Source organism: Salvelinus sp. IW2-2015, linkage group LG2 (assembly GCF_002910315.2).
Source record: "Salvelinus sp. IW2-2015 linkage group LG2, ASM291031v2, whole genome shotgun sequence".
In the NCBI taxonomy this organism is placed as follows: Eukaryota; Metazoa; Chordata; class Actinopteri; order Salmoniformes; family Salmonidae; genus Salvelinus; species Salvelinus sp. IW2-2015.
Genome location: NC_036839.1, coordinates 16,623,370 through 16,753,369, shown reverse-complemented (window position 1 = coordinate 16,753,369; position 130,000 = coordinate 16,623,370). Strand labels below are relative to the sequence as shown.

The 130,000-nt window shown below is 43.3% G+C and overlaps 6 protein-coding genes and 1 long non-coding RNA gene across 12 annotated transcripts in view; 5 read left to right on the top strand and 2 right to left on the bottom strand.

The window, feature by feature from the left end:
• The window catches only part of LOC111975927 (ATP-binding cassette sub-family C member 4-like), a 49,930-nt gene extending 23,757 nt beyond the window's left edge, over nt 1-26,173 (bottom strand). The window contains exons 1-21 of the mRNA XM_024004601.3: nt 25,692-26,173; nt 25,514-25,607; nt 24,896-25,006; nt 24,454-24,574; nt 24,056-24,280; nt 23,731-23,820; nt 23,480-23,643; nt 22,521-22,646; nt 21,014-21,263; nt 20,551-20,661; nt 20,112-20,201; nt 19,417-19,608; nt 19,177-19,271; nt 18,873-18,959; nt 18,646-18,742; nt 18,063-18,284; nt 13,702-13,833; nt 13,495-13,532; nt 13,063-13,163; nt 12,449-12,595; nt 4,792-4,871 (exon numbers count right to left, since the gene is read on the bottom strand). Of these exons, the coding sequence (XP_023860369.1) occupies nt 4,792-4,871; nt 12,449-12,595; nt 13,063-13,163; nt 13,495-13,532; nt 13,702-13,833; nt 18,063-18,284; nt 18,646-18,742; nt 18,873-18,959; nt 19,177-19,271; nt 19,417-19,608; nt 20,112-20,201; nt 20,551-20,661; nt 21,014-21,263; nt 22,521-22,646; nt 23,480-23,643; nt 23,731-23,820; nt 24,056-24,280; nt 24,454-24,574; nt 24,896-25,006; nt 25,514-25,587 (2,553 nt within the window). The 5' untranslated portion in view covers nt 25,588-25,607; nt 25,692-26,173. The remainder of the gene's footprint in view (nt 1-4,791; nt 4,872-12,448; nt 12,596-13,062; nt 13,164-13,494; nt 13,533-13,701; nt 13,834-18,062; nt 18,285-18,645; nt 18,743-18,872; nt 18,960-19,176; nt 19,272-19,416; nt 19,609-20,111; nt 20,202-20,550; nt 20,662-21,013; nt 21,264-22,520; nt 22,647-23,479; nt 23,644-23,730; nt 23,821-24,055; nt 24,281-24,453; nt 24,575-24,895; nt 25,007-25,513; nt 25,608-25,691) is intronic.
• Nucleotides 26,174-42,321: 16,148 nt separating this feature from the next.
• Nucleotides 42,322-46,936, top strand: cldn10b (claudin 10b). The gene is made up of 5 exons (XM_023999130.2): nt 42,322-42,810; nt 44,152-44,313; nt 44,402-44,483; nt 46,186-46,290; nt 46,380-46,936. The coding sequence occupies exons 1-5, from the start codon at nt 42,591-42,593 to the stop codon at nt 46,528-46,530; spliced, it is 720 nt and encodes a 239-aa protein (XP_023854898.1). The 5' UTR covers nt 42,322-42,590; the 3' UTR covers nt 46,531-46,936.
• Nucleotides 46,937-47,617: 681 nt separating this feature from the next.
• cldn10l2 (claudin 10-like 2) lies at nt 47,618-49,878 on the top strand. The gene is made up of 5 exons (XM_024004589.2): nt 47,618-47,993; nt 48,245-48,406; nt 48,499-48,583; nt 48,696-48,806; nt 48,961-49,878. The coding sequence occupies exons 1-5, from the start codon at nt 47,762-47,764 to the stop codon at nt 49,157-49,159; spliced, it is 789 nt and encodes a 262-aa protein (XP_023860357.1). The 5' UTR covers nt 47,618-47,761; the 3' UTR covers nt 49,160-49,878.
• Nucleotides 49,879-50,124: 246 nt separating this feature from the next.
• On the top strand, nt 50,125-52,234 carry LOC111975919 (uncharacterized). The gene is made up of 4 exons (XR_002878877.2): nt 50,125-50,518; nt 50,633-50,779; nt 51,129-51,237; nt 51,347-52,234. It is a non-coding gene; the product is annotated as an uncharacterized lncRNA (long non-coding RNA).
• A 338-nt stretch (nt 52,235-52,572) lies between these two features.
• On the top strand, nt 52,573-67,838 carry dnajc3a (DnaJ (Hsp40) homolog, subfamily C, member 3a). Of its 3 annotated transcripts, none has more exons than XM_024004575.2 (12): nt 52,573-52,652; nt 54,810-54,917; nt 55,085-55,209; nt 55,423-55,497; nt 57,444-57,596; nt 57,767-57,948; nt 58,072-58,191; nt 61,376-61,481; nt 61,614-61,737; nt 66,372-66,504; nt 66,617-66,765; nt 67,313-67,838. In XM_024004575.2, exons 2-12 carry the CDS (start codon nt 54,851-54,853, stop codon nt 67,447-67,449), a joined length of 1,371 nt encoding a protein of 456 aa, XP_023860343.1. In that variant the 5' UTR covers nt 52,573-52,652; nt 54,810-54,850; the 3' UTR covers nt 67,450-67,838. The 3 variants fall into 3 exon arrangements, with proteins under 3 accessions (XP_023860343.1, XP_023860334.1, XP_023860349.1); XM_024004566.2 differs by having other exon boundaries at nt 52,575-52,778; XM_024004581.2 differs by having other exon boundaries at nt 52,581-52,648.
• A 787-nt stretch (nt 67,839-68,625) lies between these two features.
• Nucleotides 68,626-112,130, bottom strand: uggt2 (UDP-glucose glycoprotein glucosyltransferase 2). Of its 4 annotated transcripts, none has more exons than XM_024004541.2 (41): nt 112,023-112,130; nt 111,378-111,514; nt 110,925-111,007; nt 110,510-110,640; nt 104,863-104,975; nt 104,487-104,664; nt 103,466-103,562; nt 103,304-103,373; nt 103,119-103,219; nt 101,200-101,299; nt 100,807-100,867; nt 100,474-100,565; nt 100,100-100,250; nt 98,251-98,370; nt 97,938-98,023; nt 97,687-97,822; nt 97,272-97,403; nt 96,555-96,719; nt 96,277-96,400; nt 96,084-96,182; nt 95,089-95,183; nt 92,578-92,787; nt 88,993-89,124; nt 87,952-88,082; nt 87,285-87,380; nt 86,981-87,083; nt 85,899-85,978; nt 84,274-84,463; nt 84,003-84,161; nt 83,690-83,775; nt 79,775-79,859; nt 78,473-78,555; nt 78,240-78,323; nt 75,993-76,097; nt 75,785-75,869; nt 75,015-75,197; nt 74,704-74,864; nt 71,643-71,757; nt 71,351-71,467; nt 70,188-70,371; nt 68,626-69,837 (listed from the first exon to the last, which is right to left on the bottom strand). In XM_024004541.2, the coding sequence occupies exons 1-41, from the start codon at nt 112,044-112,046 to the stop codon at nt 69,815-69,817; spliced, it is 4,707 nt and encodes a 1,568-aa protein (XP_023860309.1). In that variant the 5' UTR covers nt 112,047-112,130; the 3' UTR covers nt 68,626-69,814. The 4 variants fall into 4 exon arrangements, with proteins under 4 accessions (XP_023860309.1, XP_023860300.1, XP_023860315.1 ...); XM_024004532.2 differs by lacking the exon at nt 112,023-112,130 and adding an exon at nt 111,942-112,012; XM_024004547.2 differs by lacking the exons at nt 78,240-78,323; nt 112,023-112,130 and adding exons at nt 78,116-78,139; nt 111,942-112,012.
• Nucleotides 112,131-117,645: 5,515 nt separating this feature from the next.
• Nucleotides 117,646-130,000, top strand: part of hs6st3b (heparan sulfate 6-O-sulfotransferase 3b) — a 108,932-nt gene continuing 96,577 nt past the window's right edge. The window contains exon 1 of the mRNA XM_024004519.2: nt 117,646-119,057. Coding sequence (XP_023860287.1) covers nt 118,519-119,057 — 539 coding nt within the window. The 5' untranslated portion in view covers nt 117,646-118,518. The remainder of the gene's footprint in view (nt 119,058-130,000) is intronic.

The following is a 130,000-nucleotide window of genomic DNA, read 5'->3' as shown; positions in this document are numbered from 1 at the left end:
CTTTTAACTCTCTCTCGCTCTGTCACTCACACACACCACACACACACACACCACACACACACACACACACACACACACCACACACACACACCAACCCATCAACAAACAAATGAGCATTTTCGTAGAAACAGGAAGGAAACCACAATGCATGTTCCACAATAACAAAATAGCAACCGCATTGTCAAAGCCATCATTTGGTATCATCCTCCTCCTGATCAGAGTTGTGGTGCGGTCTCAGGGCAAAGCCTAGTAGACTAGGGTGTGTGTGTTGTGTGTGTGTGTGTTGTGTGTGTGTGCGCTACAGGTTCCCAGGCTCATAGCAGTGGTTGTCCAGCTTGGCTGAGTCAGGAGAGATGCCAGACCACAGTGCCATGGGAGACCAGACCACACACACAGAGACTGGGATCTTTTCACAGGTGGCCAGGCCTACCCTCCATCACATGACCATGAGTGGTACCGCTAGGTGTCAGAGTCACAACTACCCCCTTCCTAATGCACAAAAAAGACAGACACACAGAGAGAGAGACACACACGCTCTAAATTAAAGTGTAGTTTACAACCAACAAGTTAGTTTGCTGAATATTGTCAGCCTCTCACCTTTGTCTCACTCATGTTTTTCCACCATATGCAGCAAGACAATGGTCCTGTCAGATAACAATTACATTACATTTAAGTCATTTAGCAGACGCTCTTATCCAGAGCGACTTACAAATTGGTAACAATGTTTAATAGGAATTTATGATAAGATCTACCCAACCACCACCCACCCACACACCACACACCCACACACACACACACACACACAACACACACACACACACCACACACACCTAGTGTTTCTCTGACTAACCAGGTATGTCTGGTGCCTGGAGCCAGTGCATTCTTCACTTCCTCTGTCACCCGGCTGGTAAAGGCACCAGAGAAAGCCAGTGAAACCCCATCCCACACAGCACTCACGGCTATGTCAGCAGTCCTCATATCCCACAAAACCAGAGAAGAGGCCCACCACACAATGTGCCACAATATACAGTGATCACTGATCCACCCGTCAGTGTTATCAAACAATGGCCATCCTCCTCTGCCCTGTGTGCGTTCAAAGTGTTTCTGGTACACCCAGACTGTTCTCCTCCCTCCTCCAGACCACCGATGTTTTACTGCTGTAATTTATGACTGGTGGCTGCATTGGCCTCTGCTTGTTACTAACTGGTGAGACCAGGGTCAGCCCCACTCAAACTAAAAGGTCACCAGAAAACTAATTGGAATATTTCGTTCAAAATCCCCCCAAAGCATCGCAAAATGTAGGGATAGGTCCAAACAGACTTGGTCTCTTACCCAGATTCTACTGACAAACTACATTTTAACTGATGGCCCATGAATGTAGGCAGGGACCCCACAGTTAGTGCTGTGACTTGGGCAAGAGCCTTCACAAGGGATGGGTCCATTCAGAGCCTCCTGTATTGTCCTGCCACCCTCTCCTGCCCCCTAACTCAAAGCACAGGCAACCCAGGATTTAAAGGTCAAGTCCACACAAAGGCCGGCCGTCTACACTGCCTGAGGTGCTTTTAATTGACATTTCTGCCTTTGTCCAAATAACATAAAGGGAAGAGAAAATGACACTTTTTTCAATATACTAAATTGCGGCTAAATGAGACCCGTGACAAAAATATGGCTTTGGAATGGAACTGAGTTCCCCAAGTTGAGGGAATCCCCTTGTTAGGAAATGTATGGGGGAGTGTTGATGGCTGTGAAGTGCTCACTCCACCATAAAGGGCCCAGCTCTGATGCAAATCCCCACACAGAGGCAGCCTCTCCCCACAGAGGGAGATAAACCACTTAGGCCATTGTTTATGGAGTTTACCTTTATTACCCCTGACAACCATTTAAACAATGACTGTGGGGAAATGTCCCTCCGAGAATGAGCAACAATGGTCAGGATCAGCAGCTTTTCTGTCCGGCTAATACTTTGATAAAATCTTCCTTCCTGAAAGCATTAAAGAGTGCTCCATAAAAAGGCACCTGCAAACAAAAGCAGAAAGATCTGGCTAACAAAAGCACTTGTCCAACATTACAAAATAAAATCACGTGTAAAAACATGGTTCAGACACATGTATTACATAATTCCGTGCATCACTTGAAACATTTCACAAGTAAAAAAAAAAATATATATATATATTTTTACATTTTAAATGTTCATGAGTCAGACATGGTTTTTGGACATGTGAGATGTTTCACATTAATTTTTCACATGAGCAAATCACATGACAAAAATGTCATGGGAAAACCATGAAAAACTCATTTGAAACGTCACACGTGTCCGAAAACCGCCTGTCTGACTCAGACATTTCACATGTGTGATTTTGTAAGTGCTGGGATTCACACCTGGGTTTCCCACGGGAGATGCTGACGTCTTGACCACTGAACCAAGAGGTCCAACACTAATGTTGTAGTCACAGGCGGGGCTACCTCATCATGTGACCATGAGCAACCATGACCTACTCATGTCCACTACACTTTCACATGTGCATTTTCATATCGGAAAGTCAACTTGGGCTGTCAAATTATTTATAATTTTTTAAAAATTGAGTTTATTGTAGGATTTGCTGTGATTAAAACGCAAATTCATAATTTGCTCAAATTAGAAGTACCTATTTATTTGTTAACCGCTCGACACAGAATAGCCACATGCGGACTCGCTCAAATCGTTTGGAGAAAAAGTTACGATTTTTTTTTATATACAAAAAGCACTGCAAGAATATTGCTGCCTAGATTTTGTACAAAGTAACGGTTTGCAAAATCAGGTAAATTGATAAAACAAACGTCAAAGTAAACTTATTTTGACATCACATTTTTGTTTTACCTGAATAGATTATGTATTTTGGATGTTGTTTTTTTTTAAACTCTGACAGTGCTAAATTCTAAAACGGATAAATAAGGAGACAAGCAGCAATAGTTTCTGTTCTTGTCACTGGGCTTCTTCCAACGGTCACTGACCAACGTATGAAGAAGAGAGGTGTGTGCCTGCAACAGTAACTCTCTGAATTGATAGCTCAGACACCAGAAAAAATAATTTTAAACACACTATTATTAGGCTAAGTTACCTTAATACAGTATTTGCAATTCCATACTGTATGTGGAAATATAGCTTCTTCAACACGTTAACACCATAATTTCACATGTAAGGAGAAAACAATTTCACCACCTCATGTGAACTTGCAATTCCACATGTGAAAGTTAGATTTTCATATGAAAACATTTTTTCACATGTAAAGCTGCATATGTGATTTTCACATGAATGTTTAAATGTGAAACCATTACTTTTGCATGTGCAACTCACGTAAAAAAGTGGTGTTAACAGTTGAAATCTAAATTTAATACATATGAAAATATGGTTTCATGTGAAATATAAGGTCAACATGTGAAAACAGCTATTTCACATGTAAAACAGATGCAAAATAAAAACACATGTCAAATTTTTGCAAGGGAAATTATGCCATCTTTGTCACTCACACAATGAGCCCCTATTTATCTTGCAGTATAAGATCACATTGTGTATGCATAGTACCAGCAAGGTATCTGGCTAGGCGCCAATATTAGATTTGACCAGGTAGTTCAAATCAACAAAAGCCTAGTTCTAACATGGGTTGCCTAGGCTACACATTCTCACAGCAAACCAAAGAACAAATTACAATAATTAAAAGATAGTGTATGTTATTTGCGCATTGTTAAACTTCTGTTGTGTTTCTACAATAAGAGATGGCTAAACATGAAGATATAGTGTATGTGCAACACAAACACAAGCCTCTGTTCTGTCATGACCTAGTCTAGCTTTAACAGTTTATCAGTTGGTGCTACTGGCCTTCCGCAACACTATTCTTTTACTCTGCCCATTATCCACCTTATTATTAAAAATGGGGGAACTATGGTGGACAAAAAGCCTTTGTGCTTATGATCTTTTGTGCTTTCACCAGTTAAGATGGCTTTTGTCTCCTGTGAGATGGGTATCTGCCACAAACATCACTCATGCATTGTGGAGGAGGGATTCATTTTCAGCCCAGCTTTGTTCCTTTCTTTGGCCCTAACCAAGGAGCCATGCCTGCTGCTCTACATTGGATTGTGCGGCGAACATTCCCTCTTTTGTGGTGCTAGGTGCATGAGCTGGCTCATCTTCGCGGGCCTTTCTTTCCTGGGAGATGATTATTGCGCTGCTGTGTGGTGGCGTTGGGTAACTTTACCTGGCTATGTGTCAGGGTGGGCTCTGGCTACCAGGCCTGCAGTGGACTAGCAGCCAGGAGAGGATGCTAGAGGACAGTCTCCTTTTCAACTGACCTGTCTCATTCCTCGTCCACTGTTCCCTTCCAGCACCTCTCCCTCCATCCAGCCACATATTACATGGCTGCTACTCACACTCCCTTTCTTTGCCACTCCAGAGATCCTCCTACCTTCTCCTTCCTACTCTCCCACCGCCTCCACATCTTCCTGTTGTAGCCACTATTTCCTCTGTGGCACCTTTCTTTCTCTCTCTCAATCACTCTGCTAGTCTCCTGACACGTTCCCTGGCGACGCGGCCTGTGTTGTGGCACCGCCAGGCGGCCGTGGCCACACCCTCTGCCTATGTGCAGACACTTTTATTAAATCTGTGCGGGCGCTGGGCCGCACTGGCGGGTAATCCTACAGTAATTGTTTCCAGATTAGGGGACCCGGACCACAAAGCAGGACTAGCCAGGCATGAAATGGCCTCCCCGTGCAGTAGTAGAGAGGCAGGCAGTAGGAACCTAGTGAGGTGAGACTCACCTGGATAAAGTCCACAAAGGTCCAGGGCAGCAGAGAGTCCAGGTAACCAATGTCCTTAGAGAACCTGTTGAGGATTCTTCCTGGGTCACAACAGGTGATGGAGCACAGAGGTTACATATTAGACATGTGGACCAAAGAGTATTCTGCACCATGTGTGTACTGTCAAGTAGTAGCCTCTAGTTTCACTATGCTGTGTGATGTTGATTAGCATTAGCTTTCAAAAAAAGAAGAAAAAAGACAAATTGTTGTGATTGAGTTTCATGTCAGTTAAACCTTAGGAAAGCTTGATGTGGCATTTTCTAATACTCACACTAGTAGGAATTCTATTCACAGGGAGGTGTGCAAACACATGACTCATTTCAACTTCTGTTGAATCACACCATTAAGTCAGCTTGTCGTACATTGGGAGGAACAGAACGACATTATATTTCTAATCCGCTGACTAATTTGTTCGCAGACTTTGCACACAATGTAAAGACGTTACTCAATGTTTTAGATTCCTTTTGCAACAGTCTGTTGCTGCTTCTACTGAAATTAAATCTGTTACCTAGGTGGCCTCTATATTAATATAATGATGTATACACCTTGAGAGGGCGATATCAGATGGACAAATAGAGACTTATCTAAATTAAACAATGAATCATTATTTGGTCTGGGTTGCATAAAGCCTGCCCTACTCTAAACTGAATACGTTGGGGACCCTTTTGTTTGGGAACAAAGGGGAGACCGAACCGCCGTACCTGCCTTTCTGTCCTGACTGCCAGAGTCAATGACGTTAATTGAGTTGCGTCCAATCTGCTCAGGTGTTCATTATTCTTGAGCAGGAGGGAGCGGGGCTCTGCAGGTGTTCCTGCCGCCCTTTATTATGCGTCCTTTACAAACTTTGCTCCCCAGCCTGATCCCCGAGCACATAAGATTACACTCCAGCTGCATTCACACAAGCACACACAGTTTACTGTAAGGCCCAGTCATAGCTAATCCCAAAGCCATGGGCAGAGAGGCTGGCAGGACAGAAAGGAGAGCTTCTCATATCTCTTGACTTGGAGAAAGGATACTTCAGATTGGACCATGTGGCCGGATGCTGTTCAGCACCATGTAGGGTCACTTAAATAGGCTGAAGGACACTAACAGACTGCACGTTGATCGTCATCCCTTTCACTTCAAGATAAGAGTCAGAATGACTCACCTTAACAACCCACTCACAATATGTCAGGCCACCACTAGGGCTGTGGCGGTCACAACATTTCATCAGCCGGCGATCGTCAAGCAAATAACTGTCGGTCTCACGGTAACTGACCATTAATTAACATAAACACATGTAGCATCTCCTAGCTTCCACACATAGCCTACAAGCCATTTTAGAAAGTCTAATAAATCCTTGTAATACAGCCTCTACATTCACAAATCCATTATTTTAGACAGGTCTAAAGAAGCATGATATGAAGAACCTTTTCAGAAGTATTCTATTTCAGAAGAAAATAATAGCATACTCCTTATGTTAGGTCCTGAAGTGGCTATGCCAAACGGCTAATTCATTTAGCAGACAAGATTAGCTTATAATTCCGTGGCATTATTTTATAGTATGAAGATTGAACAAAGCTGAATAAAATCTAAATATTTTCTCCAAACGATTTGAGCGAGTCCGCATGTGGCTATTCTGTGTCGAGCGGTTAACAAATAAATAGGTACTTCTATACGCTGAATTGTTGTTGGCTATATCTTTATTTTTAAGACATTGTAAGGCTGCACGAGACTAATGATGATTTGAAAAAAGTTGTTTGAAAGTCATGAGCTCTGCTTAGTTTTTTTTTGCGCAGGCTGTACACACGCCAATGGTCTCTCATTCACAATTTGACAAGCACATAATGCCTCAAATTTCATGGTGGCATCCCCTTTGTGACCGTAATGCACCCTAAAAGAAAATCCATGCCTTTTGCGGCCCAGAATGCTGTGTTGTGCCCTTCTCCTGGCTACAAGTTAAGACCGACACATCGGGGACGCAACTGCACACGTCCTTATCCAATTCTGAGGTGAATATTGAAGAAATTGGAAGAACTGTTCACATTTACTTTGTCAGCCAACAAGATGAGTAGGCCTAACGAACAGCTAAAGCACGAGCCTATGTCAATCTACTATCCCCCATAGTACAAAAGTCAACCTATTCTATGCAAGAAAGAAATATTCCAAACATAGTCTGGGACAGTTGTGGTATGCGATAGATCCCAAATTAATACAACCACTAGCATCAAAACAGTTTTTGTGTAATGTGGCTGACGCAACAGATCAGAACGTTTGTCTTAAAATGTTGATTAGGGTATTTCTTCACATTATAAGCGCAGCAATGCACACATGGTAGTACGGTATAACCGCAAATGTTTCATTATATATATATATATACATACATACATACATACATACATACATACATACATACATACATACATACATACATACACACATACATACATACACGTTAGCCTCTACACCCCTTGTAAAGCGGATTAATGTGCTTAATTTTAAAGAAGTTATTTGGCCACATTAGTTGAGATATAAACCTTATTAAAACATATAGGCCTATGGGCCTACATGAGGTGTGCGACTATGATTCGAACAAGTCGCAATAAAAAAGGCATTGTTTCTTATGCTGGGCACCATTCACAAGTGATAGGCTAATATTGTCAACCATCAGACTATTCTTGATTTAATCTTCACATATGCTAAATAATATATGTGTGACATTTGTTTCGATTTAGAATGGACCATTATCATGCACCTGTATCGAAACGGGGGCAGCTGGAAAAGAAATACATGTTTTCTATGCACTTAAATAGCGAATGGGGGACGCTTTTCCCCCTATTTTCATGCCAGCCAGGTAGGCTATACTCCAGTTTGCAAGTTTGGTAGGCCACTAATGACCAGCAGCAGCATCAGAGCTTGGAGATGTCTAATTACCGTGACTAAACGGTCATGTGGAATTTGACTGCCATCATGACTTGTGACCGCCGGTGTGGCGGTAATACAGTCAATGCAACAGCCCGTGTAGTAGTATCTGGTTCATAAATGGAGTACGCTAGACAGGCCTCTAGTATTCAGGGCCTCAGCTCCCTGTAGTGAGCTTCATTCTCTAAAAACACACTGCCATCTCAGTTAGAGCAGCCAGGAGGGAACTAGCTGACTATAGGAAGGCAGGGAGAATGGAGGGGAGGTTTGGCGGGATGTGGAGGTGACCTAAAAGTTGTCTCGGCGGCTCCCAGAGGGTCCCATGGTGGTGGGCCTGTAATCACTACTCTCCACGGACGTAAGCAGCTTACAGCTTTATCCAAAACCACCGCTGCCGCTCCCCGCTCCCGCCTAAAAACATGCATGCAGACGAGGCCAGGGCTTTTCATAACAGCCATTGCATAAACTCAGCCGGAGCATTATTCCCCCTTACAACCCAGCAATGCTTCCAAATCAGCGCTGATTCAAAGTCAAGTGGCGTAAGCATGTTGTACACTTGGAGGCAGACTAATCTTATTCACAGTGTGAGTGGCCCTTTAGCATGCAGACTTCCTGAGGGGAGGGCTCAAGCCAAGGGGGAAGTAACGCGCCTGACTGTTATTTTCCTAGTCTCTCCGCTTTCTTCTGGAAACAGGAGGGGGGTGAATTATTTGTCAAACTGTGTTTGTGGAAGAGCCTATAATACATGTATAATGTTACTGTCTAAGCCATAGATGACCTAAATCCATGTGAATCCAGCAAACAAAGCGTACAGAAAAAGGATACATTACCCCGAGTTACATCATACCATGGTTTCAGGGGCTACACGCCAGAGAGCATCACAGAGCAAATCAGCTGTTTTACTAGCAGCTCGCCTTTTCAACTGTGATACAGTTGACATCCCTCCACAAACTATCGGTAAGATCCATTTCAGGGATACAGTTACACAAAGACATTCAGTGCATGGAAATGCCTATGAGGTAAGACAGGTCCGGAACAATAGCGTCAATCACGACTGGTTGCTGTCAACAATATCACCTATTGTGTGGTGGAGGGGGATAGACATTTCAGGATATCAGCAGCATTAATATCAAACCATTTCTCATGGCGTTAGTCTCCAGGGGTGATTTGCACCCCTTTTTGGGGGGGGGCTGGCGAAATGTCAGGCCTTTCCAACCGAGGTAGCGGCCCCTTGGGTGGAGACATTAGGCAGGCAGGGCTCTCCGATCAGAGTTGAAGCAGTGGAACAGTGGGGTCTGGAGCTGGAGCAGGGCGTGTGGCAAATCGCTGTTCCCTGTAAACATCTAGATAAGGGGGCCACTATGAGCCACTCCATGTGTGGGCCCCGCTGCTGTTGGGCCGGCCTTTCACTGAGGCGGAAGCGATAATGCAGGGGAATTGGGGAGCGGGCTGACTGCTGCTGGGGCTGGAGGCTGCTGAGGTGGTGGGCTACAACTCACCTGAACTCTTGCGAAGGCCCAGAGGCCTGGGGGCCGGGGCCGCCTCCCCACCCCACCGCCGGCACCTTGCTGCCAATACTAATACATTCTAAATCCATTCTCTCCGCTCACACCGCCAGGGTCCTGCAATCTCCTCCACTTCCCTTTCATGCAATTAAATAGTGGAAGTGGTGAGCGAAGGGGAGCTATATCAGCCACACTGCACACACACACACACGGCTCCATCTCCACATTCAATTTGCACACTCCGATATCATCGTCCTCTCTGCAGCACTTTCACCACTTCTCTCATACACCGATACTGGAGCCACAAATATAGACATTAAAAACATTGCCTCCGTAGACACAATTAGATTGTCCCGTCGTTACATAGACATTGTATTGACGTTTCCCTGTGTCAACAGACACTGACACCTGGCGCTGAGGTGAACTATCTTGGCTGATAAGTGAGGGGTTAAAAGGGGAGTGTGTGTGTATTTACATGAGTGTGTGCGTGTTGCCTGAATGCATGTACGTGTGAGTGATGACCGTTGGTACCTCACTATGGAACTGTGCTGATCGGGCGAGGGGGGGGGGGGGTTAGCCCACTCAACGATACTAAATTAAAGGGATCAACATCAGCTCAACACATCCACTGCTCTATGATGCTGCTTTCAATGGAACAGATCGGTTGAGCAGTGATTTAAAAAGAAAAAATCCCAAAACACGTTCATAAGTATCATATTGAAAAACAAATCTAGCGTGTTATATCTGGACGTTCGGTGAAAGTTCACATGTCGTTTTATGCATCATAGCCGACTAAATCTATTGAGACATCATAAGATTGTCAAACAATCCAGTAACTTTGTATAATACGAAAAAAAGCCTACCAAGTCATTTAGCCAAACAGTATTGCGGAGCTACAATAGCTATCCATCAATCATAATCCGCCATTGATTAGTTCAATTGTTATACAAACCACATCTATCGCAAGACAGACTTCTGTGCAGTGGTAATGGTTAACTCCCAGTAAGACTGTATGTCAGCCAACAACTTATCAAACACAGGGCCTGTTCAGCAGCAGCACACATCACTTACAAGTGTAAACAGTTGTCAAATCCTTAACAACGAGTGCACTCACACTTTGTTGGCAACACAAGGGAAAGTCACACAGATCAAGTCTGGGAGAAAAAACAACAGCGAGAGAGACAGTAATACCAGCGTTGACAATACCCCTGATGACAATAGCTCTGTCTATCGTCTGTTCTATTAATTCAAGGGGAGTACCTGCTTCACAATTACAGCACGAGAAAAGTACAGCATAATTCAGAAGACTTCATAACAGAAAGACAAACCTTAGAAATGACATTCAAAAAGGCAGAGATATGTTGTTGTGGTTTGATAGGTTGTCAATAACATTTTTTTAGGGGGGGGGGGGGGGGGGCACAAGACCACAGGAGAACCTATATACCTATATTCTAATAGAAAAAGGTTGTTTCTGATCTGAATCCAGTCAGACATACTGGAGTGTTTTCCAGTCTAGGGCTGAAGCTGGAAGGATTGGACCAGTCCATCAATGGTTACTGATAGCAACACAACAGCAATCAGATAGCAGCATCTGTTAAGCCTCTCCTTCACTGCGCTATTAAACAGATGATTACATTATTCAAACTGTTTGTGCTCCTCCTATGTGTAGATTACCAGGGAGGTACACGCCCAGATAAGCTGTCAGGTAGACGAGCACACAACAGAACGGCAGCAGCAAAAACAATACCCAAAGATTAAGACCCACACGGTTTGCTCTAAAGAAACCTGCATCACTACACACACTTCTAATGCAGAAACCACAACGCTACCAAAAAGCACCCTCAAATCATACTTGTAGTTTTGCTACCATCTTATTATGACTCATTCTACTGATAAGTTTCCTTCATGCTGAAAATGCCCAACCGTGCTGATTGTGCTGTACATGCATGTCACTATGGAGAGATTAGCCTGAGTAATTATGTGCCGACAGGTGAACAATGGCATAGAAAAAGAGTAGTTATCAAAGTGGCCCATGACATTTGACCTGGGTTATGAATGAAAAAAGGCAATGAGAAAATATATATTTACCACAGAAACATCAACAACTTTCAGATGAATTGTCAAATTTAAAAATGGGGAAGAATCAATTTGAACAATTTTAGGTAGACTTGTTGAAACGGTCATTTTACTGGAGCCGTATTGTGAAGCATCCTTGTACATTAACATAAGGAGGAAGTGTCCTTTAGAGCGGGTCATCTTAGTTGTAGTGTTGACTCAGTTTTAAAATCATGTCCATCTGCCCACTCCACTCTGTCCAAACAGCTACAGCCTACAAAGCTAATTAAATAAACAAAGATTTCTGATACAGTTCAATTGGCCTTGTATTTGCTCAGCTCTGTCGTTCAAATACCACACTCTGTCCAAGACCTAGAGCAAACAGTATTCATTCAATATCATTGTTTGCTTTTTGGTTCGTGCTCACGGTTAATAGAAAACCCTCTTCTCAATCATTTCAAAATAAGTCACACCTAAGCACAGACTTATTTCACATGCATTTTGACTCACAATTGAACTCTTGGGTGATTGGTTTTATGATTACAGTTTATATGAAGCAGTTCTTTGAAACAAAAATCAACTCTGGGATGTCCCAAATAGACAGCCTTGTCCTTAACCCCTAAACAGTACCCATATAACTAACAAGTGGCAAGCAGCTCTTTAAAGTCAAGATAAGCCTGTGATAGTCATCCAGGAATTGTAACCATATCTAGCAGGTATATTACTACGTGAACGATTTCTTTAGATTGATTAATAACACAATATTACTAAGAATAGTGCATGTATTTGATTTCTGAATCAAATCAAACATTTGGAATTTTAAACATATATAAATAACTTGTCTAAAAGCTGTTTTAGTGTTTACCTCAGTGGAGAGCAGCTGTAAAGTGGGGACAGACATAGGTGAGCATCTAGCCTACTGTATATGTAAGCCAATGCAGAAACTGATGTGTCCCAGGAGTAGTCTGCACTCTAGTGGGCAGAATGGTTATTTAAGAGGACTCAAATGTAAGCAAACCTACTGTACTTTAAAAACTAAATAGGTAAGGATGGCATCTCGCCTTGAAACATTAACTGGCCCGTTGTGGTTTAAACAGATGTGGTTATACTGTGTGTCCTTGAAGAAATGTACACCTTGAGATGGCTGGGCCCCTTACCAATGGGATTGACGTCAAAGAAGCGGACAGGGGTGCGGAGAATGGCGGTGAACATGCGGTTGTGGAGGGTCTGGGCTGAGTTCACCAGGACGTTGAAGAACACAAGACTACGCAGGAAGCCAAATATGATGGTGGCCCCTGTTAAACCTATACACAAACAGAACAGGGTACAAAAAGATACAAATACATATGGAGAGTACATTAGTACTTTTCCCCTCTCCAAGTAGGTCAACTGTTCACTTCACTGCACCATTGTTGGGACTGAAAACTCCAAATGGGGTTGGATTCCACTACAATCTCTCCCTCAGTGATTCACTTTTTATTCTTGAAGGCTGAGCTGCCAATAGTGATTGCGAACACAGGCTGAAGGGAAAACTGAAGAGGTGAGGAGTCATGGGAAGACAATCACATCAGACCTAAGAGCAATCCAACTCTTGAAGACAAGAAAAACACTCCTATCTTCCCTAGCAGCTGAGGCCCGTACACACAGAGTACAGACACTGGGCCTTGAAGGCCTTGGGCTCTAGCCAAAGCCCGGGGATGTGCTCAGTGAATGGCTGGGTTGTGCGGAGCCTCAGTGGCAGACAAAGGGAGCTGAGCTCACTGTGCCTCACCTGCGTAAACACCCAAGTAAAGGTCAAGGTCCAGCTGCTGAGTGGCACTGCTGCCATTGTGGATGGGCTCCGTCACATTGAGATGCTCCTGTTCAGAGGCCCTGCCCGGCACAGAGGAATCAAAGCCACAAAGTCATCAATAGAAGAAAGCAGAAATCTGGAGGCAGGGTACAAAGCAATATGTTCCTAACCTGGGATAAAAGGTCAGCCTGAACGGCAACACATCAAAGTCAACAAAAACGCCATCTATCGGGATCATAAAAACAATGGTATTTCATAGGACCAATCAACCATGAGCGCTCAAATGGTTCTGACCAATTATTTCATTCATTTGAAAGCAAACAGGTTCTGATGTTAACTCAATATTATTTTTGGGACAAATTCAGCAACTGAACTTAGGTATTAACGGAATCAAAACATTGAATTTCTCACCAGTAAGCAAGCCACCAATCCTGTAGAATATATGTGATCTTGAAAATATATATGAAAAAGCACATTAGTTCTACCGTCCACATTATTCCTTACAATCACATTGATCTCCGACAGTATGTTAGAAAATGTTCAATAGCCAACTTGTGATTTTTGTTTTATTGCTACATTAAAATACCTTCACTGTGTTGTAGTATAAAAGCCACTCACATGTGCCAGCAGGTTAAGGAAAACTAGGGCCAGGAGAACCAAGTTGTTAGCACCTGCTCTGAAGTACTTCAGATAAAGATGGAGACCGATGGTTCCCTCTGAACGACTCTCCTCCAACACGTGTTGCACTGGCTAAAAACACACACAAATAGTCATGCAAATGATCGTTACGCTGTACATGTAGACCAGGAATAATCAGAAAGACTCAGCCGCGTGACAATTTGTTTCTTGAGCAGATGATCAGGGGACCAGAACATAATTGGAAATAACTTGTAGACCGCAAATTGACCGCAAGAAGATTAACAAGTTATAATATTTGACTAAAACAATTTCAAACCTTGATTAGCTTACAAATGTATCACATTATGCGTGGGAATAATTTGGAACGGATATCCCAAACTAAAATCACTTGGAGCTGATTTGCTGGTGTTTTTACAGCCTGTTATGTCCAACAAACATTGTACTTTTATATTTTTGCCTCAGAAAAAAAATAAAACTTGGGAGGCCAAATAAAACTACCCGCGGGACAAATCTGCCCGCCAGTTGGGGAACCCTGATGTAGGCCCACTGTGATGGTAGATCAAGTGAAACCATCTACTGCTCTCTAGTGGGAGAAAAGAGGAAGCAGCAGACAAATGTTTTAACTACAGCAGATTAGATTAGTTTTAGTCACAGGGTATCAGATGTAGTCGCAGGGTACAGTGAAATTCTTATGCTCCGAGCTCCAACAGTGCAGGTAAAAGAAAATAAGTGAATGAGGCGTAGGAAGTCATGGGGGAAGGAGGGGGGAAGGGAAGCAGGTACCTGTCTCGTGGCTATTCAGCAGCCTGATGGTCTGGGGGTAGAAGCTATTGGCCAGTCTGACAGTTTTTGCCATGATACTCCTATACTGCCTGCGTCTGAGTGATGGAAGCGGAGAGAACAGGCCGTAGCTCGGGTGGCTGAGGTCCTTGATGATCTTCTTTGCCTTCCTGTGAAAGGTGCGTTCGGCTGAGCATACCACCCTCTGTAGAGCCTAGCGGTCAGAGGCAGTGGAGATGCCGTACCAGGCCGTGATGCAGCCCGACAGTATGTTCTTGATGGTGCTCCTGTAGAACACTGTGGGCCCTCTGGGACAGGCCGAATTTCAGCCTCCTGAGGCTGAAGAGTCACTGCCGTGCCTTCTTCACCACGGAGTCTGTGGTTTTACCATTTCGGCTCACCGGAGAGGGGTATGGAGAGGAACTTGAAGGTTTTTGACAGTCTCCACAGTGGCTCCATTGATGAGGATGGGGGCGTGTCCAACCTGTTTCCTCCTGATGGCCACAATCAGCTCCTTTGTTTTGCTGATGTTGAGGGAGAGGTTGTTTACCTGGCACCATGTCGTCAGAGTGCCTACCTCCTCTGTAGCCTTCTAGTTGTTGTTGGTGATCATGCCTACCACCGCTGTGTCGTCAGCAAACTTGGAGTTGGAACTGTGAGGACACGCAGTCCTGGGTATACAGGGAGTACAGGAGAGGGCTGAGAACGCACCCTTTTGGGGCCCGTGTTGAGGATCAGCGGGGTGGAGATGTTACCTACCCTCACCACCTGGGGGCGGACCGTCAGGAAGTCCAGGACCCAGTTGCACAGGGCGGGGTCGAGACCCAGGGTCTCGAGTTTAATCACGAGTTTGGAGGATACTATGGTGTTAAATGCTGAGCTGTAATCGATGAACAGCATTCTTACATAGGTATTCCTCTTGTCCAGATGGGTTAGGGCAGTGTGCAGTGTGATGGCGATTGCGTCGTCTGTGGACCTATTGGGGCGGTACGCAAATTGGAGTGGGTCTAGGGCGTCAGGTAGGGTGGAGGTGATATGGTCCTTGACTAGTCTCTCAAAACACTTTATGATGACGGAAGTGAGTGCTACAGGGCGGTAGTCATTTAGCTCAGTTACCTTAGCTTTCTTGGGAACAGGAACAATGGTGGCCCTCTTGAAGCATGTGGGGACAGCAGACTGGGATAAGGATTGATTGAATATGTCTGTAAACACACCAGCCAGCTGGTCTGCGCATGCTCTGAGGACGCGGCCGGGGATGCCGTCTGGGCCTGCAGCCTTGCGAGGGTTAACACGTTTAAATGTTTTACTCACGTTGGCTACAGTGAAGGAGAGCCCGCAGGTTTTGGTAGCGGGCCGTGTCAGTGACACTGTATTGTTCTCAAAGCGAGCAAAAAAGTTGTTTAGTCTGTCTGGGAGCAAGGCACCGCGATTCGCGACGGGGCTGGTTTTTCTTTTGTAGTCCGTGATTGACTGTAGACCCTGCCACATACCTCTCGTGTCTGAGCCGTTGAATTGCGACTCCACTTTGTCTCTGTACTGACGCTTAGCTTGTTTGATTGCCTTGCGGAGGGAATAGCTACACTGTTTGTATTCGGTCATGTTTCCGGTCACCTTGACCTGATTTAAAGCAGTGGTTCGCGCTTTCAGTTTTGCGTGAATGCTGCCATCAATCCACGGTTTATGGTTGGGGAATGTTTTAATAGGCGCTGTGGGTACAACATCACTGATGCACTTGTTAATAAACTCGCAAACTGATTCAGCGTATTCATCAATGTTATTGTTCGCCGCAATGCGGAACATATCCCTGTCCACGTGATCGAAGCAATCTTGAAGCGTGGAATCCGATTGGTCGGACCAGCGTTGAACAGACCTGAGCGTGGGAGATTCCTGTTTTAGTTTCTGTCTATAGGCAGGGAGCAACAAAATAGAGTCGTGGTCAGCTTTTCCGAAGGGAGGGCGGGGGAGGGCCTTATATGCGTCGCGGAAGTTAGAATAACAGTGGTCTAGGGTTTTGCCAGCCATGGTAGCACAGTCGATATGCTGATAGAATTTGGGGAGCCTCGTTTTCAGATTAGCCTTGTTAAAATCCCCGGCTACAATAAATGCAAATGTAAATATGTGGTTTCCAGTTTACATAGAGTCCAATGAAGTTCTTTCAGGGCCGTCGATGTGTCTGCTTGGGGGGGGTATATACACGACTGTGATTATGATCGAAGAGAATTCTCTTGGTAGATAATGCGGTCGGCATTTGATTGTGAGGAATTCTAAGTCAGGTGAACAAAAGGACTTGAGTTCCTGTATGTTGTTATGATCACACCACGTCTCTTTAATCATAAGGCATACACCCCCGCCCTTCTTCTTACCAGAAATATGCTTGTTTCTGTCGGCGCGATGCGTGAAGAAACCAGGTGGCTGTACCGACTCAGATAGCGTGTCTCGAGTGTGCCATGTTTCCGTGAAACAAAGAACGTTACAGTCTTGGATGTCTCTCTGGAATGCTACCCTTTCTCGGATTTTGTCTACCTTGTTGTCAAGAGACTGGACATTGGCGAGTAGTATACTCGGGAGCGGTGCGAGATGTGCCCGTCTACGAAGCCTGACCAGAAGACCGCTCCGTCTGCCCCTTTTACGGCACCGTTGTTTTGGGTCGCCGGCTGGGATCCAATCCATTGTCCTGGGTGGTAGGCCAAACAGAGGATCCGCTTCGGGAAAGTCGTATTCCTGGTCGTAATGTTGGTGAGTTGACGTTGCTCATATATCCAATAGTTCCTCCCGACTGTATGTAATAAAACGTAAGATTACCTGGGGTACCAATGTAAGAAATAACACGTAAAAATACTAAATACTGCATAGTTTTCTAGGAACGCGAAGCGAGGCGGCCATCTCTGTCGCCGCCGGAAGTCATTTATAAACAGACACGACCACCAGAACTTCCCTCAAGTCTTTGTTTGTAGGCGGGATTGTGTATACAAAACCATGGAGAAGCTTGCAAGTTCCTGTATGTTTTCCCATCACACCACTTGTTATTGGGAATAAAGCAGACACCACCACCTTTGTTCTTGCCAGAGAGTCAGCTTCCTAATTCCCTCAATGAACTGTAAACCCCGCTGGTTGTATATAATCCATTTGGATGTAGGAGGGAGGCCAAATCGGATGTCCCTTTGGAAGGAGATCCTCGCTCTCAATTCGTCAATTTGTTCAATGTTCAATGATGAATTTCTTTGAGTAGCATGCTTGGTAATGGAGGCGTCTCAATCTCACTAAGATGCCTCCACGTCTGCCTCTCCATCAGGTTCTTCGTTTCCTTCTCTCCGATAGGACTCCCAGGTGCCTCACCGAAGAGACACCTTCGGTGAAGACGGCAGAGCAATGGTCAAAAGTATGGGCTTTGGTCAAAAGTAGTGCACTAAATAGGGAATAGGCAGCCATTTGGGATGCTCCCTCAAGAAATGATCCCCGGTCATTCTTCTGACAAACAAGACAGAATAGGAAGGTGTGTGCTCTCCCAGGGGATCAGACAGAAATGTGTGGGGGGAGGGTGTTACTACACTGTTACCCACCTCTGGTTGGTCCACTCCCTCCATCACAGAATGCATGGAGGAGGAGAGGGAGGGCATAGAGCTCTGGGATAGGGTGTGTGGGGAGCCGGTGAGTGTGCCTGGGGCAGGCTCTGTGCCCTCCTTCCCCTCCTCCTCATCCTCCTCATCCTTTTTCAGCAGCGAGGTGAAGTCTAATCCAGAGCCCTGGAGTTCCGTGAACGTACCCTGCGCCACCATGTGACCCTAGAAAGAAAGTTCTTAGGTCAGCCCTCTGAGTTGTGTTTACCAAGTTGTGCTATTCATGGTTTGCACCTCCGCCACGTCGCTGCCATTGTTATGAATGTTCTACAGACACCGCAGCCATATTGGTGCCCAAAAGTCCAGAGATGCCCAGCCATTCTGAACAGGGGCTTATGACTGTTTCGTCTAAATTACACTAGTGGCCTGAAAACACGATGACATTGCTATGCACTGAGTTGAACTCTCAGCCGGGAGTCATCCTTAAACCTAAAAAAGAAATAGTGATGAAATGTGCAACCCATGAATAGAGATGGTATGGTACAGCATTTGAGCCACTCATACGCATATACACAGACACACTCACTTCCTTCAGAACTAGGATCTGGTCTGCAGCCTTCAGGTACTGCAACTGGTGGGTGACAAGGATGCGCGGCTTCTTCCGCAACAGGCCACAGATACACCTAGGCAAGTAGACAGATAGCAGCACAACAAACTGTTAGAAATAGCTTACTGGTTTTGTCAAAGGATTCAAAATGCATGTGGGAGAGATGCTGTGCTAGTGGGAATGTTCCCAGCTGCTCAAGGACTTACTGCTCAAAGAGGTGTTTCCCCACCTCAGCATCCACAGCACTGAGAGGGTCATCCAGCAGGTAGATATCAGCATCCTGGTACACTGCTCTGGGATGGAAGGACACACACAGCTTCATTCACTTTAACCAATGACACACAGCTATAATACAAGTTTCACTTAAAACAATACATGTTATAATTACAGCAAAAATCAGTTTTCCTGACCCATATGACCTGGCTAGGGAAAACGCGTGGCCCAATTTGTAATATAAAGTGGATGTGTTCCACTACTGCTGTTGGATATAAAGGACAGAGAGAGACGTACCTGGCCAGGCTGACCCGGGCCTTCTGTCCCCCGCTGAGGGTGGCTCCTCTGTCCCCTATCACCTCCAGGTCCCCATCAGGCAGCAGCTCCATGTCCTACACATACAAACAGTAGCAGACTATGACACTTATCATGGGGAATCAATCACATTCACACAGTGCACAGAACGTTTATAGTGATATATTGCATCGAGAAAAGGCAATGATTCCGACGATAGATATTTGTCAATGAGAGTCTTACTCTCTTGAGGGCGCAGGCTCGGAGAACCCTCTCATACTTCTGAGGGTGGAGCGCTTTGCCAAACAGGATGTTACTCCTGATGGTCCCTGGGAAAATCCAGGGCTGCTGGGATGCATAGGTCAGTTCACCTTTGAACTTGACCACACCCTTATCCGGGGTCAGCTCCCCCAGGATGGTGCTGAGTAGAGAGGACTAAGATATGAGATAAGTTATTAAAGACATGAAGAAAAACATGGTGATATGCACATCCCACAATTGAGATAACCGGGGCAATGCCAAAATAATACTTGGATAAAGAAATGAGAGGCTCGCACACAGAATATTGTTGCTCCTCAATTGCCTTTTATTCCTGCAGCAGTGGAGAGCAGCAACATTCTGCGTGGGCCTCTCAGAAGTTAAGATATGGCATTAAGCAGTACAACTACCAGGTGTAAGACTAGAAAGTACATTGTAATTCGATTAAGGAATGCAGTGGCATACTGCCCATTTAAGGGTTTAATGAAGATTAAGGTCAAGCTTTCAGCATAGCCAGCTGTCAAGAACAAAAACACAGGCAAGGTAATACCCTCGCCCTTATAATCATTGATATATTCTCAGGTTTTTGAGTAATACTACCCCATATGCCCTGTAACACATACTGTATGCATCTTCATCTCTAACTTGTAGTGAGCTTTTCACAGTATAAAAAGTCAGACCTTTCCAGCCCCGACTGGTCCAATGACAGCCAGGAGTTGCTCTGACCTCAAAGTGAAAGACAGGTTCTGCAGCGTCGGAGAGTCTAGTGCCTGTAGGGACCACAGAGGAACATGAGTGGGTGAACAACATCCTTACAGTACATAGGCTACTGTACACATACAGCTTCAAGGTCAGGCCTACGTACAAAGGAGCAAGGCAGACACTGCTTGGTAATTTGCGTCATGACATCACCTTCCTGAGATCTAAGGTCAACTCTCCTTACTGAAGAGATAAGCTAGCGGCTTTCTAGGATGGTTGTATGGTTGGCTTAGAGTGTAAATAAGAGATGGGAGCGTGGTATCAAATCCCGGTGCAGGCTTGTACATGCACTATTTTCTAGTGATGCCGAAACAGCTCGAGTCTTGGTCAAAACAACCATACTGAAATAGGCTTCCCCACCTTGTTCCAGAAGCAGATTAAATCCTTTATTTCCACCATACAGTCCTTCTTCTCTGCCACAGGGAGTCCAAGATCCTGCGTCGAACCAACTTCCTCCAACATAAGAAAATTCTGTGAGAAAGAAGAGAAAAACCCCCCGGAATGAGCCGTTTGGCAACACACATTTTATGCACATAATAAACCTTACACCACTGCATTGAATGGAATATAAGAGCATCAGGTAAAATAATGATGTACTCTAACCTACAGGTGTCCAATCACAGCAGTATCATGCTCAACTTTACCAGCTGTACCTAGTTCATTCCTGTGTGCATTTACTTTAGTGTAGGGTGAAGTTGCCCTGAGACGCTGATCGTGGGTCAGTTTTGCATTTCCCCCACTAACTGTTAATGCTAGGATTGGGGGAAAAGGAAGCTGATCACTAGATCTGCAGCTAGGGGAAATATAATCCAGGCGCGTTTACCTTGATCCTGCGGATGCTGATGAGAGCCTCAGAGACCTTCTCTACGGCATTGGGGAAGAAGAGGGTGACGGTGAGTCTCACAGCCCCGTACAGAGAAACGGCCACAAATACCCGGCTGGCAGAGATCCTGTTCCCCGTCAACACATAGACAGTGAAGGTGATGAAGACTATGATCTTGCTGGCCACAAAGAAGGAGGCCATGTTGAGGCCTCTCAGGTAAGAGCTCTTCATGATCTTGGAGATCTCCTTCCTGAAAGTACAAGGAGAGGGAGAGGTTTTCAGATGTTTGTTTTGCTACAAAGATATTACAGTACTATGAGTTCCATGCCTAAGGAGCAGAAGGCTGCTAGGTCACAAATCTGATGTAATCTGATGTTGATCTCTTGAGTTTAGCCTACAGTATAATATTAGAACAAACGTGTTGATCATGTCTAACGTTCCCTCTTAGAATGAGGGGACTAAGGTTGTGGTGGGGAGAGTGGTGGCAGGAGATTACATTCTGTTGAATGAAGAGAGTACTTGTGTGTCGTACAAGAGGTCTTTAATTTAGGTATCTGACAGTGGTTTAAAAAAAAAAAAAAAAATTATTACGAATCCTGGTTCTAGGGACCTTTTTTTTCTTCTTCCCCCTAGCACTACACACCTGATTCCAGTAATAAACTCAACAAACCCTTGATTAGTAGAATCAGGTCTGTAGTTCTACAGCAGAAACTAAGGTTGTGTTCCTCTGCTCAGACGTTTCTGGCGCATGACAGAATAGGTATTTTACGTATCAGCTAACCACATCATGTCTTCTAGCAATCTGGTGCCCGACAGCACTGTCGATGAGTGGCACGCAACCATTGGTTTATGCATGCAACGTCTCAGTGACGAAAAGCCCCCCAAAAAACGTGCGTTCCTTTGTGTCTCCAGGACCAGGATTGAGAAACTCTAACCTAACACATTTAAAGTCAAACTCAGGACACTGTCAGGTTCTGACTAGCTCAGGTCCTCATGCCTGGCCAGGCTAACTATGATGACTGACTTAAGGGTAGACTCAGCGAAATGACGATGCCAAAAGACTTTGCTCTCACACAGTATCTGCACATGCGTACAGATTTGTTTCTTGCTGTTAGAGTGTAGTAGCCACGGGACTAAAACAGCAAAGAAGTTGGGCCTCGTGCTTCAACGCTCTTAGTTGTGGAATTTTACCCACTATGCTGTTTACTTTCTGCATCTACATCATATGGCTGAGTCTACCTTTAATTAATGTATACAATAGCACAAAGTTGAGAGGCAATAGGATATCCATTCTCACAAACTTCAACATGTGAAATACTGTGCGTTGGGATAGTATCCACTTTCAAATGCATATTGCAAAATTGGGTGGATTAGGCACTGGGAAATGGTAGAACTGTTCTGATAGAGTTTGAATAGTTAAAATATGACTTCAAGCTATACAATTCAGAATCAATCGTCGTAAACCATGTAAATCAAACACAAAATAAGTTAATCAAATATAATTCACCTTCTGACTTCATCTACCAGAGCTGCAAAAGGCTTCTCCCAGGCATACATCTTGATGATCCGGATCCCAGAGACCACTTCATTCATTGTGCGTATTCTGTTGTCTGTCAAGGCTGCGGTTGTGCCCCTAAACATTGTAAGAGACAAATCACTTTATCATCTCGGCATTTGAGTCAGAGCAATGTTTGCCATTCAGCAGATGACAGGAAAAAACTGTTTTCATTTTACACTCATGTTTCATTCATCACTTTGACTTTCATTTTAGAGTTTCAACTGATATTTAAACTAAAGCTTGGTAAAACTGGGCCATAATTATGAATCACCCTTGTAGATCGGTAAGTAGGTATGGCTATGTCGCAGCCTAGAGGAAGCATCTGGGGTCAAAAGCTCACTTGATCTACACTTAAATGAAGAGACCTGGACTTACAGTAATAACCAATCTGGAACAAGTACTGTAGCAGACTAACAGGACACCGCACCCATGGATACAGTAATAAACCAGACAGGTTTGTAAAACCCTTGGCATGAAAGCAAAAAGGCATCAGTCTCTCCACCACTATTATTTCATGAAATGCGTAGTTACTTACAACGCCAAAGCAAAACTGGTTCAGACACCCCCCATTTGTTTTTACACTGCTGCTACTCGCTGTTTATTATCTATGCATAATCACTTCACCCCTACCTACATGTACAAATTACCTCGACTATAACCTGTACCCCAGCACAGTGACTTGGTACCGGTACCCCCTGTATATAGCTTCGTTATTGTTATGTTATTGTGTTACTTTTTATAATTTTTTACTTTAGTTTATTTGGTAAATTTTTTATTAACTCTTCTTGAACTGCACTGTTGGTTAAGGGCTTGTAAGTAACCATTTCACAGTAAGGTCTACACTTGTTGTATTCAGCGCATGTGACAAATAAAGTTTGAATTGATATATTATGGTACATGTACAGTACCTGAAAGAGGAGAACAGGCGACCAAACAGAGTCTGTATAGGCATCAGGAAGACCAGGACGGCCATTCCTGCAAGGCATGATGGGCCGATCTCATACCATAACAACACCATCACAGCTGCTGCTTGTAGAGGACCCACCCAGAGGAAGTGCAAAAAGATAGTGACCTGTGGAAGGATAGGAGAAGAGCTGTATGTTATTGAGCAGTGTCATTTGATATGCAAATATCTTGAATGTGTCTTTTCAGCGCATACCTCATCAAACTTGTTGACGTCGTTGGATAAGAGGTTGACGATTTGTCCAGTGGTGGTTTTTCCCAGCGCTGTGCTGTTAAGACAGAGGGCCTTTGGAGATATCAAAGGACCGTGTGTATTTAGATTCATGCAACAGTCAATTTGTATGCCTCGTGATAAACATGCACTGTAAAGATATTTAAAAGATTGCTGATGACTAGCTGAATGACCTGTCATTATAGCCAAGAGTGTTTCCGTAGTGACGAGATAAGGTGGGGGAAAAAAATATATAAAACTCAGGGCCCTGTTTATATAGGCTTTAATCTGAGAGATGGAGGTTACTGACTTTCCGATAGATCATGTGACACATGGCCACCCGGATCTTCATGCCGGCTCGCTGCACGTGGTAGAAGTAGAGGTGGTGCAGAGCAGCCAGACCCAGGGTGGACAGGGAGACCCCTGCAGCATAGCCACAGGCCTCATACAGAGCATCCATGTTGTCAGGGTCATTGCTCTCAAAATACCGGATGAGCTTCCCAAGAAGTACTGGCTGAATCACTTTGATAATTTCCTGATGAGAGGAAAAACAACTACTTCAAGGTCTCAGAGAGAGTGACGTCACCGATTGAAATGCTACTAGCACACATCACTAACTAGCTAGCCATTTCACACCAGTTACATATTCATGGGTAAGCTACTCTGTGAAAATTGTAAGTAAATGCCTGCAGACAGTGTTTGTGGTACCTCAATGAGAGTAAATATTCCTATGACAGAATAGGACCGCCAATAGCACGCAATGAGGACTTTGGTTAGTTTGGGTGTCCGCAGGTCCTTAGCAGCCCTCTGTACTTCTTGATCCCAGTACCTACAGACAATAGCAATGTAACACTCAAACAACAGCCATAGCATCCAACTTACTGCATTCGTCAAACTCTCAGAATGTGTCTGGTTGCATTTATTTAACTAGGCAAGTCAGTTAAGAACAAATTCTTATTACAATGACGGCCAACCCCGCTCAAACCCAGACAACGCTGTGCCAATTGTGCACCACCCTATGGGACTCCAAATCATGGTTGGATGTGATACAGCCTGGAATAGAACCAGGGACTGTAGTGACGCCTCTTGCACTGAGATGCAGTGCCCTAGACCGCTGTGCCACTCGGGAGCGCATTCAGGTGTGACTTACCACTGTAAATCTTCTCCTAGTCTCTCAGATCCATCCTCTGGGAGAACTTTGTACATGTCATGTTCCTCTAGCCTCCGCTTATAGCCAATACGGAATAAAGGATTCAGCCAGCTGGTGACAAGGAACAAGTATGTGTTTATGTACAGTACATGTATATAGTAAATAATGAATGTAAAGTTCAGTGTAAGTTATACAGCCAGAGAATAACAAACCGTATGTTGGATTTTTTATTAGTCACACATGCATAAAAAGAGGGCCTAAAACACATTTAAATGCATGTTCTGTCCATTCGTTTTAGATTAATAAACAAAGTACCATAATACAGTTCAAATGTAAATGTTTACTTTAGGCACACTCGCAGCAATCAACCCAAGCAGCCCTGTGGACAGACAGTTATGTTTTAAACTTTCATAGAAGTAGTGATGAGGCCATTGTCTGAGCACCTTATCTACCGGTAGTCGTCCGTGTCCTTGCGCTCTAGAAGGCTATGGCAACTGAGCTGATGGGATACACGTAGCGATACTGCAAGCGTCATTCACACTTGAACATTCATAGCAACTGTCAAAACCTAGTCGGCTTTGTCGGTCAAACATTGGATTGTTACTGTACTTTCCTTACCAGAAGAAAATCTTGGAAAGAAGATTAGCTGTAGCCGATGGATTATCCTTCGCCTCTTTCCGCAAAGGTTCCATGCTCTGACAGTGACTGTAAACTGAAAACAACCTCTGTATGTAGCTGAAAAGATATCATTAAATACAGAAGGCAATTTAATAGAAAATATAGATTATTTTCTCACCGGCAGCACATAGCCTACAATCGACACAGATAATAAGACCCGTGTGAAGCTAGATAATGAACTGTGCATAAGAGCCGCGGCTCGGTTTTCATCAGTGCGACCGCGCACCCCGCCATTGAGGGGATTCGATTAATGCCCCGGGTGAACCGGGTTAACGTTGATTGCATTCAATTTGGAGCAGAGTGCCTCGTTCTGGACGACGACGAAGTCGGCTCAAAACAAAAGCAACATAGATTAATAACGTGTAGTAATGAGTAGGATTCCGTGTTTTTACATGTGAAAGTAATAGCTTTTGATAAAAACGCTTTATCTGACTTCCCAATGCTAACGCATACCAGAACTTGTTCTATGGTATATTGCGATCACACAATTTAATGTACACCCCGCCACCTACTGTGCAGGATGGAAACAGGATTACCCCAAAACTAAACAAAATAATCCTACCAAAAAATAAATCAAACGACGTTTGATTAAATTAAAAAATAAAAACCGATCTGATCCCCACACAGACTCAAGGGGAACATGGGAGGGCGGGTCTTCTGTCGCCAGTACCCTTTGCAAGTCTTCAGAAGTAAAATCCTTAAAAAGTCTCCAAAACTTTTCTGCTGCAGCCACAATGTCCAGTTTCTTAGACTTCTTTGAGACTTGTGCCGTACCGTTTATAACTATAGCAATGAACGCAACAAAATCCACCTTTTAACACACCTGGGATATTTTGTCTGGAAGCAAACATTTACTACAGGCTGTGGTGCATCCACTACCATATCTTCACTAGCATCACTTGTTTTCTCAGTTCTTTTAATCGCCTCCACAGGAGATTGAATTGACCGCCCTAACTTTTGCCACCTCAGTCTCCTTCACCCTTACAGGGCACTCCAGGAATTCAGAATCATGATTCCCACCACAATTGCAACCCTGTCGTCCTTCTACACATCGTTCTTCAGTATACTCTGTCCATCTACACACACTTGAAACATGGCCAAATCATTTACAATTCATACACTTCAAAATCGAATTTTATTAGTCACATGCGCCGAATACAACAGGTGTAGGTAGACCTTACAGTGAAACGCTTACTTACGAGCCTCTAACCAACAATGCAGTTTTAAATATGGATAAGAATAAGAAATAAAAGTAACAAGTAATTAAAGAGCAACAGTAAAATAACAATGGCCAGACTATATACAGGGGGGGTACCAGTACAGAGTCAATGTGCAAGGGCACCGGTTAGTTGAAGTCATATGTACATGTAGGTAGAGTTAAAGTGACTTTGCATAGATGATAACAACAGAGAGTAGCAGCAGTGTAAAAGAGGGGGGGGCAATGCAAATAGTCTGGGTAGCCATCTGATTAGGTGTTCACTTGTCTTGTGGTTTGGGGGTAGAAGTGCTCTTACGTAGATATTTGCTCTTTATCAAAAAACAACAGAACCGACAGACTTTCTTATTTTTCTCCATTCACCCAGCGAGTCAGACGCTGGGCACCAACTACACCTGGAATTCTCTTCAGGTATTCAACCGGAATATCTGTCATCACGCCTAAGTGACTCCTTTAACGGGTGCTCTACTCCAAAGTTCGAAACACAACATTTATGTTGGCCCACTGCAATCTTCCTCTGTTCTTTAGAAACACAATTAATCAAAATAAGATCACTCTGACAGACTCCACTTTTCCAAGCGCATACTTCATCATTTAACACCTCAAACCGGTCTCCCACATATGCATCTCAGCAAGAAGCGATTCATTATCATCCATACACGTATCCTCCACTCCAATTTGAGACAATTTCCTTTTTGTTTTAGTTTTCGATACTACTGTTGTCCATTTGGAACATTTGTCTTCGCCTGCTTTGCTCGACCCGCTGCTTGATTCGAATTTAGCATCCACTTCCGCCATCTTCTCCGCAGAGACCATCCAGACACGCTGACATAACTGGAAATTCCTAACGCATTCCAGATTTTACAATGCCTGGATAGTTTATGTATCAAATCAAATCAAATTTTATTTGTCACATACACATGGTTAGCAGATGTTAATGCGAGTGTTGCGAAATGCTTGTGCTTCTAGTTCCGACAATGCAGTAATAACCAACGAGTAATCTAACCTAACAATTCCACAACTACTACCTTATACACACAAGTGTAAAGGGATAAAGAATATGTACATAAAGATATATGAATGAGTGATGGTACAGAACGGCATAGGCAAGATGCAGTAGATGGTATAGTGTACAGTCTATACATATGAGATGAGTAATGTAGGGTATGTAAACATAAAGTGGCATAGTTTAAAGTGGCTAGTGATACATGTATTACATAAAGATGGCAAGATGCAGTAGATGATATAGAGTACAGTATATACATATACATATGATATGAGTAATGTAGGGTATGTAAACATTATATTAAGTGGCATTGTTTAAAGTGGCTAGTGGTACATTTTTACATAAATTTCCATCAATTCCCATTATTAAAGTGGCTGGAGTTGAGTCAGTATGTTGGCAGCGGCCACTAAATGTTAGTGGTGGCTGTTTAACAGTCTGATGGCCTTGAGATAGAAGCTGTTTTTCAGTCTCTCGGTCCCTGCTTTGATGCACCTGTACTGACCTCGCCTTCTGGATGATAGCGGGGTGAACAGGCAGTGGCTCGGGTGGTTGTTGTCCTTGATGATCTTTATGGCCTTCCTGTGACATCGGGTAGTGTAGGTGTCCTGGAGGGCAGATAGTTTGCCCCCGGTGATGCGTTGTGCAGACCTCCCTACCCTCTGGAGAGCCTTACGGTTGTGGGCGGAGCAGTTGCCGTACCAGGCGGTGATACAGCCCGACAGGATGCTCTCAGCTAACCACGTGGTGGTGATTTCAAGACAACTGGAAACAAAACAAAAAAACAAGGTCAAATCATGACGTCAGTGATCTTCAGGTCGGAAAGTCGGAGCTTGAGAAAGAGGCCCCCGTTCCCGGCTTGGAATTCCAAGTTGGATAACCATTCAAAGCTATTTTTCTCAGTCTGAGCTCGTTTTTTCAGAGTTCTCAGTTGACTTGAATGCATTGAATTCGGAAGTTGGAGATTTCCCAGTTCCCAGTTCCCAACGCGGCATAGCAATCTGTTGCCCGACGGCACAGTCGATGAAGTGGCATGCAACCATTGGTTGATGCATGTAATGTCTGAGCAGGGGAATGCGACCAACGCTATGCGCTATGGAACGCCGTTTGGGTCTTTGCGTGTCAAAAAAGATACACATCAAATACCACTATTTGAGGTGCAAATAAGCTTGTTGACCAATCAGGACCTGAATATGACTGAACATCACATAATAATTTAACGCGTTCATACATTTTTTACGTAGTTATTACACATTGATTACACTATCACTCGTATTTCATGTCACAACCTTGTTTAACATTATCTAGTCTAAATATGGCATGATTCCACCAATTGTAACTGTAACCAATTGTAACCTTCTGCATAACTTTCAAATATGTACTTTTATTTTGAAGGCAAACCGCAAATTCCACTATTGTGTTTAATCCTTATTGTGGCTATTTTCACAACACATAACCCGGTCCGGTCGAGCCTCACTAGCATGATAAAGCTAGCTGGCTGCTTATAACGTTATAGCTTTGGGCAACACGGTTAAGTAGCTGGCTAGCTATTTATTTTCATGAACTGAAGTTCAATTTAAATAGGCGGACAACAGGTGGCTACCTAGCTAATACTTACTCACAATGATTCCTAAATCATTGCTAAGAATAATGAAAATGACTGCAGTTTCTACTGGTCATTGGATTCAGGCTGGTTGTATTGGTGCTAGCTTGGTACCAAACTAAAGCTAGCTACCCCAGAAGTTGCAGTCGAACAAATAATACTTTATTACGAACGCGGTATTGTAAAAACATCGTTCGTGGCCGGTGTTTGCTTGTTTGCAGACTTTTTTGTACAGCTTTGGGAGTGCTACTGATAGTAGTGGTGGCGCTTGGCTTGCTGACGTGTCAAATTAAAAGCTTATTTAACGCGTCAAACAGTGTTAATTGATGTGTATCCTTTTTGACACGCAAAGATCCAAACTGCGTTCCATACAGAGCGGAGCAGAATACAGTTTGATTTGAACATGGCGCGCCTCCCTCACCGACTCCGCCCGGTCACGTGATGGGTCATAGCCCGGTCAACTATTATGGATCTACTGACCAGACACTCGGCTGTCAATGTGAGTCATTGTCCACAAAGCGGCACGGCGGGCTGTCTAGATCCCAACTATCCTTTCTTTGGATTGGTGGATATATCTCATTATTATAATCTTTTTTGGAATAATCGATGAGAGTTGTTGACGTCAACCGCCGGTATTCACTTGAGAGAGATGCTGTGCTATTAGCCTCATTGAAATTGATATAATGCATAGCCATCTCGATATAAAATGTTTTTTCTCAAAGTTGCCGGAATGTCACATGTCCTATTGATATCAGTACACTTGTAACAGCTTAAGCATTTTGAAACTTATATTTGTTCACATAGACCTCACGTTGCAAATAAGCCATTACATTTTTTGTTGACCAAATTCGACCCTCAATAACCTCCATACAAAAACTCCTTGCTTGGTGAGCGATACAATGAAAAAACGCCACCTGCTGGAGGGAGACAGATGGTCCGCCGAGTTGTGCCTTTCTCGTCCTCATCTTCTCTGGCCTGGTTCAGCCCGGGCAGTTTAATCTAATCCCCTCATTCGTGCTAGCTAGCCTCGAGCCATAGCCGAAGATAGTGGATAAATGAAGATGTCCCAAAGGTTGTCAGGTCCGGTCTGCTTAATGTGGTGGCTCCAATGATGTATATAAACCCTGGCCATTTATTTGTTATATATTTTTCTTATTTAACCTTTATTTAACTAGGCTAGTCAGTTAAGAACAAACTCTTATTTTACAATGACGGCCAAACCCTCCCGTAACCCGGACGACACTGGACCAATTGTGCACCGCCCTATGGGCCTCCCAATCACGGCCGGTTGTGATACAGCATGGATTTGAACCAGGGTGTCTTAGTGTCGCCGCTAGCACTGAGATGCAGTGCCTCAGACCGCTGCGCCACTCGGGAGCCCAAAGCCATTGAGTGGCTTTGAAGCCACCGGTCGGCCATATTGGCACTCCCCAGAAGGAGCAGTCCTCCATAGGAATGAATGGAATTCTACTGTATTTCAATTCAATGTTTCAAGAGCAAAATTACATGTATTTAAGTATGTTTTTTTTAAAGTGTGGACAGTAACATTAGTAATCTCCAAAATGTATACTTTATGGGGAAAAAAATGCATATTACGTTTTATGTTTGTTTAGCTCATATAATTTCAAAGTATGCATTATGGTGTCTTTCATTTTAAAAAAACGTGGCAAAAAATGAATATAGACATTAATAATATGCATTTATACAGCATAGAAAATATTTTTTCACAACAGTGGGGGAGTGACAAGATGAAGGCAGGCCTTGTCCAAGAGAGATTTACAAGGTTATCAAAACGTCATGCCAGGGTAAGCCGACACGAAACACAGCTCTTATTTTAAGTGTTTCTAAAATCTGCTTTGGGAAAAATGAACCGTGGAAAAATGTTTGGAACCTTTTCCCTGTTTGACCGCTAGGTTTTATGGGTATTATGACTCACACTGGTACTCTGCATAGGAGCTGGGTCTGGTCTGCTTAGTTCCTTGACCGTATGAACCAGAAAAAAATAGGGAGTTTGATGTCTCACTTCCTCTTCCTTCTCTGCCATAGCCCTATAAGGGTATACTTATTTCAAGAGATGATACTGGCTGGACTGTCCTGCTTTACCTGGCATCCTTTTTTATTGTTGATTGTGCCATGTTAAACAAATCCGTAATAAGATTTTGGTGGGGTTTGTTTTAAACAATATTTTAAGTATATTAAAAAACACTGTACTTCAAACTCAATGCAGACAAAAAATATAAATGCAACATGCAACAATTTCAAAGATTTTACGGAGTTACAGTTCAAAACCTCATTTGGACGCCTTTCCTTCCAGTTCTCTGCTGCCTGCGACTGGAACGAATTGCAAAAATCTCTGAAGTTGGAGACTTTTATCTCCCTCAACAACTTTAAAAATCTGCTATCCGAGCAGCTAACCGATCGCTGCAGCTGTACATAGTCCATCTGTAAACTACCCACCCAATTTACCTACCTCACCCCCCATACTGCTTTTATTTATTTACTTTTCTGCTCTTTTGCACACCAGTATCTCTTCTTGCACATGATCATCTGATGATTTATCACTCCAGTGTTAATCTGCTAAATTGTAATTATTCGATTTATTGCCTACCTCATGCCTTTTGCACACATTGTATATAGATTCTCTTTTTTTTTTCTACCATGTTATTGACTTGTTTATTGTTTACTCCATGTGTAACTCTGTGTTGTCTGTTCACACTGCTATGCTTTATCTTGGCCAGGTCGCAGTTGCAAATGAGAACTTGTTCTCAACTAGCCTACCTGGTTAAATAAAGGTGAAATAAAAATAAAATAAAAATATAAGGAAATCAGTCAAATTGAAATAAATTAATTAGGTCTTAATCTAAGGATTTCACATGACTGGGCAGGGGCGCAGCCATGGAAGGGCATAGGCCCACCCAATGGGAAGCCTAGCCCAGCCAATCAGAATGAGTTTTTCCACACAAAAGGCTTTATTACAGACAAAAATACTCAACAAAATTGTAATTTTTTTATTTCAGCTCATGAAACATGGGACCAACACTTAACATCTTGCGTTTATATTCTTGTTCAGTATATTTTGCAATTTATATTGATTTATTATTCATAATATGTCTCCAGTATTCTTGGCTCCCTAATACTGTCTACCTCGATTACTAACCTATCCCTTGCATGCATTGTGCTTTGCATGTGCAAAAGATCAGTCAAATTGCCAAAAGTTCTCTTATGACCAGGGGCGCAACTTTGATTTGAGAAGGGACATTATTTTTTGATACATTTTTTAATCCAGTCGGATAAACACTCCAAACAGCCTACCCGACCGCTCTGAGGAGTCCGCATGCTCCTAAAGCACACCGCTGCCTGGAGCAGCCTATCACCTACTTGTTTGTCTGTACTGTCCTCTGCTGGTTGACAGCAGTTTTCACCAAAGTAATCCCCCCTGTCTGTGTTTTGACATTTCAACTGAACTCACCTTATCTAGATGTTGACCTTTCACCTACAGTGCTTCACCCCAATACTATTGAGTGCAGTGAGAATGTTTGCAGTTGACACTTCAATATAGTCATATCTGGCTACCAGGTTGCTCTTTCCAGACCCAAGATGGTACCTGACAGATCAAAACATAGCTAATCATGTACACAATTAAATGTTGGATGTAAATATCTTATCTAAAAGCAGATATGTGCAAGGTGACCAGGTTGAGCGCTTCACGTTCCTTGGCGTCCACATCACCAACAAACTAACATGGTCCAAGCACACCAAGACAGTCGTGAAGAGGGCACGACAAAACCTATTCCCCCTCAGGAGACTGAAAAGATTTTGCATGTGTCCTCAGATCCTCAAAAAGGTTCTACAGCTTCCCCATTGAGAGCATCCTGACTGGTTGCATCACTGCCTGGTATGGCAACTGCTCAGCCTCCGACCGCAAGGCACTACAAGAGGGTAGTGCGTATGGCCCAGTACATCACTGGGGCCATAACAGGCAGGCCCTAAAAATTGTCAAAAAGACTCCAGCCACCCCAGTCATAAACTGTTCTCTCTGCTACCGCACAGCAGGGGGTACCGGAGCACCAAGTCTAGGTCCAAGAAGCTTATAAACATCTCCAAGCCATAAGACTCTTAAACATCTGATCAAATGGCTACCCAGCATTAACCCCCCCGCCCATTTTTTACACTGCTGCTTCTCTGTTTATTATCTATGCATATTCACTTTAATAACTCTACCTACATGTACATATTACCTGAATTACCTCGACTAACCGGTGCACCCGCACACTGACCCTGTACATAGCCACGCTATTGTTATTTTACTGCTGCTCTTTAAGCAACAGGATAATAAACAGTAACAGCAGCATATGTGATGAGTCAAACGAGTTAGTCTAAAAACAGTCAATGCAGATAATCATTAGCTAACCGGACAAACTATTTAGCAGTCTTATGGCTTGTTGGTTCCAGACTTAGTGCATTGATAACGCTTACCATGCGGTAGCACAGAAAACAGTCCGACTTGGGTGGCTGGAGATTGACAATTTCTAGAGCCTTTCTCTGACACCGCCTGGTATAGAGGTCCTGGATGGCAGGGAGCTCGGCCCCAGTGATGTACTGGGCCATAAGCACCACACTCTGTAGCACCTCGCGATTGGATACCATACCAAGTGGTGTGCAGCCAGTCAAGATGCTCTCAAGGGTGTAGCTGTAGAACTTTGAGGATCTGATGACCCACGCTGAATCTTTTCAGCCTCCTGTAGGGGATGAGGCGTTGTCATTCCCTTTTCACGACTGTGTTGGTTGTGGACCATGATAATTATTTAGTGACGGGGACACTGAGGAACTTGACGCTGTCAACCTGCTCCATTACAGCCCCTTTGATGTGGATGGGGGTGAGCTCGGCCCTCCGTTTCCTGTAGTCCACGATGAGCTCCTTTGTCTTTCTGATGTTGAGGGAGAGGTTGCTGTCCTGGCACCACACTTCAAGGTCTGACCTCCCTGTAGGCCGTCTCATCGATGTCGGTGTACAGGCCTATCACCGTCGTGTCGTCGGCAAACTTGGTGTTGGAGTTAAGCGTGGCCACACAGTTGTGGATGAACAGGGAGTACAGGAGGGGACTAAGCACCCATCCCTGAGAATCCCCCATGTTGAGGGTCATTGTGGCAGATGTGTTGTTGCCCACCCTCACCATATGGGGGCGGCCAGTCAGGATGTCCAGGAACCAATTGCAGAGGGAGGTGTTTTATCCCAAGGTGTTTACCTTAGTGATGAGCTTGGAGGGCACTATGGTGTTGAACGCTGAGTTGTAGTCAATGAACAGTATTCTCACAGGTGTTCATTTTGTCCAGGTGGGAGTGAAATAGAGATTGTGTCATCTATGGATCTATTTGGGCGCTATGCAAATTGGAGAGGGTCCAGGGTGTCTGGGATGATGGTGTTGATGTGAGCCATGACCAGCCTTCCGAAGCATTTCATGGCTACAGATGTGAGTGCAACAGGGCGAAAGTCATTTAGAGACTGGTTACCTTGACATTCTTGGGCACAAGGACTATGGTGGTCTGCTTGAAACATGTAGGTATTACAGACTGGGTCAGAGAGCGGTTGAAAATGTCAGTGAAGACACTTGCCAGTTGGTCAGTGCATGCTCTGAGTGCGTAATCGTGGTAATCCGTCTGGCCCGTCGGCCTTGTGAATGTTAACCTGTTTTAAAGATCTTACGTCGGCTACGGAGAGCGTGATCACAGTCATCCAGTACAGCTGGTGTTCTCATGCATGGTTCAGGGATGGAAGAAAGCAGCCTTGAGGAAAGCATAAATGGTATTTAGCTCATCTTGTAAGCTCACATCACTGGACAGCTCGCTGCTGTGTGTCCCTTCATAATCCATGAAGTTTGAAAGCCCTGCCACATCCGACAAGCGTCAGAGCCAGTGTAGTATGATTCCATCTCGGATCAGTATTGAAGCTTTGCCTGTTTGATGGTTTGGCGAGTGTAGTGGGATTTCTTCTAAGTGTCTGGATTAGTGTCCCGCTCCTTGAAAGTGGCAGCTCTATTCTTTAGCTCATTGTGGATGTTACCTGTAATCCAAAACTTCTGGTTGGGATATGTTCGTAATGTATGGTCACTGTGGGGACGACGTCATCGTTGCACTTACTAATTAAGCCTGTGACTGATGTGGTAAACTCCTCAATGCCGTCAGATGAATCCCAGAACATATTCCAGTCTGTGCTAGCAAAACAGTCCTGTAGCATAGCATCTGCTTCATTGGACCACTTCCGTATTGAACGAGTCACTGGTACTTCACAAATGAATCCCTTATCTGTATCAGGCCTGGTGTGCCTGTATATCGCAGGTGAGTTACTACTCTCCTCAGCAGCAGAGTCTCTCCAGCAATCCTGGTCCCGTGTGGCTCAGTTGGTAGAGCATGGCGCCTGCAACGCCAGGGTTGTGGGTTCATTCCCCACGGGAGGACCATCAATCAATCAATCAATTTTATTTTATATAGCCCTTCGTACATCAGCTAATATCTCGAAGTGCTGTACAGACACCCAGCCTAAAACCCCAAAYAGCTAGTAATGCAGGTGTAGAAGCACGGTGGCTAGGAAAAACTCCCTAGAAAGGCCAAAACCTAGGAAGAAACCTAGAGAGGAACCAGGCTATGAGGGGTGGCCAGTCCTCTTCTGGCTGTGCCGGGTGGAGATTATAACAGAACTATGCAAGATGTTCAAAATGTTCATAAGTGACAAGCATGGTCAAATAATAATCATGAATAATTTTCAGTTGGCTTTTCATAGCCGATCATCAAGAGTTGAAAAACAACAGGTCTGGGACAGGTGGCGGTTCCTAACCGCAGGCAGAACAGCTGAACTGGAATAGCAGCAAGGCCAGGCGGACTGGGGACAGCAAGGAGTCACCACGGGCGGCAGTCCCGACGCATGGTCCTAGGGCCCAGGTCCTCCGAGAGAAAAGAAAGAGGAAGGAGAAAATTAGAGAGAGCAGAAATTTTCAAAATTTCCATAAATGACAAGCATGGTCAAATAATAATCAGGAATAAATCTCAGTTGGCTTTTCATAGCCGATCATTAAGAGTTGAAAACAGCAGGTCTGGGACAGGTAGGGGTTCCTAACCGCAGGCAGAACAGTTGAAACTGGAATAGCAGCAAGGCCAGGCGGACTGGGGACAGCAAGGAGTCACCACGGCCGGTAGTCCGCAGTATGGTCCTAGGGCTCAGGTCCTCCGAGAGAAAGAAAGAGAGAAGGAGAAAATTAGAGAGAGCCAAGATTTTCAAAATGTTCATAAATGACAAGCATGGTCAAAATAATAATCAGGAATAAATCTCAGTTGGCTTTCAATAGCCGATCATTAAGAGTTGAAAACAGCAGGTCTGGGACAGGTAGGGGTTCCGTAACCACAGGCAGAACAGTTGAAACTGGAATAGCAGCAAGGCCAGGCGGACTGGGGACAGCAAGGTGTAATCATGCCCGGTGTCCTGACGTATGGTCCTAGGGCTCAGGTTCTCAGAGAGAAAGAGAGAACGAGAGAATTAGAGAGAGCATACTTAAATTCACACAGGACACTGGATAAGACAGGAGAAGTACTCCAGGTAACCAACTGACCCTAGCCCCCGACACAAACTACTGCAGCATAAATACTGGAGGCTGAGACAGGAGCGGTCAGGAGACACTGTGGCCCCATCCGAAGAAACCCCGGACAGGGCCAAATAGGAAGGATATAACCCACCCACTTTGCCAAAGCACAGCCCCCGCACCACTAGAGGGAAATCCTCGACCACCAACTTACATCCTGAGACAAGGCGAGTATAGCCCACAAAGGTCTCCACCACAGCACAAACCAAGGGGGGGCGCCAACCCAGACAGGAAGATCACGTCAGTAACTCAACCCACTCAAGTGACGCACCCCTCCTAGGGACGGCATGAAAGAGCACCAGCAAGCCAGTGACTCAGCCCCTGTAAACAGGGTTAGAGGCAGAGAATCCCAGTGGAGAGAGGGGAACCGGCCTGGCAGAGACAGCAAGGGCGGTTCGTTGCTCAGAGCCTTTCCGTTCACCTTCACACTCCTGGGCCAGGCTACACTCATCGTATGACCTACTGAAGAGATAAGTCTTCAGTAAAGACTTAAGGTTGAGACCGAGTCTGCGTCTCTCACATGGGTAGGCAGACTGTTCCATAAAAATGGAGATCTATAGGAGAAAGCCCTGCCTCCCGCTGTTTGCTTAGAAATTCTAGGGACAATTAGGAGGCCTGCGTCTGTGACCGTAGCGTACGTATTGGTATGTACGGCAGGACCAACTCGGAAAGATAGGTAGGAGCAAGCCCATGTAACGCTTTATAGGTTAACAGTAAAACCTTGAAACCAGCCTTGCCTTAACAGGAAGCCAGTGTAGGGAAGCTAGCACTGGAGTAATATGATCAAATTTCTTGGTTCTAGTCAGGATTCTAGCAGCCGTATTTAGCACTAACTGAAGTTTATTTAGTGCTTAATCCGGGTAGCCGGAAGTAGAGCATTGCAGTAGTCTAACTAAGAAGTAAAAATGCATGGATTAATTTTTCTGCATCATTTTTGGACAGAAAATTTCTGATTTTGCAATGTTACGTAGATGGAAAAAAGCTGTCCTTGAAACAGTCTTGATATGTCCGTCAAAAGAGAGATCAGGGTCAAGAGTAACGCCGAGGTCCTTCACATTTTATTTGAGACGACTTTACAACCATCAAGATGAATGGTCAGATTTAACAGAAGATCTCTTTGTTTCTTGGGACCTAGAACAAGCATCTCTGTTTTGTCCGAGTTTAAAAGTAGAAAGTTTTCAGCCATCCACTTCCTTATGTCTGAAACACAGGCTTCTAGCGAGGGCAATTTTGGGGCTTCACCATGTTTCATTGAAATGTACAGCTGTGTGTCATCCGCATAGCAGTGAAAGTTAACATTATGTTTTCGAATAATCCCCAAGAGGTAAAATATATAGTGAAAACAATAGTGGTCCTAAAACGGAACCTTGAGGAACACCGAAATGTACAGTTGATTTGTCAGAGGACAGACCATGCGGAGCGAGAGAGAACTGATATCTTTCCGACAGGTAAGATCTAAACCAGGCCAGAACTTGTCCGTGTAGACCAATTTGGGTTTCCAGTCTCTCCAAAAGAATGTGGTGATCGATGGTGTCAAAGGCAGCACTAAGGTCTAGTAGCACGAGGACAGATGCAGAGCCTCGGTCTGACGCCATTAAAAGGTCATTTACCACCTTCACAAGTGCAGTCTCAGTGCTATGATGGGGTCTAAAACCAGACTGAAGCATTTCATATACATTATTTGTCTTCAGAAAGGCAGTGAGTTGCTGCGCAACAGCTTTTTCTAAAATCTTTGAGAGGAATGGAAGATTCGATATAGGCCGATAGTTTTTTATATTTTCCGGGTCAAGGTTTGGCTTTTTCAAGAGAGGCTTTATCACTGCCACTTTTAGTGAGTTTGGTACACATCCGGTGGATAGAGAGCTGTTTATTATGTTCAACATAGGAGGGCCAAGCACAGGAAGCAGCTCCTTCAGCAGTTTAGTAGGAATAGGATCCAGTATGCAGCTTGAAGGTTTAGAGGCCATKATTATTTTCATCATTGTGTCAAGAGATATAGTACTAAAACACTTAAGTGTCTCTCCCGATCMCAGGCYCTCGCAGAGCTGTGCAGATCCAGGACAGCTAAGCCCTGGAGGAATACGCAGATTCAAAGAGGAGTCCGTAATTTGCTTTCTAATGGTCATGATCTTTTCCTCAAAGAAGTTCAWGAATTTATTACTGCTGAAGTGAAAGCCATCCTCTCTTGGGGAATGCTGCTTTTTAGTTAGTTTCGCAACAGTATCAAAAAGAAATTTTGGATTGTTCTTATTTTCCTCGATTAAGTTGGAAAAGTAGGATGAGCGAGCAGCAGTGAGGGCTCTTCGGTACTGCACGGTACTGTCTTTCCAAGCTAGTCGGAAGACTTCCAGTTTGGTGTGGCGCCATTTCCGTTCCAATTTCCTGGAAGCTTGCTTCAAAGCTCGGGTATTTTCTGTATACCAGGGAGCTAGTTTCTTATGACAAATGTTTTTCGTTTTTAGGGGTGCAACTGCATCTAGGGTATTGCGCAAGGTTAAATTGAGTTCCTCAGTTAGGTGGTTAACTGATTTTTGTCCTCTGACGTCCTTGGGTAGGCAGAAGGAGTCTGGAAGGGCATCAGGATGAATATGTATGAACTTTCCAATTTGTAAGTCGCTCTGGACAAGAGCGTCTGCTAAATGACTTAAATGTAATGTAAATGTAACCCAAACAGACAAAGACAATCTACACACAAACTGTGCATCTGTATTAGGCTTGCAGCAACATTCAGATGAAAGGCTCTAAACCCTTACCAACCTGAAAACCCCTTTTAAATAGAAAGGCCTATCCAATCAGATTCCTAACTCAGATTAAGCCCAGGTGTGATGAATTACTGACATAATTAGTATGCCCATATATGGTGTTCCTGCTACGCCCATATCTGGAGTTCCTGATAGGGCCCCAATTCAACACAAATTTTCCAGGAGCCAGCTATGCCCAGATATGGAGTTTCTGTCAGGGGCCCCATTTCAACATGAATTTGACCCAATTAAGACAGTCAGCTCCTGACATTTGCATTTGGGTTAATTTAATTAACGTAATGTATTTTCATGATATAGCTTCCTGTTTCCTGTTCCAGACATACATTTTGGGGGGTTCTTTCTGTAACACATATACATTGTATAATAGTGAGTTGATAGCCTATAATGTTTCTTTAAGGTCAAACGAAAGGTATTTTTACAATAATGCTGCATTCGTAAACAAGTGGGAAGTGGGAATTTACCACATACAAATGGGAGAAAAATCACTTGAATGTCCTTCGAACTATACTATCCATTGCATCTTAGCCTATGTTGCTCTGATATTGCTCATCCATATATTTATATTTATACATTCTTATTCCATTCCTTTACTTAGATGTGTGTGTATTAGGTATTTGTTGTGGAATTGTTAGATATTACTTGTTAGATATTGCTGCACTGTCAGAACTAAAAGCACAAGCATTTCGCTACACCCACAACAACATCTGCTAACTATGTGTATGTGACCAATACAATTTGATTTGAACTGATAATTAATAGTGGAAAACTCGTATATCATTGCTGAGCTCCAACTTCTCCCACATGCTGACTTCTGACGTCGCCTACTAAGTAAATTACCTTGTTAACAGAATTTGACAGTTAAATGTAACAAGAAAACATGATTTATAAAAAGCAATCTATTAATATGGTTTCTAAAATCTATCATTTGTTTACAGGCATTATAGCTGTACTTTTGGTTTATGGTTGACACAGCTTGTTGGCCATTAGCCAATCGACATTTCTCAACGAGTTCAAAGCACGTCAGTGCATCCAACTGGTATTTACAACTGGTAAATTCCCACCTCCCACTTGGTTATGAACGCAGCAAGTTTATCTTTCTCTAAGCAGCAATCGTTTACTAGTAACTGGACTTTGTCACATTACTGATTGTCTTATGGCTTACTGATTGTCCTATATATTTTTTATGTTAATATGATACTTCACTTCACTCAAAGACCAAATCTGGAGAGCACAAAAAAATACTAAAAATAAGAAAAAAGAAAAACCTTTAAAAAATGTGCCTTTAAAAAAAATACCTAACCATCAGTTTAACTTTATTCTTTCACTATGGGCCATGTCTCTTCATCTCTTCTCAGTAAATGGTGTGAGGTAAGATGTCCTTAGTGTAAATAATTTCTGTGGAACACATGTCCCCTGTGTAATTTGCTTGCTTGGGGCATTTTATTTCTTCTCATTTTTTTACCCGGTGAACCCTTTGAAGAACCCTTTTGGGCTCCAGGTAGAGCCTTTTGGGTTCCATGTAGAACCCTTTCCACAGAGGGTTTTTACATGGAACCCAAAAGGGTTCTCCTATGGGGACAGCCGAAGAACCCTTTTGGAACCCTTTTTTGTAAGAGTGTACTAATCATAGACTCGAATGTATAGCTGACAAATAAATTAAGCATATTTGGCATATGATTTATCTGGACAGTTGATGGTGTCTACAACACTCTTAGCTATGCATTACAGAGTTCTATTTGCAGAACTGATGTATTGAAGCATGATCATCTTTATAAGTCATCCATTTGTTAAATACAGGAACTAAACTAAAACTGCAATATTTAAAACACACAACTGAAACATTTGGATATCCAATAATAATAGGCATTGTACTGTACAGTATATCATAAGTATTCACGCCCCTTGGATTTCTTCACATTTTATTGCGTTACAAAGTGGGATTAAAATTGATTTAATTGTAATTTTTTGTCGACAATCTACACAAAATACTCTTTAATGTCAAAGTGGAAAGAATTATTTTTTTAATATATATTAATGAATCAGGCCTCTTTCTAGAGCTACGACCTGAAGATCAATGACGTCATCATGATTCGACCTTGTTTTTCTCCGAGTTCCCAGTTGTTTTGAAAGCACCATAAATCCAGAGAATGCCAGACTTTGATGACAAAATCTGCCCATGAAGGACCGCCGCGCCACCTTCCTGTTCAAGTGAGCACAGCACAACAGAGTCCAAAAATGTATTGTATGCACAGGTTGTTGTGACAGAGTCAAAAGTGGCTGTATGATGTTCTCCATGCTATATGTGATGAACCCCCTTTGAGATGCACAGGGGCTTTCAGGCTGGTTGTGCATGTTTATGTGTTATTAAGTTATCGGCCTATAAGTTCTAAATGTTTTGAATCAGGTATATTCATCCCCTTGTTATGTGAGGCATCATGAAGTCATCATGAGACATTTTGACACATCATGACTGTGTTTCCACCATCTTTGACCATTTGGCACAGTTAGCTGCCATCAACTCTATCACAGTGAGTGACGTGTGTGAGGTGAGGGGGTGGAGGAAGGTAGACACCATTGGTCAGTCGATAATGAGGGCTAAACCCCTCCCTACTGAATATGAAACAGTCCAGGACATATTAACCATCAATCCCACCATGGCCATTTAACCTGGGCTACTTCTCTAGAGCCCACGCCTGGGATTGTCTTCAACAATATTCATTGGCCAGTGGACCATCAGTCACACCGTTACTCTTTTGTCTGAACATCTCACCAACTTCAGTAGTAAGCACTCTATTGTACACAATGAGTAACATGGTGACAGAGATTTTGGCCTTTATTCTCACCACGTCTGGCTGGGTCCTGATCTCCTCCACCATACCCACGGATTACTGGAAGGTGTCGTCTCTGGACGGCACAGTCATCACCACAGCTACCTACTGGTCCAACCTGTGGAAGACCTGTGTCACTGATTCAACAGGAGTCTCCAACTGCAAGGACTTTCCCTCCATGCTGGCACTGGACGGTCTGCTCAAAGTTTATTTCTTGTCATTGGGAAAGTGTCTTATAGCAGCTGCTTTGCAAGCTTAAGAGTGCCTACTTGCCTACGGTGATACAATACACAGCTTTTAAACTGTAAGAGCTCCTTATTATTGTGTTTCTAATGCCCTCATTGTGTAAATGTATGGTTATTCCCATTTTTTTGATCCAGTTGATCAAGTGATTACATCTCAATGCATTCATTATGCATGGACCAGTTGTAATAGCCTGTTACATGGATTGTACTCAACTAATGAAAGTGTAGTCTGCAGGCTAGCAGTGTTTCAGCATCTGGCCAGCGTGTCTCAGATGAGGGTCAGTGGATCTGCCACCTCAGTGTAACTGTGCCACAGTTCAATTTCAAGCTCATTACTTGGAAAGAGAAGGGCTCATTACTTGGAAAGAGAAGTGCTCAGAGCTTGCCAGTGCTAATAGATTTTGGGGGAGGGTACAATGCAAGTTTTCTCCCAGGGACAACTCATCTACCTTCAGAGATGTCAATGTTTAGCCTAACTTCATGGGAGTTGAAGGCTATAAATTAGATTTACTGGGAGCTTGGGGCTTTCTCCCATGGTTGGCTAATTTCTGGGGTTTACCACCAAGCTAATATTTGCCTGTTAATCACATCTCAAAGGCAGCTCCAATTTCAAGACTACAAAAAAATATATGTTTTATTGTCACATACACTGGATAGGTGCAGTGAAATGTGTTGTTTTACAGGGTCTGCCATAGTAGTATGGCGCCCCTGGAGCAAATTAAGGTTGTGCCTTGCTCAAGGGCACATCGGCAAATTAGCATATCTCTTTACTAAGAAACAATTACTGGTTATGCTTACAAATTATTGTTTATTCATACTGAACCAATTTGTTGCTTGCACAGTTAGCTGAGCAAATGAAAAGCGAAGTCTAAGCAAGCCTAAATATCTTACATTGAGTGATAATTCACTTAAAATTTGTTTTTTTACTACCAAGCTACAATATTAGCAAGATATTTTACCTTAATAAGACGATTAAGGTAAAATATATTGAAATAAGATAAATGACATGAATTAAGCCTTTTATAGGTTAAAATAAGCACAATTGTTAAAATAAGCTAAATTATCTGCCAATGATAATTTAGCTTTCACTTTTTGCTGTATGGTAATCCTGCATGGCATGTTGGTGTAATGAGATGGGGAGGGCATTGGGGGAAATGGCTGGGGGACATTTAGCTATTGAGAACGCTTCGACTATGCTTATAACTACAGCTGACCATGCATCAAATCAAGAAGCATGGCCTAAAGGTATGTGTAACAGATGTCTGACGTGGTCGACGCTTGTTCTTCCAGGCTACATCCAGGCCTGCCGGGGTCTGATGATCACTGCTGTGTGTTTGGGCTTCTTTGGTGCTGTCTTCGCCTTGGTCGGAATGAAGTGCACCAAGATTGGGGGATCAGACCAAAGCAAAGCCAGGACAGCTTGCATCGCCGGGGTCAATTTCATACTCAGCGGTAACTATCATGTCACAGCCATTGATGGACAATAGTGGCATAGTTTATACCAAGTCTGCAGCACTGAACGTTCTTTTCTTCTCTGCAGGTCTCTGCTCGTTGTCTGCATGCTCCCTGTATGCACACAGGATAACATCTGAGTTTTTTAACCCCATGTTTGTCGCTCAGAAGTGAGTAACTCATTTGATGTATAGGATCAGACATACAGTGCCTTGCAAAAGTATTCATCCCCCTTGGCGTTTTTCCTATTTTGTTGCATTACAACCTGTAATTTAAATGGATTGTTATTTGGATTTCATGTAATGGATATACACAAAATTGTCCAAATTGGTGAAGTGAAATGAAAAAAATAACTTGTTTCAAAAAATTATATATATATTAAAAAAGAAAAGAAAAGTGGTGCGTGCATATGAAGCCCCTAAATAAGATCTGGTGCAACCAATTACCTTCAGAAGTCACATAATTAGTTAAATAAGTCCGCCTGTGTCCAATCTAAGTGTCACATGATCTGGCACATGATCTCAATATATATACACCTGTTCTGAAACGCCCCAGAGTCTGCAACACCACCAAGCAAGGGGCACCACCAAGCAAGGGGCACCACCAAGCAAGGTGCACCACCAAGCAAGGGGCACCACCAAGCAAGGGGCACCACCAAGCAAGGGGTACCATGAAGACCAATGAGCTCTCCAAACAGGTCAGGGACAAAGATGTGGAGAAGTACAGATCAGGGTTGGGTTATAAAAAAATATCCAACATTTTGAACATCCCACGGAGCACCATTAAATCCATTATTAAAAAATTGAAAGAATATGGCACCACAACAAACCTGCCAAGGAGGGCTGCTCATGGACCAGGCAAGGAGGGCATTAATCAGAGGCAACAAAGAGACCAAACATAACCGTGAAGGAGCTGCAAAGCTCCACAGTGGAGATTGGAGTATCTGTCCATAGGACCACTTTAAGCCATACACTCCACAGAGCTGGGCTTTACGGGAGAGTGGCCAGATAAAAGCCATTGCTTAAAGAAAAACAATAAGCAAACACGTTTGGTGTTCGCTAAAAGGCATGTGGGAGACTCCCCAAACATATGGAAGAAGGTACTCTGGTCAGATGAGAATAAAATTGAGCTTTTTGGCCATCAAGGAAAACGCTATGTGGGGATGTTTTTCATGAACAGGGACTGGGAAACTGGTCAGAATTGAAGGAATGATGGCTGGCGCTAAATACAGGGATATTCTTGCGGGAAACCTGTTTCAGTCTTCCAGAGATTTGAGACTGGGACAGAGGTTCACCTTCCAGCAGGACAATGACCCTAAGCATACTGCTGAAGCAACACTTGAGTGGTTTAAGGGAAAACATTTAAATGTCTCGGAATGGCCTAGTCAAAGCCCAGAACTCAATCCAATTGAAAATCTGTGGTATGACGTAAAGATTGCTGTATATCAGGGAACCCATCCAACTTGAAGGAGCTGGAGCAGTTTTGCCTTGAAGAATGGGCAAAAATCCCAGTGGCTAGATGTGCCAAGCTTATAGAGACATACCCCAAGAGACTTGCAGTTGTAATTGCTCCAAAAGGTGGCTGTACAAAGTATTGACTTTGGGGGGGTGAATAGTTATGCACGCTCAAGTTCTGTTTTTTGTCTTATTTCTTGTTTGTTTCACCCCAAAAATATTTAGCATTTTCAAAGTGGTAGGCATAATACAAACCCCCCAAAAATAAATTAATTCCAGGTTGAAAGGCAACAAATAGGAAAAATGCCAAGGGGGGTGAGTACTTTGGCAAGCCACTGTACAGCAGTGACCCACGTGATCATGGATGAAGTAATGCTGCTGTTAATTAATTCGTCTCCTTTGTTCCCCTGTTTTCCAGGTATGAACTGGGGGTTGCCTTGTTCATTGGTTGGGCAGGATCTATCCTTTGCATTCTGGGAGGGGTGATACTCTGCTTCTCAATAGCAGATAGTTCCACTACAAGGTAAATCACAAAGTTCAATAATATGTCATGATATTTGGTCAATTACATGATTGGTTTACTTAACATTTTTCTCTCTCCTCTCCCTCTAGTCACACAGGCTATGCCTACAGAGGAGCTACCTCTGCCTCTAATGTTTCTTCTCACCCTAGAGGGCATGCACAGCCTATGAGCCAGAGGCCTCCACCAGAGTACGGTAGCTCTTCTAGAGTACAGCACTTTGATAAGAATGCCTATGTGTAAGGGATGATAGGACAAATGCAGAACCTGAACAGCGGCATAGTCTCGAGAGGCCGATTTACTGCCATACCAGTGAAAAGGAGGGGAAAGAATGTGTTACGTGACTGGCTGGCCCATTGTGTCACAAATAATGATAGATCAGAAAGAGATCACTTTATATTGGAGTTGATCCCCCTGTTCACCTATTTATGACAGCACTAATTTCTATGCTGAGTCCAATGGAAATCAGAGCCTTTTTGAGTTCGTAAGAGATTGGCTGAGATTTGTGGCTTTGATATTTACTTTATAATAATATGTGAGCCTTCTGGTAGACCTAAGCTGCGAATCGAAATAGTGTCAATAATAACCACTTTTCTGTACAATTGTTGATTTTTCTTTTCTTTTTTGATAATTGTTTGACATTAAAGTGAGGATGTGAACTGTTATATTGTCTTGTGTTGCCTGTCTCTTTAACTGTTAGACACACATTAAAATGCTGTTAATCTTTAATGACAGAACATTTAAAACTATGTTTAACATCGAAAACATCCAGTTTCTAACCAACCATTGACATAACCATAAACTACAGCATGTTTTATAATCAACATATCTTTGAGGTCACTTTTGGAAAAGTGTTATCCATTTACAGTACCTCTTGTATATATTAATAACTCATTATTTACAGTTCTATTTCAACTGGCACCCATTTCAGAAAATCCTAAACAACTTGTATTTAGCCTATTATAAAATCATGTGTATTTGTGCTTGTTTCAAATAATCCTCTCTCCCTAAAATATGATGTAATTACTATGCCATTACAATAGTACAAAGTGAATTACTACCACTAAATATAGAAAGTCTATAATATAAATTATTTCAGAATATTACATATTAAATAATCTGATTAAAACAAAGGGTTTACCAGCATGGCTCAGATGAAACACTTGCCCTTTGTGTAAAGCTGTCAGTGATGTGATTCATTTCAAGTTGGACCCACACTTCTTACAGTTTACAGTAAACAGCTTCCATCATGGTTTCGACAACAGAGTCCACATCAACACTCTCCTATACACATACACCATGTCATCCAGTCCAGAGAGACGTGTTATCAACTACTGAAACAAGACAACAAGCACCAACATCCTGCAGCAGTCCCGGCATCACGTGTGTCCTGAGTCTCGATCCCTCACGCGCACCTCTTCAGGAGTGCCTAGGAGCAGTAGGTTAGCACACCCATCCTTTCTCATCTGGAACCATGAGGAAAAGGCTGATCCAGGTTTCTGGTTTCCTGATCTCAACGCTGGGATGGCTTTTTGTACTTTGTACTATGGCGATGGATTACTGGAGGATCACCCAGATAGGTGGCCAGGGAGGTTCATTCATTATCAAGGTGGCCTGGTACTGGTCCAACCTGTGGAAGGACTGCTTCACAGACTCGACAGCAGTTACCAACTGCAGAGACTTCCCTGTGCTGTGGTCTGTCAAACGTAAGAACATTGTTCAAACATCTGACTTAAGGGTTTCTGGTATATATTACATTGTAGGATCTCTGCAAATTGATCACCATTCTGTTGCATTATTTCATACTCAAACATCACTTTGAATTCTTGAGAGCTTGTCGCGCTTTTCTAATGGAAAAAGCAACGACAAAAACGTTGTGCTGATCGATGATATGTTGACTCATATCTTCTCCTTTTAATTGTTTTTTATATACTTTTTTTTTTTTTTTTTTTTACAGCTATCGTCCAGGGAGTGAGAGGCCTGCTGATGTGTGGACTAACCCTTGGGTTTTTTGGTGCAATATTTTGCTTTGTTGGCATGGAGTGCACATATATTGGAGGAGGGGAAAAAAACAAGGATTTGCTTTTGTTCGCCGGATCCGTATTTCACTTTGTCGGTGGTAAGTACTGTCCATGGTATGTTCATTTCTCCAGATGACTTATTTTTTCCCCCATCAACATTTCCTAGTATGACTGAAACCTCTTCACACAGGTGTGTCAGACTTAGCTGCATACTGCTTATACATCAACAAAGTCGCAAGGACAACTTTCACTCAATCTTCGCCAGAAATCCTGAAGTAAGATTAATATTTCAAATGGCTACAATAATCTGTTCGAAATTAAAAATACAAATGAACAGCTGCACATGTTAGTAACTGTACTCATGTATGCTTTCTACTATTCTCTAAGGTATGACTTAGGACCTCCCATTTTTATTGGATTGGTTGGGTCTTTTTGCATCCTCTTAGGGGCCATTCTCTATGCTGTGACTGTGTACAAAGTCCTATTCCCTAAAGCAAAGTAAGAAAACTGTTTTGAACAAGTCATTTGATCAGAATGATAGATATTCATTATATCGCTGAACAGTAAGATCCCATCATTCTAGTATGCCATCGTTGTATTGCCTTCATTGAATAATGAGAAATATGTTTTATTGTGTGTCTCGTTATTTCAGGGTGGTGCTCGCCCATGGGGGTCCTAGAACAGGAACATACATGGCCTCTCAGGCCAGAGGCAGGACCCTCTACACTGGATACTACAGACCACCCAGACAGTACAGATCCTACGGCTCAGGGATATCCAGCAGCTCTAAACTCACTAGGATCTCCCAGATAACACCTGAGGAACTGTCAGACAGAGATGCTTTTGTGTAGTGGCATTGGCTACAGTACTAGTTCCAGACAATGTGTTTGTAAATACCATTAAGATGAAGTCTATTAAGGATATTGTGAACATTGTTTTTTTTCCAGCTACATTATTTGATCTAGTCTTTTCAGGTCAATTTTCATTTGATCACGCTGTTGTTGCAGAGAATTTTCCTGCACAGAAGGAAATGCTAATTCTAGTGCATTTGAGGTTTTAAAAGGCTTCTAAAGTTTGTAATTTCCATGTTAAAATGTCAGATTTTCTTTATCATAACTAAAAATGTATCAACCCCGACAAAAAGGTCCATTAATTATAATCCACATAATAATTCACATTTCCTGTCCCTGCAGGATTATTTTCCTGCTGTTTAACTGGTCAAATGAAGATAGTATTGCAATGTATTGTATTGCTATGCCATATGCTTTAATTTACAAATCTGCCACATACTGTTAAGATGATCTGTTTTCTGTCTGTATGATTGATACACCCAGAAAAGACGAGATTCTGTGAAAGTATGACATGACAAGGATCTTTGTACGCAATTATGATGTTTGATATTTTTATGAATATAAATACAACTTTGGATATGCAATAGAAATAATGGAGTGATTATTGCAGATACAGCAATCAACTTACCATTTCGTAAAACCTCTAGTGCAGACTGAAATCTATAAGGAAAATCATGGCAAAGTCATGACATGAACACGACCTGTGTTTTTAGGCCTACACGAAACTAACTTAATGTTGGTAGAATCCTGGATATTATACCAATAACAAACATGGCATGCCCTCATGGGGAGAAAAGTCATCGGTCAGCATACACCTTGCCTCTTTTTCCATCAGTTTGGAGAGAGGAGGTGTGATGATATACACAAAGACACGCTCTCAATGCATTGAGGAGGGGCGGGGGTGGTGGAAGGTGAGCCTTCTTTCTCCCGATAGCTCACAGTTCCCCTCAGATTGAGTTCTGAAAGGGGCGGCAACAGCTCAACTGCCATTACTTGGCTTTCTCCCTCTGTCTGGTGTCTGTTGCATACAGAGGCAGCAATCAACTACAGGACAGTAGCAATGTACATGGAGATTGGCTGCTTAGTGCTCTGTGTGAGTGGATGGATCCTGGTCTGCTCTACAATGCCACTGAGATCTGGACCTGGTCTGAGGTAGACAGCATCGTTCTGACGACTTCAAACTACTTCTCCAATCTCTGGAAGGATTGCACTTCTGATTCAACAGGAGTATCCGACTGCAAGGGTATCCCATCGATGTTTGCATTGAACTGCAAGTGAACAATTCAAGTGGATGAAGGAGTCTTCTTTTTATTATAACAGCATGTCAAAATAATGAAACTGCATTAGGTTCTTTAAGAGGTAAGAGGAAAATGTACTCCAGTATCTTAATGCTGTACAATGGATGACGTATTGTGCAGTAGTGAATTGAAAGGTTTGTGACTAAACCATGGTGTCTTTGTTCCTCCTGGACAGGGGGCATCCATATGCACCGGGCTCTGATCATCACCTCTATTATCTTGGGATTCTGAGATAGGAGGATATTCTGCACTAAGATAGGAGGATCTGAGGTTACAAATGCAAGTGGGACTTTTGATGGAGGGATTACCTATCTTGTGTCTGGTAAACATTTTATTTTTGTTGATGTTGACGTGGTTATTCTGATCATTGGGTTCCTGAGTGAACTCGAACAGTCGAGTTGTCTTGTTTCAGGGTTGTGTTCCATGACTGCATTCTCTTGTTATGGAAACAAAGTAAGAACAGAATTTCAGGATCTCAATTTCAGGGCACAAAAGTTAGTAAACATCTATCAATTCTATGTAGATTCAAAACTTAAACAGGGGTTTAGATTTGTATTCAGTAATATATGAAAACATGGCACAGCTATTATGGTATAAAGGAGGGACATGGAGCTGTAAACAATGAAAATGCATGACACACCATGGTATTTTTTTAAATCCGATACTAATAGGTAAAGAAATCGAAGTAGGTGTTTCCATTGGATGTGGAGGCTCGAACCTCCTGGTCGTTGGGGGCCTCATTTGCAGTTTCTTTGCACAGAAGGAAGGATGTCAATCAAGGTGTGTTTTGTATACATTCATTTTTTTTTAATGACATGCTCTAGATTTCAAATCATGTGCCTAATTAGGGTATCTAATGATGGTTCCATCTCCAATCCAACCTTCACAGATCAAAGAACAAACACATGCCTGTCTACAAGTTCTCTGATAGCTACATGGCACCCCCATCGAAACAGAGGTACCTACCAGTGTCAACATAACTCACAGAGGGTGGAGAGAGCATAAGACCAAGACCAGCAGTTAGACTAGGAGCATTAGGAGCAGCAGCAAGACACCCTCCAGTTTGAACACGTATGTGTTGTGACCTGCTCTTGTGGCCTGCAGTTTGACATTTGTAAAAAAAAAAAACATTAAGCTCTTTCTATGAGACTGACCAGGTGAAAGCTAAGATCCCGTATTGATGTCACTTGTTAAATCCACTTCAATCAGTGTAGATGAAGGGGAGGAGACAGGTTAAAGATGGATTTTTAAGCCTTGAGACAATTGAGACATGGATTGTGTATGTGTGCTATTCAGAGGGTGAATGGACAAGACCAAAGATTTAAGTGCTTTTGAACTGGGTGTGGTAGTAGGTACCAGGCACACCAGTTTGTGTGTGTCAAGAACTGCAACGCTGCTGGGTTTTTCCACGCTCAACAATTTCCTGTGTGTATCAAGAACGGTCCACCACCCAAAGGACACAACTGTGGGAAGCATTGGAGTCAACATGGGCCAGCATCCCCGTGGAACGCTTTTGACAGCTTGTAGAGTCCATGCCCTGATGAATTGAGGCTGTTCTGAGGGCAGAAGGGAGTGCAACTCAATATTAAGGTGTTCCAAATGTTTTGTAAAATCATAAGATATTTGTATTGTATTCATATTGCTGTGAAGCCTTAAACTCTAAATTACACTGTGAAGGTATTAATCACTGGTCAACTGTTTTTCCATTGTACGCTTTGTATTGCATCCCATGTCCTGAAATGTATTTTATATGTGAATAAAAGATCCCAAAAATTGATCATATGTTCCAATCATTCATAACCCTACCTAACCTAAATCGTACTTGATTTCCATTGCACCCCCATATCAATAAGCATCATCATCAGTTTAGGCTACAGCAGAGACAAATGTTTAATTGTTGGCTGAGCCTTCTATTCAAAACCGTGACAGAACATGCCTACAGCTAGATAAATGCATTTTCATACTAGCCTAGCCCTTCACTGAATGACACGCACTTACTGCTTACTTTTGTGCTGCCGTGGCTCGACTCCGTTGAACGAACAGTGGGGGGCGGAGTTTTCCAACAAATGGCCCAATCAGAGCAACCCACGACCGGTGGACTCGCTTTATGTCTGGTTGGTTAACTGAATAACGTTTGCTGTCATCCAGCTAAAATGGGACTGTCAAGTGTTTCGTGAGAGTTTGAATTATCGTAGGTAGTATTTTCCTTTATTTCTAAGAACTATAGACAGTTTACATTATGGTTGCAATAAACCCAATTGTGCACAAAATTTTAAGTTATGTTCCTTTTCTTCTTGTTTTGATTGACCTACGATACGAAGGTAAGCCTTCTCAGACAATGGATTTCAACCTATGTTGTATTACAGTTATGTTACCAGGTCCAGTAACCTGCCCCACAGACAGTAGCTACGACAATTATACTTGTTAGAGTAGATAACTAGCTAGGTTGCCGGATTGAGTTTCACGGGAGATAACCGTTAGCTAGTTTGTAAGGCTACCGTTAACTAACAACAGCATGTGCTTCATGCATTCCATCATTTGTGTTGGCATTTGTGAACATACAGTACGTTTGTTTGCTAGCTAGGTAACTGGCTTGCTAACGTTACACCACGGAGTTATATTTACATGGCAACAATGTTGCTACTTTCACAGCTGCTTAAGGTGCTTTTAGCAACGCGGGTGTATTTACATACACCAGCGTTGCTTTCAATTGTACTGGGTTGCACAAACAGTCCGTGGGAAGCCAGAAGTTGAAATACACTTATATTTAAACTTACTGTACCGGTGGGCAGGACTGTTGGTCATTATGACGGCGGGAATTTGATACGAATGATCGTATTATTAAACATACTTTCCAAACGTGGGTCTGTTGTATTCCCACGTCCTCTCTGCTTACATCATGCCAAAATCAAAGTACTGCACATGCGCCATATGTGGACAAAAATAATTGATTTGTGGGGGACTTTTACTCTCATTCCCTCCTCATAAAAACCAACCGAAAATGGTTCAGACCCACGTTTGGAAAGTGTTTTAATAATACGATCCTTTAGATATAGTCTCAAATCCCCCCCTCATAATAACCAACCGTCCTGCCCACCGGTACAGTAAATTGAGATGGAGTTGTTTATAACTAGGGGAGAATGACTGCCCCCTCTCATTGACGCCATGGTAGTTCTAGGCCAACTGCTGTACTGCAGGCATTGTTAGCATAAAACAGGATCCCCATTATAGTGACTGGAAAATTGCTTTCTTAGTGGTCAGTCTTCCTGTAAATAAAACAAAAATGTTTCGGAGACAATCATGGTACCAATAATTGATTCTAATAAACCAGGTGTATGTCCTTGAACCGATTGTTTGATAATAGCATACAGAAGTTTAAGGATAATTTAGTTGCTAATGGCAGCCTGCAGTACCCCGGTGGGCCTTCAACTTGAGTTACTTAAATAAAACAAAAATGTAGCACTGAGCTAGCCTGCAACATCACTTCCTGGAGTAGCTCAAGTTGTGGATGTAAATTCTTCCATGAGATGCCTTCTCACAAATAAAACAATGAGACAGATATTTCACCGGCTGTATAAATGTGACGCATCCGCTCACCGTTTCCACTCATATGGTAGTGAGAGGAAGCCCAGTGGCCGGCAGTGGGAGAAGATGGAACGAGATGGATTTTGTCTGCCATTCTGCTAATTTTTTCATCATTGAAACATTTGATTTAAATACAGTTTTCTGTTCTCAAAACTAAAATCTGTTGTGAACTAAGCTTTGTAGACTTTACCCTTTGCCAACGTTTAAACAATAGTGGTGTTTAGGAGTGCAAAGGTGAATTGCTTTATTGCACACGCGCACTTCGCAGAGTGGGTGTTCTCTAACGGAAATATGCAAATGATGCTAGAACACACCAATAGGATCTTGCTAGCTCGTGCTTGGCTCTGCCCACCTCCTTGCTAGTTCTGCTCTCTGACTTATTTGTTTCCAATTGAAACGACGGCGTGTCGTTTATCTTTGTTATAACTTAACCACCTTTGGCCATCTTAACCGACTTTATTTATCTTCAATGCGCTATTGAGTCCTCACATAGGAATGCATAGTGTCACGTCATTGTATTTAACTTCTGGCGTCCAATGGACTGTTTTTGTGCAACCTAATACAATTGAAAACAAAGATAGTGTATGTAAATACACCCTAGTTGCTAAAAGCACCTAAGCGGTCACCATACTTTAATCATTAGTGGAGTAGCTAGCTACTTTGTATCAAATCACAATGCAATGGAAGAATAGCTACAAGGTGGAAATACTGTAATATGCACAAATTGTGGTTACTTACATTTTGGATGACATTCTCCTTGGTTTCAGGGGTATGTGGCAAGGATGGAAGTTTGGAGAACCATCTGGAGATGGGGAAGAAACTCCTTGCTGCTGGACAGCTGGCTGATGCACTCTCTCACTTCCATGCTGCTATTGGTCAGTACTGAAGGGTTTACATTGTTCACAGTAAAATCAAATGGATGTGTACTTTTTAAAGTAAAAAGGTTTTTATGATTTTAACAGATATTGTATAATTTGTTTAATATATATTGTATAACTATATATTTCTTGTTTTGCCATTGCCTGTGTTTGATCATGCTCAGATGGGGATCCAAAGAACTACATGGCCTACTACAGGAGAGCTACAGTCTACCTGGCCATGGGCAAATCTAAATCTGCTCTGCCGGATCTGAGCAAAGTCATTGAACTCAAACCAGACTTCACATCGGTGAGTCCACTGTCTACTTTTAGTAGCAGAAACATAAGAGGAAGACTGTTTATCTTACGGTTTCACGGTCAGTGTATGCTTGAAATGTTTATTAACAGTAGTTTACAATCTAGTGTTTAAAGTCTTTTTAGACTAGAGGAAGACTAACTAAAGTTAATTTCATTAAGAACAACCGCAAACGTTCTCTTATCTCGTCTCTCACTCTTCCAACAGGCAAGACTTCAGAGAGGCAATCTGCTCCTGAAGCAGGGGAGACTAGATGAAGCAGAGAGTGACTTTAAGAAAGTTGTAAGTAATGCCAACATACAGTAACAATCTCACTGGAAGTGACTTGCAGTGGTGGAAAAAGTACCCAATTGTCATACTTGAGTATATTTAAAACCAAATACTTTTTTACTCAAGTATCAAAAATAAATGGAATTGCTAAAATGTACTTAAGTATAAACCATTTCAAATTCCTTATATTAAGCAAACCAGACAGCATAATTTTATTTTTGTTATTTATTGGCGGATAGCCAGGGGCACACTCCAACACTCCAACATTAATTAATTACCAAATGAAGCATTTGTGTTTAGTGAGTCCTCCAGATCAAAAGCAGTAGGGATGATCAGGGATGTTCTTTTGATAAGTGTGTGAATTGGACCAGTTTCCTGTCAAAATGTAATGAGTACTTTTGGGTGTCGGGAAAATGTATGGTGTAAAAAGTACATTATTTTATTTAGGAATGTAGTGAATTAAAAGTAGTCAAATATTAACAGTAAAGTACAGATACCCCCAAACTACTTAAGTAGTACTTTAAAGTATTTTTACTTAAGTACTTTACACCACTGGTGACTTTAAGGAGTAGCAGCCAGGAGATGTCAGTATTGACCAGTGGAAACAGCTCCATCTACAGTACATCCCACACGATTCTTTTTTTTTCTTCAGATCAACCTAATGCACTTGCACTAATGTAGATACTGGCTTTGTTGTTTGCCATATTCATTGGCAAATAGCCTAAGGCTAAGATTTAACAATGCCTACCTGAACAGGATTAAGGATAATGAAATACAGTTATGAAATTAGATGGCCTGGTATTTTTATAATTTATATCAGACATATTCAATAAGCCAAATTAACATTGGAAATGTGAAATTGTGTTCAGTAGGACAGACAATGTACAAACCAAGCTTAATTGGATGTCTAGTCATCTCTCCTCTTGCCCGTCGGGGATAGTTTTCAGGTGCCCATTTTTAAGGATGAAGAGTGAAAATCACTGATAGATTTTCCATTAGTGTTACCATTATGCCCGGAGCCTCATAACATTGCCAGAAGACATAAATGCCCTTGCAGTTCTACTTTTTAATGATTTTACTCCATTAAGTGGTTAGGTATTCTAGGGTAGGTATACGCAGTGGAAATCTTGAAGTAGCCTAATTCCTCTAGCAGTAGAGTTTGAATGTCAGTCACTTGTCACCTTAGGTATTGTCCTGGGTCTGCAGCCCCTTGGGCCTTTGTCATTTACACATCCCTCTTCAGATACAGGGAGGGGAAGCAATAAGGAACACTATGCAAAATAATGTACTTTATTACAATGTAGAATAGCAGGATTGAGAGAGTCTGTGATTTTGGTTGGCTTAAAATGAAGTATTCAAGGACACTTCCCAGGTGGCTTCCCAGACACAATGTAACGCTGGTTTTTAAAATGCTAGTCGAAGTAGATTTTAAGAGACCGCTCAAGGTGTGGAAGGTTCCATAATTGAAGTCAACTATCATGCTCTTGCGCGGCACTGAGTCATAGTTGGAGGGCAATATGCATTTGGACCTGTACAGTTTTATGTGTGCTCAACTCTGGCGAGAGGTGCATGCGCTCCTGCTGCTTCAGCAGTTTATCACACAGGCATGGTGTAACGCATCACATTTATTCATCACTCCCCTGCTAGGGCTGAGCTAGCAGGAAATCCTAATAGGATAGCCAACCCTATTTGTAAAGTATGTCACATGAACTAAGATTGCTATCATGGCGATGATGACCACTATGCTGGTGGATAATGGGTTCAGGGATCAGGACTGTAAGTACAGGGAGGAGTGATGGGTAAAGCTTTTAAGAATGAACGTTATTTGAAGTGTATTTGCAATAGAGGGTTCATCCTTTCAAGGAATGTTACTTTCTTTCAAGTAAATAGGCTGTAGTATTTGGTGTGCTTCCTTACCTCTTTTTTTACTGGTTCAAATAAATTGCTGTCTCTTCCAGCTCAATTCGAACCCTAGTGACAAAGATGAGAAGGAGGCCCAAAGTCGGCTCATGAAATCTGATGAAATCCAGAGGTGGGTGACTCAGTCACGGGCAACCTTTGACCGCAAGGATTACATCACCGCTGCGGCCCACCTGGACCTAATTATTGAAGTGAGTGGCACACCTGACTCAACTCCTAATGTCAGAGATAAAGCAAGTCTTGCTAGTACACTATGATCTGTGGCTGTTCTTCCTGAGACTAGATGGTGTCACTGTCATCACTAACATAACATTATACCAAATCTGTTGACACATATTGAGCTGTACTGTTTCCCTGCCAGACKTGTGTGTGGGACGTCAGCTCCAGAGAGCTGCGGGCAGAGTGCTTCATCCAGATGGGAGAGATGGGCAAGGCCATCAGTGACCTGACGGCTGCCTCCAAACTGAAGAGTGACAACACCCAGGCCTTCTACAAACTCAGCACCATCTACTACCACCTGGGAGACCACGAAATGTCCCTCAAGTAAGACTGTCCGTGAATGTGAGATTGACACACGGTACTTTTGGATAAAGCTGCATCCCTAGATGTAATTCATTGAGAGGATACCTGAACTGGTTCTTCTGGTTCTGTTTCCTCTGTCTCCAGTGAGGTTCGAGAATGTCTGAAGCTGGACCCAGACCATGAACAGTGTTACAGCCACTACAAACAAGTCAAGAAGCTCAACAAACACATCCAGTCTGCAGAGGAGTTGATCCAGCAGCAGAGGTGTGTGTGTGTGTGTGTCCCTGTGTGTGTGTCCCTGTGTGTGTGTCCCTGTGTGTGTGTCCCTGTGTGTGTGTCCCTGTGTGTGTGTCCCTGTGTGTGTGTCCCCTGTGTTGTGTGTCGTGTGTGTGTGGTGTTCCCTGTGTGTGTGTGTCCCTGTGTGTGTGTCCTGTGTGTGTGTGTGTCCCCTGTGTGTGTGTGTCCTGTGTGTCGTGTCGTGTGTCTCTGTGTGTGTGTCCTGTGTGTGTGTGTTGTCCCTGTCTGTGTGTGTGTGTGTGTCCCTGTCTGTGTGGTGTGTGTGTGTCCCTGTCTGTGTGTGTGTGTGTGTCCCTTTGGTGTGTGTGTGTGTGTGTCCCTGTCTGTGTGTGTGTGTGTGTCCCTGTCTGTGTGTGTGTGTGGGTGTCCCTGTCTGTGTGTGTGGTGTCCCTGTCTGTGTGTGTGTGTGTCCCCTGTCTGTGTGTGTGTGTTGTGTGTGTCCCCTGTCTTGTGTGTGTGTGTGTGTGTGTCCCTGTCTGTGTGTGTGTGTGTGGTGGTGTCCTGTCTGTGTGTGTGTCTGTCTGGTGTGGTTGTCCCTGTCTGTGTGTGGTGTGTGTGTGCTGTGTGTGTGTGTGTCCCTGTCTGTTGTGTGTGTCCTGTCTGTGTGTGTGTCCTGTCTGTGTGTGTGTCCTGGTCTGTGTGTGTGTCCCTGTCTGTGTGTGTCCCTGTCTGTGTGTGTGTGTGTCCCTGTCTGTGTGTGGTGTGTGTGGTGTGTCCCTGTGTGTGTGTGTGTGTGTGTCCCTGTCTGTTGTGTGTGTGTCCCTGTCTGGTGTGTGGCTGTGTGTTGTGTGTGTGTGTGTGTCCCTGTGTGTGTGTGTGTGTGTGTCTGTGTGTGTGTGTGTGGTGTTGTGTCCCTGTGGTGTGTTGTGTGTGTGTGTGTCCCTGTCTGTGTGTGTGTGTGTTCCCTGTGTGTGTGTGTCCCTGTGTGTGTGTGTCCTGTGTGTGTGTCCCCTGTGTGTGTGTGTGTCCTGTGTGTGTGTGTGTCCCTGTGTGTGTGTGTGTCTGTCCCGTGTGTGTGTGTGTCTCCTGTGTGTGTGTGTGTCCCTGGTGTGTGTGTGTGTGTGTGTGTCCCTGTGTGTGTGTGTGTGTGTGTGTGTGTGTGTGTGTGTCCGTCCCTGTGTGTTGTGTGTGTGTCCTGTGTGTGTCCGTTGTGTGTTGTTCCCTGTCCCCGTGTGTGGTGTCTCTGTGTGTCCCTGTCCCCGTGTGTGTGTCCCTGTCCCGTGTGTGTGTCCCTGTCTCTGGTGTGTCTCGTCGGTGCTCGTCTCGTCTGTCTCTGTGTGTCTCTGTCTGTCTCTGTCTGTCTCTGTCTGTGTGTCTCAGTCTCTGTCTGTGGCTGTGTGTCTCTGTCTGTGTTCATGTGTGTGTGTGTGTGTCCCTGTCTCCCTCTGTGTGTGTGTGTGTGTGTGTGTGTGTGTGTGTCCCTGTCTCCCTCTGTGTGTGTCCCTGTGTGTGTGTATTAATAATATACCCTTGGATCAGCAGAGAACACATCCATTGTAGATACTGTGTGTATCCTATAAATTATTTATTTCTCCTCTCATACATATCATCTCCCCCAATAATCTATTGAAAGCAGACTGTCTCTCTAAGTGGATCTGACATCACATTTAGCATCATCAGCTACTAGAAATGCAGATTGAGTCATACAGTACCAGTCCAAAATTTGAACACATTCATTCAAGGGTTTTTATAGATTTTTACTCTTTTCTACAATGTAGAATAATAGTGAAGACATCAAAACTATGAAATAACACATGGAATCATGTAGTAACCAAAAAAGTGTTAAGCATATCAAAATGTTTTATATTTTAGATTATTCAAAGTAGCCACCGTTTGCCATGATTACAGCTTTGCACACTCTTGGCATTCTCTCAACCAGCTTTATGAGGAATGCTTTTCCAACAGTCTTGAAGGAGTTTCCAAATATGTTGAGCACTTGTTGGCTGCTTTTCCTTCACTCTGTGGTCCAACTCATCCCAAACCATCTCAATAGGGTTATTGTGGAGGTTATCTGATGCAGCACTCCTTCACGCTCCTTCTTGGTCAAATAGCCAGCCATTATTCAGCCTGGCGTTGTGTTTTTGTTCAATGTCCTGTTGAAAAACAAATGATCGTCCCACTAAGCACAAACCAGATGGGATGGCGTATCGCTGCAGAATGCTGTGGTATCCATGCTGGTTAAGTGTGCCTTGAATTCTAAATGAATCACCGACAGTGTCACCAGCAAAGCAACATTACACCTCCTCCTCCATGCTTCACGGTGGGAACCGCACATGCAGAGATCATCCGTTCACCTACTCTGCGTCTCACAAAGACACGGCGGTTGGAATCAAAAGTCTCCAATTTGGACTCATCAGACCAAAGGACAGATTTCCACCGGTCTAATGTCCATTGCTCGTGTTTCTTGGCCTAAGCAAGTCTCTTCTTATTATTGTTTTTTTTGCAGCAACTTGACCATGAAGGCCTGATTCACAGTCTCATTTGAACAGTTGAGATGTGTCTGTTACTTGAACTCTGAAGCATTAATTTGAGCTGCAATCTGATATGCTGTTAACTCTAATTAACTTATCCTCTGCAGCAGAGGTAACTCTGGRTCTTCCTTTCCTGTGGCCAGTTGAGAGCCAGTTTCATCATAGCGCTTGATGGTTTTTGCGACTCCACTTGAAGAAACTTTAAAAGTTCTTGAAATGTTCTAGATTGACTGACCATGTTTTATAAGTAATGATGGACTGTCATTTCTCTCTGCTTATTTGAGCTGTTCTTGCCATAACAAGGCACACCTGTTAATTGAAATGCATTCCAGGTGACTACCTCACGAAGCCGGTTGAGAGAATGCCAAGTGTGCAAAGCTGTCATGAAGGCAAAGGGTGTCTACTTTGAAGAATCTCAAATATAAAATGTTTTGTTTAACACTTTTTGTTGGTTACTATATGATTCCATATGTGTTATTTCATAGTATTGATGTCTTCACTATTATTCTACAATGTAGAAAATAGTCTAAATTAAGAAAAACCCTTGAATGAGTAGGCGTCCAAACATTTGACTGGTACTGTAGGTCTGGGGGTGTGGTGATATTCTCAGAGAAGGCTGTGTAAAATTCTAGCGGCAAGACGTCACTAAGACTCCTATTTTACCCCAAACCCACGTGTAGGTATGGAGATGCAGTGAGTAAATACGAGTCAGTGATTAAGACTGAGCCAAATGTTCCCCAGTACTCGCACCATGCAAAGGAGCGCATCTGCCACTGTCTGGCACAGGTATGACTATCTGTCTAATGTAGATTTGACGGGACAATAAACCTGTTTTTGAATTCCAAATGAAATGTAGACGTGTATTTTGACTGAGTTTGGTTTTGTAGTTTGAGCATGTCCCTTTGTGTCCTTGTTCAGGAGCAGCAGGATGTAAGCAGAGCCATCACAGTGTGCAGTGAGGTCCTTCAGTCTGACCCTCAGAATGTGAATGTGTTGAAGGACAGAGCAGAGGCCTACCTACTGGATGAACAGTACGAGGAAGGTAATATCTAATTCATTTGTAATAATTAAAAGGCTTTACAGTGCATTCGGAAAGTATTGAAACCCTTGGACTTTTTCTACATTTTGTTTCGTTACAGCCTTATTCTAAAATAATGACAAAGCAAAAACTGTTTTTTAGAAATGTGTATACATACATGCATGCATGCATACATACAGTTGGAGTTTACATACACTTAGTTTGGAGTCATTTAAAACTTGTTTTTTATACTTAACAAATTTCTTGTTAACAAACTATAGTGTAGGCAAGTCGGTTAGGACATCTACTTTGTGCATGACACAAGTAATTTTTCCAACAATCGTTTAGACCGATTATTTCACTATCACAATTCCAGTGGGTCAGAAGTTTACATGCACTAAGTTGACTGTGCCTTTAAACAGCTTGGAAAATTCCAGAAAATGATGTCATGGATTTAGAAGCTTCTGATAGGCTAATTGACATCATTTGAGTCAATTGGAGGTGTACCTGTGTATGTATTTAAAGGCCTACCTTCAAACTCAGTGCCTCTTTGCTTGACATCATGGGAAAATCAAAAGAAATCAGTCAAGACCTCAGGATTTTTTTTTTGTAGACCTCTGCAAGTCTGGTTCATCCTTAGGAGCAATTTCCAAACATCTGAAGGTACCACGTTCATCTGTACAAACAATAGTACGCAAGTATAAACACCATGAGACCACACAGCCATCATACCACTCAGGAAGGAGACGCGTTCTGTCTCCTAGAGATGAATGTACTTTGGTGCGAAAAGTGTAAATCAATCCCAGAACAACAGCAAAAGACCTTGTGAAGATGCTGGAGGAAACGCGTACAAAAGTATTAATATCCACAGTAAAACGAGTCCTATATTGACATAACCTGAAAGGCCTCTCAGCAATGAAGAAGCCACTGCTCCAGAACCGCCATAAAAAAGCCAGACTACGGTTTGCAACTGCACATGGAGACAAAGATCGTACTTTTGGAGAAATGTCCTCTGGTCTGATGAAACAACAAAAATAGAACTGTTTGGTCATAATGACCATCGTTATGTTTGGAGGAAAAAGGGGGAGGCTTGCAAGCCGAAGAACACCATCCCACCTGTGAAGCAYGGGGGTGGCAGCATCATATTGTGGGGGTGCTTTGCTGCAGAAGGGACTGGTGCACTTCACAAAATAGATGGCATAATGAGGAAGGATAATTGTGGATATATCGAAGCAACATCTCAAGACATCAGTCAGGAAGTTAAAGCTTGGTCGCAAATGGGTCTTCCAACTGGACAAWKACCCCAAGCATACTTCCAAAGTTGTGGCTTAAGGACAACAAAGTCAAGGTATTGGAGTGGCCATCACAAAGCCCTGACCTCAATCCCATAGAAAATTTGTGGGCAGAACTGAAAGCGTGTGTGAGCAAGGAGGCCTACAAACCTGACTCAGTTACACCAGCTCTGTCAGGAGGAATGGGCCAGAATTCACCCAACTTATTGTGCGAAGCTTGTGGAAGGCTACCTGAAACGTTTGTCCCAAGTTAAACAATTTAAAGGCAATGCTACCAAATACTAATTGAGTGTATGTAAACTTCTGAACCACTGAGAATGTGATGAAAGAAATAAAAGCTGAAATAAATCAGGCTCTACTATTATTCTGACATTTCACATTATTAAAAATAAAGTGTGATCCAAACTGACCTAAGACAGGGAATTTTTACTAGGAATTGTGAAACTGAGTTCAAATGTATTTGGCTAAGGTGTATGTAAACTTCCGACTTCAACCTGACCTTTACATAAGTATTCAGACCTTTTACTCAGTACTTAGTTGAAGCACCTTTGGCAGTGATTACAGCCTAGAGTCTTCTTGGGTATGACGCTACAAGCTTGGAACACCTGTATTTGGTGAGTTTCTCCCATTCTTCTCGACAGATCCTCTCAAGCTCTGTCAGGTTGGATGGGAGCGTCGCTGCACAGCTATTTTCAGTCTCTCCAGAGATGTTAGATAGGGTTTATGTCCGGGCTCTGGCTGGGCCACTCAAGGATATTCAGAAACTTGTCCCGAAGCCACTTCTGCGTTGTCTTTACTGTGTGCTTAGGGTCRTTGTCCTGTTGGAAGGTGAACCTTTGCCGCAGTCTGAGCGCTTTGGAGCAGTTTTTWWWWWWAATCAAGGATCTTTCTGTACTTTGCTCTGTTCATCTTTCCCTCGATCCTGACTAGTCTCCCAGTCCCTGCCGCTGAAAACATCCCCACAGCATGATGCTGCCACCGATACTTCACCGTAGGGATGGTGCCAGCTTTCCTCCAGACGTGACGCTTGGCGTTCAGGTCAAAGAGTTGAGTCTTGGTTTCATCAGACCTTTTTCATCAGTGTCTTTAGGTGCCTTTTGGAGAACTGCAGGCTGTCATGTGCCCTTTTACTGAGGAGTGGTTTACGTCTGGCCACCCTACCATCAAGGCCTGATTGGAGGAGTGCTGCAGAGATGGTTGTCCCATCTTCAAATAGGAACTCAGGAGCTCTGTCAGTGATCATCAGGTTCTTGGGCACCTCCCTGACCAAGGCCCTTTTCCTCCTATTGCTCAGTTTTGCTGGGTGGCCAGCTCTAGGAAGGTTGTTGGTTCTAAAATTCTTCCACTTAAGAATGATGGAGGTCACTGTGTTCTTGGGAACCTTCAATGCTGCAGAATTGTTTTTGGTACCCTTCCCCAGATCTGTGCCTTGACACAATCCTGTCTTGGAGCTCTATGGACAATTCCTTCAACCTCATGGCTTGGTTTTTGCTCTGACATGCACTCTCAGCTGTGGGACCTTATATAGACAGRTGTGTGTGTGCCTTTCCAAATCATGTCCAATCTTTTGAATTTACCACAGGTGGACTCCAATCAAGTTGTAGAAACCTCTCATAGATGATCAATTGAAACGGAATGCACCTGAGCTCAATTTTGAGTCTCATAGCAAAGAGTAGAAATACTTGTAATGTATTTGTTTTGTATTTTTAATACATTTGCAAACATTCCTTAACCTGTTTTCGCTTCATCATTATGGGGTGTTGTGTGTCGCAGGATAATTTTCTTTTTTTTTTTAGAGTAAGGCTGTAACTTTACAATGTGGAAAAAGGGGTCTGAATACTTTCTGAATGCACTGTATATAGTGCTCTTTCCAGTGATTAAAGCACTTTTACATCGTATGGGAGGAACGCGCCTCTTTAATTGCATCTGACTTTTTCCTGACATGGATGAGTCTCTGTCCATACAACATGCAGATCAGTGGAATCTTGTCAGGTTTGCTGTTCAACWTTGTCTTGGCGGCAGTTATTTTGGAGTGGTGTTGAGGCTTTGTAGACTGAATTATTCTGAAGGATGAAGGTAGAGGGCACTGTTTTACTATCGGAGTAACATTCATCTATAGTCTATGAAAAGCAATTATTTGTTAGACACATTGCTACTACAATTTTAAAAAAGGATGGGAGGAAAAATATGTACTAACTTTAAGTTTTCTGTTCAACAGTGATTTAGTTAGCTCAAAGTGATGCAATATTATTATAAATGCAGAGGGAGCAATTTCCCCTCTGATCTGGACCCTAGTAAGCAGTAAGCAAAACCTGGAGTGATATACAGCTCTGCTGCCTCCCAGGCTGCACAGCCACTCGTTAATCAAGCCGCTAGCAATTCAGTGGTGGCAGAGCCAACCCACTCACACACTCACAAACACAGGCTCAGTGGTGCCATCTGTACCGGSCCAAATGGAAGGCACCTTAACACTTTGCCAAGTCTTACCTGTGGTCTCTGGCTCTGGAGTAGTGTTGCTAGAGTGTAGGTGTGTACTTCCAAATCCTACGTTAGACCAACAATTCTCACTACCAACAATTCTCACTACAAAATGTCACAAATCGTTGAAAGGCTAATCATGGATGTAGACTTGAAATAGTACATTTATACAAGGGTGCTAACATTTTTAAAAGGAGGAAAGTGTGAATGGAATTGTTYCAAAACAATCGGGTGATTTAGAAAGCTCCCTCTTAGCCTCGGAGGAGGCGTGTTTGTGTGGTGACTGTCTTTGCGGTGTATAAATAGCGTGGATGTGTGGCTGGCTGCGATGCGGCTCAGGCAGCTTCCATGTAGCCACAGGCGATCTGGGCAGTCAGAACTGTGCGCGCTACCCGCACCAGGGCTCCATCTCCTAAACACCAGCCTAGCAACCGCAGGGGATGTTGACTGGGCAGCAGAGGAGGCGTAAATTGTCATTAAGGCACTTTATCTGCTTAGGCGTGAACACCGAGAGCGGCGGGTGGGTGGAAGCATCACAGACTCAGTCATGTGGGCTTTTAAACTGTCAGGCTCCACAGGGCGCAGTAAACCGCAGCATCTCTTAAATCCTCCCTCTCGCCCAGCCGCCCGCCCGTCCGCCTCAGAGTACGGCTGCCTTCAACCACCGCACGCCACCTTCTAGTCCACGCAGGCTGCTGGAATCGATGCACAGCACACTGAACTTAAGATGATTGGGTTTACTCCATGACTAGACAGCGTATTATACAGACCTGGTTAATCACCAGAACCAGACTTCGGTACTGCAAAAATAATGGGGGTATTGTACAGACCCCCCCCCCCCCCCCAATTTAATACACATGTATTACAGGTTGTTTACTCTCTCTGCAGCTATCAAGGACTATGAGACTGCCCGTGAGCACAGTGAGAATGACCGGCAGATCAAGGAAGGGCTTGAGAAAGCACAGCGCCTCCTCAAACAGTCCCAGAAGAGAGACTACTACAAGATTCTKGGAGTTAAGAGGTGCATTACAAACCGCTATGCTGGTCGGGACTGGGGTGCTCTGCTAGTCATAGCTCATGTAGAACACTGTATAGTAGAACAGAATTGTATTACCTGTTTGACCCTGTCACAGGACTGCCCAGAAGAAGGAGATCGTAAAGGCCTACAGGAAACAGGCGCAGCAGTGGCACCCAGACAACTTCCAGGATCCTGTGGAGAAGAAGAAGGCAGAGAAGAAGTTCATTGACATTGCTCAGGCCAAGGAAGTGCTCACTGATCCAGGTAAATGTCCTATGGGCAGAGCTTACTCCCCCCTCAGCAGCTGTTCACTAACCAGATGTCAATGAAGACTGAAGCAGACAGATGTATAGGGTCAGATAACCCGGAGTCACCGCTCTGTACAGACCCAAGTTCTCTAGTGCATTTTCAACGCAGCAGATATGTTTATCCTTCATCTACCAGTCAATACTTTCATGACATTCTATATAAAATGTCACTTAGTATACTTCTAGGATTTATTTGGGCATATTGTATGTATCACCCTCTGTGCTAGATGGTCAAACCTTCAATTTGCGCTTTAGTTGTATTGATTTAGCAGTACTCTTGTCACACTGGTTGGGAGGACTCAGTGCTGTCTACCTACCCGTTCAATTAATATCAAATGGTGTCTCCTGTCATATGGATTTAAAACTAGCCACCTGTCAAATATGCGTAGGGTTCTCAACTGCTCTCGATCTTTCTGTTTCAAAACACTGAATGCCTCCACTCATTCTATTGTTGCTCTGTTAACAGCGTTAACATTGCTGTGTCTGTCTGTGTGCCTGTACAGAGATGAGGCAGAAGTTTGACAATGGCGAGGACCCCATGGACCCAGAGAGCCAGCACCATCAGAACTTTCACAATGGTTTCCAGGGCTTTAACCCCTTCAGCTCCGGACAGTTCAACTTCAAATTCAACTACCAGTGAGCCTTAAGAGAGGAGCTTCTGGGTATTCATCCAGTATGGTTGTAGCTTAACCTCTCTCTCGTTTAGGGAGAGCACAATTACTTTCATGATGACATGTCTGAGACAACTTGAACAGATTAAAGATGTCTTTGCTGTTGAATGATATGTTTTTGAAGCTACATTCTCTGATGCAACTCTATGACTCTTTTTAATCTTTGCAGCAACTCCCAACTTCAATTTGAGTTCTGGGTTAATTCAATTTGAGTTCTGGGTTAATTCGAAAGCGACTACACCTTTGTGGTGTACACTGAAAATTGGTATCCATTCCTAATGTGTACATAGATACAGTACTATTTTTATATGAATGGAGTCATTGCGAATTGTAAATAAAGATCTATTTATGCATCATGGCATTCCTTGTGGAATTCAGTAATGTCCCATTTATACATTTACAGTGCCTTCAGAGATTTTTGCTCAATATACAAGTGCTGACTGTAAAGGGTACAACATGCTTTTAAATCTCTCCTTTCTCCCGAAGTGTGCACTTCTTGAATTCTCCCACGCTGCGGCAAAAATGGATACGCTGGTATCCTGGACACGCCTAGGCCACCCACTGGAGGACAGGGAAGTGAGAATGGTAAAACCAAAGATGGTGGTATATAATATACTGACTCAAAGGCAGGGAACATATCGACAACAGTGTTACTGTTATAAATTACAAGGGTTATGGCTGAGTCATGAATAGGTTACGTTGCAAAATAGTCTGCCGAGACACAAGTCGCTGTCTGAGCATTAAACAGCGTCTGCTATATCACGGCATGTATCAACGCCTAGATATTAGTCTGAAGCTACAAAATACTCAACATGTTTTCATTGCGGGCTGTAAAGAACACATTTTAATAATGAATGTCCAACTCTAGCAACATAGGCCTACGAGACTTTATGTAGGGGAAATGGCACGATACAGTTACATGTGATGTCGGGGCTCATCACACAGTGACCTCAATAACCTGTTTGTGGAGTGCAGAGACTGCAAGTAAATTAGAATGGGTCGTGATAACCAGTTTGAAAATATCAGAATAATACACTTTCAGACAAGTAATATTAGAATTCATAAGCATGTTCTGTACCTCTGCCAGGGCACACATCACACCTCCATCAATCACACTCCGACACAATGGCAGTTCATATACATAATGAGGTTTTGGTAGCAAAGAGATTTTATTCCTCACACCTGAAATTGACAAAGACAAGAAACACCTTCATTTGACACACAGTGAGGTGAAAAGCGGAACTTTTTAAGAGCAAGCTATTGGCTGTTAAGACAAGACAGTGACAGGTATAAAAGGAGTTTTGATAATGCATCAACACCTATTTAATTCCTGAGAGGATTTGCTGTACATTTCAAGGTATTGAAAAATGCAGTCTAAAAATATACATACTTTAACCAACAAACACAAGGTATGTAAACAATGAGAACTTAATAGTTTGAGATTGTACCTTACTGTGACGTATGTGTATTTGCAAATGGATAGTGAAATGCTGAGCTCCATGTCCTCCCAGTGATTACAGGAAAAGGTGATCCCTATCTGGCAAAGCATTTGTAGTATTGCATCACTTGGCAGAGATTTGAAATGGTTGGTGAAGCAATCATTCAGACAGACAGCATTGTGGGACTCTCGGACCACAGTGCGTATAGTGTTGATTACGTCCCCTATACAGCAGATTACATTAATGTACAGATATGAGCCATGTGAGCCCCCATTGCAATTGTTTGCAAGTAGTGCAAGAAATCAATTATCAAAATGTAACATTGTCTCCAAGCGCTGATGGGCATTTAAGTCAATGGCAATATCACACTAATCAATAACAGACAAACTAGAAGGCCCATTAGCAGCCTACATTGCCAGGCAATTTAGATGTGGCTTGGTGCTCGAAAATGCTAAGAATGTTGTCATATAAAAATTCTAATGTAAGCTGATCTTAACAGAGCACAGAGAACCCAAAGTCAGCTTATGAATGAGCCGTATTCATTTGATTCTTTGCATACAGTATCAGTGCAATCATTTCAAATGCCTTTTACAGACTGCAAATAGCTTTCACTAACAGTGACCTCTTAACCCTTTACTTCTTTACATAAGAGAAGACCATGAAGCAAACTACTGTCCATAAAGTTTATATTAAACATCAAGAAAGGGTTACGTCAAATGATTTCCTTCGTAAAAAAAAGATTTTCTCGTATCCCTCTGTCTTTTCCAAGGGAGGGCGTAATACTTCTTGGCTAAGTACGTTTGTGGGAAATGTACATCATCTTTGTAGTCTTCAAGCTTCATCGGAGAATTAGGTGCAAATATGCCTCTCTCCTCTTCAGCAGTGTGGGCAGGTGCTAGAGTTCATCACGCTCGCTGCCTGGAAGTAAGACGGTGAGAAATGACTGCAGTTATCTGGTACAGTTTAGACCTGTTAGGACATTGGGTTGTATTTGATGTAACTGTAAATAAGTAGAGAAAACTACATMAAAAAAAGCTAAACGAAAGGGACAAAAATAAATGAATACACACATCCCACTGGGCACACACTGGTTGAATCAACATTGTTTCCATGTCATTTCAATTACATTACGCTGAACCAACGTGGAATAGATGTTGAATTGGCATCTGTGCCCATTGGGATATAGATATGTTCAGAGACTTCTCTCCTGTATGGGAGCAGCTATAACGGGACTAGAAACTGAGTGAGTCTTCTGACTGTATACTAACCCGTCTTATCTGGAGAGGAGGAGGGTGCAGGCATCGGGCTCTGTGTCTGCGTCGCTCGGTCATTGTCTTTCTGCTCCTGGACGTCTCTCAGTAACTGTTTGATCTTGTTGTCATACTCCACCCACTCAGGCACAATCCTCACGGCCGCCGACAGCTTGGGCTCCTTGGTCTTGGGGTTATTACACTGCAGATAATGCAGACAGACACATCAGTCATGACTTCTTCCACCAGAACAATGGACCCCCCCCCCCCCGGTGTCTGCAGCTACCATTTAAAGCTGATCTGATTTCCTTCTCCATTAAAGAGACATTAGTCTTTCTCATGTATCGGTGGTGCCCAGTGGTGTCTCAGGGTCAGAAAATAGTATGCTTCACTTTCCAGGCATTGTGAGCCTGTCAGATATTCCCACAGCCAATTCTTCACTCTATACTCATAATTAGTTTAGGAGATGGGGGAAATAACACCAATTTCCCATATTTTCTACTGTCATCACAAAAACTTAGAGCCGATAAATGCCAAACACATTAGCATTACTGGATGGATGATAGAAGTTATGGAGCCTAAGAGGATATGCAATAAAACTGAGTCAAAATCATGGAGTTTACACAAGATCCACACTCGATAATGCATACTAAGGATATTGGCACTTAGTGTGAACTGCTCTTCCTCAATAAAAATTAATAATGGGAGGCTGTTAGCACTTCTAAGTTTTACAAGATCTTGCGGAATAGACTAAGAAAATGATGGCCGCCTCTTTGTGCAAGTGGACTCACAGCTATAGTCCCAATGCGGAAGTTGCTACGACTGTCAGGTTGTAACTGATAAAGCCACACTAGGACGGTCAACTGCTACTGTATAGAAATGTACTTTACTCTATATAATCCCCAACTAAACTAAAATAATAGTTTTTTTTTTGCAGCTCACAGCAGTGCAATTGAATGTGTAAATGACACTTCTATTCTTGACTGTGTTAGCTGGTAAATATCAGCTAGGATTATTCTTGCTTCCTGCAGGGGTAGAGGATGGAGACTTCTATATCTCTGCTGCTGTTCAGGGGGGGGGGGGGTGTTGAAGAGACATTTCCATCAGTAAGAGTATGTCTGGCATAGTAATGAGATTCCCTTCCTCAGTCAGTCAGTCAGATAGATAGAAAATAGACCCACCAGGTCAATGGTCTTGGCGGTGGTCTTGGATGCGTTGTCACACCAAGTCTCACACCAAAGCCACTCCTGGGGCAGGGACTTGATGGCCACCTGGTGGATCATGTTGTTGGGCAGGTCCTATCAGAATGAAATCCAACATTTACTCTACATTTCAATGAATAGTAATTAGACATTTACTGACGGAATTGTCAAAAGGTAAGCAGAAACAGATCCTCTGCCACAGGGATGTCATTGTAACTCAGGAGTTGTCCTGCCATTGAGACAGAGAGAAGTGTGTGATGTCCCCTCTCACCTGGTCCAGGTTGGACAGACTGTTGGGGTCCTGGCTCAGGGCTTGGTACTGGCCACGCAATCGGTCTCCTGCTGCTATCTTGCGGAACTTCTTCAGATCCACCACATACAGAGCACTGGACAGAGAGAGAGAGAGAGGAGACGTTTATGAAACAGTCAAAATGCTTTGAAATGGATAACCCACCAAGAGGGAAATACTGCTATCATAAACCGAAGCTAAATGTCCCAGTCATCCACATTTATAAGTGTATCTAGTGTAGCATGTTAACATACACAAAGGTGCCACGTACAGTGGCAAGAAAAAGTATGTGAACCCTTTGGAATTACTTGGGATTTCTGCATAAATTGGTCATCAAATTTGATCTGATCTTCATCTAAGTCACAACAATAGACAAACACTGAAAACTAATAACACACAAATTATTGTATTTTTCTTGTCTATATTGAATACATCATTTAAACATTCCCAGTGTAGGTTGGAAAAAGTATGTGAACCCCTAAGCTAATGACTTCTCCAAAAGCTAATTGGAGTCAGGAGTCAGCTAACCTGGAGTCTAATCAATGAGATGAGATTGGAGATGCAGGTTAGAGCTGCCCTGCCCTTTAAAAAAACTCACAAAAAGCATTACCTGATGAGAACCATGCCTCGAACTAAAGAGATCTCAGAAGACCTAAGATCAATAATTGTTGACTTGCATAAAGCTGGAAAGGGTTACAAAAGTATATCTAAAAGCCTTGATGTTCATCAGTCCACGGTAAGACAAATTGTCTATAAATGGAGAAAGTTCAGCACTGTTGCTACTCTCCCTAGGAGTGTCCGTCCTGCAAAGATGACTGCAAGAGCACAGCGCAGAATGCTCAATGAGGTTAAGAAGAATCCTAGAGTGTCAGCTAAAGACTTACAGAAATCTCTTGGGAAATGCTAACATCTCTGTTGACGAGTATACGATACGTAAAACACTAAACAAGAATGGTGTTCATGGGAGGACACCACGGAAGAAGCCCCTGCTGTCCAAAAAAAACATTGCTGCACGTCTGAAGTTTGTAAAAGTGCACCTGGATGTTCCACAGCGCTCCTGGCAAAATATTCTGGTGACAGTGAAACTACAGTTGAGTTGTTTGGAAAGAACACACACAACACTGTGTGGAGAGAAAAAAGGCACAGCACACCAACATCAAAACCTCATCCCAACTGTAAAGTACGGTGGAGGGAGCATCATGATTTGGGGCTGCTTCCTGCCACAGGGCCTGGAGAGCTTGCTATCATTGACAGAAAAATGTATTCCCAAGTTTATCAAGACATTTTGCAGGAGAATGTAAGGCTATCTGTCCGCCAATTGAAGATCAACAGAAGTTGGGTGATGCAACAGGACATACCGCACCGCCTAAAACACAGAAGTAAATCAACAACAGAATGGCTTCAACAGAAGAAAATACGCCTTCTGGAGTTGCCCAGTCAGAGTCCTGACCTCAACCCGATTGAGATGCTGTGGCATGACCTCAAGAGAGCAGTTCACACCAGACATCTCAAGAATATTGCTGAACTGAAACAGTTTTGTAAAGAGGAATGGTCCAAAATTCCTCCTGACCGTTGTGCAGGTCTGATCCGCAACTACAGAAAACGTTTGGTTGAGGTTATTTCTGCTAAAGGAGGGTCAACCAGTTATTAAATCCAAGGGCTCACATACTTTTCCCACCCTGCACGGTGAATGTTTACATGGTGTGTTTCATAAAGACATGAACACGTGTAATTGTTTGTGTGTTGTTATTTTAAGCACACTGTGTTCGTCTACTGTTGTGACCTAGATGAAGATCACATTTTATGATCAATTTATGCAGAAATCCAGGTATTTCCAAAGGGTTCACATACTTTTTCTTGCCCCTGTACTTAATGTGCCATGACTCCATCACAAATCATGATTCCATCACATATCATGACAGTCTAAATTAAATCTGACTCATACAGGAGAATTGACTGGCATTTCAGCAAGCTGTGTGGTTTGGTTCATGTCACACCCTGTCCACTCTGCTTGGCTGTGGTTGGCCCCATGCAGCTGTGCAGCCCGCTGGAATCCAATACAAATGTTCCTGATTCGCTGGCGGCCTTTGTTCCAGCTAGCTTGCCTCCCAGGCAGTGGACTCCTGCTCTGGCCCAGGCCCAGTGGATAGAGCATCTAGCTGGGGAGCTTAATCTGTTCAGCAGAGCTGGCTGGCTGAATTAAGCCACTTCAAATAGGCCACCAGCACCCCCACACTCCCAACAAGGAACCAGTGCACTAGTCCCTTTCCTTTACCACGCCTAGTTATTCATGTATAGCAATGCGGATACAGGGCCGTAAATATTGAAGCTGAAGTAAAGCTATTTTCTCACTTCTGGAAGTAACGGTCTCTTCAATGTGGTGTTCCACATACATATTGTATGGCTTTCATGGTTTAGTCTCACAGAGTGCAAGGAATAACACAACATGTTAATGAAGACCAACCCCAAGCAGCGAATAGAGGTGCGATACTGTAGTTGTGATACAAATATTCTCGTCTGCGTGAGAGAGAAAGGGAATGTTTTATCAGAGAAGGTAATCTATCTATGCAGAGAGGGTAGCATCCTGCTGCATCTTCCTCACCCACTGTTCCCTCTGAGAACCATGTTATGCCTCGTTGTGAAGGACAGGAAATAATCGATGAATGTTTCTGTATAAACCGCCAATAGCCGACTCAAAGGAGTCACTGTCAAATAGTGAACGTTAATGTTTTCAAATGTATGCATTTATTCTGCTGAATACATTGAGAGGGAACACATTTTCCTTGAATTGTATTTTCCTTCCTATCTTCTGTGAATAACTTAAATTAAATATCAATACAATGACAGTAGATCGGCCTTAACAAGGGAAAAAAAAGGAGGATACCATAACTGTCAAGCTTGTATGAATTAGCAAAGAATATGTGCTTACTACGCAATAGTAACATTGTAAATATGCACTTCCAGTGGCTGGTGGACATTAATGACATACACAGCACTACAAATCAAAACGTCAAAACTGTGTAGGTATTGTAGCGAGGTTTACCTAATGTGGTATCTCCTGTTCCCCAGATGTGAGGCCCAGTAGCCAGTCTTCCAGAAGCGGTAGCCCTCCATCTCCTTCCGACTGTCACAGAAGGGAGTGTACCCATAGGGGGCGCCATCCAGGTTCAAATCCCTCAGCTCCTTCAGATCGGCCCTAACTATCTGCGAGGACCAGGAACAACGGTAAATCAGCACCGCGGACAGCACTAAAACCGTACGATTGACGTGCACAAATCCTGCAGGTCCACTTCTAGATGATTTACTATTTTTATTATGGGTATGCATTTTTTTTTTTTTTCACTAGGCAGTTACCTGGTCAGCGTCCACAAAGATGATTTTGTCCACAGCCAGGGGGAAGAGGACATCCAGGAAGAGGATCTTGTAACCCCAGATGATCCTCTGTTTCTCAGTCTGCTGGTGGAGCCAGCGGGGCCATTTGTACTGGACCAGCTCGTACTGGAAACCATAGGCCTCAGCCATGTAAGGTATGGACTCCTAAAGACATTTAAAACATCATATAATGAGAGGGAAAATAGATCGTATCTAGCAGAAAAATAATGATTTTTTTTTTACAATATGTTCTGACATTTGGTCTTAGAAAATTATTATTGTGAGAAATTGACTGAAATCCCCTAAAAAACAGCGGGAATATTTTGAACTAGGCTACACTTGATCAGTGTAAATATATAGACACTGAGCACTTGGTAATGCACATTTCACAGATCAAGCAGAATGCCCCTGAGGCATAAAATAGTCGTATAAAATGTTTCATAAATAGTGAAACATTCCAAATGCAGAACATTTTTATAATACTCGCCCTTTCCTGTGGCTCGTTTGACTATTTTATATATATATGATGTAGCTTAGTAGGTGTTCATGTATATGGACTCATCCCTATAGTGGGAAGAACAGATAGATAAAAAGAGCACAATCACAAAGGAGAAGGCCTCCCGCAGTTCCTTTCATCCCTCAACACAAACAAATCTATTTCTCCCAGGGGTCGCGCTGCAGCGAGGAGAAAGTTATCACGACAATGCAGGAAGGCAGAAAGTTTGTGTGGAGTCAAGCCGTGAGGCGGTTACCTTGAAGGACGGAGAGAGGTAATTCTTGAGGAACCAAAACTTCACAGGGGTTTTGGTGTGCTGGAGGACGGACAGCATCATTATTCTGGAACAGGAGGAGAGAGAGGGAGAGAAAGAGAACAAGTCTCAGAGGATGAGGGCTAAGAAAAGGCAAGAAGCGCGTGGGGCCTCCAGACCAGCAGTGTATGTCTCTGTGTGGGCGTCTCACCTCAGGAAGCGCTCGTATAGATGGCCTGAGGCCACAGAGAAGATGTTGAGCACATCTTCCCTGTTCTTCTCTCCGTCCTCTGAACTGGACCCACCACCTGCGATGCTACAAAGGACCATAGGCGTTACATAAGCCTGATGGAAGTAGACTGCTCAGTAATCTCCTCAGCCAAACACTACTACCTCAGTCTTTTATTATTACCTTTATTTAACTAGGCAAGTCAGTTAAGAACTAATTCTTATTTTCAATGACGGCCTAGGGACAGGGGCAGAACGACAGATGTTTAACTTGTCAGCTCGGGGATTCGATCTTGCAACCTTTCGGTTACTAGTCCAATGCTCTAACCACTAGGCTACCTGCCGCACCGTCTAACCAGCATGACTTAGCTACAGCCTGAAGGAACCATAATACACCACATCAGTAACAGAGATGATTCTCCAACCATAAATCCCTTATATTTACACTTGAGTAGTGTTTACTGAGCGACAGAATTACAAAGATCGTGACACCCCTCTGGTAGACCTAGATCAGTTGTTAGTGTCTTCTACAGCAGAAAGTGCCACTGCTCTCCTGTTGGCTCTCCTCCAGAGTAATCAACTGATTACAGCAGAGACACAATAAAAGGCAGCTGTAATTTTTATGGGGCCCCTTCTGTTTTCCTCCACAAATATCAAATAAAGAACAGATAATGAAATAGACTCTCACAACACCTCCAGAGCACTAGCTCCTCTCTATCCCCACACGGCTGCTAATGGCAGATGTTTCTGGACTCAGTCATGAGATTGGTGAACCCTCTGGGATAGTCAGGTGTATTGACTGAATGGATATATTGTGGACATGGCATGTGAACAGAGTATTTGAGAAGCGTTCAAGCCCCAGAAGCTGGAAAGGAAGTGCTGTATCCAGGTTCTAATCATTTTCCAATCCAAATCTAGCCTAAACTGATCTGATAGTGTGTAGTATAAAAACAGTAGTATAAACAAAATGAAATCATTAACTTGTGTAAGCACTGTAAAAACAAACTGTTAAAAAACTGTAAAAAAAGATGCTTTGAACTAAGATTAAAGGTAGGAATACGGGCAAGTGTTTATCAAACCAGGCGATGTCCAAACTCATAAGATCATGCAGGGCACATTTGGAGGAAACCAATCAGGACTTGTGCTTGGGGCAGTGATGTCTGCAGTCAAACTGTGTGTCCTTCTCTGTAACAGACTGCTGATGAGGGGAGTCTCTCCTCCCACACTCAATCAGCAGTGCAAAGAAAGGCCCAGAGGCTCCAGCGCATAGAATTGAAGAGGGAAAGAAAGTCTCTCTGCCCTCACACACAATACTGTAGCATCCCGTCCTCCCTCCCTCCCTCCCTCGCTCCCTCCATGTCATACAAGGCTAAAGCCTGCCTCTCTTCCATCTCGCTATGTCTCATACAAGAGCCAGCCTCATAGTGTTACTGTAAGCCCCACCAATGCACTGCTGGTTGCCCTGGTGAGCTGGCTGCTGGGCCATCACCGCTGTGGTCCGGAGGATGCCTTGTGCCTGGCCTGGCTAAGCCTGTCATTATGGAGGGGGCGAGGGCTGAGGGGCGAGAGGCGGCCTCCATTGTGAGGGCCAGATAATGCCATCTGCAGTGCTCCACTCCAGCGGGACCCCAGATAAGCAGCTTTAGGTTTTCAGCTTTTCAGGTGAGGGCCGGTTTGGCCGACATGCACCAGATAATCCAGACCTCTGGAAGGACCCAACCCTCAGAGTACTCTCCGGACGTCCACAGCCCGAGTACAATTACAGAGGAACTCCAGAGCTGGATTGTAACTCTCCACATTTCAGTTCCTACTACAGCCACAACAACGTCAGTTTACTGTGTGGGCAGTTCTAGCAGCATTTCTCTACGTCAAAGCATATTATTTTCATGAGAAAATATCATGTTCAATAAAATAAGGGTTTATACCAGTGACTTGAAGTTCAAAGTGACAGTAAGAAAATAACCAATGTCAAAAAAATATATACAAAAATAAAGCATAATTAGGAATTGAGCCTGGGAAGCAACCAATATTTATTTACAAGACACTTCTATGTTAATCAATATGGTAAACAGACAGGTTAAGTAGTTGCAGCGACACACGTCCTACCTTTTCTCAAAAGTGCTCCACACACTTCACACAGCAAGCATTAGGTGAGGAGACAGATCACACAGTTAGGGTGTGTCAATGGAAACACAACACGCTACACACACACACACACATACACACATACCTAGGTCTACAGTAGCACATTTTTTTGGCAATAGATTTTACAGAGTAATATCTCAGCCTGGCTCCGAGGGCACCATCTCTCCTGCTGAAACCGCAGCATTATTAGTGTCCATAGATAGTGGATCGCCTCGCCCACAAATCAATCCTCTTACCACCAGTCTATTGATGTAACTTGATCGAATGAAGTCTATGTAACATATAGCTACTGCATGTGAGAATGCGCCACACTCTTACCTAGCGATGGAGTCCCATATTCCCTTGTTCTCTGTGGCTTCACTTAGGAGGTCCTCGCTGATTCTGTCAGACTTTTTCTGAACCTACAGTGGGAAATTAGACAGAGGCACGCTGTTTATTTTTTTCATTTCTCTCTGAAGCTGGGAAGTACACTTGAATCCATGCAATATCCTTAGATTAGGAGATGACACATTACACTAAGAAAAATGGGTGAATATCTCCAAACTACACTGTCTAGGAGTGTGTGCCTGTGTTAGAGCTACACTACATGAACAAAAGTATGTGGACAGCTGCTCGTCGAACATCTCATTCCAAAATCATGGGCATTATTATGGAGTTGGTCCCCCCTTTGCTGCTATAACAGCCTCCACTCTTCTGGGAAGGCTTTCCAACTAGACGTTGGAACATTGCTGCGGGGGACTTGCATCCATTCATCCACAAGAGCATTAGTGAGGTCGTGCGCTGATGTTGGGCGATTAGGCCTGGCTCGCAGTCGCCGTACCAATTCATCCCATAGGTGTCGATGGGGTTGAGGTCAGGGCTCTGTGCAGGCCAGTCAAGTTCTTCCACACCGATCTCGACACACCATTTCTGTATGGACCTCGCTTCGTGCACAGGGGCATTGTCATGCTGAAACAGGAAAGGGCCTTCCCTAAACTTTTGCCACAAAGTTGGAAGCACAGAATCGTCAATAATGTCACTGTATGCTGTAGCGTTAAGACTTCCCGTAACAGCCCCAGACCATTATTCCTCATCCACCAAACTTTACAGTTGGCACTATGCATTGGGGCAGGTAGCGTATTCCTGGCATTCACCAAATCCAAATTCATCTGTCGGACTGTCAGGTGGTGAAGCGTGATTCATCACTCCAGAGAACGCGTTTCCACTGCTCCAGAGTCCAATGGCGACACCACTCCAGCCGACGCTTGGCATTGTGCATGGTGATCCTAGGCTTGTGTGCGGCTGCTCGGCCATGGGAAGTAATTTCATGAAGCTCCCGACAAACAGTTATTGTGCTGACGTTGCTTCCAGAGGCAGTTTGGAACTCGGTAGTGACTGTTGCAATCGAGGACCGACGATTTTTACGAGCTACGCGTTTTAGCACTCGGCCACGGTGCCACGTTGATAGTTATCAGTAAGGCCATTCTACTGGCAATGTTTGTCTTTGGAGATTGCATGGCTGTGTGCTTGAATTTATACACCTGTCAACAATAGGTGTGGCTGAAATAGCCGAATCCTCTAATTTGAAGGGGTGTCCACATACCTTTGTATTTATAGTGTATGTGGTTAGAGAATACATACCCTGACTTTGATGATCTTGCTATGGAAGCTGTTCAGCACAACTTTAACGTCACCAGAATCAGCGGGAGAATCAGTCCCATCATGCCTGTCAGAGAGACAACAATTAGGGGGAAATAGTTGTAATAGTATATAGTTATAACATGGACATAGTATTCCCAGAACAGCATCTCTCATTTGCCTCTCCCTCTATACCCTGTGAAAGTAATCACCTCTTCCGCTTTACTTCCAGATCATGTACCCTGATCTTTTGATGATTATATCATCAAATTCATGAAAACGTGGCCATTTAAGATGTATATAGCTACAGTACCAGTCAAAAGTCTGAACACACCTACTCATTCAAGGGTTTTTCTTTATTTTGACTATTTTCTACATTGTACAGTAGAATAATAGTGAAGACATCAAAACTATGAAATAACACAATGGAATCATGTAGTAACCAAAAAATGGTTAAATAAATCAAAATATATTTTACATTTGAGATTCTTCAAAGTAGCCACCCTTTGCCTTCATGATAGCTCTGCACACTCTTGGCATTCTCTCAACCAGCTTCATGAGGTAGTCACCTGGAATGCATTTCAATTAACAGGTGTGCCTTGTTAAAAGTTAATTTGTGGAATACCTTTCCTTCTTATTGCGTTTGAGCCAATCAGTTGTGTTGTGACAAGGTAGGGGTGGTATACAGAAGATAGCCCTATTTGGTAGAAGACCAAGTTCATATTATGGCAAGAACAGATCAAATAAGCAAAGAGAAACGTCAGTCCATCATTACTTTAAGACATGAAGACCAGTCAATCCGGAAAATGTCAAGAACTTTGAAAGTTTCTTCAAGTGCAGTCGCAAAAAACATCAAGCGCTATGATGAAACTGGCTCTCATGAGGACCGCCCCAGGAAAGGAAGACCCAGAGTTACCTCTGCTGAGGAGGATAAGTTCATTAGAGTTACCAGCCTCAGAAATTGGCAATTAACTGCACCTCAGATTGCAGTTCAAGTAACAGACACATCTCAACATCAACGTTTCAGATGAGACTGCGTGAATCAGGCCTTCATGGTCAAATCGCTGCAAAGAAAACACTACTAAAGGACACCAACAAGAAGAAGAGACTTGCTTGAGCCAAGAAACACAAGCAATGGACATTAGACCGGGGGAAATTTGTCCATATTTGAGATTTTTGGTTCTAACTGCCGTGTCTTTGTGAGACACAGAGTAGGTGAATGGATGATCTCCGCATGTGTGGTTCCCACCGTGAAGCATGGAGGAGGAGGTGTGATGGCGTGGGGGTGCTTTGCTGGTGACACTGTCTGTGATTTATTTTGAATTCAAGGCACACTTAACCATCATGGCTACCACAGCATTCTGCAGTGATATGCCATCCCATCTGGTTTGAGCTTAGTGGGACGATCATTTGTTTTCAACTTGACAATGACCCAAAATACACCTCCAGGCTATGTAAGGGCTATTTGACCAAGGAGAGTGATGGAGTGCTGCATCAGATGAGCTGGCCTCCACAATCACCCGACCTCAACCCAATTGAGATAGTTTGGGATGAGTTGGACTGCAGAGTGAAGGAAAAGCAGCCAACAAGTGCTCAGCATATGTAGGAGCTCCTTCAAGACTGTTGTAAAAGCATTCCTCATGAAGCTGGTTGAGAGATTGCCAAGAGTGTGCAAAGCTGTCATCAAGGCAAAGGGTGCCTATTTTGAAGAATCAAAAATCAAAAATATATTTGGATTTGTTTAACACTTTTTTGGTTACTACATGATTCCATATGTGTTATTTCATAGTTTTGATGTCTTCACTATTATTCTACAATGTAGAAAATAGTTAAAAAATAAAGGAAAACCCTTGAATGAGTTGGTGTCCAAACTTTTGACTGGTACTGTATTTAAAATTATATTTGAGTTTGTGGATGAATTTACATCTGCCAGATGCCTTTTATGACGATTTTGCCCTGAAGACCACTGCACTACGTTTTTGCCCATTGAATACCATTCAAAAAGTCTAGAAAACAAAACTAAAAACTAAAAGGCTGCTTCCTGGAAAACGACGCATCACTTGCATAGCGTATTGAGCTCAATATATCCACACACACGTAGGCCACCAGCTAACATGTGTCATTAACTGTGAAGAAGCCCACAGCACGAGTGTCCCACTCCCAGCCAAACCCATCAATCTAGAGGGAGGGGGGAAAAACACAAGGACAACAACAAAGGTTATGCTCAGGAAGAAAACACACGGTGAGAGAAAAGCACTGGGGACCACCGACAAGGCATACATTGACAGACAACAGAATGATGCATGCAAACAGGCCTTTCTGGGAACTCCGCCAAGGTCTCGCTCTGATCATATTAATTCCCCCCCTGCTCGTCATTCAGCATTTATTCCATTTTATCAGTCGTTACTTTCCAACCGTGCTTTCTGTTTTATCTATTGACACATTCTTTATGCGGAAACACCTGTAGTGTCAATGGCGTGGCCACTGGACTTTGGCTGTAATTGTTTCAAGATGACCCAGTGTTCTGGTCTTAACACTTGTCCAGTGGAGAGTGTCTCTGTGGGGTAAGTAACATTAGGCACCTCAGGTCTGAGGGTTAGAACGCCACTGAACAACCTGCAGCCAGAGATGATCAATAGGCTGTGGCTCAGCAAACCATCATCACTTCAGCGCTTACTAAAGGCAGAGAATTAACCGTATCACCATGATAAATGTCAGCCCTCATTGGGCACAAAGTGCATTTTCCCCAGTCGGAAAGTGCTGTTTGGTTTGGACTGGTCCACTGTCGCCTTCGCCGAGGCCATTAGGGGCTGTGGTGGGAAAAGCGCAAGAGATCAATTTGTATCCGGGGACAGCTGGGCGTCTCATTCATCGCTGTCAGGGCCAGTACGCTACAGGAGAGGGCACGGCGTTGGGACTCGCAGTGAACAGACACTCCCACTCGGCTCGGCCCCCCTAACCAGAGCAGACCGCCATTAACCGCAAGAATAATGGCGCTGCCAAGGTGAAAAATGACATCACCTTTTAGCTTCACCTGGAGGATTGGGGAATAACTCTTGTTGTCTGATATGATTGTGGTGGAATCCAGGGCTGGAGGTGTCCTAAATCTTCCCTGTGTGGAGATGAATGGGTGGGTAATACCTGGGAGACCCAATGTACTGTACGTATGGATCCACGGATGGAATCACGGAATTGTCCAATCATATTCTCTCGGATTTCCATGCACAGTACTGCAAGTGGTGTCATGAGTGATACATTTATGAGGGTTTTAATAAGATTAATTTGGTCATTAGGTTGATGTGTATTTTTAAGACATCGGATAAATAAATATATGGAATTTCTAAAAGGCTTGACCAAGCCGCAACCCTAGAGAGGAATGTCTAAAATCAACTACAGCTAATATGCATGTACATCATGGGATATATTAAAACAGCAACCCACACCCTTCCTAGCAGCCAGGAAGATATTGTGCTGCTGATTTCCCTGGGTTTAGAGAAGATGGCATGGCAGGTGAATGGCTGAATCCTCCCTCCACCCGGTCTTCCCTCTAATAGCATCCCTCCCACCCTCCTCCCACCCATGTCTGTCTCCGAGGCCATACGCACACAGCACAACTCCCTGCGCTCATCAAAACCTTGAGCTGCAACAAAGTCAGCAGCTCCCTGCGTTACCATAGCGATGTGCTTGGTACCTCCAGCGAGCGGTTACTGAGGTAAAAAAAAAAAAAAATCGGATGTTGTACAGATGGAGACAGTTAATTACCAGCAGGCTCTGCATGCGTTCACACAAATTACTAACTTCTATCTGGAATGCAGTAATATGATGAGAGAAAAAACTGTGATGACACACTGGCAGATTCAAAGGAAAATGAATGCAAAATCAACTAAAATATTGATTCCGTAGACTCACTATACTCACGCTAGAATTTGATAGATATCCTCTGACCTCCCCTCCCGTAGCTTCAAGATCCAGGCTCCAGGATTGGCTTTCAACTGGAAGTATCCCTATTGACAACATGGGTTAAGATAACATCAGAGAATGATTTGAGATCCATTTATTTGAATTCCTTGAGTTCATTATCAGAAGCATAGCTGTACACAGTTCTGCAAACTGTCCTCTATATGAGCACCAAACACTCCATAACAATACCATTCAAATTCCTATTTGAGCCATCATGAAACTTGGAGCCAAGATGGCGCCCATTCAACTACTACAACTGAGTGATTCTCACCAGGTTGGCCATGACAATGGTGTCCTGCATGAGGGGGTCCTGGCTCATGCCCAGGGTGAACTGCAGGCCGCGGGGGGGCTGGCCCGTAGACAGGTCAAAGCAGTGGCCCTCCAGCAGCAGGTGCTCCAGCTCGTACTCTGCAGTCACTACACCTTTCATCTGAACAGAGGTTAAAAGGTCAGAGGTCAGAGGGTTAAGGAGGAGTCATGTCTCTTCATTGGTTTGTTCTGGTTTGGGTTTTGTTCAGATACCCATTAGCCTAGCTTAGTACCTCCTGTAGGTGGATGTTGTCCAGATCATAGGGGCTCCTGACAGCCTCCACCATCCAGCTCTCTGGAGTGATCATGTTGAGGGTGAGGAGGGGCGACTCAGGGAGCTCCAAGAAGTGAGCCACTGGTCCTGCAGACACTGTTTCATTGGCCAGGAAAGACACATCCGACTCCAACACAAAACGGTAGAAGCTGAAGAGAGAAGAGTTAAGTGAGGAGTGACAGAAGTCGATTAGTTCTCACCGAAAAATGTGAGTGTTAACGATKATCACGATTAGGTCATTGGAGACAGATGGAACACAACTGAGTAGCTTCTGTTCGCTATCGACAGACATGTTGTACACTATTTAACTTTCTAGGGAAGAGAGTCATTCTATTGTGACCGCTGAGGATACAGTGTCTTTAAAAGGGAGGTATCTGAAACCGTATCGGCCAATAATAGGAACGTATACCCCAGATATAGAGTATATTGTACTTCAATGGTATTAGTCAGCCAGAGTATTCACATAGGTTATTGTCTGCTAATCTTTATGCTAATTGCTTTTCTTCAATCTGCCCTCTGACACAGTGAAGTCGTAATGAGTAAAGATAACGCGGAAGACGATCAATATTACTAACACCTTCTCTCTGTATTTAAAACTGCCATCCGATCCCAGAGGCTAAAGGATCCTCACATTTCCTCCCGAGAAGATTTTTCAAAAGTTAATTTCAGTTGCAGCAGCTTGCCTTGCTGCTGGGGAGAGTTAGAGAGAGGAGCGCTTTGACTCCAGGGTGGAAGAGAGCGAGAAAGATGGTGCATATGAAGTTAGGGGGAAGAGGGGACAGAGGATTAAATTACTCAGCCATAACCAAGTCTCCAGAGGAAACTCTCTCTCTCCCCCTATCTTTATTGGATTGGTCCCAATTTGGAAGAGTGAACCAATTCCAGACAGAGAGAAAAGTCAGAAAGAGCTGAAGAAAGCAGCCAACTGAACTGATATCCTCCTCGCCATCCCCCTCAAGCCATGAAAGTCTTGGAAGACATTACAATGTGCTCGCAATGGCAACGGATGGGATGCACCTGTGCTCGCCAGTAGCAAAGTATCACAAATAGTGAGCGAAAGAGTTAGCATCCCTCAGTCACTGCTGGGGCGTTGTAGTTGGAAGGAGTCTTGCAGTCTAAATTGCCTTATTATTCATTGTTGCTTATTCTCCTAAACCCACCAATGAAGTTAACATTTACACACGGACACCATCAAATATCATTCCTGTCAAGAAAGTAACTCCACTCAATTGCACCTGTGTGATCAAGAGAACGCATCTACCTTAAAACCTCCATACCTCAATGTACTACCATATGTGTTCAGGGGAGGCCCAGAGCAATAAGGTGGTGTTATTAAACAGATAGTATCTGTGGGGCAGTCTCAGAGAGGTCCTGGGTGGTCACACACACACACACACAACACACACCACACACACACACACACACACACACACACACACACACACACACACACACACACACACACACACACACACAACACACACACACACACACACAACACACACAACAACACACACACACACACACACACACACACCAGTACTTGGGCAGGGAATTTAATTAGGAGCAGAGGAGGAAGCTTACCTCTTGAGGGGCATATCAGACAGCTTGGCCCGGCAGTTCATAAACACCTGCAGTTTCGCATTGACCACTTGACTGAGCACCTGCAAGAGGGGAGTGGGCGGCCCGACCCAGTTAGCGTACACAGCGAAATAAACCACACTCAGCAGGCAGGGTAAACCTACACGCTCAAAGTTCTACCGAGAAGCTCAAAGTCTGCTGTCCACCTCTACTCAGCTACTGTATACCGCTGTGAAAACCTGACGGAACTAGCTAACACAAGACATAGTTTCTCCTTAATAAACACAGTGACTAGTGCTCAGGTTGACAGAAATACTCAAACAGAGGTGAGGGCATAAGAACAGTGTGTCCGACTGTGTACAGCTGGTTCTCTCCTGTGTTTCCCAGCCGTGCCTGGCTGCCTGCAGCTGATTGAGTGGCAGGGTGATCACTTCTGCATCACAGCACACTGAAACACACTCTCCTGGCCACCGCGACACACTCCACATCACACCAGAAGTGGCTGCTCAGGAAGTGATAGCAAGGTGACTCATAGAATTCACCTCAGTCATATAACAGGCAGGCAGGCAGCWAATGTACAGAGGGCAGCCAGTGGGTTTGTGTCCGTGAATCATCATCAGACTGAATAAGCAGGCAGCTCCAAATAACACCGTCCTTTCCTTTTCMCGGAGGAACTCAGAGCTGTACATTTCACACTGTGCAGCAAAAATAACTGGCAAATATCTGTCAAGTTGGATAATTAGCATGGAATAGCCCTCGCAGAGCAATAGTTATCTCTGAATCTATTTACAAACGTCCATTTAGGGAAAGTCGCATTTCATGAATGAYGAAATTGTAAAGAATTGAAAATGTACCTTTTCAGCCAGCCTATATAAAATTAAGAACAGTGAGATTGCAGAGAATGAAAAGTAATAACATCAGTTGTGGGTTTGAAAACATTTTCGCTTCAGCCTGCACTTTCACACTCGCCCTTGTCGGAGCTTGTCATCTCTGCAGCCTTCCTGCAAATTTAACCTAATGTTGAACGTCCTTGACGTAGTCATAATTAACTATGGGTGACAGAGGAAAAAGGGAGCGCTGCTTACAATCAACAGCGGTGACATCTTCTGGGCGTCTCGGGTCACGGGGTCCACGATGGCCACCACGTCGTAGAACACCTCGTCTTCCCGAGGGGCGAAATGGAGCACGCTGGGGAGGACGAAAAGGCAGTGTCAACACTCAGCCACACGTCGGCAATACGGCTCTACTTCCACGAAGCACTCTCCCTATCACTACAGCAAAATGATAGAACTAGCAATTTCCCGACCCATTACGACAAAAGGAAAGCCCGGTGAAACTGAAAGTGCAGTAGAGGGAGACATAGTGGCGAGTGAGAATGCTGTCCTTCACCTGTGCTCGTCTTTGACGAAGCGGAAGTCTCTCCTGCCCTCTCCTTTGGGGGCAGCGGCGAGGAGGGCGTCCACTTTCATGACTAGATCGCTGGCTCTGGGGGGCAGAGGAGGACATGGGTTATTCCATCACTTATTCATGACGCTTATTATGGTGGTCCGAGAGAGAAGCCAGAGGACGCACCCCAAATGGCACCCTATTCCTTTTGTAGTGCACTACTTTTGACCAGGGTCCATAGGGGGATTAGGGTGCACTATGTGGTAATAGGGTACCTTTTGGAACACAGACAGAGGCATCTGTCCTCGGCTCTGAGGTGTAACTTCAATATTGTTCAAATGAATAATATGGCTCGAGACAAATCCTTAAATATTCAAAAACGGACAATTCTTCACAACAACAAAAAAAAATCTCCAAAAACAGCAGTCTTTTTTATAGAGAAATAGTAGTTTAGAAAATAAACGTATTGTGTGGCTCTAGGGATTATGTGAAGTGATTTGGAAACTGATGAAACGAAGACTTTCATCATAGGATATGAGAAGTGATTTTCACTTGACTTTCATCATAAAAGTAGGATTTGTGTATCAGTGTCCATCGCCGATGGTGAAGCACAGGGCACTGCTACAGACAGTGAGTCCAAACAGAGAAAGAGAGATGTTCACAAACGTACTGCTTTCCCTTGCTTCCCATCTGCTTGATTCTAGCTTTGACTTTCTCGGCTGTGGTGCTCAGCGTAATCTTCTCTAACAAATGGAAATCCTCCACGTTGAATTCCTCCTCGTCTTCAAATGGCCCCAGGATCTAGCATGGAGAGAAGAGAATACAATCATGGTCAGGCCATGCATTCAATGTTTTCAGAGGGATGGAACCGTGATGTGCCACACAGAGCAAACAACCMTCAGAAATAAAATCCCTTCACAATTTTCACTAATAGAATGTGTTCCTCAACAATGTCAAAGTTCAACAATGTGCTCTGATGTACCTGTTTGTAGACACTGAATGTTGTACAGAGCAGCCATCTAAAATAAAGAACTAATGTAAAGGGAGGTATTTCATCTCTTCCCGCCATATGGTCACTGTGTTCCAAGGCTGCTGCCTCTCCATTTTCCCTTTCTATTTTAAGAGGAGAGAGAGCATCCCCTACCCTGCCGGACGGACTGCAGAGGAATGGGAAATTATATTAATTGTTACAGCCATCTCAGGGTCTGGCCCCTTCATCCTTCGCTGTCAGCAATGCTGCTGCTACCAAGACATCAGTCATCAGCTCTGCTCTATGATAACACACACACACACACACACAGAGGCACGGACAGGCGCGCACACAAACACACACTCTCACACGCTGCAGCCCTCTGTGCCACCTGTGACCTCTGGGAAACAGAGGTCATGCTGACTGGACAGTCTAGAGGAGCTCTGTGAAACACCAGAGAATAATAGTCCCCTGCTACAGCAGCTTACTGTGGAATAACCCGCTCATCTCATCTCCCCTGACAACACCGACAGTGCTTACTTTACCGAAAGGTCAACGTGCTCTACTACCTCTCCCGACTGAGAGTAATCCATGGTTCATATAATTATTTGTTATGATGTTTAGTATGACTCAGTAATGTAGTGCTGAGTTCATATGTTCCCTGTTGTGTTAATGTCACTGCAGTGAACAGTATCACTAGAACACTGGTAAAGCAGGGACTGTAGAGTCCTGTCCACTCACCCTGCCGTTGCTGACCACGGCCCTTTGTCCAGTGTGCAGCTTCAGGACATCTCTGCAGAACAGCTGCTGACTGCGAATGAAATCCACCTCCATGGTGTTGAACTTCTTCTCAAAGGCGTCCGCGTCCATGCCCTGCAGTGGAGGGAAAGAAACACGGCACACGGTTGGTCTAAGCAGATATGTTGAGTGCAATCGTACTGTACATGCCTGAAGACCAGGTGATATATGATCCGATAGGCCTCCTGAAGGACATCGCTCCCATTCCAGTCCACTCAAAACAAAGTCTGAATCGTATTGATGTAAAGTGGGATCCATGCCGGGCTAGAAATCACACTTTGTTATTGACAAATCGTTGAAGTCCTGCATCAGAGCAATCACTGCTCCGCTTTTAAACATAAATATTTCATAGTCAGAGCCGGCTGAGCTAATAGCAATGCGCATGCTGGGAGAAAAAAATAAAAAATCAGAAGAGAGATTAATCAATTTGTAATTAATCTAACACAATTTTAATTAAACATTGGCCATTTTGTCCATAACAAATCAGCCACCAGAGAGAGTGTTCAGTTTGCAGAGTCAGGTTATTAGTTTCTCAAACAATTTTTTCGCCCCCAAGGAGAACAGGTGAAATAACAAAAATGTCAGGCCCAACTCTGTCAGCAAGTCTGTCTGAGCAGCCAGTAATAACACTCATATCCCAGCTCTCTGGATCCCAAACCCCAACCCACAGAGCTCCACACACAGCGCCACTGCTGATTTCCATCACTATCCCTCCTTCCCTCCTCCTTCCTCCCTCCCTCCCCTCCCTCCCTCCCTCCCTCCCTCCCTCCCTCCTTTAACGAAGGCAGAAATTGAAGGCCGGGCTGCTGTGGTAACTCTCCCAGCCTCTCTGTGTTAAGGCCCTGGCTGAACACTCACTAGACTCACCAGGATGGCTGTTGTCCACTGGTGAGAGCGAGAAGGGGGGGGGGGGGATTTCCTGTCAGTTGATTGGCTGATCGATCCCCGAGAGGGAGGTTTGTTATGAGTCTGCCAGTGTGTATGAATCCTATACCGTAATAGTGTGGAGACAGAGACTGAGAGCAGAAAGAACACCTGTGGTTGCAGAGATGGCTGAGAGGAGAGTCGAGGAGCGGAGACGTGGTCAGGCTTGATCAGGCACATGGCTGAACCACACAGCCACGAATACCAGGCAACAGCTCAGCCACCACGGTCTCTCTGGGGATGGGGTATCCAAAGAACACTGGTAGTTAAGTATTCAGCACGTGGAGCTTGTGCTCACTACTCACGCTCTGACTGATCAAGTGTAACTGACAGTGAGTAGGTCTATGCATTCCCTGTCTGGAAGCTGTCAGGCATGCTCAATATTTATACTACCACATAATATTCAGGGTGTGGAGAAATGAGAAGAGGTGCTCAACCGTCACCAGGCCTGTGGGTTTCACAGAGAGAACAGTGGAGAGGAGTCTCCAGTCATTCGGCAGTAGCTAATCATTCAAGGGTTCCATGTAAAATCTATGAACCAACTACAGCGCCTTCAGAAAGTATTCATACCCCTTGACGTATTCCATGTTTTGTTGGGTTACAGCCTGAATTCAAAATGGATTCAATGTCTTCTAACATCTACACACAATAACCCATAATGACGAAGTGAAGACAAATATGTTTTTAGAAATGATTGCTAATTTATTGAAAATGAAATATAGAAATATCTCATTTACATAAGTATTCACACCCCTGAGTCAATACATGTTACAATCACCTTTGGCAGCGCTTACAGCTGTGAGTCTTTCTGGGGAGGTCTCTAAGAGTTTATCACACCTGGATTGTACAATATTTGCCCATTATTCTTTTTAAAATTCTTCAAGCTCTGTCAAGTTGGTTGTTGATCATTGCTAGACAGCCCTTTTCAAGTCTTGCCATAGATTTACAAGCCGATTTAAGTTAAAACAGTAACTCCCTAGTCCTTTCCGATGACAAGCATATCCATAAAATGATGCAGCCACCACCATGCTTGAAGATACAGTATGTAGAGTGGAACTATGTGAAGTGTAGTGCTGGATTTGACACAAACATAAAGTTTTCTATTCAGGACATAAAAGCAATTTCTTTGCCAATTTTTTTGCAGTTTGACTTTAGTGCCTTATTGCAAACAGGATGCAAGTTTTGGAATATTTTTATTCTGTACAGGCGTCCTTCTTTTTGCTCTGTCAATTATGTTAGTATTGTGGATTAACTACAATGTTGTTGATCCATCCTCAGTTTTCTCCTGTCACAGCCATTAACTGTTTTAAAGTCACCATTGACCTCATGGTGAAATCCCTGAGGGGTGTCCTTCCACTCCGGCAACTCAGTTAGGAAGGACACCTGTATCTTTGTAGTGACTGGGTGTATTGATACACTATCCAAAGTGTAATTAATAACCTCACCATGTTCAAAGGGATATTTAATGTCTGCTTTTTTGCGAGGCATTGGAAAACCTCCCTGGTCTTTGTGGTTGAATCTGTGTTTGAAATTCACTGCTCGACTGAGGGAACCTTACAGATAATTGTATGTGTGAGGTACAGAGATGAGGTAGTCATTCAAAAGTCACATTAAACTATTATTGCACACAGAGTAAGTCCATGCAACTTATTATGTGACTCGTTAAGAAAATGTTTTCTCCTGAACTTATTTAGGCTTGCCATAACAAAAGGGTTGAATACTTATTGAATGAAGACATTTCAGATTTTCATTTGTCATTCATTTGTAAAAATGTATTGTGTGTAGGCCAGTGACACAAAATCTAAATTTAATCAATTTTAAATTCAGGCTGTAACACAAACATGTGGAAAAAGTCAAGGGGTATGAATACTTTCTGAAGGCACTGTATTGTCTATGTGAGGGGGGAAAGGCGCCACTCTCGCTATTCAAGTTAAGTAAGAGTCTTTTGATGCACCCGTGTGTCAATCTAAGTAAGATTTGTTAAAATCCCCATCAAAATCTGTCAGTTAAGCTAGAGATAGGACTATCTGTTTTTTTGCATGGGCTGCGTTTCAATCTACCGTATCCGCCTATGTCGGCCTTCCATATCTGTAGTGGAAGGTGGTCGAGCTACAGCGGTGTTTGTCAGATCACGAGACATGCCAAAAATCGGTCTTCTCAAGAAAACGCCTGTAGCGTCCAAATGGTTTGGCCTATAAACTGATATGACCACGATGGTGTTCTCCATTTTGCTCTACGACCCCCACAAGGGACTTATCTGAAGATAACCTGGTACCGGTTTAAAAAGATGAATGGAAGTATGGAGGTCGTTTTGTGCCAACAAAAAAAGGGGGTTAAATGTGTCAAAAAAACTAAAATATTTTCAGAGCTTTCAGATACTTCAAAACCTTATTCCTTATGATTTATTTTTTACTATCTGTTTTATCATTTATGCATGTGTTATTCACTGTGTTTCTATTTGATAAAGTAGTAATGGTCAAATTATATATATATATTTTTTAATTATATTTTCTGGTATAGACCTACAGGGGTCCTATGTTAGTTTAGAAGAACCTCCCCCCTGGTCACACAATCGTCAAATTCAGTTTTTCATCCCCAGTTTACCTTCAGCAGTAGGTTCTTCATCTTGGTTCCTTGTTGAAGGAGCTGGACAGTTTCCTCTTTAAGGATTTTCTGCACAAACTCCACTGCGGCCTTGTTCTTCTGGGTGAGCAGGGCGGCCCACACTGCCCTGTAGAGCACAGTGCTGTCCTCGCTGGGCGCACCGCCGCTGGGATTATCAATCACCCCCACACGCACACCAGCACTGGCCCTCTGTGCGCACACACACACACACACACACACACACACACACACACACACACCACACACACACACACACACACACACACACACACACACACACACACACACACACACACACACACACACAAGGTTAGAGAGCACTCAGACTAGCACTGATTTACTATACACTTCTATTTACAGAGTGGAGGTGTCGAGAAAGGGGTGGAAAATGTTAATTTAATATAACCTTCAAGGTTTATTCTCTTTTTTGTAAATACAACACACAATATCCACTTGTTTAACTGCTGTAATGTTCATCCTTCTCTCATTGTCGGCACCATGAGAGCTTTCACATCTGCTCACAGCATTATGTCAAGCTTAAAGGCCCAGTGTAGTCAAAAACGTGATTTGCCTGTGTTTTCTAGACACTCACCGGACCGTTTATTACACCCATCTAGTACCGGTCGAACGCCCCTTTGTCTCCAGAACATCCTGGATTCTTCGGGTTGTGGCTTCTACAAGGTTTCGGAAACGTTCCACAGTGATTTTGGTCCATGCTGACGCTATGACATCACACAGTTGCTACATATTGGGGTGGTTCATACATGATGCAAACAGCCAGTTCATCTCATCCCAAAGATACTCTATTGGGTTCGGTCAGCAACAATGTTCAGATACGCTGTGGCGTTCRATCGTTGCTAAATTGGTATCAAGACCTAACGTGTGCCAGGAGAACATTCCCCACACCAGTACACCCCCGCCACCAGCCTGTACCATTGACACCAGGCAGGACGGGTCCTTGGACTCATGCTGCTTACGCCAAATCCTGACTGCATGACACAACAGGAACTGGGATTCGTTAGACACTGCAATGTTTTTCCACTCCTCAGTTGCAATAGTCCATCCGTGACAAGGATCGACGAGTTGTGTGTTCTGAGATGCCGTTCTGCACACCACTGTTGTACTGCGCCACTATTTTGTCTGTTTGTGGCCCGCCTGTTAGCTTACACGGTTCTTTCCATTCTCCTTCGATCTCTTTTATCAACAAAGTTTTTGCCCACAGGACTGTCGCTGACTGGATCATTTTTTTTGTYACACCATTCTCAGTAAATCCTAGACACTGTCATGCGTGAAAAGCCCAGGAGGGCGGCCATTTCTGAGATACTGGATTCGGCGCGCCTGCCACAGATGATCAAACCACGTTCAATCGAACAGTAATTTAGATCCTTGATGCCTGTCTCACTGTCTGTAGGAGTGGATTAGTTAATAGACCAATAAGAGAGTTCCAAACCTCGCTGCCAATAACAGCTAATTTTCACTTTTCCCCTTCCCACTGCCAGACAGTCCTAGCAAAATTCTTGCTTGAGAAATTGCCATTTGCTAAGAAGCTATGTTTAATTGTTTAACTTTTATTGAAAAAAAAAAAATCACAGTAAGGTACCTTTAACTTTGCCTATACAAAACATTACTGCAGACAGGAGATTTATTGTGAGACTAGATGAGATTCCTCTAACTGTATAACATTCTTGTCTCTTGTTGACAAAGTATTGTCTGTCTCAGTAGAGAGCTCACAATAAATAAACCTTCTTAAAAATAAGCCTCAATAGCTTGCAGTGTCCAGACTCTGCTAATAGTCTTTCTCTTCTTATCTGCAGTAAAGCGAGGTATAACCCTGGCTGCATTTTAAATCAACTATGGAATATTTATGTGGGTGTTAATCAGAGAATAACAACTGCTGCCTTTGTTTTTATTTCCGGCCAAGGTAAAAATGTGTCCCACGTGAGTTTTAACATTTTAATTCCATCAAAGATTCTCCATGGCGGCTGGATAGTAATTAAAGTCTAGGGGTATACCTACCTTGCTTGACTACATTAAGAGCTACATTTGCATTGGTGTGGTGCAGGCCACTGCAGTGTAATAAATGAGGATTCCTAAATCACATTGGCGTGACTGATCGGTAGTACTGAGCAAAAAGTATGATTTTGGTTTATTTCATTTGTAAATGATAATTAAAGCATAGCTTAATTCATAGCTCCAAACGTTGCCAGTGAAAAATATTTCCTTTGTGCCTTGTGTGGATAAGGGAAAGTAGAAGAGCTGCAGTAGAGAAGGGTTTCGTAAACTCGGTCCTGCCCCCCCCCTCCCTGGGTGAACGTTTTGGTTTTTGCCCTAGCACAAACCACCTGACTTCAAATAACCAACTCACCATCGAGTTCAATTATTGGAATAAGCTGTGTAGTGCTAGGGCAAACACCAAAACGTGCACCCAGGGGAGCCCCACATGACAGAGTTTTGGAAACCCTGCAGTAGCAGAGAGCAGCAGAATCTCACCAAGTGTTTCAGTGCGTTCAGCAGCAGTCTTCTCCCTGAGGCCTTTTCAAAATCCCCAACGATCCACACAGTCACTCCATTAATCCCATCCTCATCTGGAAATCAACATCAATTACTGTACAACGCAACGTTTCAAACACGGCGACATTTCTGAAAGCAGAAAAGCTGCCATTGTCAAAAATCACTGAATCATTTCAAATGCTCAAATACACAGTGACTCAGCCAGTCTTGACAGAAAATATAAAGCAGGAAGAGATGAAAGTATTCCTGACAATTTTCTCAGTTAAAAAGAGGGATCGCAATCTTAAAGCTCCAGCTTGCTTATAAGGGAATACTGCTAATCCCTTAAAAGGGTCTTGACACAGACCACCTACTGACAGTGGAGACGGGCAGTGAGAAGGGAAATTAAATCTGGCTCAAGTTATATGATCCAGAGAGAAGAGAGAGACGGTGAGAGAGAGGCACAGTCCTTGAGGAAAGCACACTAAATCAGAAGGAGATTGTGCCACCTGTCAGGGTTTACTGCTTCATTCCCCCCCAGTCGCCTTCCTCAGCCTCTCAGCTTCCCTGGGCAGATCCAGCTCCAGCCCCACCCTGACTCTGAGCAGGGCTCCCCTGGCAGGATGCAGCAGAGTTGGGGCTGAGGCTGGACCACTGGCCTGAAGCCAAACTACTAACCAGGGCGCAGTGCAATTAACTCAGACCAAGCACAGACGGCTCCCCTAAAGGGCAATTTTACACATCCCTGGATCCATACTAATATGTTGGTATATTATCCGTGTGTAAAGTGTGAAGATCCGCCTGGTGAAATGAAATGTTTGACGAACAAACACTCCTCAGATGTTCCCGGTGTCGTTTAAGCTTCTCAGCTTTTTCTGAACAAATCGTTTATTTTGTTCAAGTATACGCAACCGTACAACACAACAGTATTTACACTCAAGAAAGAAAAAATATATAAAATCAGGAGTGCCACAAAAGTATACCCTGCCTCTTACCATTTTTGGTGAAATACTTCATTCTCTTTGCAATGACAGCAGTCTTGTCCTTGGAGTCCAGGTATGAGAACATTGTGGTGTCCTCCCAGTCATCTACAACTGAAAGGGGAAAATTAAAAGTATTGTAAATTGTATGAAGACTGTATTGTCAACATACACATTAACAAAAGGACAAGAATGTGGTATTTGTTACCTGGAGAGGCTGTGAGATCCAGATAGGTCCTGTCAGTGCTGAGGATGAGAGGGTTGATGCGTGGTACCATATTGGCCTGGTCCATCAGATGGTCCACCACATCTGTCCCCTCAGTCAGCTCGCCCTGGTCATGTGAAGTGGGTAAATCATATTATTTACGTAACCTATTCAACCGAAACAGTTCTCATATTCAATAACAAACTAAGATCTGTTTCCACAAATAAATGGACACAAATGGACAATATGATAATGACTACAATTCCCCCAACAGTTCTTACCATGTATACAGCTCTCTGGAAGAAGTTGGTGGTGTCCATGATGCGCTGTAGGATGACAGTCTCCAGTTCATCTGGGTCCATCTCCTCAGCATTGAGTGGGACGCCGTTGAACAGAGCCAGAGGCAGAGGGCCCAAGCCACTCTTCTTGTAGAATACTGCCCCTGCCTGTTGTCCCCAACACAGACCAGCGCCAGGGTTAAAGGACACTCAAGCTATTTAATTAAGTTCCTCGGCTTCAAGTACGCGCACACTCGTGAAAAAGCTGCGACAGCGCCTCTTCCCCCCCTCAGGAAGTTGAAAAGGTTTGGCATGGGCCCTAAAATCCTCAAAAGGTTCTACAGCTGGAGCATTGAGAGCATCTTGACTGACTGCATCACTGCCTGGTATGGCAACAGCACCGTCCTCGATCGCATGGCGCTACAGAGGGTGGTGCGGACAGCCCAGTACATCACTGGGGCCGAGCTCCCTGCCATCCAGGACCTCTTATATCAGGCGGCGTGAAAGGAAGGCCCGGAAAATCGTTAAAGACTCCAGCCACCCAAGCCATAGACTGTTCTCTCTGCTTCCTGTTTCATGAGTGATTTATGTATTATGAAGAAACCTTTAGAGGAATGTAATCAAATTAATCTGGTATTTTGAAACTGTAAAATACTTTATCTTATGGTTTACATTTGACAAGTACACGCACAATAGAAACATACTGTCCATTAATCACACCTTTCTTTTGTCATCATACTCGGAATCTTCCCCAAGAATCCTTGCAGCACTGGCTTTGGGGAACTTCTTCTTGAGGTATGCAGACACTGTGTCAACAGACAATGCCTCGCCGATCTCCACTTTGTTGTACATCTGCAAGTGCACAAAACGTCAGTGAGACTTGACCGTCCCTCTCCATTACATCAAAGGCACTGTCGATAACTTCCAGGCCTGCCTACATAGTCTGAAGCCTCAGGCCAACCCTTACTCGTCTAGTCCAATAATGTCTGAGACAGCGGCCCAACTGAGAGAGGGCACTATTATACAACTGAGAAACATCAAAAGAGACATGAGCTTGCAAAAGATTGTGCTTAAATAATTCCACAAGAAAGTGCTCGCTGGAAATGGGAAAGATTTACAAGGATGAGATACTCACAGAAACCATAGACATGAGAGCCTGTGATAAATCATACTCGTCGGCGATGTAATTCAGCAGCCGGAAAAATGCAACTCCAGCATCCGTAGTTCCATCGACTTCGTCGTCAGTATTGACGACAAACACAAATCCGATCCTTAAAGGAGCAGAAAGATACATTGTTTCAATTTGCAGACAGAGTCTGAGTCACCATCTGGTGCAGTTGACAGGTGCAAAGAGAAACGGGTAGTTCTCTGCAACCTATAAAGTACCTGAGAGGAATCTTGTGTTTGTAGAAGAGCTCTGCCAGTTTCACCAGCTCAATGCTCTCTTCCTGAACTGGGTCCAGCAACAGCACCTGAAAAAAACAGAACGTAAGACAGATTGACTTCTCAGCTAGATAAACATCCTTACAGAATCAGTTTACTTTGACATGTAGGTCTATTGTAGCACAAATTCACAAATTCATCATCCACCATCTATTATACAGGACTTCCTCTCAAAGATGAAACAACTGTTCCAGTGGCTTTGTGTCACAACCCTTCCCAACTGTCCTTTCTCCTCTCCTCTCCTCCCGGGACTCACCAGGTTGAAAAAGTTGCGTCGAATCTGGCGGATCACTCCGGGGAACGTGGCTCTGAGGAGCTCCTGAACACCGGAGGGCCAGCTGCGGTACATGGAGTCTGTCTCGATGTCGTTAATCCACTGGGAAAGGCAAGAGGAAAGCTGGTTTAGTGTGGAAGGTTGTGAGAATTAGTTTTGTCTTAAACTGAGTTTAAGTGTCCCGAGGCCCAAATACATCAGAGTAATCAGCACAGTGAAAGCTTTGCGAGCGTAGCTGCGTTTAATTAGAATTCAGTATTTTAATAATAAAATAAGTCACACTCGCATCAGCCAGAAACATTGTCAACCGTAACTCAATACCATACATAACAGCAACCTACAGTTTTAGTCTTGAAAACGATCAAATTAATTCAATGCTACTGCACTTCACCCCATACTCCCCAAGGAGCAGATGGTGCTATGTTTAAGCCATCTGAGTGAAAAGTGCATGGGAGGTTAGCAACATGTATAGACTCTAGTGTTAGGAGGTAGGGAAGCAAATGGCTACTGTAGCTTAATAATCCATTACAAGCCAAACTRGCACTAACAGAACTCTCTCTCTCTCCCCTCAGAAGGCTGAGAAACCTCCCTGAGTAACAAAGAGCCACAATGGGATACCAACACTCCTGTCCGTCTCTGCCCAGAGCAGACAACCAAAAGGGTAACATTTTCTACTTGCCTCACTGAGAGAAAAGACAGACAGCAAGCCTGATCGGAAGAAGACATTCTCTAGATAAAATGTCATGTTCATTTGTTGTTGTTTTCTTCAAGTTCTTTTCCATAATAAAATGGCAGAGGGGCATCATATTAAAGTTTGCAAGTTTTTTTATTTTATTTGATACAGTAGCTTTCCTTGGCTGGCTGCCAAGTGTATAATTGAGGTTTTTGGCAGACTGGGACTAGTGCAATAGTCTGATGACTGATCCTCTAATCCACACCCCGATGCCAGCACTCAAGACAAAGCACCTGCAATGCTGATCTGGGCCAGGAGAAAGAAAGAAACAATCCCTTCCGCAGGACGGTGGTTGTTGGCACTGGTTCATCACTCAGGGTGTTTTAACATATAGTCCTCTTTAAAATAATCGATCTCAGTCCTCTTTAAAGTGAACTCTGGGGTAAAAAAAAGCGAAAGAACTYGGTTCTCTTTGTACTCACACTGCCCTTGCCGTTGAATGAGGACTCTTTTGCCAGTTCACTTCACCTATTCTGTAGTCCGAGTCCACTTTGCCTTCACATTGTTATGTTCAGGAAGGAACCAAGATCCTTGTCCAACATTCACTCCATTCCATCAGAACGTGTTATCAGACAGCTAGATATACAGTACCTAATTACATTTTAGACGCTAATAGATTTAGTTAAAAAATGAGACACAGTAATAATTATAATTTGAAGATAATATTAACATGTAAATATTATTGGTAACAGAATAAATAGCAGAAGAAGGTAGATTAAATAATGCTGTAATTTAAAATTGTACACCCAGTGTAGGCTACTGGCCCTTTAAGAGCTACTTTTGATTTTGTGGTTAGTGCTTTCTGGGATCTTTGGGACGTCCCTACCCTAAATCCTAACCATACCCTGGAACCATAAACCTTAATCCTTTCCTTAACCATTGTAAATGTCAACTTCAATGGKGTAAAGTCAGAGTTGGGACGTCCCAAGGTTCCAAGATAGCAAGGACCTTGGTTTTGTACCCTATATTTTGATTCTCACCAAATATGTTGTCTTCTCACACCTTTCAAACCCCACAAACGAATAAACAGCGTATAAAGCTTTCTTAGCTTATACATCACATATTGCAAACAAATAATATGAACACCCTGACTCTCACCGTTATAGCTGGATGGCGGATGTCTAAGGCATAGTTTTCTTCCACTGGGTTCATGGGCAGTCTCAGTAGCTTGCCTAGGTTCTCTCCCTTAATGCCTAGGTTATGGAGGCCCTCCAGGATCTTGGCTTCTCCTCTGATAGTGTCCAAGATGCTACCAAACACAGAGAATCAGAGAAATCACAGGTCAGCATTCATTTCCCCCGAGCAGGGGAGCTGTCTGTCGGTGGTGCACTAGGCTAGTTTTAATCCCGTAGCCCTGGATCACTGAGCTGTGGGCAGCCAATGCTGAGGCTGGGGAGACCAGGGGGGAGAGAGAGCAGAGAGCAGGCAAGCTGACGGTTGATCCTCCCTGCTGAGTTTAGCTCTTACTCTACCTGAAGGGGTTGTGGACGTCCAGATCAATGTGAAGGCCGTTGATGAACAGGCCTCCATCTCCCGGATGGATCCCCATGGTCTCACTCAGCCACTGGAACAGAGAGGATTCCCTGTTGTTAGTCTGATGCCAACCAAACCCTCATCCTCTCTATAGTAAATGGCTGATATTACAATGTAGAAATAGGTTCTAAGGGTTGTAAGCTCTAAGATGCCAGTGGAAAGAATGTAAGAGAATTTACATGAATAGCCGTAAACAAATGATACGTTGATACCTCACATTAGACAAACAAGTGCACAGTCTTAGGAACAAACTGCTGCTTTTGATATCCCACCTTTTGGTTCTCCTCAATTTCTCTTCTCATTTCTTGGTTCACAGACACTCTTGTCAGTGATCTGTGGGAACAGTAAAACATGTAGTCACCATCAGCTTTTTTCTCCCCATTGAGCAGTAAAACCCCCGTTTAATCTCCCAAATCTGTGGGCCCTCAGATGGTATATATCTACAGCCGACTCTCTGTAATCACGCGCCAGACCGCTGACTCAGCACTCCTGGTTTGTTGTTCATAACAGCCGTCTAAAACAAGTTACACTCCAGGATCGGATTCAAGTCTACAAGCCGGGAGAACTTCTTATTTCATGTCAAATAGGCTTATTTATTCCTACAGACTGTGCAAGGTTGTCGTTGGTTTTTTTAAATAGAAAGAGTGTGAGGTGTATAGCTTTACCTGGCTTTGCTGGGGAAGTTCTGACTGAGGTCTCTCATAAGCTTCAGAGCATCAAACGTTGGTACAGACATGATCCTGGCCGCTGCCTGGAAGCTTAGATCTGTTGAAGKTGAAATCATTTGAAGTTGAACCAGTTGATAACTTTTTCTTGGAAAGGTAGATCACCTTAGGATGCCTACAGTACTTGGTGAAAAATGGCCATGCATAAAAAAATACAAATTGTTCATTTGTAATATATAGATTGAATCAAATATTGATTTCATTCAAATATTTGATTCAGACTGAGGCACTCCGTGAAACTGTGTGGAATGTGAAGTCGGTACATATATCATTAGCTCCACTTCTAAATATTTCAAATAGTAGACCATTTTCCCTTTTTTAGGACATCATACCATTCTGTGTTGAACTGATTCGGCGTAAGGGTTATAGAAAGCTTGCTTAGTCCTGCCTATTTCCACTCCACTTCATACAATCAAAGTAATAGCACACGGTTAGAGCAACACGTGGCCAAGCCCGGTACATTGAACCTGTGCTTGACAGTCTCTACTGAACATAAACTGATTGCTTTACTAAGCTCAAGAGTAAAGTGCTATCATTTCCATTCCATTCATCAAACTGTCACCACGGTGATCCTCACAGTCACTAAGTGCCACACAGGCTAGCACACAACGAATGGGTATGGCCAGGGGGTTTTCCTCAACAAGGGCTCAGACTTTTTCCTGGTCAGATCGAGTGGTATACACTGAGTGTAGACAAACACAATGTATAATGGGTCTGTAATCAAAAAGATGTTGCATAAAACTTACTTAATAGAATAAATAGTTTTCTGTCAACTATATACGTACTTTCAATGACAGCTGTGATGCATCAAGTCTATTGTCAATAAACACAGGTATACTTAGTGTATGTAAACTTCTGACCCACTGAAATTGTGATACAGTGAAATAATCTGTCTGTAAACAATTGTTGGAAAAATTACTTGTGTCATGCACTAAGCAGATGTCCTAACCGACTTGCCAAAACTATAGTTTGTTAACAAGACATTTGTGGAGTGGTTGAAAACGAGTTTTAATGACTCCAACCTAAGTGTATGTAAACTTCCGACTTCAACTGTATATAAATGTAATTCTGTATCCCCGCACGGTATAAACGAATAACTCGATTTCATCTCCTTCCTATTGGCCAAAAGTTATACAACAACACTGTCCATATCAGATTTTACATATCGTTTATGAGTTAGCCCCACACATTTATGAACGTTTGAGCCTGATGTCCTTTGTGGTAAGTTATCTCATGAATTGATATAATGTACCCAAGTGAGCAGCCACCTAAGGCAATTGATTAATGAATAATTCACGCCTGATGCCCTCAATTGACCTTTGTGCCCGCTCCCATACCCAATAATTCAGTATTTCTTCGTGACTAACTTGAATACAGGTAAACCAGAAAAGCTACATCCATGATTGGCAGATGAGTGGCAACCCTAATTAGAAGCACCTGCTGCTCATTAGTGGTTCCCTACAAATGCTGTTTTGAATTCAAATAAAATTGCACCTACAACACAGAAGGCTGCAAAGCCTAAACGGCTATGTATGCTACCCMAAAAATAATAATTTTTTWAAATAATAATTTAAAAAAATGAAAAATGAAGTAAGCTTTATGTGACATCTTTTCGAGTGTGGACCCATTACACCTTTTGTTTGTCTGAATTCGAGGGTTTTACGCACCAGCCAAGCTCCAGGGAGAGCGCAATGGTCCCCTTCTGACAAAATATTAAGAGCATCATCCTAATATTGAGTCACACACTCTAATATTGAGTTGGTACACTCGAGGTATCTATTAGCAAGGACCTTGAGTTTTTCCTAGTCAGGTCATGTGGTCAGGAAAAACTTCTAGCATAACTAATGGATGCTCAGTACCTTGAAGCTCCCACACTTTGAGAGGAGCCATGTCATTGGTGCTCTCTAACAGATGCTTCCGGAGCTCCCCTAGCTGCTCCTGCAGGTCTGGGTGGGCGTTTCTGGGATGGAACAAGACAGAAGGTGATACTACGGTTCTAATATTTGTTATACAAATACATTGACTTACAAATACATTAACTCACTTCAATTTCCCAAAGAGAAAGCCTTGGACTTCATCAATGTCATCCTCATCAGTGTTCGCTGTTCCTTTATCTGTGGAAAAGCAGCAGAGTTGCCCTTAATATTCTTCAATTGGCATCAGTTAAATATATATTTTAATACAGAATAGGAATGCACAAACAAACCTTTTACTTGTGTGTCATCCACAGCTTTGTACTCAGTGCTTTTTATGGCCAATTCAACACCATATCCAGACAACAGCATCTTTTGAGGCCTTGGCTCCTGTAGTGGAAATCAGCAATGGAAATATAATCTTAACCATAAAAGCATCTGTTTTAATTCAATCTAAGAACCAATGGTACTGATGTGTGTTTGTCATACTGACACCGAATAAGGGGGAAGCAAAACACTTATTTAACACTTCAAGGCCTATAAGAAATCACATTTTTTTCTTCATGAGCGGACCAATCAGTAGTGCATGCCAAAGGGCCTGGCATGTTAACTTCAACTCCACGACCCTGTGATTCTTCAGATTTTATTCACATCTTAGAGACACGAGGCGCTCTGAATGTGTAGTCTTTTACACCTACGCGGTAGCTCGTGAACTCTGTGGTACATCTCTGAAAAGAACACATTAGTGCTGCTTCTCACAGTGTCAGGCCATCCGTTACTCAGGCCCCAGCTAAACTTCCTCTGGTTATCTGTATTCTCCTGCTGAACACTGGCAGCTAATGCAATCCATTTGTTGTACAGCCCTGATGACCTCACCCTTTGTGGATGTTGTTCTTAAAGCTGCAATGGCCTTCCTGTCACCCCCTCCATTCCATCTTCCCACAGAGCTCAAAGTTGGAACCAGTGACCACAATGCACAGTAAAGCACAAGCCTGTTCTACATTAGCATGAACACTTCCAAGCTTCCAACAACACGCAATCTTACATCAGTCCAATATTGGACAAAACCAAATCAGATTTTCACATGTACAAGAGCACAGCCAACCATTATGAGTTATAGCAACTGAGGATCAAAAACACCATACAGTGGTAATTTAATAGATTACTGTTCAAAATAAGTKTGGTAAAGCACCCGGTTTTGAGGACAGTTGTTGCACCCCCTATAAAATCCCACTTCAATCCCTGGCTAAAGCACATCAATCTTTAAATACCGTTCAAAGCTGTTAAGGAAATCCAAAAAGCCTCACTACTCACGGCTACAAAGTGACGCAGCACATAGATGAGCTTGCCCTCCGCAGCCTTCTCAGCCAGCACCTTGTGGAAGGAGCCAAACTTTTTGGTGCCGATCTCAGCATAAAGGATCACAACTGGGACATCTGTCTTATTGAGTCCAGGGTATCTATGCTCATTCTTGTATAGATAAGGTTTTGGCCTGCAAACATGTAAAAAGAGAAGTTAGATTCCACCATTTACATACAAATCTATAATTTGTACTAATCAAACTTGAATAACATMATTTATTAACTGTTAATTATAAAATAACATATTTAAATTTATGTTGTTAGTTCACTCTTGCACTAGAGTGAGGTAGATCCTCTGAGGAGATGAGAACGAAGTGGTGTGTAGCTACCTGCCTGCAGCTGCCTTCAGGAGCTTCTTCAAATCCTTTGTGCTGCAGCCATGTTGGCCATGGACCGAAACAAAGGCAAGGCATGCCTCAGGCGGAGACTCATCACTGCCTATCTATTGCGAGCAGAGGAGCGACACAATTAGGCTACAGCATTAGGGCTGTGGCGGTCCTGATATTTTGTCAGCCGGTTGTCATGCAAAAGACTGCCGGTCTCACGGTAATTGACCGTTAATTAACATTAACACATTTAGCATCTCCAGGCCCCCACACATACAAGCCGCTGATGGGCGCCATTGGAACATCTACATTTTAAAAAGTATAATAMATTGATTTAATATATGCCATCACAACAAATTCATTATTTATTTCAGTAAAGTCTAAAGAAACATTATGATATGAAGAAAATGTATTTCAGAAGAACAGAATATGCGTTGGCCTACTGTATGTTAGTTATATGGCTATGCTCCATGACAGAGGCTGTAGGCTTGTTCATTTAGCTGACAAGATATGCTTTTAAGTCCCTTGCCATTATTTTATTTTATATGGTTTAATAGTAAAAAATAATATAGTTGAACTTAGCGGAATAAAATAGAAAGGATATTTTTTCCATTACGGAGCAAGTGCGCAGGTGAAGTGGCTATGTTGGGCGTAAAAGTGATATTTGAAAACAGGTCCGACAGTGCATTCGGGAAAGTATTCAGACCCCTTCCACACTTTGTTACATTACAGCCTTATTCTAAAGTAGATTTWTTTWTTTTWWATCCCCTCATCAATCTAAACACAATACCCCATAATGACAAATCGAAAACAGGTTTTCAGAAATGTTTGCAAATTTAAACAAATAAATACCTTATTTACATACAGTGGAAAGAGTGTGAACCCTTTGGAATTACCTGGATTTCTGTATAAATTAGTCATTACATTTCTTCATCCAAGTCACAACAATAGACAAACACAGTGTGCTTAAACTAATAACACACACATTATTGTATTTTTCTTGTCTATATTGAATACATCATTTAAACATTCACAGTGTAGGTTGGAAAAAGTATGTGAACCCCAAGGCTAATGACTTCAATAAAAGCTCATTGGAGTCAGGAGTCAGCTGACCTGGAGTCCAATCAATGAGACGAGATTGGATATGTCGGTTAGAKCTGCCCTGCCCTTTAAAAAAACTCACAAAWTTTTTGTTTGCTATTCACAAGAAGCATTGCCTGATGAGAACCATGCCTCGACCAAAACAGATCTCAGAAGACCCAAGATTAAGAATTGTTGACTTGCATAAAGTTGGAAAGGGCTACAAAAGTATCTCTAAAAGCCTTGATCTTCATCAGTCCACGGTAAGACAAATTGTCTATAAATGGAGAAAGTTCAGCACTGTTGCTACTCTCCCTACGTGTCACGGCTGTCGAATGAAGAGGACCAAAGCGCAGCGTGGTGAGCGTACATATTCCTTTTATTAGGTGATGACGCCGACAAAACAATAAACAATACAAAACAACYGTGAAGCTTAAGGCTATGTGCCACAAACAAAGTTAACTTCCCACACTGAAAGGAGGGAAAATGGATACCTAAGTATGGTTCCCAATCAACGATAGACAGCTGTCCCTGATTGAGAACCGTACCCGGCCAAAACATAGAAATACAAAATCATAGAAAACAAAAACATAGAATGCCCACCCCAAATCACACCCTGACCAAACCAAATAGAGACATAAAAAGGCTCTCTAAGGTCAGGGCGTGACAGTACCCCCCCCCCCCAAAGGGGCGAGAACTCCGGCCGCAAAACCTGAACCTATAGGGGAGGGTCTGGGTGGGCATCTATCCGCGTGGCGGCTCAGGTGCGGGACGCAGACCCCGCTCCACCACTGGCTCACCCCACTTTGGCGGCACCCTTGGTGCGGGGACCCTCGTCGCCGACCCCGGACTGGGCACCCTCGCTGGAGGCTCCGGACTGGAGACCGTCGCTGGAGGCTCCGGACTGGGGACCCTCGTTGCGGGCCCCGGACTGGGGACCGTCGCTGGAGGCTCCGGACTGGAGACCGTCGCTGGAGGCTCCGGACTGGAGATCGTCGCTGGAGGCTCCGGACTGGAGGCCGTCGCTGGAGGCTCCATGCCATGAATCCTCACTGGAGGCTTCGTGCCATGGATCATCACTGGAGGCTTCTTGCCATGGATCATCACTGGAGGCTTCTTGCCATGGATCATCACTGGAGGCTTCGTGCCATGGATCATCACTGGAGGCTTCTTGCCATGGATCATCACTGGAGGTTAAGAATAATCCTAGAGTGTCAGCTAAAGACTTACAGAAATCTCTGGGACATGCTAACATCTCTGTTGACGAGTCTACGATACGTAAAACACTAAACAAGACTGTTGTTCATGGGAGGACTCCACGGAAGAAGCCACTGCTGTCCAAAAAAGTTCACAAAAGTGCACCTGGATGTTCCACAGCGCTCCTGGCAAAATATTCTGGTGACAGATGAAACTAAAGTAGAGTTGTTTRGAAGGAACACACACTATGTGGAGAAAAATATCAACATCAAAACCTCATCCCAACTGTAAWGTATGGTGGAGGGAGCATCATGATTTGGGGCTGCTTTCCTGCCACAGGGCCTGGACAGCTTGCTATCATCGACGGAAAAATGAATTCACAAGTTTATCAAGACATTTTGCAGGAGAATGTAAGGCTATCTGTCCGCCAATTGAAGATCAACAGAAGTTGGGTGATGCAACAGGACAATGACCCAAAACACAGAAGTAAATCAACAACAACGGCTTCAACAGAAGAAAATAGACCTTCTGGAGTGGCCCAGTCAGAGTCCTGACCTCAACCCGATTGAGATGCTGTGGTATGACCTCGAGCAGTTCACACCAGACACCCCAAGAATATAGCTGAAATGAAACCGTTTTGTAAAGAGGTATGTTAAAAAATTCTTCCTTTCCGTTGTGCAGGCCTGATCCACAACTACAGAAAACATTTGGTTGAGGTTATTGCTGCCAAAGGAGTGTCAACCCATGATTAAATCCAAGGGCTCACATACTTTTTCCAYCCTGTACTGTGAATGTTTACATGGTGTGTTCAATAAAGACATGAAAACATATAATTGTTTGTGTGTTATTAGTTTAAGCACACTGTGTTTGTCTACTGTTGTGACGTTTTGATGACATATTTATGCAGAAATCCAGGTGATTCCAAAGGGTTCACATACTTTTTCTTGCCACTGTATGTATTTAGACCCTTTGCTATGAKACTCAAAATTTAGCTCAGGTGCATCCTGTTTCAATTGGTCATCCTTGAGATATTTCTAGAACTTGATTGGAGTCCACCTGTTGTAAACTCAATTGATTGGATGATTTGGAAAGGCACACACCTATCTATATAAGGTCCCACAGTTGACAGTGCATGTCAGAGCAAAAACTGAAGGAATTGTCCAAAGAGGACCGAGACAGAATTGTGTCGAGGTAGGTCCCCAAGAACACAGTGGCCTCAATCATTCTTAAATGGAAGTTTGGAACCACCAATACTCCTAGAACTGACCTCCCGGCCAAAATGAGAAATCGGGGGAGAAGGGCCTTGGTCARGGAGGTGACCAAAAACCCGATGGTCACTCTGACAGAGCTCCAGAGTTCATCTGTGAAAATGGGAGAACCTTCCAGAAGGGCAACCATCTCTGGAACACTCCATCAATCAGCCCTTTATGGTAGAATTGCCAGACAGAAGCCACTCCTCAGAAAAAGGCACATGACAGCACGCTTGGAGTTTGCCAAAAAGGCACCTAAAGGACTCTCAGACCATGAGAAACAAGATTATCTGGTCTGATGAAACCAAGATTAAAGTCTTTGGCCTGAATGCCAAGTGTCACATCTGGAGGAAACCTGGCACCATCCCTACGGTGAAGCATGGGGGTGGCAGCATCATGCTGTGGGGATGTTTTTCAGCGGCAGGGACTGGGAGACTAGTCAGGATCGAGGGAAAGATTAACAGATTAAAGTACAGAAAGATCCTTGATGAAAACCTGCTCCAGAGCACTCAGGACCTCAGACTGGGGTGAAGGTTCAACTTCCAACAGGACAACAACCCTAAGAACACATCCAAGACAACATAGGAGTGGTTTCGTGACAAGTCTCTGWATGTCCTTGAGTGGCCCAGCCAGAGCCTGGACATCTCTGGAGACCTGAAAATAGCTGTGCAGCGACGCTCCCCATCCAACCTGACAGAGCTTGAGAGGAAGAATGCAGAGAAGAATGGAGAATCTCCCCAAATACATGTGTGCCAAGCTTGTATCATCATACCCAAGAAGACTCGAGGCTGTAATCCCTGCCAAAGGTGCTTCAACTAAGTACCGAGTCTGAATACTTATGTAAATGTCATATTTWWKTTTTTTAATTTTTCATAAATTAGCAACAATTTATAAAAACTGTTTTTGCTTTGTCATTATGGGGTATTGTGTATAGATTGATGAGGGGACTTTTTTTWAATCCATTTTAGAATAGACTTAGAGTTATTTGGTAACTTTAGTTGTGAATGATACAAACCTTAGAATGTCTTAGAAATGAAAACATACATGGGCTGCATGGTGCGACTATAGACTATTGATTATTTGAGAAAGTAGCAAAGAAAAGCTTGCGCTCTGTTCCTTGCCTCRGGCTGCACAGCTGTTCCTYCATCAAGTGACCATATTTTCACCCATCAGACTATTAATCTTGCCTTTCGATTTAAAATGGTTCATTATCAAATGGACAGGAACAGGGGGGGAAAGACATGTCATCTCTATGCACTCAAATAGCAAATGGAGGCTGTGCGCTTTCCAGCCGTTTTGTAGGCTACTTGGGTTTTATAGCGGAGCATGTGCTTATTATGAGTAGCTGAGAAATAAATATAACAACACTTATTTCAATCCACTTATCAACTACTGTTTGAGGTGCGTGCTCTCGCTGCCCGACAGGTGATATTCCACCCAAATGCTGTATGCCATGGGCTCTCCAACCTTGTTCCTGGAGCTACCCAGTGCTTAGTCTGCACGCTCAAGAAAGGAATACAGGAGAGAGGAGATGGAAACGCATGATGGTGAGATATTCTGTATAGCTAAAGGTAATGTGTCAYCCAATTAATTATGAAAACATAAAAAAATCCCTGTTACTAGGCTATTCAAAATCAAATACAAATTCACTAATTGTAGGCTAACTGTATGCCGCCCTCCACAATCAATGAACCAACAGCATTGCCTATGGCTATAAGTTCTCTTGCAGACTAATTGATATACATTTTGGAGCGTAGCATAACAGACCGTCCAGTATGCATAATAATACAGTCCACACTCTCGACCAATTATGTACCAAAGACGCCTTAAATCAGTTTTGTTTTATGTTTTTCTGCTATGCGTAATATGCATAGGCTATGTATTGTATAACTGCACAATCATAATTTTAATTAATAAATAAACCTATGCATAAGCTCTAGTATGCGTATGGGTGTTTAGAGTTAAATCATCACCTTAGAAAGCCCTGTCCATTTTGTTGTGTTAGGCTTTGAAACAACATCTACAAAAAAACATGTTTTACACTGTTTCAACCTGCTATTGAACGCCTTTCTTCAAATTGATCATCACAGTGAGGTGAGTTGTAAAAGTATTTCAGGGCCTACCTGTTGGGATGCATGAACAGCTGGTGAGTAGGACCTCAAGGAGAGAGCAAATTTGAGGAGATTGACCTGGAGCGCCGTCAAAAACTGTCCAGCCTTCTTGATTACCAAGTTGTAATAGGAGCGCACAGACTCTGTAAAGGAAATCTGAGTCAAATGAATGCGCAAAGAATCTTGACTCTCACAATCAAAATCCACATAAATTAGTTAGTACGCAGATTTATGAGGTTTTCTCATGGACCAAAGACCTTTATTATTCATCAAATTCAATCCACATTTACATTTCTGTATCAATCTGTCTGGAAGTGCCGGAAAGAGGCAATGTAACAGATTGTGTGAGAAGCATTGTATCTGAGAACACATATTTTGTGGTAATAAAACTGAAGTGTTTGCTTGTCACATCATAGTGTCCACATACCTCCATTTTTGTAAACCGTTAACTCCTTCACAGTTTCAACAAAGTCCCAGAATTTCTCATTTCCATCCTCTGCAATAAACTCACTRAACAAAAGATTAGGAAATAAAAAGGTATGAACACAGGAAAATGTAAGTTCATTATGATTGAGGAACTGCAACATGTTACATTTAGTTGCTCTTATACCTGTCTTGTAGTAACACTGTCATTACTACACATTGTACTTTAGTAATTACATAGTTATACAACTTAGCCGTTTTGGTGGAATAAGGAGCAGTCCCTATTTCTATTGTAATTAGTACACAAGCATAATCTACATGCATGTAGCCTAGCCTAACGCTTATAAAATGGATAGGCCTGCATATATGGTATTCAGGAGAGACATAAGTAGTAGGCCTATGCCTTCCTGGAGACATGCGTTTTTGTTTTCCAGCTAATTTATTCAGTAAAATATACCTTGTCTCCAGGAGGAAAGGCGTCATGCTCCACTTGGCTTTCAGACTGGCAGAGACGCCTTTCGATGCGGACTGGACATACTGGACGTTCAGCAGAAGCAGCGACGACAACAACAACAACAATATGTTTCTCATCCTCTACACAAGACACGATGGAGAAGATTGACATATTCGGCAATAGATTAGATTTATAGAAAAGAGAGTGAAATGTAACATGACCCTGTAATGTTATCGTCTCAAAGTGCCACGTAGCTGTAGCAAGCAATTGTTTACAGATGCAATAGCAGCCAACATATTATGTGAAGGGATAGCTTATGCAGTCCATTGAAGAAGATGAACCGAATGAGATGAAAGAGCGTGACATAAAATAACAGGGGCGGGAAATCATTAATGTGAGAAAGTCTCAGTTAGCCAGGATAACAAATGATAGGCTAGTCAGRATAGCAAATGATAGCCTCACGTTTCATTTAACACACACTATAGGAAAGCTGCTTATATGAATGAAAACGGATTCAAGCAGCGTTACAATAATGTCAAGGAAAACGGGCTATGACAAGATTGTTACTTTGTAGCCCAATAAGCTCCCAATTGAAGCTTCGAACATTCTACAGACATTTTTAGTGGTTACAGTATTAATCTTCCTTACCCCGGTAATGCTGGCCGCTGCCATTGATAGGTCCTTCGCTACTTCTTATATTGTAAAATATATTTGTTTGTATTCTTTTTAACAGCCAAAGGAAAAGAAAACATTGTATAATATGTATTGGATTTTGTATTACATAATGTATACCTTTCTGAGAAGTGTACTCGGGCGTAGTTAATAAAATAACTCGTTTTTGGTGACAACATTTTGGGACATGCAATGTCATGGCCACCTACATGTTAGATTCTTTTTTTTTTATTCAAGGGGTTTGCGGAGCAACATCCCTACCCTAAACCTAAGCCCCTATCCTATCCATAACGCTTACCTTAAACCATTTTACATATCATTTAAATGGGGTAGAGACGTCTGAAGGATCCCTGATATGGAACCGAAAAGGCAACATGCTGCACCTTATATATAACCTACTGTGAAATAATGGGAAATCACAATCGAATTTTATATTAATAAAGCATGCCCTACATATTGGCTATGTAGGCATATGTGTTAATTTCGAGACTTGTTGTATCAAATCAACAGGTGTAGACCCTACAGTGAAATGCTTACTTACAAGCCCTTAACCAACAATACAGTTCTAAGAATATAACAATATATAACTATTATACTATTGTATAATATACAATTGTTATTTACTGCTGCTCTTATATTATTTGTTATTCTTATCTCTTAAAGTAAGAGATAAGAGATACTTTACTCTCTTAAAGTAAGAGATAAGAATAACAAATAATATAAGAGCAGCAGTAAATAACAATAGTGGGGCTACATACAGGTACCGGTACAGAGTCAATGTGAAGGGGCACTGGTGTCGAGGTAATTGAGGTAATATGTACATGTAGGTAGAGTTATTCAAGTGACTATGCATAGATAACAGAGTAGCATCAGSGKGGGGGGGGGGGGGGGGCAATGCAAAAAGTCTGGGTAGCCATTTGATTAGATGTTCAGGAGCCTTATGGCTTGGGGGTAGAAGCTTTTTATAAGCCTCTTGGACCTAGACTTGGCGCTCTGGTACCGCTGCCATGCGGTAGCAGAGAGAACAGTCTATGACTAGGGTGGCTGGAGTCTTTGACACCGCCTGGTATAGAGGTCATGGATGAATGGAAGCTTGGCCCCGGTGATGTACTGGGCCGTACACATTACCCTCTGTAGTGCCTTGCGGTCGGAGGCCGAGCAGTTGCCATACCAGGCAGTGTTGCAACCCGTTAGGATGCACTAGATGTTGCAGCTGTAAAACCTTTTGAGAATCTGAGGACCCATGCCAAATCTTTTCAGTCTCCTGAGGGGGAATAGGTTTTGTCGTTCCCTCTTCACGACCATCTTGGTGTGCTTATACCATGTTAGTTTGTTGATGATGTGGACGCCAAGGAACTTGAAGCTCTCAACCTGCTCCACTACAGCCCCATCGATGAGAATGAGGGCGTGCTCAGTCCTCCTTTTCCTGTAGTCCACAATCATCTCCTTTGTCTTGATCAGGGAGAGGTTGTTGTCCTTGCACCACACGGTCAGGTCTCTGACCTCCTCCCTATAGGCTGGGAGGTTTTTAGTCCCAGAGTCCTTAGCTTTGTGATGAGCTTTGAGGGCACTATGGTGTTGAACGCTGAGCTGTAGTCAATGAATAGCATTCTCACATAGGTGTTCCTTTTGTCCATGTGTGAAAGAGCAGTGTGGAGTGCAATAGAGATTGCATCATCTGTGGCTCTGTTGGGGCAGTATGCAAATTGGAGTGGGTCTAGGGTTTCTGGGATAATGGTGTTGATGTGGACCATGACCAGCCTTTCAAAGCATTTCATGGCTACAGGCGTGAGTGCTACGGGGCGGTAGTCATTTAGGCAGGTTACCTTTGTTTTTGGGCACAGGGACTATGGTGATCTGCTTGAAACATGTTGGAATTACAGACTCAGACAGGGAGAGGTTGAAAATGTCAGTGAAGACACTTGCCAGTTGGTCAGCGCATGCTCRGAGTACACGTCGTGGTAATCCATCTGGCCCTGCGGCCTTGTGAATGTTGACCTGTTTAAAGGTCTTACTCACATCATGCTCTCATGCATGTTTCAGTGTTACTTGMCTCGAAGCGAGCATAGAACTTATTTAGCTCGTCTGGTAGGCTTGTGTCATTGGGCAGCTCTCGGCTGTGCTTCCCTTTGTAGTCTGTAATAGTTTGCAAGCCCTGCCACATCCGACGAGCGTCGGAGCCGGTGTAGTACGATTCGATCTTAGTCCTGTATTGACGCTTTTCCTGTTTGATGGTTCGTCAGAGGGCATAGCGTGATTTCTTATAAGCTTGTGTGAAGTATTTAAAACGATTTTGGATTCAGAACTATTCTACCTGAATTGCATCTGGTTGTTTGTTCCCCTAAAGTATTAAGCCCACTAAATGTGATTCCTGACACAAAAGAAACAGATGTAGACAGATAGACGTAGACAGATTAGGATCAAAAATCGAATAAAATTGTATTTGTAACCTGCGCCGAATACAATAGGTGTAGACCTTACCGTGAAATGGCCTTAACCAACAATGCTGTTTTTAAGAAAAATAAGAGTTAAGAAAAATATGAACTAAATATAAACTAAAGTAAAAAATAAATGTTGATTTGATTTGATGTGCAGCTGCTGTATAGGCTTGTGAAGTGGCTGTGTTTAGACAAGCAGCCCAATTCTGATATTTTTTCCACTACTTCACATCTGTTCTTTTTCAGAGCTGATCTGATTGGTCAAAAGAGCAATTAGTGGGGAGGGGGGGGGGGGGGGGGGGGGGGGGTGAGATCAGAATTGCGCTGCCTGTGTTAAACCAACTGGAGAGTCCTTCACTATGGACACGATTACTCTTTTTAAAATGTATTTATTTAAAGTATTAATTTACATTTTTAAACTGTAGACTAATGACCATCGTTGGTCACCGCCTTTCAAAGTGTGTTGCATTATGGGGATAACAATTGACCAACTTGGACCTACACGTCGACTGCATGAACGTTACAAAAATTCTGTGATCATAGGTCATGAAGATTTGACTGCAGTTCTGCAGTTGCTCTTTACCAACTTCATCTTGCAGCCATCGGCTGCATTGAGGGTGGGAGGCTCTATTGTCAACCAATCATTAGGGTGTTTTTAATTTGTTTGACTGAAACAGGAACCAACTTTGCCTTGATTAATAGTCTACAAATGAGGCTCTCTCTCACTCTGATTATTTAACACATGCGTATGATTTCAGACGGTGAGTGTGTGATATTGGGTTTGGAGACATGTTTAGTTCAACATTTTAAAGAAAAACGTTTATAAGCAATGGCAACACTGCTGTTGCCATTGTTAATCTGAGTCTTGCTGTTGGAAAACCACATTACATGCTGACTACACCCGGCACGTGCGTACGCCACCGCGTGCACATTGATTTTGTCCATCCACACCAGACTTGATCAGGACACGCAGGTTGAAATATGAAAATAAACTCTGACCCAACTATATTAATTTGGTACAGGTCGAAAGCATTAAACATTTATGGCAATTTAGCTAGCTTGCTTGCTGTTGCTAACTAATTTGTCCTGGGATATAAACATTGAGTTGTTATTTTACCTGAAATGCAGAAGGTCCTCTACTCTACGAGATAGTTTCACAGTAATCTCTCCTCCTTCATTTTGCCATGAGGCTGAGAGAAAATGTTGCAATTTTAAAGCCAATTTCCTGCGATTCTAACCATTTTGCYATTGCTTATGAAGTGCTCTTATGATATTTGCTCCCCCCAGCCCCCACTCCTGCAACCATTTACAAAAAATGCTGGGTACCACAGTGTGCCTTGAATTCTAAATAATTCACAGAGAGTGTCACCAGCAAAGCACCCCTACACAATCACACATCCTCCTCCATGCTTCACGGGGGGAACCACATATGCGGAGATCATCCATTCACCTACTCTTCGTCTCACAAAGACACAGTGGTTGGAACCCAAAATCTCAAATTTGGACTCATCAGACCAAAGGACAGATTTCCACCGGTCTAATGTCCATTGCTCATGTTTCTTGCCCCAAACAASTCTCTTCTTCTTTTTCTTCTTCTTCTGTCCTTTAGTAGTGGTTTCTTTGCAGCGATTCAACCATGAAGGCCTGATTCACGCAGTCTCCTCTGAACAGTTGATGTTGAAATGTGTCTGTTTCTTGAACTCTGTGAAGCATTTATTTGGGCTGCAATTTCTGAGGCTGGTAACTCTAATGAACTTATCCTCTGCAGCAGAGGTAACTCTGGGTCTTCCTTTCCTGTGGCAGTCCTCATGAGAGACAGTTTCATCATAGTGCTTGATGGTTTTTGCAACTGCACTTGAAGAAACTTTCAAAGTTCTTGACATGTCTTAAAGTAATGATGGACTGTCGTTTCTCTTTGCTTATTTGATCTGTTCTTGCCATAATATGGACTTGGTCTTTTACCAAATAGGGCTATCTTCTGTATACCAMCCCTACCTTATCACAACACAACTGATTAGCTCAAACGCATTAAGAAGGAAAGAAATTCCACAAATTAACTTTTAACAAGGCACACCTCTATATTGAAATGCGTTACAGGTGACTACCTCATGAAGCTGGTTGAGAGAATGCCAAGAGTGTGCAAGCTGTCATCAAGGCAAAGGGTGGCTACTTTGAAGCATCTCAAATATAAACTATATTTTGATTTGTTTAACACTTTTTTGGTTACTACATGATTCCATATCTGTTATTTCATAGTTTTGATGTTTTCACTATTATTCTACAATGTAGAAAATAGCTAAATAAAGAAATGAGTAGGTGTGTCCAAACTTTTGACTGGTACTGTATATGTATATATTATAATTTTTGGAGGTAGGGGGCCCCTGGAGGTCGTGCCCCGGGGCACGTGGCTTGCATTAGGTAATCCGTTCCTGACCTCCCCTGACATCACACCTTGACTTTTGTCTACAGTTGGTTGGTGTAGCCTTACTACTCAAATGCGCCCATTGTTTTCACCAGCCATGTGCAATTTACTCTGTAAGTCTGCAGTTTAAAAAATAAATCAAGTACTTTTCTAAAAATGTATTTCTCAGTTCCTCTTTTAAAGCCTTTTAAGATTACATAGTATTGGCACAAGGCTCTTTTAAAATGGAATACCTTTACATGAAGTGTTCTTCGTGGTAATGAATCATTCTCGCGTCCAATTTCAGCACCATGGACAGATACCATGTGTCAACAATTTACAACAAACAACCTCTTGTGTTGCTACTTGATACCTTGCATCTGTCCATGGTGTTGAAGTCGTAAGTGATGATGGTTCATTCACTAGCGATTGGTTTTTAACTTTTATATCTATTTCTTTTTTAGTGAATCTAATTATCTATTAATATTGTGCTAATTGGTTTAAATGCTTTTGGTTCTCATGAAACCATGTCAATGTATGAAATAGGCTGCCTGAAGTTAGTACAGTATTTGGATTGGACTGGATACATTGTTTCCCCATTTGATTGGCTGGCAATATTGTAATGTCGTTTGTATTGTATTATTCTGTCGCCATTGGCTTTCGTTGCAGTCTTCAAAGTGCTATTGGTTGCATTTTCTTGGTGTAAGATTAGCCATCATTGGTTAATTAATTGCACGGCACTAAACTCACATTCCGTTCTCAATTTTTCATAGCTTAGTTTAAAAACATCGAATTGTCTAGTCACTTGTGTGTGCTGACTGATCCGCAAGAGCTGAATGTAGGCTATCTGTTCTACGAGACAAGAAAAATTATGAGCCTTTTCTCCTATGCTAGCCTATAGCCAAGTTACAGTAGCCTTGGTTATGTCCACAAAAATCGATAGATAGATTATTACCACGAAGAGGGCGTAACATGATCACCGGGTCTTGAATGCAGCAGCATCTTCAAGTAATAGCCTAAGCTAGCCTGCAATGTTTGAACAAAACTGAACCGCGCGATGTATGAGGATGCTTCAGGACCCATCCCACTGTAGTCGGAGCAGCAGTCGCTTGCCCCTTCATGCGCACGCCTTGGACATAAGGATATATGAACGCCGACATTTCTCCACTTCCCTACAAGCACGTTTGTGGTGCTGAAGTGAATCAGACAACTGTTTCCCGAGATGTAAAGTTGTAATTTTGCGGGATCAGAATGAAACATGTTGACTGGTTCAGTTTCACTTGAAATTCTAGCACGGGGGACGTCAGTGTGCAGCACTGAAAATACCGTTTGTGAAGTTGGACAACCATGAAGAGAAGTAACCGGAATATGTCCTGTTTTTGCAAGCCTGTCTTGTTTGAAATGATCTGCTCTGGTGTGATATGACTGCAGTATCCTTGAAACATAAAGGTAGGCTACCTGCTCAGACCAAAATATGCCTTTTGATAGCAAGAACAATAACTAAATCTTGTCCATATCAACATGTGGCACTTTGAAGATCCATAGACATTATTGTGATGAACCAAGCAGCAGCTACTGAAAGGATCATGTGTAATAATTCACACTAATGGCATGAAAACATATTCTTGTTAACATGGATGATAAATCCAATAAATTGATCTTAGTTCCTATTTTAGCTGTTCTTTTTGTAATGATAGGCTATCAATATATATGTCCAGCTGGCAGCAGTTCTTGCCACTTTAAAACTGGGGAAAATTTGAGAGGGGTCAGTATACTTTCTACCCAATATCGGACAAACGAAGACTTTTACACAGAACTGGAGGATGACAGCCCTCCGAAATTGCCGTCAAAATTCAACTTTACTGAACGAGACCTTCAGCGGCACGTGGATTTCAACATCAAAGGATACGATGTGATAGTGTTTTTACACATTCAAAAAACCGGGGGAACCACGTTTGGAAGGCACTTAGTTAGGAATATTCGTTTGGAGCAACCATGCGACTGCAAGCCAGGGCAGAAGAAATGTACATGCCACCGACCAGGGAAAGAGGAGTCCTGGCTGTTCTCTCGATTCTCTACAGGCTGGAGCTGTGGTTTGCATGCCGACTGGACAGAGCTCACCAATTGTGTACCTGTCATCATGGACAAGAAGGAAGCTCAAAAGAACAAAAGGTACTGTATAACATTCTATTCGTTCTCTCTATCTATGTGTGTGTGTGTGTTGGTGGTGTGTGTGTGTGTGTGTGTGTGTGTGTGTGTGTGTGTGTGTGTGTGTGTGTGTGTGTGTGTGTGTGTGTGTGTGTGTGTGTGTGTGTGTGTGTGTGTGGAGAGAGAAGGAGAGAGAGGGAATGGGGGAGGGAGAGAAATACCTTTACATTCATATTCACACTTTCCTTGGCATTACCCTCATGACAATGTGCTTCTGTAATTACAGCATGGCCTACATTCAATGTACATTGAACTCTGAGACTATGAACTGTAATACAAAAAACTATTTAGAAGTTACCTGTAATACAAAACAGGCTTTTGAAGTTACCTGAGGCAACAGGGAGTTGTTGGTGATACCTTACAGGTCTCAGAGATAGACAGACTGTGGACCAGTTAAATTAGAGATTCCAAGTGCAGCTGGTGGAAATCTATCTCTCAGCACAGAAGATAGTGTAGAAGACAGTGAATGGATGTGATAGAAACCTAAATCACATAAAAACTTTGGTCATAGTGTTAAGTAAGGTAATTAGGTGTTACCAATAACATGGGCATTCCTGCAACTAAAATTAATTAAACCATAAAATGGTGCCACTGCTAGGAATTGACGATGCATGCTATATTCTCAGAACTGCTAAGTAGTGCTTTCTGTTTGATCGCGTATGACTTTCCCTTGAAAACATCACAGGGTGCAAGGTAAAGAAGGGTGGGAAAATGTCAATGAAGTTCATCCATCTCAAGTGGTGAAAAAGCGTCACTCTCCTGCACTGCTATGAAAAGGATAGCATGGAAATTGATGTAGAACATAAGGGATATATGTCTATGTTGGCCACAAGGTTCACACTCTCCTGGAGGACAGAACACAGCCCTGTTTTCTCAGAAACATCTTCACCACCATTATCCACCACAGCTGTAGCAAACACACAAAAACGACAGTTTACTCTTAGGCAGGGGCGACTTTTCACTGTGGACAGGGGCGGGGCATGCCCCCCCCCCCCCCCCCCCCCCCCCACACACATTCTGAAATTGCATTTTTGTCTCCCACAGTTTTTATGATTGGAATGTGATATTAAACGAGGCACTGTAACGGTCCTGACCTGTTTTATGTTGTTTTTGTATGTGTTTATGGTCAGGGCATGTGTTTTGGTGCAATCTATGTTATCTGTTTCTATGTTGGTTTTTGGTTGCCTGGTATGGCTCTTAATTAGAGGCAGGTGTTTTGTGTTCTCTCTAATTAAGAGTCATATTTAGGTAGGGTGTTCTCACTGTTTGTTTGTGGTGATTGTCTTCCGTGTCTGTGTAATTGTTTGCACCATACGGGACTGTGTACGGTTTGTTTTTGTTCATTCGTCATTTATGTGTAGGCTATTTTCTTGTTCGTTCGTTCTGCGTGTTTTATGTCAGTTCGTCGTACTAAGTCTGTCTACTTTCGTTTTGTTATTTTGTTAGTTTATTCAAGTATAGTTTGTTTCTGTTCTTGTATTAAATTTCATCATGTATTCACAACCGCTGCGCCTTGGTTCCCTCAATACTCCTCCTTTTCGATTGAAGAGGAGGAGGACCGCCGTTACAGAATCACCACCAATTCCAGAGCCAAGCAGCGGAGTAAACGGAGTAAGACAGGAAAAGAAGGAGCAATGACATGGGACGATATATTGGACGGAAAGGGTTGCTACACATGGAAGGAGATCCTGGCTGGTAGGGATCGCCTCCCATGGGAACAGCTGAGGCACTGAGGAGAGCAGAGGCTACCGGGAATTATGAGGGGACGCGTCTTGCACGGAAGCCCGAAAAGCCGTGAGTAACACCCAAAAATTTCTTGGGGGGGGCTAAGAGGTAGTGGCCAAGGCAGGTAGGAGACCTGCCGCCACTTCCCAGGCTTACCGTGGAGAGCGGGAGTACGGGCAGGCGCCGTGTTTACGCAGTAGAGCGCACGGTGTCTCCTGTACGAGTGCATAGCCAGTGCGGGTTATTCCACCTCCCGCCACTGGTTAGGCTAGATTTGGTATTGAGCCAGGTGTCACTGAGGCCGGCTCAACGCGTCTGGTCTCCAGTGCGTCTCCTCGGCCGGCATACATGGCACCTGCCTTACGCATGGTTTCCCGGTTCGCCTACACAGCCCGGTGCGGGTTATTCCACCTCCCCGCAACTGGGCGGGCGACCGGGAGCATTCACCAGGTAAGGTTGGGCAGGCTCAATGCTCAAGAGAGCCAGTCGCCTGCACGGTCCGGTATTTCCGGCGCCACCTCCCGCCCCAGCCTAGTACCTACAGTGCCTACACTACGCACCTAGGCTACCAGTGCATTTCCAGAGCCCTGTTCCTCCTCCACGCACTCTCCCTATAGTGCGTGTATCCAGTTCGGTGCCTCCAGTTCGGCCCCACGCACTAAGCCACCTGTGCGTCTCCTAAGTCCTGTACACACTGTCACTTCTCCCCGTACTAGTCCTGAGGTGCGTGCCCTCAGCCCGGTGCCACCAGTGCCCGGTACCACGCACCAGGTAAGAGTACGCTTTTGAGATCAGTGTGCCCTGTCCCTGCTCCCCGCACTAGTATGAAGGTGCGTGTCCTTAGCCCGGTGCCTCCAGTTCCGGCACCACGCACCAGGTCTTACAGTGCGCCCTTAGTCCGGCCAGAGCCATCCGTCTCCCCAGCGCTATCTGAGCCATCCGTCTCCCCAGCGCCATCTGAGCCATCCGTCTCCCCAGCGCCATCTGAGCCATCCGTCTCCCAGCGCCATCTGAGCCATCCGTCTCCCCACGCCATCTGAGCCATCCGCTCCCAGCGCCGTCTGAGCCGCCCGTCTGCAATGAGCCTGCAAAGCCGCCCGTCTGCCATGAGCCTGCAAAGCCGCCCGTCTGCCATGAGCCTACAGAGCCGTCCGCCAGACAGGAGCCGCTAGAGCCGCCCGCCAGACAGGAGCCGCTAGAGCCGTCCGTCAGACAGGGTCTGCCAGAGCCGCCAACCAGACAGGATCTGCCAGAGAACCAGACAGCGATCTGCCAGAGCCCAACCAGACAGGATCTGCAAGAGCCGCCAGCAACAGGATCTGCCAGAGCCGCCAGCCAGACAGGATCTGCCAGAGCCGCCAGCCAGACAGGCAATCTGCCCAGAGCCGCCAGCAGACAGGATCTGCCAGAGCCCGTCAGCGAGCCATGAGCAGCCAGAGCCGTCAGCGAGCCATGAGCAGCCAGAGCCGTCAGAGAGCCAGGAGCACCAGAGCCGTCAGAGAGCCATGAGCAGCCCAGACCGTCAGAGAGCCATGAGCAGCCAGAGCCGTCAGCCTGCCATGAGCTCAGACGTCAGCCTGCCATGAGCGTCGAGCCGTCATCCTGCCATGAGCTCGAGAGCCGTCAGCCTCCCATGAGCGTCGAGAGCCGTCAGCCAGCCATGAGCGTCGAGAGCCGTTCAGTCAGGATCTGCATGAGCATATCAGCCGGGACCTGCCCCTTGTCCCGGTGCTCCCCTTGTCCCGGTGCTTGCCCCTTGTCCCGGTGCTCGGTCCTATATCCTGGTGCTGCCCCTTATCCTGGGGCTGCCCCTTGTCCCGGTGCTGGCCCTTGTCCCGGTGCTGCCCCTTCCCCGGTGCTGCCCCTTTTCCCGTGCTGCCCTCTTTCCCGGTGCTGGCCGTTTATTTAGGGGATGTTAGTTTTTAGGTGTCTTGGGAGGGGAAGACAGAAGCGGGGAGGACTATGTGTGTTGGGACAGCGTCCAGAGCCGGAGCCACCACCTGGTCAACTGCCCACCCAGACCCTCCCCTGGACTTTGTGCTGCGTGCGCCCGGCGTTCGCACCTTGAGGGGGGGTTCTGTAACGGTCCTGACCTGTTTATGTTGTTTGTATGTGTTTATGGTCAGGGCATGTGTTTTGGGTGGGCAGTCTATGTTATCTGTTTCTATGTTGGTTTTGGTTGCCTGGTATGGCTCTTAATTAGAGGCAGGTGTTTTGTGTTCTCCTCTAATTAAGAGTCATATTTAGGTAGGGTTTTCTACTGTTTGTTTGTGGGTGATTGTCTTCCGTGTCTGTGTAATTGTTTGCACCATACGGGACTGTGTACGGTTTGTTTTTGTTCATTCGTCATTTATGTGTAGGCTATTTTCTTGTTCGTTSGTTCTGCGTGTTTTATGTCAGTTCGTCGTACTAAGTCTGTCTACTTTCGTTTTGTTATTTTGTTAGTTTATTCAAGTATAGTTTGTTTCGTTGTCTTGTATTAAAATTCATCATGTATTCACAACCCGCTGCGCCTTGGTTCCCTCAATACTCCTCCTTTTCGATTGAAGAGGAGGAGGACCGCCGTTACAGCAACGGTGTGCTTTAGGACCATGCGGACGTCTCCGAGCGGTCTGGTAGGCTGTTTGGAGTGTTTATCTGACTGGCGGAGAAAAAAAAAATATATATATATTTATGTCCCCCCTACTTCTAAAACCAAAGTTCCACCCCTACTCTTAGGTCTTTTCTACAGTTTAGCCAAGGACAGTGTTCAAATATATTGTATGAGGTGGCCAGTCTGGAATGTATACACCGATGAGAAACACTCAGATTCTTTCGAGGATTACAGGTGGGCTATTCAAGTGGACTATCTGAATGGCATGCCAGTTTATTAGTTTATCGTGTGGGTTATATCCTTTTGTCTGGTATCTGCTTTTGTGCAAAGGCTCTCTTCACTCCTCATGTCAACCATGTAATCTCTAATCCATTATAGTCTCCTTTAATAATTTTATATCCCCAGCTCACTGTCTGTAGCATGAATTGTAATGTTTCCATGCTGTTCATTTTCTTAAACATAATTTTTCTCTGGTCACTTTTCAGTCTTTTTTGTCCTTGAATTACCTTTCAATGATGCAGGGATACAGTCACAGCAGTTACCATTCTCCCACTCTCCATCTCTCTACCTTGTATATCCATTGTTCTCTCCCTGCCTACTGTTTACCTAGAAGCACCCTGTTACGCAGGCTTCAAGCCCCTCTGCTTTTTGTCTGCATCCTCTATTATGAGAAAATAGGTCTCTCTCAAGCATGTCCTCATTATGTCCCCACCTCTGTAAAAGCTCCTGTTGCTGTTGCCCTTACTTTTATTTCCTGGTATTAAAGCCCACTGCAAATAAATGTAGTCTAGACCAAACGCTACATAATCTCTGCAATCAAACCATGACCTTTAGAGATTAGGAAAGTGACATTTTAAGTGATCCATATTTTCATGTATTCACAGATGTGCATACAATTGAGGCCCACTGGGCATACCAAGTCATTTCAACGTGGATAATTGGGTAATGTTTGGTTGAGACATTGATTACAACCTATATTCACCCACTCAAAAAGTTTGTTGAATTTCCAATGTGTTATCACTATGCTTTCAACCATCTAAAGCACAACCAAATTCCAATGGAATAACAATGTGCGTTTTTGGTTTAGTTGTAACCCAAATGTCTGTCACTGTGCTTTCACTCATTTAAAAGCACAGCAAAGTTCAAATGGGAATACCATGTCAGAAATGTTGGTTATTTATACAACAAATTAGTGTTATCACTGTGCTTTATCTAATAGCACAACCAAATGACTTGGATTGCAGTTGATATTGCATAATAAGTACATAGTGCAAGCGATCAATGCAGTTTGAGATTCTGCACAGATTATTACAGCAATTGTGAAGATCTCCACAGACCGATTCATGCTATCTTGAACATGCATGCTTTATATGATTATATATGAAGACATTTATAGTTACAGTAACCTCAAAATGTGACCATGGATGTGTTACCCATTTTACGGTATATTGTTACATTACCGATATAGGATCTTAATTTGAGCCAGTTTGCTACAGCAGAAAATGAATGCAGCAACAGGAAATGTGAGTTATTATGTGTGGATTATAATTAATGGACATCTTTGTCGCGGTTAATACATTTTCCGTAAGGGAAAATCAAGTCTGAAATGTCAAAGGGGAAATGAGAAACTTCAGAAGCCTTTTTAAAGCTCAAATTACACCACAAATTCTCCTGCAACAGGGGATCAAATTAAGATCCTACACCTGTAGTAGGCTATTTACTGGGCTATTTACTGTATTACAAAAGTAATATGGAATTGTGTTTGGTTGACAACACAACAAAATATCAACATTTAAAGACGATATGGGTACTGCTTAGAATAGTTCCATCTGAGCCACTGACTTAATCCCATTCTTTAACCTTTAGTTTTGGTTGAGTTTGAGGCTTGAATCCAACATATCATTTGTGAACTTGTCGACAAGTTAATAGGCTATTTATTGTATTACAAAAGTAATATTGACTTGTGTTTGGTTGACAACGCAACCAAATATCAACGTTTAAAGGAGATGTAATAGTTCCATCTGTTTCCCTGACTTAGTCTGGCTTTAATTCAATTTTTTCTATAATTCCATCTCAACCAAAAATCAAAGTTAAAGAATATGACTGAATCAAATCAAATCAAACTTTAAATGCACTTTAGTCCTATTCTTTAACTTAGATGTTTGGTTTGCTCTGTTAACCCTACCCTTTGGAATGACTTCGATAGCATCAGTGAATCTATTTAGTTGTTAAGTGGAGATCTCTCAACAATCATTCTCACGATAGCACATTAGTAATAGTCAGTGACAAATATCATACAAAAGCAGGGCTTGGTTCAAACCCTGGATAGGAGACCAAAGGTTAGCTGTAGATAGATCAACTCTCCAGTAGGAGGTGCTGCTCAGCCTATTGTTATATTTTCTCATAGTGGAAATGAAGTTGAAGATCTGATGTTGTTTTAAAAGGTACAAATTCAACATACAGTATTTTATACAAGGTTTGTCTATGTTGAAATTTGGTGACCGTGATGACATAATCCTGTGGTTGAAATTTCACCCTCAAAACCACAGTTTACTTTGATGACATCTTTCAAATCCATTGAATTTTCCATGTACAGTTCATTCGGAAAGTTTTCAGAACCCTTGACTTTTTCCACATTTTGTTACGTTACAGCCTTATTTTAAAATGTATAAAATAATTTCCCCCCTCATCAATCTACACACAATASCCCATAWTGACAAAGCAGAAATAGGCTTTTCGACATTTTTGCAAATGTATTCCAAATAAAAAACAGAAATACCTTATTTACATAAGTAATCAGACCCTTCAATATGAGACTCGAAATTGAGCTCAGGGGCATCCTGTTTCCATTGATCATCCTTGAGATGTTTCTTCAACTTGATTGGAGTCCACCTATGGTAAATTCAATTGATTGGACATGATTTGGAAAGGCACACACCTGTCTATACAAGGTCCCACAGTTGACAGTGCATTTAGAAGTACAGTTCTTACCATTTAGAAATATTATATGGAGCAATTGACTGAAGGCGAACGGCAAAGACTTCTCTCCATTTCATGATATGTATTATGAGCTCTAAGATCCTCTGTCGATGTATTATTGAAATGTGCATCTGCAGCCTTCTTCATAAAATCATTTGACATGATTGCGTTTACTTCATAACCGTGGCCCACTGACTGTCTGAACTTGTCTGAACTGCCCCGAGTCGATGATGTATGTGATCGGTTATTCCAATGACAGCAGATATAATATATAATAAATACTCAGTATCTGTATGTATAGTATAAATACAGATAATTTGTGTCAAAGAATCATTATTTCTGCATTAAGGATTCCTCAAGCTTTAATCCCAAATTCACAAGGCAGAGTTTAATCAACCAAAACCCAGGGACTCTAGGATCATAGGAAAGGGTAAAGCTGTAGTGATTATATATTTTTTTACTGGCTTCACATCCCTATGGATGAGGGCATTTATCTATGTCCACTCAGAGGTTTAAAGAGTTGGCCAGTGGGCAGCATCCTGCCAAAGACACACACACACACACACACACACACACCTTCCCTTCACTCTCTGGCCTTTGAATTCTGGAGATCTACTGATGATCTGTCTCTGAGTTTGAAGGGGCTCGCTGTGTTCTTGTGTGTTCACATTGTACATAATATGTGAACATTTCTTCACAGCTGTGATGTTTATAGTGACCCCTACAAAATGCTGCACGGATAATGCTGGTATAGGTCCACCTAGTTTTAGATTGACGTAATTTACAATATATTGCACAAATTCCATGTCATTTGAGTTTCTTTCAAATTCTAATTACACAGTAACTACCAAACAGTTTTATACCAGTTACCATGTACACTACCGTTCAAAAGTTTGGGGTCACTTAGAAATGTCCTTGTTTTCCATGAAAACATCAATTCAGCAAAAAAAGAAACGTCCTCTCACTGTCAACTGCGTTTATTTTCAGCAAACTTAACATGTGTAAATATTTGTATGAACATAACAAGATTCAACAACTGAGACATAAACTGAACAAGTTCCACAGACATGTGACTAACAGAAATGGAATAATGTGTCCCTGAACAAAGGGGGACAAGCGGGCTGTCATGTGCCTTTACTGAGGAGTGGCTTCCATCTGTCCAATCTACCATAAAGGCCAGATGGGTGGAGTGCTGCAGAGATGGTTGTCCTTCTGGAAGGTTCTCCCATCTCCACAGAGGAACTCTGGAGCTCTGTCAGAGTAACCATTGGGTTCTTGGTCACCTCCCAGACCAAGGCCCTTCTCCCCCGATTGCTCAATTTGGCTGGACGGCCAGCTCTAGCAAGAGTCTTGGTGGTTCCAAACTTCTTCCATTAAAGAATGATGGCGGCCACTGTGTTCCTGGGACCTTCAATGCTGCAGACATTTTTTGGTACCTATTCCCAGGTCTGTGCCTCGACTTAATCCTGTTTCGGAGTTCTACCAGACAATTCCTTCAACCTCATGGCTTGGTTTTTGCTCTGACATGCACTGTCAACTGTGGGACCTTATATAGACATCAACTTGTAGAAACATCTCAAGGTGATCAATGGAAACACGATGCACCTGATCTTAATTTGAGTCTCGTAACAAGGAGTCTGAATACTTATGTAAATAAGTACATTTCTAAAAACATTTTTTCACTTTGTCATTCATGGGGTATTGTGTGTAGACTGATGAGGAAACATTTTTATTTAATCCATTTTAGATAAGACTGTAACGTAACAAAATGTGGAAGAAGGGTTTGAAAACTTTCCGAATTAACTGTTCATGGAATATATACATATACAGTGGGGAGAACAAGTATTTGATACACTGCCGATTTTGCAAGTTTCCTACTTACAAAGCATGTAGAGGTCTGTAATTTTTATCATAGGTACACTTCAACTGTGAGAGACGGAATCTAAAACAAAAATCCAGAAATCACATTGTATGATTTTTAAGTAATAATTTGCATTTTATTGCATGACATAAGTATTTGATCACCTACCAACCAGTAAGAATTCCGGCTCTCACAGACCTGTTAGTTTTTCTTTAAGAAGCCCTCCTGTTCTTCACTCATTACCTGTATTACTGCACCTGTTTGAACTCGTTACCTGTATAAAAGACACCTGTCCACACACTCAATCAAACAGACTCCAACTCTCCACAATGGCCAAGACCAGAGAGCTGTGTAAGGACATCAGGGATACAATTGTAGACCTGCACAAGGCTGGGATGGGCTACAGGACAATAGGCAAGCAGCTTGGTGAGAAGGCAACAACTGTTGGCGCAATTATTAGAAAATGGAAGAAGTTCAAGATGACGGTCAATCACCCTCGGTCTGGGGCTCCATGCAAGATCTCACCTCGTGGGGCATCAATGATCATGAGGAAGGTGAGGATCAGCCCAGAACTACACGGCAGGACCTGGCAATGACCTGAAGAGAGCTGGGACCACAGTCTCAAAGAAAACCATTAGTAACACACCCATGCCGTCATGGATTAAAATCCTGCAGCGCACGCAAGATCCCCTGCTCAAGCCAGCGCATGTCCAGGCCCGTCTGAAGTTTGCCAATGACCATCTGGATGATCCAGAGGAGGAATGGGAGAAGGTCATGTGGTCTGATGAGACAAAAATAGAGCTTTTTGGTCTAAACTCCACTCGCCGTGTTTGGAGGAAGAAGAAGGATGAGTACAACCCCAAGAACACCATCCCAACCGTGAAGCATGGAGGTGGAACATCATTCTTTGGGGATGCTTTTCTGCAAAGGGGACAGGACGACTGCACCGTATTGAGGGGAGGATGGATGGGCCATGTATCGGCGAGATCTTGCCAACAACCTCCTTCCCTCAGTAAGAGCATTGAAGATGGGTCGTGGCTGGTTCTTCCAGCATGACAACGACCCGAAACACACAGCCAGGGCAACTAAGGAGTGGCTCCGTAAGAAGCATCTCAAGGTCCTGGAGTGGCCTAGCAGTCTCCAGACCTGAACCCAATAGAAAATCTTTGGAGGGAGCTGAAAGTCCGTAGGCCCAGCGACAGCCCCGAAACCTGAAGGATCTGGAGAGGTCTGTATGGAGGAGTGGGCCAAAATCCCTGCTGCAGTGTGTGCAAACCTGGTCAAGAACTACAGGAAACGTATGATCTCTGTAATTGACACACAGGTTTCTGTACCAAATATTAAGTTCTGCTTTTCTGATGTATCAAATACTTTGTCATGCAATAAATGCAAATTATTTACTTAAAAATCATACAATGTGTTTCTGGATTTTTGTTTTAGATTCCGTCTCTCACAGTTGAAGTGTACCTATGATAAAAATTACAGACCTCTACATGCTTTGTAAGTAGGAAAACCTGCAAAATCGGCAGTGTATCAAATACTTGTTCTCCCCACTGTACATTCCATGGAATATACATTGGATTGCTATGATGAAACTGGCTCTCATGAGGACCGCCACAGGAAAGGAGACCCAGAGTTACCTCTGCTGCAGAGGGGTAAATTCATTAGAGTTAACTGCACCTCGATTGCAGCCCAAATAAATGCTTCACAGAGTTCAACAGACACATCTCAACATCAACTGTTCATCTG

Bases quoted from the DNA above. Each gene is read 5' to 3' on its own strand.
- uggt2 (XM_024004532.2), bottom strand. From the start codon at position 111,980: ATGTTCGAAGCTTCAATTGGGAGCTTATTGGGCTACAAA. The intron at 97,823-97,937 runs GTACTTTATAGG...TGCTCCTTTAAG, and splicing joins AAACACAAGATTCCTCTCAG to GATCGGATTTGTGTTTGTCG. The intron at 87,381-87,951 runs GTACGTTTGTGA...TCTGCCCCCCAG, and splicing joins ATGGGAAGCAAGGGAAAGCA to AGCCAGCGATCTAGTCATGA.
- cldn10b (XM_023999130.2), top strand. From the start codon at position 42,591: ATGAGTAACATGGTGACAGAGATTTTGGCCTTTATTCTCACCACGTCT. The intron at 44,314-44,401 runs GTAACTATCATG...TCTTCTCTGCAG, and splicing joins GGTCAATTTCATACTCAGCG to GTCTCTGCTCGTTGTCTGCA. The intron at 46,291-46,379 runs GTAAATCACAAA...CTCTCCCTCTAG, and splicing joins GCAGATAGTTCCACTACAAG to TCACACAGGCTATGCCTACA.
- cldn10l2 (XM_024004589.2), top strand. From the start codon at position 47,762: ATGAGGAAAAGGCTGATCCAGGTTTCTGGTTTCCTGATCTCAACGCTG. The intron at 48,584-48,695 runs GTAAGATTAATA...CTATTCTCTAAG, and splicing joins TCTTCGCCAGAAATCCTGAA to GTATGACTTAGGACCTCCCA. The intron at 48,807-48,960 runs GTAAGAAAACTG...TCGTTATTTCAG, and splicing joins GTCCTATTCCCTAAAGCAAA to GGTGGTGCTCGCCCATGGGG.